We start from the raw sequence: 144,179 nt of genomic DNA on the forward strand, positions 1-144,179 counted from the left end.
GCTTCCAGTTGTAGGGATTTCTGTTCTGACAGCCTTGCATTCGATCTCAACCCCAACTACATCTGTTTCCCTGTTGGATATTAAAGATAATTGCTGCTTTAGTTTAATAAAATGGCAATTTGCATCTCCTCTGGGCTAGACTGCTTGACAGCATTTCCCTTAAAATCTCCTACATGCTTTTATTTTAAAAAATAATTTTCATTGAAAAGGTGATAATGATTTTTGGAAATGACACCTAACTAAAATCTCAAATATCATATAATGTAAGCAGTCCATATTTTCAATATAATTCCTCACCAACTGTAGAAAATTTGATTTCTGAAAATCTCCAAGGTAGAAGAATTTATATTTGAGAAATGAAAGATCATGCAGAAAGAAAGAAAAGAAGAAAAAAAAAAGAGAAAACAGGACTGTAGAGCTAGGATTCACTGTAAACCTTAAAAGTTTCTTACAAATAACCTTTCTATCAATTTCAATGAAGCAATTGCAGTAGCACGCTCTGTAAAGACAATCAATGAGATGATGTTTTCACCATTTGAAGTTTGTGATGGTGTGTAGAGTACTTGTTTTGCCTCTCTCTCCAAAAAAGATACGGCAGGTAGGGACAAAAGTTCTCCTGGGCTGGAGGAGGGTGAGCATTTGCCATAGACTTGGCTGTGGGAGGTGGGGATGGGATGGAAGGCAGGCTGATTGCCTTTTACTTCCTGCCAGTCTACATGAGAGCAGAGAGCAAATATAAAAATGATGCCCTGAAGCACTAAAGGGGAACCAGGGGAGTATGTCAAGGGAATATGGGGTGAGGTACAGGGCAAATTACCAAAGTTGAGACTTAGAGTCCACCAGATTGCTGAGGAAGGAGATAAAGAAGTAAAAATAGCAACAGCTCAGAGCAGAGAAGTCAGAGACAAGGAATATTATTATATTATATTAACTCCAAAAAAAAAAAGCATCTTTTCCTGTAATGAGCCCTGTAAGTAGCATTACAACAAACATACACATCCTTGCTGTGGATTCCAAGTTCTCTTTTGCTGTGAGTCTGAAGAGCTGGGTAGCGATTCTTTTTCCCAGTGGAGTGAGGCATGGTGGCAAGTGTGTAACCAAAGGACCTGGATTCTCCCACGTATAAGGTGTGATTAGGGGCAAGTCAATTTATTTCTTTATCTATTAAAGAAAAAAGATAATTCTTCTTGTCTACTTCACAGAATCTTTACAGATAAATACTCGTGAAATCTCTTTGTAAAGTATAAACTGCTATGCAAATGTTATTTTATTATTGTTATCCTTTTGCACATCTGGTCACCCCACTGTAAGGTGCTAATTATATTTTAGTTTATTAGTTTGTTCATTTCAGATACACTATTGTGTAGACAAGCCAGTTCCATCTAAAAAAAACAAGAAAGAATAAGGAGTAATGCATTATTATTATCCCAATTATTCCCAGTAAGCAGAACTCACAATTTAGCTATACAAGAAATACAATTTTTCCAGTTACCAAAAAATACATGGAAATTTTGCATAAGAACTTGGGATCAGGAATAATTACTATAATAGTTTCAAAAGATCTGTTTTCATAGATTGAATTTCCTTCATGCTTCATTTCAGATGTCCTCTAATCTGGTAAAAAGCAAAATGGTTCAAAGGATCCATTATTTCAAAGAAACTGAAATTTAGACTTGGTTTTTAAACCTGCCATAAGGCTGTTCTGCATCTGAAGAAAAAGCTATTTTCACCAGCTTTTGTGATTTTAATTTCAATCATTATATGAATGATCAAAATTCCTTCTGATCCAAATATCACTATTTGAAGAGCCTCAACTTCTGTGTTGTACTTCTACCTGCCTTTGATCAGAATCCCATGAGATATAGAACCATATTCTTGAGTTGCCCAATTTCTCTAACCATTTACACGATCTGCCTTTGTAGTATTAGACAAAGGTGTCTAACACTATCAAGTATGTTAATTTCCTACGGTTGCTGTAACAAATCACCACCATTATAATGGCTTAAAACAACTTTATTATCTTACAGTTCTGAGGATCAGAAGTCTAATATACATCTGGTTGTGGTTTAGTCACCAAGTCATGTCTGACTCTTGCGACCCCATGGACTGCAGCCCACCATGTTCCTCTGTCCATGGCATTTTCTAGTCAAGAATACTGGAGTGGGTTGCCATTTCCTTCTCCAGGGTATATTCCTGACCCAGAGACAAAATCTGGGTGTCAGATTCTTTATGTACTGAGCTACCAGGGAATTTCCGAAATGAATATGGTGGTGGTGGTTTAGTCGCTAAGTCGTGTCCGACTCTTGCAACCCCATGGACTGTAGCCTACCAGGCTCCTCTGTCCATGGGATTATCCAGACAAGAATACTTAAGTGATTTGCCATTTCCATCTCCATGGGATCTTCCTGACCCAGGGATTGAACCCAGGTCTCCTGCATTGCAGGGACATTCTTTACCAACTGAGCTATGAGAGAGGCCCAGTGTAAGTCTAACTGGACTAAAATAAAAATGTCCATGGGGTTGTTTTTTTTCCTAGAAGCTCTAGAGGTAAATCTGTTTCCCTGCTTTTTCCAGTTTTTATAGGTCACCTGCATTCCTTGGCTCATGGCCACTCTCCACCTTCAAAGCCAGTGATGGCAGGTCAAATCCTCACTCCCTCACTAGCATCACTCTAAAACTAACTCTTCGCCTTCATCTTTCACATTTAAAAATCCCTGTAATTATGTGGGTCCATCTAGATAAGCCAGGATAATCTCCCTATTTTGAGGTCAGCTGATGAGCAACTTTAACTCCATCTGCAACCTTGATTCCCCTTTACCATGTAAAATAACATATTCACAGGCTCCAGGAATTAGGATGTAAACATCTTTGGGGAGGGAGCATTATTCTGCCTTCTATGTGAGCAGAGAGTCACTAGGATCTTGTTCCAGGTGCATAATCTAATAAAGTCATCCACAGAGATTGTGTATTGGGGTAGTTCTAAGAATTTTACTAATAGAGGAAACAAAAAAATTCTTTTTCATATTATTATAATTATGTTGAATATGAAGAGAAACCAGAATTGGTTAAAATGGTAAAAGAAAAAAAAATGGGGTCATTATTACATTGTTCACATGTTAGAATGATACCTATGGAGCCCTTTGACCTCCTGCAAAGGTATGAAACCAGCTGCAAAAGATGTAGGACTTAGACTTTCCTGTGTTCGGAGCCAAAGGAGCTTAGGTCCTAGGAGGGCGTGACTCTTAAGGATGGAGGGACACCCTACACGGTGTTTCTGATAGTGGGTCAAACGTCCCTCCGATGATCTATGTCTCTTTGTGCATCCTTGAATCAGCTGCTGCTCTATAGATAACATCAGGTCTTTCGGGTGTTCTGCATTTTCAACCATCTTATGAACAAAACTAACACTTCATGCTGCTCACTTATTATATGGGTTGGCCCAAAAGTTCGTTCAGTTTTTCTACACTACCTTATGGAGAAACCTGGATGAACTTTTGGGCCAACTCAATAACTCCTTTACAGAAATATCTTTCCATTCTCACTCTCCTGCTGTTATAATCATACAGCATTTCTTTAATGAACAGCCTAACGTCTCAGCAGGTTGTGATGCAGCTATGTTCATATCTGTCACTTGATAAAACCAAACTTCCTGCTAGTCCTCATCTGTTCTAATCTCTGCTTACTCCTAAAGTTTATTTCACTGTGTTTACTAGCAGTATATTTAGTTTCAGTTCAGTTCAGTTGCTCAGTCATGTCCGACTCTTTGCGACCCCATGAATCGCAGCACACCAGGCCTCTCTGCCCATCACCAACTCCCGGAGTTCATTCAGACTCATGTCCATCGAGTCAGTGATGCCATCCAGCCATCTCATCCTCTGTCATCCCCTTCTCCTCCTGCCCCCAATACCTCCCAGCATCAGAGTCTTTTCCAATGAGTCAACTCTTCACATGAGGTGGCCAAAGTAATGGAGTTTCAGCTTTAGCATCATTCCTTCCAAAGAAATCCCAGGGATGATCTCCTTCAGAATGGACTGGTTGGATCTCCTTGCACTCCAAGGGACTCTCAAGAGTCTTCTCCAACATCACAGTTCAAAAGCATCAATTCTTCGGCACTCAGCCCTCTTCACAGTCCAACTCTCACATCCATACATGACCACTGGAAAAACCATAGCCTTGACTAGACGGATCTTTGTTGGCAAAGTAATGTCTCTGCTTTTGAATATGCTATTTGGTTGGTCATAACTTTCCTTCCAAGGAGTAAGCGTCTTTTAATTTCATGGCTGCAGTCACCATCTGCAGTGATTTCGGAGCCCCCAAAATATAAAGTCTGACACTGTTTCCCCATCTATTTCCCATGAAGTGATGGGACCGGATGCCATGATCTTCGTTTTCTGAATGTTGAGCTTTAAGCCAACTTTTTCACTCTCCACTTGCACTTTCATCAAGAGGCTTTTGAGTTCCTCTTCACTTTCTGCCATAAGGATGGTGTCATCTGCATATCTGAGGTGACTGATATTTCTCCCGGCAACCTTGATTCCAGCTTGTGTTTCTTCCAGTCCAGCATTTCTCATGATGTATTCTGCACATAAGTTAAATAAGCAGGGTGACAACATACAGCCTTGACGTACTCCTTTTCCTATTTGGAACCAGTCTGTTGTTCCATGTCCAGTTCTAACTGTTGCTTCCTGACCTGCATACATATTTCTCAAGAAGCAGATCAGGTGGTCTGGTATTTCCATCTCTTTCGGAATTGTCCACAGTTTATTGTGATCCACACAATCAAAAGCTTTGACATAGTCAATAAAACAGAAATAGATGTTTTTCTGGAACTCTCTTGCTTTTTCCATGATCCAGCGGATGTTGGCAATTTGATCTCTGGTTCCTCTGCCTTTTCTAAAACCAGCTTGACCATCTGGAAGTTCATGGTTCACGTATTGCTGAAGCCTGGCTTGGAGAATTTTCAGCATTACTTTACTGGCATGTGAGATGAGTGCAATTGTGCAGTAGTTTGAGCATTCTTTGGCATTGCCTTTCTTTGGGATTGGAATGAAAACTGACTTTTCCAGTCCTGTGGCCACTGCTGAGTTTTCCAAATTTGCTGGCATATTGAGTGCAGCACTTTCACAGCATCATCTTTCAGGATTTGAAAGAACTCAACTGGAATTCCATCACCTCCACTAGCTTTGTTCATAGCGATGCTTTCTAAGGCCCACTTGACTTCACATTCCAGGATGTCTGGCTCTAGGTCAATGATCACACCATTGTGATTATCTGGGTCATGAAGATCTTTTTTATACAGTTCTTCTGTGTATTCTTGCCACCTCTTCTTAATATCTTCTGCTTCTGTTAGGTCCATACCATTTCTCTCCTGTATTGTGCCCATCTTTGCATGAAATGTTCCCTTGGTATCTCTAATTTTCTTGAAAAGATCTCTAGTCTTTCCCATTCTGTTGTTTTCCTCTATTTCTTTGCATTGATCACTGAGGAAGGCTTTCTTATCTCTTTTTGCTATTCTTTGGAACTCTGCATTCAGATACTTATATCTTTCCTTTTCTCCTTTGCTTTTCACTTCTCTTCTTTTCACAGCTATTTGTAAGGCCTCCCCAGATAGCCATTTTGCTTTTTTGCATTTCTTTTCCATGGGGATGGTCTTGATCCCTGTCTCCTGTACAGTGTCACAAACCTCATTCCATAGTTCATCAGACACTCTATCAGATCTAGGCCCTTAAATCTATTTCTCACTTCTACTGTATAATCATAAGAGATTTGATTTAGGTCATACCTGAATGGTCTAGCGGTTTTCCCTACTTTCTTCAATTTAAGTCTGAATTTGGTAATAAGGAGTTCATGATCTGAGCCACAGTCAGCTCCTGGTCTTGTTTTTGTTGACTGTATAGAGTTTCTCCATCTTTGGCTGCAAAGAATATAATCAATCTGATTTCAGTGTTGACCATCTGGTGACGTCCATGTGTAGAGTTTTCTCTTGTGTTGTTGTAAGAGGGTGTTTGCTATGACCAGTGCATTTTCTTGGCAAAACTCTAATAGTCTTTGCCCTGCTTCATTCCGTATTACAAGGCCAAATTTGCCTGTTACTCCAGGTGCTTCTTGACTTCCTACTTTTGTGTTCCAGTCCCCTATAATGAAAAGGACATCTATTTTGGGTGTTAGTTCTAGAAGGTCTTGTAGGTCTTCACAGAACCATTCAGCTTCTTCAGCGTTACTGGTTGGGGCATAGACTTGGATTACAGTGATATTGAATGGTTTGCCTTGGAAATGAACAGAGATCATTCTGTCGTTTTTGAGATTGCATTCAAGTACTGCATTTCAGACTCTTTTGTTGGCCACGATGGCCACTCCATTTCTTCTGAGGGATTCCTGCCCGCAGTAGTAGATATAATGGTCATCTGAGTTAAATTCACCCATTCCAGTCCATTTGAGTTCGCTGATTCCTAGAATGTCAACATTCACTCTTGCCATCTCTTGTTTGACCACTTCCAATTTGCCTTGATTCGTGGACCTGACATTCCAGGTTCCTATGCAATATTGCTCTTTACAGCATCGGACCTCGCTTCTATCACCAGTCACATCCACAGCTGGGTACTGCTTTCGCTTTGGCTCCATCCCTTCATTCTTTCTGGAGTTATTTCTCCACTGATATTCAGTAGCATATTGGGCACCTACTGACCTGGGGAGTTCCTCTTTCAGTATCTTATCATTTTGCCTTTTCATACTGTTCACGGGGTTCTCAAGGCAAGAATACTGAAGTGGTTTGCCATTCCCTTCTCCAGTGGACCACATTCTGTCAGATCTCTCCACCATGACCCGCCCGTCTTGGGTTGCCCCACGGGCATGGCTTAGTTTCATTGAGTTAGACAAGGCTGTGGTCCTAGTGTGATTAGATTGACTAGTTTTCTGTGAGTATGGTATATTTAGTTTACTTTATTAACAAATTTGAAGCTGGAGAAATCAGTTGTCAAAGAAAATTCTTGAACTTATCAAAACAGCTCCCTGACAATTCAGAATAAAGGAGTTTCTTAATGGAGTGCCTCTAGATTTCTGCTACCAAAGTTTTTGATATTTCAGATGAAGCTTCAGTGAGCAAAATGTCCAGTTTTAGAGTATGCCTCCCTCAGGCAGAGCTAGACTCCGCCTGTATTAGTCATCTCAAGTTGCCATAACAAAATGCCATGGTCTGTGTGGCTTAAATGACAGACACTGATTTTCTCTCGGTTATAGAGACTGGAAATCCAAGATCTAGATGCAGCATGGTCAGTTTCTGTGAAAGCTTTCTTCCTGATCTGTGAATGGCTGTGTTCTCCCACGGCAGAGTAAGAGTGCAAGAGCAAGAGAGAAAGAGAAAGTGCAAGTTTCCTGGTGTATCTTCATTTACGAGTGCTAATGCCGACTCTGGGCTTTCCTGGTGGCTCAGAGGTAAAGAATCTGCCTGCAGTGCAGGAGATCCCTGGGTTCGCTCCCTGGGTGGGGAAGATCACCTGCAGAAGGAAATTGCGACCCACTCCAGTACTCTTGCCTGGGTAATCCCATGGACAGAGGAGCCTGGCAAGCTACAGTCCATGAGGTCGCAAAGAGTCGGACACAACAGAGCGACTAAGCATACACACACACCATCCCCTCCTAAGGGCCTCACCCTCATGACCTCAGCTAAACCTGATTGTCTTTGAAAAGCCCAGTTTCCAAATACCATCACACTGGAGCTGAGGACTTCAACATAAATGAATTTTGGGAGGACACAATTCAGTCTGTGTCATTATCTGAAGAGCAGATTGGGTAAATTCTAATGATTACAACAGAGCTTCCTATAGGCTTTCTATATCAAACCAAGAACAGTATGTGGCAAACAGTAGTTGTTAAATAAACACTTGTTTAATAAATTGAAAAATAAAAATGACTACCTTTACCACTAGATCTGTCCTTCCAATGCCGTAATGTCACTTAGGAATCAGTATGTTTTTATTAGGCAAACAAATAAATTAATGAGTTAATACTTGTGTGTGTGTGTTAGTTGCTCAGTTGTGTCTGACTGTTTGCAACTCCATGGACTGTAGCCCGCCAGGCTCCTCTGTCCATGAAATTCTCCAGGCAAGAGTACTAGAGTGCATTGCCATTTCCTGCTCCAGAATTAATACTTAGTACCCACATAATCTAACATTGGAGATAGCTGGATGTATCTCAGTCCTTGCTGCCAAAATGTCTTCTTGCTTAATGTCTGTTAACTGGGTTCCTATTTCCTCTGTGGAATCTTCAGTGGTTACCTGCCCTTGCAAGAAAAGATGAGTGGGATGAGGTTTGAATGAGCTGTGCTCTTATCCCAAAGCAGGCATTTCATGTTTGGATGAGACTGGGAGAATGACTGGATCACTTTGATAAACTTAATCTCTCTAGGGATACAAATATCTTCCAAGGAAATCAGTGAGGAGTTAATGATTTAAACAAAATTCTATTTCACCAGCTTGGAATAGTTTTCCAATAAATATCTACTTTCTTCTGATAGTGGACAATTTTCATTTTCTACAAATTCTGTTTCATTTTGGAAATTTTTGGTCTAAAAACACTATGTTCAGCCTTGTTGCCAAAGATAATCCAGATGTTCTGCCCTCTTGAAAGGTTCCTGAAATTTGTTCTGCCTGATCCTTCTTCTCGCTGCCTCAGTACATTCAAGGGGCAGGCATGTGTCCTAAGCTTAGCCAATCAGGTTTGCTTTTAAGACTTTCCTGAACAGACCAATGTGAAGACAAAAGAAACTGCTACCAGTTCATTAGTCCAAGGTGTTAAGGTGTTTCCTTAATGATCTGGGAATTTTTATCCTGGTTCCTGTCTTATTTCTCAGCCTGATTCTCTGGCCTTCCTTTTGACTATGTGAACTCTCCACTGCCTTTCTAATACATGATTAAGTTGGCCAGAGTTGTAGTCTCTGGCATGCAATCACAAAACGCTAACTAAAACTTATTTTTTTAAAAAACTTTAAAATATGACTAAAGGGCATGCTGCTGCTGCTGCTGCTAAGTCGCTTCACTCACATCTGACTCTGTGCGACCCCAGAGACGGCAGCCCACCAGGCTCCCCCATCCCTGGGATTCTCCAGGCAAGAACACTGGAGTGGGCTGCCATTTCCTTCTCCAATGCATGAAAGTGAAAAGTGAAAGTGAAGTTGCTCAGTCATGTCCAACTCTTCGCAACCCCATGGACTGCAGCCCACCAGGCTCCTCCGCCCATGGGATTCTCCAGGCAAGAGTACTGGAGTGGGGTGCCATTGCCCTCTCCGGACTAAAGGGCATAAAAGTAACCAAATAAAAAGAAGTAGATATCTTATTCATAGGCAGAGAGATTTTGATATTATCAATATAATGATTTTTTTTAAATAAAAATAACACAATAGTGATTAAACCATCAAAAAGCTTATTCCCAACTGGAATTTAAAGGATGAAAGGAGACTAATTCTACTAAAGAGTCAAAATGTACTATTATGCTCCAAATTATCAACACTGCAGTACTGAATTATTTAATTAAGGATACATTGATAGCTCTTTTGAAAAAAAGTAACTTCATGCATCAAGATAAATCTAGACATTTAAATACAGAAAATAATCATAAAAACTTTATAGGAAAATAATATATTAATGTCCCTATGATCTTGGAGTGAGGAAAGTATTTCCAAGAGTGCTGCAAAAACTAAAATCATAAGCAGAAAATCAATTAATTTGACATGATATGTCTCAAAATTCTCTGTAGAGGAAAAATATCAAACATGATCACTCAACTGAACTGATCTTCAGTTTTCTCCTAGCCTCGTAAAATCACTTTTAATCTACCATTTAATCACTTTAACTGTTTCTTTTGAAATCATAGTAAAGACTCTATTTTAGCAGCTAGTTATGCAATATGGATCCATATTGAGGAATCTGGTGACAGTCACCTTGAACTGAAATGTGCACTATTGAAATATGCTTAAAATAACAAAGATAGTGTTTTAAAACATATATTTCAAGGTAAGAAATAGAGGAAAACAACAGAATGGGAAAGACTATAGATCTCTTCAAGAAAATTAGAGATACCAAGGGAACATTTCATGCAAAGATGGGCACAATACAGGAGAGAAATGGTATGGACCTAACAGAAGCAGAAGATATTAAGAAGAGGTGGCAAGAATACACAGAAGAACTGTACAAAAAAGATCTTCATGACCCAGATAATCACAATGGTGTGATCACTGGCCTAGAGCCAGACATCCTGGAATGTGAAGTCAAGTGGGCCTTAGAAAGCATCACTATGAACAAAGCTAGTGGAGGTGATGGAATTCCAGTTGAGCTCTTTCAAATCCTGAAAGATGATGCTGTGAAAGTGCTGCACTCAATATGCCAGCACATTTGGAAAACTCAGCAGTGGCCACAGGACTGGAAAAGTCAGTTTTCATTCCAATCCCAAAGAAAGGCAATGCCAAAGAATGCTCAAACTACCGCACAATTGCACTCATCTCACACGCTAGTAAAGTAATGCTGAAAAGTCTCCAAGCCAGGCTTCAGTAATACGTGCACCGTGAACTTCCAGATGGTCAAGCTGGTTTTAGAAAAGGCAGAGGAACCAGAGATCAAATTGCCAACATCCGCTGAATCATGGAAAAAGCAAGAGAGTTCCAGAAAAACATCTATTTCTGTTTTATTGACTATGCCAAAGCCTTTGATTGTGTGGATCACAATAAACTGGACAATTCTGAAAGAGATGGGAATACCAGACCACCTGACCTGCCTCTTGAGAAATCTGTATGCAGGTCAGGAAGCAACAGTTAGAACTGGACATAGAACAACAGGCTGGTTCCAAATAGGAAAAGGAGTACGTCAAGGCTGTATGTTGTCACCCTGCTTATTTAACTTATATGCAGAGTACATCATGAGAAACGCTGGACTGGAAGAAACACAAGCTGGAATCAAGATTGCCGGGAGAAATATCAATCACCTCAGATATGCAGATGACACCATCCTTATGGCAGAAAGTGAAGAGGAACTCAAAAGCCTCTTGATGAAAGTGAAAGTGGAGAGTGAAAAAGTTGGCTTAAAGCTCAGCATTCAGAAAACGAAGATCATGGCATCCGGTCCCATCCCTTCATGGGAAATAGATGGGGAAACAGTGGAAACAGTGTCAGACTTTATTTTTTTGGGCTCCAAAATCACTGCAGATGGTGACTGCAGCCATGAAATTAAAAGACGCTTACTCCTTGGAAGGAAAGTTATGGCCAACCTAGATTACATATTCAAAAGCAGAGACATTACTTTGCCAACAAAGGTCCGTCTAGTCAAGGCTGTGGTTTTTTCTGTGGTCATGTATCGAAGTGAGAGTTGGACTGTGAAGAGGGCTGAGCGCCGAAGAATTGATGCTTTTGAACTGTGGTGTTGGAGAAGACTCTTGAGAGTCCCTTGGACTGCAAGAAGATCCAACCAGTTCATTCTGAAGATCATCCCTGGGATTTCTTTGGAAGGAATGATGCTAAAGCTGAAACTCCATTACTTTGGCCACCTCATGTGAAGAGCTGATTCACTGGAAAAGACCCTGATGCTGGGAGGGATTGGGGGCAGGAGGAGAAGGGGACGACAGAGGATGAGATGGCTGGATGGCATCACTGACTCGATGGACGTGAGTCTGAGTGAACTCCGGGAGTTGGTGATAGACAGGGAGGCCTGGAGTGCTGCGATTCATGGGGTCGCAGAGTCAGACATGACTGTGTGACTGAACTGAACTGAACTGAACTGAACATTTAATTCTAACAAATCTGTAAAATAAGTGCTATTGCTATATCCACTTTATAGGTGAAAAAAACAAGAGTTGGAGAGATTAAGTCACGGGCATAGTTATTAAATGTCAAAGTGAAGACTTGAACTCAGGTCTGTTTATGGAATAAATATGTATTCCTAATGGCTTCTTTGCACTCTCATTAGTGAAATGGAGATACAAGGTATGTTTCAAAGGCTTAGTACGGAGAAGACAAGACAGCTCCTGTATTTTTCCCTTTCTCAATAAAAAGCCAGCTTCACTACACATTCAAACACATTTTGTTTCATTCAAAAACCTTTATTGAGAGTGTACTATGTGCCAAGCATAAGTTCTAGAAGTTAGTAATCCATCAGTGAATAAATCAAAGTGTCTTCCCTCAAGGAAGGAAACGGGTAGTATAGAACAAATAAATACATAATATGCCACATGGCAATAAATGCCATGAAAAAAAAAAAAGCAATAAGAAGGTCAGAGTGATAGCAAGAAGGAAGGGTGCCCTGTTACAATGGGTGGCCAGCAAAGGCTTCTCTGTTAAGAGGATATTTGATACTGGAGCAGATACTAGAGGCAAGTTAGGGAGCCAAGCACCTATTTAAGAAGAGAGTAATGAGGATGAGAATTTCAAATGCAAAAGTATGAGGCTGCTGGGCATGCTTGAGGAACACCCAGGAGAGCAGTGTGACTGGAGTGAGCATGGTGTCAGAGTGGTGGGTGGTGGGAAATGAGGTTAGGGTTATGGGAGGGGCCATCACACACCTACCACACTCACAGAAAGCACCTCAAGTGGCAGTGTCTACAGGATAGCTCTGGGCTGACTTCCAAGAAGAAGCCATTCTAGACTCTCGAGCTCTCAGTAGAGATCCACACACTCTGACTACAGACTCGAATCACCCAGCCCTGCTATTCTCAACCAGAAAGACATGTCAGGCCCTTGGAAATCGGGAAGCCAGAAGACATTTATGATTAACTTACACATCTGCTAGATAATCTCTTCCATTATTGTTTTTATCAAGCAGCATAGACTAAACAGTTGAAATGATCAACTTGCTTAATTGCAACTTGAAGCCATGTTCCCTACGGTGAAATGAATTATCTCTGTCCTGAGTTATGTGTTTGAGATTTACATGCGATACTGCTATCATGATTTTGGCTTAAAATTACTCTGATTCCCCTCTTTCTGGGTTCCTGTTAAAAGTTCAACTTGCTAGCACTCAGTAATCAGCACACACTGGGGAAAATAGCTTTGTGGATTCTGCAAATAAAATCTTTTCTTAATTCTATTCAACTATTGTCAGATGTCCTATGAAAGCTTGTGATGAGAACTCAAGTCTAGTCAAAATCAATATCATAATATGCTTTTTCCCCCCAAAGAGTAAGGGATTAGGAGGGGAACCTTTAAAAAGAGATTTTTGTTTTACCAGACTTAAGTTGTGTTTTACTAAGAAGCATTATGTCTAAGGAGCAGGGGTTGGCAAAATTTTTTCTTATACAGAACCACATAGGGAATATTTTCAGCTTTGTGGACCATCAAGTCTTTTTACAACTACTCAACTGAGTGTGAAAGTGTATGTAAATGGATAAACTTATCCAATGAAACTATTTACAAAAGCAGGTGGCAAGCCAGATTTGGCTCATAGGATGCAGCACGCAGACTCCTGCTGTAGAATCTCTGATTTTTATGCTTGCAAGTGTTTAGGGAAACAAATAGAGAGGTAGAATAGTACTGTTCTTTAATTCCCCTTCTCATTAATATCCTATTCAATGAAATTGTCAGAAAAATTAATGAAGCTAAAATAAATGTCAAATAGAAAAAATAAGTGGGGCTTGGGTTACAGATTACTTCTGAAGTCAAAGGGTGATGCAAAATATATTGATGCTTGATGATGGCAGAGACTAACCTACCTTTGCAATATGACATGGCAATTGTCTAATGAAGAGGAGTTTCTGGTCAGTCATAGTCTCCATCCCTCTTTCTTTGTTAAGTGTGAAATCTGACGAACATTCTTGGGGTCACTATGACACTTGCCTCAATATCCTATCATAGACTTTTCTATATGGGGCAGAAGAAGCTTCATAGCTCTTACTGGGCTCAACTTGGTTATCTTTCTGGTCCTGTCATGCTGGGACCTTCCACAAAGCATCTTCAGCATGTCACACGGAGTTCTACAGCTGAACACAGATCACCAGGAGTATGCTCTTTGAAAAAGAGGAGAGACAGAACTGCTTCGCATAGCTGCTCAACTCAACTTTAAACCCTCAGAAGGTCAAGGTCATATGGTGTATTCCCTCTGCTCTGTAAGGGGCTAACATGGGCCTGTCTACATAGAGGATGCTTGACTGTTCTGGTTGAAGGGAGATGCCCAAGACACCACTGCCATTTATCTATCCATCACTTGGGGACTTTTGAGTCTCAATACTCTACAGCTTCACTGACCTCCTCATGGACCACTGCACACCAGCTGAGAAATAAGTCTAAAGCTGAGATTATGTTGGAGAATCTCAGAATTTTGCCTCAATGGACCAGTCGTGTCAGACTTTTTGTGACCCCATGGACTGTAGCCCACCCTGTTCCTCTGTCCATGGAATTTTCCAGGCAAGAATACTGGAGTGGGTAGCCATTTCCTACTCCAAGGATCTTCCTGATCCACGTCTCTTGCGTTTTCTGCATTGGCAGGTAGATTCTATACCACTGTGCCACCTGGGAAGCCCAAGGACCATAAACAGTTAAATTTAATGATTCTGTTGCACTAAATCAGTTCCAATGGGTCCCCTTTAACTATCACAAATGGCAAAAACAAAACAAAAACAAAAACCAAAATAGAGAATGGTGGGACCTTCAAAACATACATGTTCCCTTTTCCTCTTCACCAGTGGAGTTGTTTTTCCTTTAAGGTTATAGTAACAAATTGTTCTCAGAAAAAGGCATTGTACCCCAAGTGCTGGAGGATTTGTTGTCTACTCAGCATTATTTTTTGACTGGGTTGCTTGTTTTTTTGTTGTTATTGCAATTCTTATCTTTTATTAACTGAAGACTCCACTGTGCCCATCAAAACCAGAGAGGCAGCTCTTTCCCACTGCAGAGCAGCAGGGACCTGTGAGCACGTACATGCTAGTAAATGTTCAACAACAGACTCTCCAGGAGGTAAACAAAGCCCTGATTCTTGGCATGTGCCCATTTCTGTAAAGTAAATACTTACCCTGGCTGATTTCAAACTACCAATGTGACAGGACTGAACGCAGAGCTGGGAAGGTAGGACAGCAATCAGCTCTCAGGGGCTGATACAAACGGACCCCAGGACACCACTGCCTGTGTGGACATTTCAGAAATGGAGAAGATGGACAGACAAGAACCGGTAGCTGGAGTACAGGAGTACAATGAACACTAGGTCAGAGGGGCCAACTTCTGCAGGTCCTGGAGAAGCTTTTTGTAAGAGGCCGCCATCTCCAGGCATCCTGAGAGGTCACCACCCCAGCTCCATGGGCGCTGGCTGGGACAGGATCTACAGTGAAGATCTGATAGAAATTTCAATGTGCTTTATCATAGATGCTTATTTAATTTTTTTTGGAAATGTGTTAGTCGCTCAGATGACTCTTTGTGATCCCATGGACTATAGCCTGCCAGGCTCCTCTGTCCGTGGAATTCTCCAGGCAAGAATACTGGAGAGGATTGCCAGTCCCTTCTCCAGGGGATCTTCCTGACCCAGGGACTGAACAGGGTTTCCTGCATTTACCATTTGAGCCACCACAGAATCCTGGAGATCTGACAAGGACTCAGATAGTCAATAAGGCTCAGCTGCACTTTGGGTAAAGTTCAAAGCTGAACCCTCCCCCCACCCCCCTGGCCCCACAACAACAGCCTGGAAAGGTGAGAAGCAGCCAGGCTCCTCTTGCTCTGGCAACAGAGCTATGCCCAGAAGCTGCACACACAGGGGACCCTCTTGAACACGAGCCAAAGGAATAAAGGCACTCTGCTGTGACTGGCAGGTGGCCAAGCCTTCACCAGGGGAAGAGAGGGAGAGGGGCTGGTGGTCGATCACAGTTCTAGTTATCTTAAATACTCAGAAGCATCCTGGAGCGAGGGGGGCATTTAGTGGATAAGGAGGGCACAAATGGGGTCATGAACAAAGGAAAGTTTAGACTTGTTACCAGGAATGGTTAAATCAACCAGGTCCTTGAATTTTGCCTCCTTTTCCTTACCAGCTGGGAGAAAATTGTGAGTGGGCACAGAGGTAGTAGGAGAAAAACAAAGAAATTCTTTTTATCATAAAACAAACAAAAGGCTGTGTTTAATATGTGTAAAACTGAAGCCCCTTCCCTTGACAGGCAAATATGGGGCCACCTTATCCCATCCAACCCCCTGCTGTTTATTCTGCCCTGGATGCGATCAGAGCATTAAGATAGGCTGTACACATGCCGAGAGATTCGTCTTCACAGAGACTGGTACACAGATGTTTATGGTAGATTTATTTAGATTAATAATAGCCAGAAGGTGGAAAAACCCAAATATCCATCAACTGATGAAAGAAAAACAAAATGGGGTATATCCAGACAATGGAATGTTATTTGGCTATAAACAGAAAAGAAGATCTGACATATGCCATAAGATGGATGAATCTTGAAGACATTATGCTAAAAGAAAGAAGCCAGTCACAAAGGACCATGTATGATCACATATGACTTCATTCTAATGAAATGCCATGTATGATCATATATGATTTTATTCATACAAAATGCCCAGAGCAGGGAAATCTATGAGACATAAATTAGGTCTCATGAGTGCCTACGAATGAGGGCAAGAGAAGGGGAGAATAGAGGAAGATTGCTAAAGGATTTTATGTTTCTTTTTGAGAAATGTTCTAAAATTGACTGTGTTGATGGTTGCACATATCTGTGAATATACTAAAATCACTGAATCATACACTTTAGATGGGTGCATTGTATGGTATGTAAATCATATCTTAATAAAGCTATTTTATATAAAGCTGAGGGGAGCTAATCAGAGTATTCAGATAGCCAGACGTGCTGTATGCTGGGTATAGGACCTCTTGGGATACAGAAGCAAAAGTCTTAGAACACACTTAAAGAAAGAGATCAAATGTAAACAGAGCTGTGCAGCCACTATCCCTCCAGCTACCCACTCACACACCCAGGAGTTATCCTGGACTCTCCCTTTCTCCCTGGTCCTCACCTAATCTGTGCACATGTGTGTGGGGGAGGGGGCAGTGTGTGTTAGTTGCTCGGTTGCTCTTTGTGACCCTATGGACTGTAGCCTACCTGTCCATGGGATTCTCCAGGCAAGAATACTGGAGTGGGTTGCCATTCCCTTCTCCAGGGGATCTTCCTGACTCAGGGATCAAACCCAGGTCTCCTACATTGTAGGCAGATTCTTTACCATCTGGGCCACCAGGGAAGCTCTCTCCACTTCTCTCCATCTCCACCGCAAACTCTGGGTCCAAGCTATCCTCTGAGAACCCCAGCAGCCTCCTAACCACCTCCCGGTGTTCAATCCTGCCCTCCTGCCTTACTCTTCCTCTTGCAGCCAGAATAAACTTTCTGAAACTCAGATGTGACCCATTCACAATCCCCAAGGACTTCCCATTGTTCTTAGGAAAAAGGACAACTCTTCAAGCTTGCCAGCAAAGTTCTGCATCATCTAGCCCCTGCCTCAGCCTGCCAGCCACAGCTTTCCAGAGGCCTTTGCTTTCACTGCTCCAGCCACAAAGGTTTCCCTCCGGAGAACAATGCTTCTCTATTCCACAGGGCCTTTGCATGTGCTGTTCCTTTGGGCAGAAAAGCCAGTCCTTAACACTTCATTGTCCAGTGGCTCAGTCATGTCCGACTCTTTGCGACCCCATGGAATGCAGCACTCTAGGCTTCCCTGTCCTTCACCATCTCCCAGAGTTTTCTCAAACTCATGTCCATTGAATCAGTGATGCCATCCAACCATCTCATCCTCTGTCATCCCCTCTCCTCCTTCCTTCAATCTTTACAGTATCAGGGTCTTTTCCAGTGAGTCAACTCTTCACATCAGGTGGCCAAAGTATTGGAGCTTTAGCTTCAGCATCAGTCCTTCCAGTGAATATTCAGGGTTGATTTCCTTTAGGACTGACTGGCTTGATCTCCTTGCTGTCCAAAGGACTCTCCAGCACTTCACCTGGATCCTTTACATCCTTCACTTAGCTCTAGTGTCACTCCCAGAGGTTTCCTGACCAGTTATCAGAAGTAGCTATGTCCCCTCCCCCATACTACTCTCTGTCACAGTAATGTTAATTCTCTTTCTAACATTATCACAATGTGTCATTGGTTAGATGATGGATAAAGTCTCTACAGAAATGCAATTCTCCTTGCCTTGTCCCAAACTACCTCGTTACTCCCACACAGCCACTGCCACACAGAATAAATTCTCACACTAAATTGAAGGAATGTGAAATTCATTTTTAGCCTCCACCCTCCTCTCCCCTGTGCTCTTTCGCCTCTGCAAGGCTATCTCTTTGCCATCCTGGGGCTTCAAGGCATATCCCTCTGCCAGCCCGACCTGTGCACAGTGACCTTCCTCCTGCCTTCTGCCCCTCGCTGATCCGTGTTGCCACTGACCTCAACTAAAATCTAAAGAAGAAATTCATATCTAACCTAATTTACTGACATAGAAGTGAGAGTGTGGCTAGCTCCTTGAACGATGCTTCCAGAAGAGTACCTATGGAATAACTGCTCAAGCAGAGTGGGCAGAGGCATGTGAGGGGCAGGCCCAAGAAACTATCTAGCCAGACTCTTCAAGGGAAACCATCCTTAACTACTCAGGCTTGTCACCATTTCTTTCCTTCCTTTACTCCTGAACTTTTACATTTCTCTCTCTGCAGTTTCCATGGCATCAGTGACTCCCAGATGGAAACAGAAGATGGGGCAGTGGCATCTTCATATGTTTGGGATCTTCTTTTCTTTTTTTTTTTTTTGTATTTGTGTTTGAGGATATTTTTAAGCCCAGGTTCTGTGATTTGAAGACCATCAGTATTGATTGATGTGATGATTTTTATGTAATTTCTCCTGAATTCCAGGCCCCAAACTTAACCAGATTAGTACATTGCTTCACATCAGACTTGTTACCCTAGAGCTGCCAAAAGAAACCACTGGGAAAAGATAGAAATGCACTATAAAATATGCAGGTACACAGTTGCAAAACTCCATAGCTAAACTAGTCTAAATCAAACCCTAACCCTAACCCTAACCCTAACTCAAGATTCCAGATCTTGAGTGTTTGCTGGCCTCAGTGTCAGGTCAAAGATTCAAGCGGGCTCCCCCAGGCGTGAGTCCTTCAGGGCAGAGCTTCCCGCAGTTTCCCCATCTAAGAACCATTTGGGATACTTAGTACAAATGCAGGCTTCCCCGGTGGTGCTGGCATTAAAGAACGGGCCTGCCAATGGAGCAGTTGCAGGAGATGCCAGTTTGATCCCTGAGTCGGGAGGATTCTCTGGAGGACAGCATGGCAACCCACTCCAGGACTCTTGCCTGGAGAATCCCATGGACAGAGGAACCTGGCAGGCTACAGTCTGTGGAGTCGCAAAGAGTCAGACATGATTGAAAAGACTTAGCACACAGGTACGCAGTACAAATGTATTTTCTCAAGTTGCTGACCTTCTGAATTAGAACCTTCATGGGAGCGATCACTGGGTTTAAATGTTTTACCAGGTGCCCCACTATTGAAGATTACAGAGTAATCTTCTCTGGGAAGGGGTGGTAACAAGTATCGTAGGGGTTTGTCCTTGATAGTTTCAGTTCTATAACCTTTATGGTGGGTCCCACTGCCAGAATTTTTGATTCAGTTGGATGGAGCCCAAGACTGTGAATTTTTAAGATCTCAGATGGTGCTAATACTGCTTGTCCAGATATCATACTTTGAGAATCGTTGCTTTAAAGCAAAAGTCCTTGAAAGAACTGTCTGTGTTGGCTGCCTCCGCTCCATTTCCATTCCCTCCAGAACCCAGTTCAGTTGGTTCTGGATTCCTTATCACTCTCCTGGAACTGCTACTGTCAAAATCATTGGCGACATTGCCAAGTCCTGTTCTCATCTTCACGGTCCACTTGACATGCCTGATTGCTCCCTCATCCATGCAATGGTTCTTCAGCAGATCTCCAAGCCAACCCTCCCACTTTCCTGATTTTCCTTCTACGCCCATACTTGGAGACAGTCTCCTCAGCTTGGGGACCTTTTTTCTTTATTCTCAGCACTCACTCCCTACATAATCTAGTGCCATAGCTTTTAAATTCCATGTATGTGTTAATGGTTCTCAAATATATACCTCAAGCCTGGTGATCTCTCCAGAATGATATATGAATTGTACATGTTTTCACATATCTGACTGCCTTCTCAACACTCCCACCTTTAGTTCTATTCAGTAGGCACCTCAGTCTTAACACTTAAAAATCTAACTCTCATGCTGCCTTGCCTCCACAATCCTGCTTCATTTCCCCATCTCACAGATTGGTAATCCCATCCTTTAGGCCCAAATTATTTAGTCATCCCTGACACCTCTCTTTTTACCATAACTCATATCAGATCTATGAACAATCCTGTTGGATTTAAAGTCTCACCATTGCTCACAACCTGCATCACCACCATCTAGGTCCAAACGACTTTGGTGTCTTTGCTGGGTTATTACAATCGCCTCCTTACTGATCTTGTGGCTGCTGTTGCCCTGCATTGATCTATCCTCCATGCAGCAGTCAGAGTGATCCTGCAATAAGAAGTCAGCTCACATTCTGCTAAAAACTCTCCAGTAGGTTCTCATGCTGTTAGGAATCAAAAGGAAGTCGGAGCAGTGACCTGCAGAGCCTGCAGGGTCAGCATGTCCTCCTTGGCCCCCACCATCATCCATCACACTCCCCTCACTCATGCTGGTGCAGCCAGGTGGGGCTGGCTTAGTGTGCAGGGCACCTCTGTGTCTTAGCACTGGCTGTTTCCGGCCTGGAATGCTGTCCCTCTACATGACTGCACAGCTCCCCCTCATCTCCTCCCGGTACTTGTTCAACTGTCAGCCTCTCAGGAAGCCTTCCCTGACCAGGTCTCTCAGACGGGAACACCCCTCCCTGTCTTATCTCAACGTTTCCATAGGACTCCTCCAAACACACCACTTAATCCTGGTATGTTATTTGTCTATCTACTTTCACTGGGATTGTAGGTCAATGAAGGCACAAATTTTGTAGATTAGTTTATAGCTGTATCTCTTAGGATAAAGTCACATAACTGGCTCTTGAAAAACAATTGCTGAATGAATGAATGAATGAGTTCTAATTATGATACTAGGTGCTGTACATATGTTATCTTGTGCATCTTCATCTCCTAGCTGAGGAAATGAATGCTAATGGTGATTAGGTAATTTGTCTAAGGTGAATACAACCTTTGGGACAAGCCCCTGTATGTCTATGGGCTAGAAGGGTGATTCCATAACCTTCTTATTTTTTTTTTTTTTTTACATAGGGATGATGGAATACAATCCCATCCTTTATTTTATTTTATTTACTTTTTGGCCAGGTTGACTGGCATATGGGATCTCAGTTCCCTGACCTGGGATTGAACTGCATTGGAAGCACGCAGTCTTAACCACTGGACCACTAGGGAACTCCCTGATTCCATAACCTTCTGGTTGATGTCTCCTAAAGTCTCATTAGACTTTGAAATTTGTCCCCAAGCGACAAATTATTCTGTTACGAGCACATCTGGACCTGAAACTAACACAACATTGTAAATCAGCTACACTTCATTTTAAAAATATATAAAATTTTAAAATTAAAAAACAAACACACACACAAAAAACAAGTACCCTCTGAGACCCAAATAGATCTATTTGGCTCCAAAGCTCCCTAATTTTTCCACAATGCTGGCAGTCCCTACAGTTTTCATCGTATGTCAGTCAATATGTTTAACTGAAAACATTCCCAATTTACTGCATACTAAGTAACAGTTTGGAGAAGGCAATGGCACCCCACTCCAGTACTCCTGTCTGGAAAATCCCATGGATGGTGGAGCCTGGTGGGCGGCAGTCCATGGGATCGCTAAGAGTCGGACACGACTGAGCGACTTCATTTTCACTTTTCACTTTCATGCATTGGAGAAGGAAATGGCAACCCACTCCAGTGTTCTTGCCTGGAGAATCCCAGGGACGGGGGAGCCAGGGGGCTGTGGTCTATGGGGTCGCACAGAGTTGGACACGACTGAAGTGACTTAGCAGCATCGGCAGCAAGTAACAGTTTTGGAGAAGGCAATGGCAACCCACTCCAGTACTCTTGCCTGGAGAATCCCAGGGATGGGGGAGCCTGGTGGGCTGCTGTCTATGGGGTCGCACAGAGTCAGACACGACTGAAGCGACTTAGCAGTAGCAGCAAGTAACAGTTTGCTCCATCCAGTTTTTTACCCCAACATCCAATGCTTTCTACGTTTCCTAACTCCTGGATCATTGATTCCCACTCAGAGGGCTTCTGAGCCACAGTCTATCTTTAGAGCCTCCATTGCATTGGGCTGGAGATGGGGTTCACTCTGTCAGTCAGCAGGGAAGTGGGTACATAAAAAGATGCCATCCTCAACATTCTTTTCTAATGTCTCCTGGTCTTGCTTTCACCCTGTTCTTTAGTATTTTTGCAATCACCATATCAACATTGGAACTTTCACAAAGCTAAAAGAAAGTCTTACTATATGGGAAAAATAAAACAAACAAAAGGTTCTCCAAAGAAGCTGGCCTTCTCACTGTTTGTCTCCAACTACCTTACTGCTCCCACTTCTGGGCTTTTTTTAGTCTCTGGAGAAATAGTTTTGTTCCACCATCAACAAATAAGCCTAAATTGTAATATATGGAATTTATTTCTTCTGTGATTCCTTTGCTTTTCCAAAACCACCATGCAAAATCTTTACTTCTCTGTCATCCCCTTTTCTTTCCTGTTTACAGGTCTTTTATCTCCTTTTAAGAAACTGTTCTTAACAAGAGTGCTTCAGATTTCATTAAAAGTCCATAAATTAAATCTCAAAAATGCCTAAAACTATAGAGAGCATTCAAGTTGTATTAGGAAATCTCTTGATGGAGGAGGTGTTGCGGTCCTTGTCACTGAGAATCACATAGATTTGAGTGACAAATTTCCTATATTGCCCAAGGGATGAATCAGAGGGTTTCAGTGACACACCCTTCAACAAAATCATAGACAAACAGGGACTGCTTCCCTGAGGAAGGGTGCAGCCAGGCAGGGTTTGGAGGGGAGACAGAAGTCATGATCCAGAAGATCCCCATGACCATGGTCAGCACTGCTGTCGTCCAGCCGCCTCCCCCAGGGATCAGAGATGTGGTTACTTAGAGCCATTCTAAAGTGACCCTGTCTACCCTAGGACTTCTGGGTCTGCAGAGTTCTGAATGAAAACAGGAAGAATAAATACAAAAGAGGAAGAAACTGCTCAGGAATCTGTCTGCCAACATGATCAAAATAACCACAGTACACAGGCACCAGGGAATAGCCAGTGGCCCAGGAGAAGGTACGGTTGCTGCTTAACTTGGTGGCCAAGGGCCCATCATGGAAGGAGAAGATGCAGGGACCAGTTAAGACCCATAGAAGCCCTCAGCATTGACAGGAATACAATGCAGTCTTCCACACAGAGTCAATGCTTAAATAAACAATGATAAGCCATAAAATAAGTATGAAAGCGTCCAAGAAGTTCTGTTTTTCCCCTAGGACATCAAGTAATTTGAAAATAAAAACTACAGTGCCTCCTAGTCACAGGTACCCTAAACATACATGTTTGGTCTTTCTTTGGGGTAACACAGCAGTTCACAGAGATATTTTCCTCATCCAGGAACTTGCCTGAAAGTAGAGGACATTTATTCAGATTCCTCTGTTCTTAATTGAGTGTCAGCTCTATGTCGATGCCATGCTCAGCAATTTTGCAAACCTCATTTTCCAACCCTAACAATGATACAATTTCATGGTGATTTAAGGACACATTCCCTCCATTCCATCCAAATAGGAGTAAAGCAAGGAGTTTGTTTTACAGACAAGAAAACCAAATGTGTTGTTTGGATCCACCAAGTAGCAGAATCCAAGACAGCTTAAACCTGCAAGTGATTTATTCAAGAAAAAAACAAGAGTAGGCAGGGAGAGCCTCAGACCCAATGCCAGTCTGACCCCCGTGAGAAAGAGGAGCAAGGAAGCAAACTTGAGTAGGAAGAGTCTAGGGCTGCAAGGCAGTTCCAAGAAAGGCTCGGCCAGGTTCAGCAAGGCTATCAAGCCAAAGTTGCCCTGGAGAAGTCTCAATGTGTCCAGAATGGATCTACCTTGATCTCCACTGTGCCTGTTGCTGGCTAGAAAGAGCCTGCAGGAAACTTGGCTGGGTTGAATCCGAAAGGGCAGCACATGGCAGGGGATGGAGGAAGGGGATGGGATGAAGGAGGGAAATGGGATGGAGCAGGGGGATGGAATGGAAGAGTGGGTGGAGGAGGGGTGTAGGGGAGAAGGATGGAGAGGGGATGAAAGAGGGGGATGAAGGAGAGAGAAAGTGGAGAGGGTGGAGGAAGGGGATGGGGTACCTGCAGCAGCAGATCTGAGTAGTGTGCTTTCTTTGCTGCCAAACCAAGGTATTAGAGAATTAAAACAAATTTCCCTATGCACTCAGCTTCTTTGTGGTGAAACTATGGTTCAAATCCAGGTTTTGAAGATCCATATTCCATATTTTTCTCCCTATGCCAAGTAGGTCCCTTATTTGGGATGATGTAGTACTGTGGAATTTTCAGTTCTTTGAATTTATCTAAGTTTTGATTCTTTTTTTTTTTAAAGTTCCCCTTTTATTGTGTTGCAGTCAGCTCACTTACAGGTTGGGGAGTGTTGCCAACTACCAGGCTGTCCAGTGTAGAATTTTATCCAGGTTTCTGGGTATAAGCTTGAGCCAAGAGAAAACATGACACCCCTGAAAAATACCCAGGCATCTTTCTAGCTCAGGCATCTCTGAGAGAGGACCTGCATTCTTACAGGAGACACAGCATCCTGCCCTATAGAGTGTCTCTCCACCGGCTGATGCCCTAAGACAATAAACAGAAACACCAGACTCTCACTGCGGCAAAGATATGCTTTTCGGCCCCACTCACCCTCTTCTTTCTCTCCTTGCTACAGAGAAGGTTTTAGCACAATAAGCCATTACAGTTATGTTGTCAGTAATAGCAAAAGAAAGGTCTGTTAAGTAGATGAAACCCTCTGAAGAAATTGTTCATTTCACCAATATTTATTGAGTACCTACCATGTGCCAGGAACTAGAAATGCAGTGTTGAAGAGGGGGACAGACGAGGCTCTGTCATCATGAAGTTTTCCCTCTAATGGGAGCAGAAAGACAATAAACCCCAAACAAATGATATTAAATGGAAATAGCTGTTGTGAACAATATAAAATATCACAAGGGGCTCAAGAGTAATGGGGAAAGATGATGGTGCTTAAATAACCTGGTCAGGGAAGGCTTCTAAGCCTGGAAATGTAAGAAGGGAGCCAGCCATGTGAGGATGCAGGGTAGGAGCATCCCAGGCAGAGGGAACCCGGGAGAGGAAAGACAGTGCCTGGAGGCAGGAACACACATCCTGCATTTGAAACACTGAAATGATAGTCTGTGTAGCTGAAGCCTGGAGAGTACACGTTCAGCTTACTCAGGACTTTGTAAATCAAGGCAAAGATGGGATTTTATTCTAAGTGCAACTAGAGCTTTTTTAAACATAATTTTATTTATTTATTTACTTGTTTATTTTATTGGCTGTGCTGGTCTTTGTTGCTTCGCAGGCTTTTCTCTAGTTGGGACAAGCGGGGGCTGCTCTCTACTTGCAGTGTGAGGACTTCTCACTGCGGTGGCTTTTCTTGCTTTGGAGCACGGGGTCTAGGCGCATGGGCTTCAGCAGTTGTGCTCCCAGAGCACAGGCTCAGTAGTTGTGACGTACAGTCTTAGTTCTTCCATGGTGTGTGGGGTTTTCCTGGATCAGGAATCGAACCCATATCTCCTATATTGGCAGACAGTTTCTTGACCACTGAACCACTAGGGAAGCCCACCACTGGAGAACTCTAAGCAGAGTAGTTCTAGGAGTCGATCTGCTGCTGTGGGGAGAATGCCTTGCAGGAGGCAGGGAGGTGAGAGGCTGGTTGGCAGGGATTGCAGCGTCCTAGAGGGAAGATGACGGTGGCCATGGAAAAGGTGGTGAGATATGATTACATTCCAAAAGTCCTTGGCCTGCTCCTACAGAAGCCTATTGCAAACCAACCTTGTCTACATGGGACTGAGGCTGTAATAATGGTCTTTTGGCTCTGACTGCCACTTGGGAAGGCAATGGGTCTTTTGGCCCTAACCACATGGAGTGCCACTTGGGAAGTCAGTGGGATACAGCTTACTGGACCTGGGGAGGGCCAGAAGAAAGCCAAAAGCATAACCCCAACTTGACTCTGCATGGCTGCAGGGAAATCGGATTCAAAGAGCAAAGCCCCATTTCTTGGATTTGGGGTGCAGATTGAGGATCCACCATTGTTAAGATTATGTCCTTTCTGGTAATGGACTGTGGCCACACATCCCTGGAGGCACCATGGGACACACTGGTGAGTTATGTAAAACCCATAGTAGCTAACAATTATGCAGGACTCACTCTGTACCAGATACTGAATCCCTTACCCCTATTATCTCATTTAAATCTCATAGCTGTATAGTATAAATTACTATCTCCACTTTGTATATGAGGAAACTGAGGCACAGAGAGGGTAAGTTACCAAACATGACTACTCTCGCTTCAAAGTCTCTCTTCTGCTAAATATGAGTAGGGCTCCAATGACTCCAAGGCTGTTGAGCCCTCACTCAGCAACCTATGGCTGTCCTGCATTTAAGGGCAGCTGGGCCAATCTGAGGGGATTCTCCTAAGATGTACAGCCAGCCATGTGGCTGATGTAGTCATTATGGAAGTGAACTTTCCCACTGTGGGCATTAACAATATGTCCTGGTTTTCAGAAAGACCCAACAGAAGACTAAAAGAGAGTGTCCAGCCCTCAACAATTTGACATCGCTGATCCACCAATGCCATGGCTCAGCTCTAACCAACATACTGCTTACCCTCATGGTGGAAACCCTTAGCAACAAATTCATTCATCAATTGTTTATTGTCTTACTAAGTGCCAGGTGCTAAACCAGCCGACTAAAGGTTTGCATGGAACAAAGCCACTCTCTGCCTTCCGATTCTCACAGGTTAGTGTGGCAGCCAACAGGTAGACTGGCTAAAGTTCACAAAATAAGAGAATTAACAACACAAAGTACTTTCGTAAATATTTAACCTGAAACTGCAGATCACAGAAGAGAAATGTGTTAGCTGAGTAGAAATTAGAATCTAGAATCCAGGTGGGTTGAGGCAGTCAGAGAGAGACAGATTTAAAAGAAGTAAGGGGGAAATTATTGAGGTTATTCTAGAGGAATTTGGAATATTTCTAAGGCTTCCAGACATTTCACTGTAAAAGGTAGCATCTGGCTGTAGTTCTGCCGGAGGCCACTGTCCTCTTTTGAGGCTGAAAGCACTTGCCATCTGCTTGATAAAGCTAATGTTGATACAGGAAGTTATTTTCTTTCTGACCTCTATTTTGCCCGGGAGAGATGGAAGCAAATCTAATAGCACACGGAATGGGGGAAATATGTTCTGGGGAAGCTTCCAGGCTAAAATCTGACTGCTCCTAAGAACTCTAGATTAGGCAGTGAGTGAGAGCTGCTTGGGAATCATTTATCAATAATTTGCGTATTGGGAAAAAAGACCAATCTTCTTTGGCAGGAGGAGAGCTGGGAATCTGAGAACTCCAGGGTCCTAAAAAGCCTCCCTCATCCACCTGACTTTCTCAGATATACAGAAGATCTTTGGGTCTTCAATGGAGAAAGAATCATTTGGATAGAAAGAAAAGAAAAACAGGGAAGATTTCTGGTAGATGTCCCACCCTTTCTTCTAGCATAAAATTCCTCATCTGGGTCATATTACAGAGAGGGGGACAATGTTTCCAGAAGGTTGCATGAAAACATTTTCTGGGAAAGAGAATTGGAGGCTCCTTGAGTCCCTTTCTTCAACTCCTTGGCTGGATTATTAATTCTTCGACACTTTGGAAAGATCGATGACTTTGGGGTGACAGGGAAAGGGTGGGGAGAGCCCCAGATGTTTAGAACAACCAACCAGAGCACACTGCTTTATCTTTCTGATGAATAAGATTCTTCTATTCACAATATTGACTCTTTGCTATTTAAACTGCAAATACTTTAATCCTATTTGTTGTTACCTTTCAGTTCTGTTAATGTTCTTTTTTCCTTACTGAAGGATTTTATTTTCATTTGGTCAGCTTTACCTTGGCTTTTATAATTTTCACCTTGGGTTTTATACATAAAGAAGCCTTCAACAGCCACTACTATAAATTATTGATATTATTACCATAATCTAGTCCCTTTCTATAGTACACCTCCTGCAGGAGGATAAACTGTCCTGTTGAACTTAGATGGGGCCATATAACTTGTTGGTCAATGAAATGCAAGCAGGAATGACAGATATCACATATGAACAGGAGCTTCAAGAGTGCCTCCCATGCTTCAGCACCCTCTGTAAGAGTATTATTAATGTTTCTAGAGAGATACCACTCCGTCAACTAGGGCCCCAGGATGAAAGCCACACAGAAGACAGTTCAGCTGACCCATGATGGTACATAGCTCAAGCAAAAACAAGAACTTTAATGTAGTTACTCCTGTGATTTGAGAGGCGGTGTTATGACAGCACAACCCAGTCAGTCTATCCTGAATAAGGTGTGTTTCTAGCCTTTCTCTTATGCCTACTGCTGTATTAGAAACAGAGTCTTAATTAGTAATTACCTAGATCATCCAACTAAGACTAAAAATAAGTATAACCTCTCATCTGAAAATCCTAAGAAACAAACAAACAGCGTCAGAAATATACACAAACCACCTCCTCAAAGGTTTTAACATGTTTGCTATTTTCTTTGTAAATTTGGCATTCCAGAATGCAGAGTAGCAAATGGTGAGAATTGAAAAGGAAGAAAAGCAGAGAGTTGCCTTAAAACCACCTTGGAAACATTTGGCTTCAGGGTTTCAGTGTTGCTTTTCGTCCAGTCACACAAGGGCTCTGGAGCAGAGTGAGTTCTCCTGGGGGGAGTCTGCATCACCATTTCACCTATGACCGCCTCCCTCCATCAATTCCTCCATCTGCGTCTGACTCAAAGCTCTGTATCCAGTGGTGATACTGGATTGCCTGAAGAGGTGTGGAAAAGTGAAGGATGGAATTTTCCTGGGGGAATGCTGAAAGGTAGTGGAGTGCGAAGCCAGGAAACATTTGCCAAAATCCTATTTCTCCCAGCCTATGGATGCTGTTTATTCCTCATGAATGCAAGCGTGTCTGGAGAGGCTGCTGTGTCTCAGTCACCCTGGAAGGTTCTGTGCTTTCTCCAAGGTGGCACTGTGACCTGAACACCCCTGGATTTGTAACAATCAGATGCAAAGGCCAGGAAGGATTGGGAAGGGTGTTTTTAAACACTTTGGTTCAAACCCAAAGGGGCTGAGGAACTCTAGGAGACGGCACGGAGATCCTAGAAAATGTTCAGAACTGCACCTTCCCAACTTTGAAAGCATCTTCATAGCCTCTGACTTCACCTGGTGGCTCAGATGGTAAAGCATCTGCCAGCAATGCGGGAGACCTGGGTTCGATCCCTGGGTTGGGAAGATCTCCTGGAGAAGGAAACAGCAACCCACTTCAGTACTCTTGCCTGGAGAATCCCACGGACGGAGGAGCCTGGTAGGCTACAGTCCATGGGGTCCCAAAGAGTCGGACATGACTGAGCGACTTCACTTTCACTTTCATAGCCTCCGAGTTAGCCAGTAATGAGAATTGATGGATTCTAGTCAGAATCACATTTCTATATAATTAAGACCTAATTCTGCTCTTCTGCCCAAATTTTTGGTGTTGAATGGCAGCCAAAATTTGACTCTTTTTTGAGCTTGAAGTCAGGGCAAATGGTACTGCTTCAACGCCCTCCACAACCACCTCCGCGATTCAGCAGAGATTCACAGATATATAAATCAGTATTGGCTCCATTTAGAGGAGGATGGGGAGCTGGACAGCTCCCAGAGAATCATACCCAGAACAATTAGTTACCAGCAAAACACATTCCAAACAGCATATCACAGAAACTGGAACCTCCCATATTTGAAGAACAGAAGCAGCTGGAAAAACAGGAAAAAAAAATTGGTAAAAATCCTAACACAAGGCTATACTTTTGCTTGAGAGTGAATATATGTGTCCTCTCCAAATTAATGTGCTGAAACCTAATCCCTAAAATGATGGTACTTGGAGGGTAGGGCCCCTGCTTAGGTCTTGGGACTCTGCCCTTGTGAATGGAAATCATGTCCTTAGGAAAGGGATCCCAGAGGCCCCATGCCTCTTCCCTTATGTGAAGATGCAAAGAAAAAACAGCTAAGAACCAGGAATCTGGCATTTACCAGACACTAAGCTCCAGAACCTCCTCCAGAAGGATGAGAAATAAATATTGCTTATAAACCACTCAGTCTGTGGAATTTTTGTTACAGTACCCCAAATGGACTGAGACAACTTCAAACAATGAGATTAAGAAACAGAGAAGTTGCTGAAGCTGTTACTGGAAGTCCTAACCTGGTGGGTCATTGGTGAAGAACCCACCTGCCAATGCAGGAGACACAGGTTCGATCCCTGGGTTGGGAAGATCCCCTAGAGAAGGAAACGGCAACCCACTGAAGTAGTCTTACCTGGGAAATCCCATGGACAGAGGAGCTTGGACAGTCCACGGGGTTGTAAAAGAGTCGGACACAACTTAGCAACTAAACAACAATCATGAGAAAAGGACATTCCAAAATGGCACTGGAAGAATGCATCAGTGAATTAGATGATGGAGAGCAGGAAAGGATATCAACTGGACCAAATCAAAGGTAGTCTCATCACTTCCTTCATGGGAAGGAATCCAAAGGAACATATTGATACCATGTAGTAAAATTCAATATGATTCTTACTCCATAGCTTATGTGCAATCATTTTGAATTTATATAGATATTTAAACTCCAAAGGTAAAGAATCCTTTCAGGCTTTTTCTATTAACAGATAGGTACCTGACAGGTCTAGACAGATAGACCCCTCTGCCAAGGAAAGTCAGGACTCTAGTGCCCAGACTGGAGAGCTCAGATAACCTGCACTCCTTACATAACTGCACCAAGACAAGTCTTAGTCCCACCTGGGTGTGCTCCAAGGTACACTTCACATCTGCCACCTCCTTTCATCCTCACAATGCCTTTGTAAGGCACATAGGGTAGATATTTAACAGATAAGGAACCTGAGGCCCAAGAAAGTGAAGGTCACAAAGTTGGCAAATGGCAGTGCTTTATCATTAAACCTGACCTTCAGGTTCTTCCCTCCAGCCCCTGCTACCTATTTGCCAAACCCTTCCAGAAAGATGCTGTGAACACAGTGCTCAAGCCAACAAGGAAATACATGTCTTAGATACTTCTGAGTATGGCTTGCCAGCTTTTTTGAGATTTACCCTGAGCCCAGAGGTGGATCCTTGACAGACGAGTCTAAAACATTAGATCTTGCTGCATCCTGGCCTTGGCTGATGGGTCCAAGTGGATGCCTGTTCCATTCAGAACACACACACACACACACACACACACACACTCACACACTCCAGAGAGAGTCATTGGAGCTAAATTTTGTTATGGGAGACTTTCTGAAGCTGTTCTTCTCAGATGCTGGTGAGATACTTCAGTATCCATTCTATTTTTAATAGAATTTTTTAAAAACTTTTGTCTAGCTAATCACTTTATGCTACTTGCAATCAAAGATTCATAACTAGCAACACAATTTCTGAAGTCTCTCTCTTTCTGAGCCTTAAACTTGTGTTTTCACATAATATTTCTTGCTTTTACCCAAATGCAATTCTCTTTTCATTGATTATCTTTCATCCACTTATCTAACAATGACAAAGTCGGGGTACGTTCCATTTTGGCGGCATTTTCCTTGGACTCACCAAGTATTGACCTTCTCAGATGACCAAGGAAACAAATCAGAGGTTGGAGAGCAAAACCACACTTAGGCACTTAGGAGGGATGAATGGACTGGGAGAAAGCCAATGGGATTGTGAAATTCCTTCTAAATTAATAAACTCTCTGTCAAATGGCCTCAATTCCTCTGAACATTAAAAAGGTACGAAAAGTCTGTCTCAGGCCCACAAAACCAACTGATTGATTCGATTGCAGGCTGGGTCAGTTCAGTATCCTTAAATCACCTTTTTTTTTGAGCAGAGTTTGCATTTCACAAAATACCAGAGCAGCAGTCTGGTAGGTAAAATGACACTCAGAAGAAGAGTATTATGAGCTCTAAGCTTGGGAGTGGAGTTATACACATGTAAAAAAATCATTTAAACCGTAATTCCTGCCTTTGCTTGAAACGAGGGAGGCAAGGATGGACTTTCAGTGGCTCTTCCATTTGATAAGGCTGAGCATAGTTCAGTTCAGGGCAGTGTAGTCACTCAGTCATGTCCTACTCTTTGCAACTTCGTGAACTGCAGCATGCCAGGCTTCCCTGCCCATCACCAACTCCTGGACTTTGCTCAAACTCATATCCATCAAATCAGTGATGCCATCCACCCATCTCATCCTCTGTCATCCCCTTCTTCTCCTGCCTTCAATCTTTCCAGCATCAGGGTCTTTTCCAATGAGTCAGTTCAATGAGTCTTCACATCAGATGGCCAAAGTATTAGAGCTTCAGCTTCAGCACCTGTCCTTCCAAAAAATGTTTAGGGTTGATGTCCTTTAGGATTGACTGGTTTGATCTGCTTGCAGTCCAAGGAACTCTCAAGAGTCTTCTCCAACACCACAGTTCAAAAGCATCAATTCTTCAGTGCTCAGCTTTCTTTACAGTCCAACTCTCACATCCATACATGACCACTGGAAAAACCATAGCTTTGACTAGATGGACCTTTGTCAGCAAAGTGATGTCTCTGCTTTTTACTATGCTGTCTAGGTTTGTCATAACTTTTCTTCCAAGAAGCAAGCATCTTTTAATTTCTTGCCTGCAGTCACCATCTGCAGTGATTTTGGAGCCCCCAAAAATAAAGTCTGTCACTGTTTCCATTGTTTTCCCATCTATTTGCCACGATGTGATGGGACTGGATGCCATGATCTTCATTGTTTGAATGCTGAGTTTTAAGCCACGTTTTTCATTCTCCTCTTTCAGTTTCATCAAGAGGCTCTTTAGTTCCTCTTTGCTTTCTGCCATAAGGGTGGTGTCATCTGCACATCTGAGGTTATTGATATTTCTCCCAGCAATCTTGATTCCAGCTTGTGCTTCATCCAGCCTGGCATTTGGCATGATGTGGAGAAGGCAATGGCACCCCACTCCAGTACTCCTGCCTGGAAAATCCCGTGGATGGAGGAGCCTGGTAGGCTGTAATCCATGGGGTTGCTGAGGGTCAGACACGACTGTGTGACTTCACTTTCACTTTTCACTTTCATGCATTGGAGAAGGAAATGGCAACCCACTCCAGTGTTCTTGCCTGGAGAATCCCAGGGATGGGGGAGCCTGGTGGGCTGCCGTCTATGGGGTCACACAGAGTCGGACACGACTGAAGTGACTTAGCAGCAGCAGCAACTCTGCATATAAGTTAAATAAGCAGGGTGACAATATACAGCCTTGACGTACTCCTTTCCCAAAGGCTGAGCACAAGTCGCTGTGAATTAGAAAACAACAAATGGAGCTGTGAGGCAGCATGGCTGTGCCTTGAAGCCTTCCCGGGGCTTTCTAGGCTGCTCTGCAGGGTTATGGGGAAAGCAGATCTGGCCTGCACACCAGAGAACGGGCATGATTTGCACAAGTAGCTAAAGAACTGCACACAGAGCCCTTCTCATCTCTAGGTAGCATCAAGCATGGGTAACCAACAGGGTATTTTATGAGCCTCCAGAGTCTACTTCAGTGTGGCTAAAGGTACTTTTAATTGGTTTTCTATTCAGAGGCATTAAATTAACTTTACCTAAAAATATTGCTTACTTAGGTCAATGAAGGAAAATTGGATTTAGATTTAGAGTCTCTGCACAGCTGCAAAATAAGCTCTAAAACCTTTGCATTTGTACCACAGCATATGGGCAAAGTGAAGAGCAAATGATTTTGCAATTCCTGATTTGAGTGTAAGGACTATTATGTCTGACACCAACTACTTTTCCACTCTTTCCATTTGATATAGGGGGAAGATAAAAAGGTTAAAGAAACAGAGTCAGATTTGGATTCTTCTAAGCTGTTCATCACCACTGATAGCTACACCACCTCACTGAGGTGGAGTCAGTATCAGAGACAGGCAGTCAGGCCTTGCTCTGTTAGTCAGAAATATTTAGACACAGAGAAACAGCACTGAGGAGTGAGTTCTGAGACTCAGGTCTGAAGCCCAACTTAGATATGCAGTTTCTCCTGAGTGAGCCTGGAAAATAAAAAATCTCAAGATTCAATCATCTCTAAACTCCTTCCCGGTTGGAAGCATGCTTATAAATCGGCATTTTCTTTATTATTTTTATTATCCTAAAATTTGGGTAAATTTAAACTCCAAAAGTTTCATGCAAAATCTGAACATTAAAAGCTCTTTTTATTTTATTGAAGTACAGTTGATTTAATGTTTTGTTAATTTCTGCTATACAGCAAAGTGATTCAGTTATATAAATGTGTGTGTGTGTGTATATATATATATTTTTTCCTTTTTCATATCCATTTCCACTATGGTTTACCCAGGCTATTGAATATAGTTCCCAGTGGTATATGATAGGACCTCATTGTTGTTTATCCTTCCTATGTATATTAGTTTACATCTTCTAATCTGAAATGCCCAATCCATCCCTCCCCCACCTCCTCTTCCTTGGCAAACAAAAATATGTTCTCTATATCTGAATCTGTTTCTTTTTCATAGATATGAACATAAACTCTTATTTATCTAAAGGTGAAACACCTCAAAGTTCAAATAATCAGAATGATCTTTGTGAAAACATGTAATGTTCATATTAATGGTTACAACTTTGTGCAATATCCTAAATGAGCTTCAAAATCATAAACAAAAGATAAATTTCTGTTCACTTCAGCTTTAAAAAGTATATTTCAATTCTCTTCCTGGGAAATTCTCAGGAGGTTAGAGACAAATCAGCAAAGTTCAAAAAAGATGAAGCCTCTGCTATTACTCCACCAGATTGTTTAAATCTCAATAGTGAGGCTGTGGTTTGCATTGATATTTCCCCCCTTGTAAGTAAATCTCTTTTCACTTGAACTTGTCTCATTTCCATCAGTTATTCTTGGCATCCAGAAAAGACATGATGGTTTTCAGGGTTTTGTTTGTTTGTTTGACTAAAATCAGAAAGCTGCTAGGCCAGCAACAAGAAGAGTCACAGATGGCTTCATTTCTTTGGATCTTGAAATGACTGACCCCACCTGGAAGAAAAGTTTCTCTAAATTCAAAATTATGTAAGAGGAAGTTTCTTTCGTTTTATAGTAGAGAGCTAAGTGCAACCATTTAAGATGTCTATCTTTTCCCAGAGAGAGCACAGTTGTTCAGTCAAGATGCTCAGAATAGCACAGGCTAGGCACTCACCAGGCACTGAACACCTGCTGATGGCTGAGATGCTGTCCCCTCCTCAAGACCAGACCAGCTTTCTGGGTGACAGAGTCCACCGTGGCAAGTCCCTACCTTGGGAAAGCATAACATGCCATGGGACGCAGAAAGGATGGGAAGAGAATTCCCTCTGAGCACTATTTGCATTAGGGAAAAGCTTCAGAGAGGGTTGACTTTACCCTTTCTTTACAGTTTTTTTTTTTTAAAAGGCATTGCATAATAGTGATCAAGACCAGCAGACTGCAGAGCAAGACAGATGGGGTTCAAATCCCAGTTGAGCCACTTACTAGCTGAGTGACCCTAGGTAAGTGACTGAACCTCTCTATGGGTCACATTTCCCACTGTCAAAGGAGATAAGGACCGTGCCTGCTTCCTAGGGTAGCTGTGAAGATTTAAAGCCCTCAGACTCAGGCCTGGTACGAGCCACTTTCAAGTCCTTATTTTCCTTCAGTGTTTTAGGTTCTAATGTCTCACCCATTTATCCTCAATCTAACACCTTCAAGGTTCTCACATATAGCAGTTGTTGTTTAGTTGTGAAGTTGTGTCCTACTCTTTGTGACCCTATGGACTGTAGCTCACCAAGCTTCTCTGCCCATGGGATTTCCCAGGCAAGAATACTAGAATGGGTTGCCATTCCTTCTCCATGGATCTTCCCAACCCAGGGATTGAACCCATGTCTTCTGCTTGGCAGGTGGATTCTTTACCACCGAGCCACCCGGATTGTAAATTCCTTAAAGGCAAGGCTAAATCTTCCTCATGAGTCATGAGCACAATGACTTTCACATAGTTGGTCCTGAATTTATTTCATACATAACTGTAAGAAGTAAAAACAAATAAACAAAATCCATAAAAACATAGAGAAGTAGAGGGTGGCTTCTGGAGACATACAGACTTCAGTTCTGGCTCTGTTAATACTGTCTGTGGAATCTTGAACATTAATTCTATCTGTCCCTAATCTACTCATTAGTAAGAAGGGAAAAATCACAGGACCTCCTTTGTAGGGCTGTTGGAGGCTTATATGAGACAATGTATATAAAGGACCTAGAAGGCACCTAGCATTTAGTAAAAGTTCAGTAACAGTTAGCCATAGTTGCAATTGTCTTGTTCCCTCCATCTTTATTATAGTTGCTGCTTGCTAAGTTGCTTCAGTCATGTCCAACCCTTTGCGAAGGTATGAACTATAGCTTGCCAGGCTCCTCTGTCCATGGAATTCTCCAGGCAAGAATACTGGAGTGGTTATTATGCCCTTCCCTAGCTGATCTTCCCAACCCAGAGATCGAACCCATTTCTCTTCCATCTCCTACATTTGCAGGTAGGTTCTTTACCACCAGCACCACCATTAATTTGGGCAATTTTGTTTGTGGGGAAACATACCTCCACTTACCGATGACCTCTAAGGAGAAAAATGTATCCTAATGCAATATGACCATTAAGGATAATGATTATGAACCTGAGCTAATTTAAAAAAATTCTAAATATGCTAAGCATACCTGCTTAAGAATTCCAGGAAGTAAGTTTAGTATTTTAGGAACCTGTCCCAAACATTTGCAAATGTCAGCGCTTCAGAAGAGTCCCCGGGAGAAGGCACTGGTGACCCACTCCAGTACTCTTGCCTGGAAAATCCCATGGACAGAGGAGCGTGGTAGGCTGCGGTCCATGGGGTCGCTACGAGTTGGACATGACTGAGCGACTTCACTTTCACTTTTCACTTTCACGCACTGGAGAAGGAAATGGCAACGTACTCCAGTGTTCTTGCCTGGAGAATCCCAGGGACCGGGGAGCCTGGTGGGCTACCGTCTATGGGGTCGCACAGAGTCAGACATGACTGAAGCGACTTAGCAGCAGCAGCAGCAGCAGCAGCAGAGTCCCCATCTCTCATTTGTCTATAGCCATATGACAGTATGATCTATAGTTCACCTGTGTAAAGGCATTGTAAAGGTCACTAGGTGGAAGGCCCCATTTTTCCTTAGTACAGCTAGGCGGAAATGAGGCACAGAGAAACATCTGGCTCCAAGATAATAGAATCAGTGGCAAAACTTATCCAAAAAAATCCATTCATTCTCAAGGCCTCATCCAAATACCAGATGCAAAAGCAAATCTCCCCGAATTGTTAAGTATAACTTCTAGTATATAGTATACACTTCTAGTATAACTTAAGTATATGCTTCTAAAAGAGCATATCATTAAACTGAACCATCAAAAATCCAAATCTTCAGGGGAGATGATGTGATTCAAATATACAGCATTCTGGTGGGCCTTGCTTGTTGAAAAGAAGAACTTCAAGTATGGCATCAATTGCGATCCAGTCAGGAGATAGAAATGATGCCAGTTACTTTAACAGAGAGAAGACAATATAAAAAGTTAACCTGGTACTGAAACACTCACTGAAAAGGAAGAGAGAATGCTATCATGGAGGCAGCAGCAGCAGGAAGCAGCTACCAATCCTAGACCTGGAGGAGCAAAGGAAAGATGTTGGAACTATTAAAACCTACATTTGGAGGTGGGGTGCCATGGGGCTGAGACTCAAATGCCTTAGAAAGGGCATTAGACTAATTATCTTGTAATAACAGAGAATATAACTGCCAAGACACTGACTCACTATGCAGTACACCTGAAATGAACACAGTATTATAAGTCTACTATACTACAATACGGGAAAAAAAGGGGCAGCTGTTTGGCTGGTGCTGGTTTCCCTCAGGTTGGAGGGTGGGCTCTATGGACCTGGGACCCAGACCTGTAAAGAAAGGGCTTCACCCATCAGCTGCTGACTTCTCAGAGGGATGTGAGGAGGCTGATTCTAAGTGTTAAGAAAACTGTCTCCTGGATCCAACTGCTTCTCCGGGAATGAAATGTGACTGAGGAGGTGAAGCTTTGCTCGGGTGATTGAAGGACAGGCGCCAAATGGAAAGAAGGAAGTCCCGTTACTAAACCCTCCTCCTGTCTTCTTGTTTTTAGCACATGCAGTCCACTGAGCTGAACCTGAAAGCAGCTGGTGAAGCAAAAACATGCTTTGCAGAGTCAAGCCTGGTTGACATCACAAAGGAGTAGGGGGGAAAAAGGCCAGTTAGCATGTGTGCCTTTTAAAATATTTTGTTTCACTTTATCATAATTTATACCCAATCTAGTGATCTGCCTCCTATACTTGGCTTGGCTCCTGTTTGCAAACTTCCTATCATAACTAAGGTAAGGGACTTCCCTGGTGGTCCACTGGTTAAAAATCCACCTTATGATGCAGGGGACATGGGTTTGATCTCTGATTGTGGAACTAAGATCCCACCTGCCTTGGAGCAACTGAGCCCACATGCCACAGCCAGAGAGTTCCTGCACTGAAATGAAAGATCCTGTATGACACAGTTAAGACCTGATGCAGCCAAATTAAAAAAAAAACAATAATAACTAAGGTAAGAAAATTGTCTTACCAATCCAAATATGTTGTCTTTTTTAGACTTGCAGTCCATGGGGTCGTGAAGAGTCAGACACAACTGAGCGACTTCCCTTTCCCCCTTCAGTTTCATGGATTGGAGAAGGAAATGGCAACCCACTCCAGTGTTCTTGCCTGGAGAATCCCAGGGATGGGGGAGCCTGGTGGGCTGCCGTCTATGGGGTTGCACAGAGTCAGACATGACTGATGCGACTTTGCAGCAGCAGCAGTAGCAGATTAAAATTAGAGATTAAAAAAATAATAATAACAGCAGATATTTTTCTACCCTGAAGCCCTACAAAATTATGATGTATCCACCATACTTATTTTCATAAATGCTATTTATTATCAGGAAAATGATACATATGAATCTGCAATTTGTAAAAGACCATTGAAACATAATACAGAAAACCTAATGGACTCTATAATGTTTCAGTAAATAATTATAAAGAATAACTTCAGAAATGGTATTGCTAATGGAATCCACATATCACTGGAAAATGCTGAGTGCTTTTGTTGTTATTGGCTTTGTTTGAATTATTGCAAAGAATGAATTGTCCAAGACACATAATCCCTAACCCAACCTGTTAAAACTTGATTTTGTTTTGCTCAGAAGTAACTAAGGAGTTGCATTCAGATTCAGTGGAGACCAACTCAAAGATATTTACCCAAAGAATATACTCCTATTCATTTAGGAGTGCTGTCAATTCAAGAAGTATTCTTAGGATGGCTTTAACAATGCATAAACATAACTTTGTAGATTAAGTTTAAAACAAGGTCTGTAATTCAAGCAACCAATAGCGCCTTTGAAAAGATACTCCTAACACATTGACAAGGGTCTGAATCTGAGATAGGGAGATGATTGCCTCTTAGCAGTAGGGTGTCTGGAAGCTCAGCTAAGCACATTTCCCATCCTCCCTTGCAGTAACCTGTAGTGACGAATTTCTCCATGACGGTTGGGATGCTTGGGTCACGTAATATCTCACACTTGCCCTTCCATGTTTCTCCCCTTGCCTTGGGGTACAATGACAAAGACAGTGACTAGAATGACATTGAAGCCCGTGTACTGAGGACAGCAGAGTGACATCACCTTGAGTTCCTCAATGACTGGACAGGGAGGAGATGATTCCCTGCCACCTCCCCTCATCCACAGCCTGGAACTTCTCCCCTGGAATATAATAGGAGAAATAAACCTCTACCACAGGGGCTTCCCTGGTGGTCCAGTGTTAAGACTTCCACTGCAGGGGGCACAGCTTCCATCCTTGGTCAGGATCTAGGGTCCTGCATGCTGTGCAAGGTGGCCAAAAAATAAAAATAAATAAATAAGTAAAAAAGAAACCTCTACTACATTTAAGCTAATAATATACTTTGGGCCTATTGGTCATAAGAATTTAGTCCAATCTAATCGATATATTGCCTGGAGAATCCCAGGGACAGAGGAGCCTGGTGGGCTGACGTCTATGGGGTCGCACAGAGTCAGACACGACTGAAGCGACTTAGCAGCAGCAGCAGCAGTCGATATATAAGACCAATACATCGTCTAGAGGGCTTCCCGGGTGGTGCTAGTGGTAAAGAACCCACCTGCCAATGCAGGAGACATAAGAGACATGGGTTCAATCCCTGGGTTGGGAAGATCAGCCTGGAGGAGGGCCTGGCAACCCACTCCAGTGTTCTTGCCTGGAGCATCCCATGGACAGAGGAGCCTGGTGAGCTATAGACCACAGGGTCACAAAGAGTTGAACAGGACTGAAGTGACTTAGCGTACATGCATGCACACTGTCTAGAAGGATTTGAAGTAGTCTGGATAGAGTTCCTAGAAGAAATAAAACCAAATCTAGGCTTTCACTAACAGCCACGACTAATTTAGAATCTTTTTATGCCAGGGACTAGGTCAAGAACTAATATTTTCTAGTTGTATTTTAGAGGTGAGGAGGTGGACCTCAATGAGGGGAAGGTATGGACAGTGTTTCCAATGCTGCCTTTGACCTGACACGTTTCAAGTGTCAGAACTGGTCTTTTTGTTCTTAATGGAGAACATTGATAAGTCATTTATATTGTAGCTAGTTCAGTGGCTCAGATTGACAGGCAAAAGTTAAATAGAGCCTTCTGCTCTAAGACACCTCTATGCTCTATCCTCTTAAAGCCCTTCCTGGAATCCTGCAGCTTGCCTTAACTCATGGTAACAGTCAGAGACCAAAAAGGTTAAGGCCACTCAGACTGAGTGCACCAAACTCTTTCACTATAGAAGTGTATCAATAGAGTCTGTGAATGTCCTAAGTGTTGTCTGCCCAAAATCCCTGCCCTCTGCCTTCTGGACATGTGATACAGCATGTCATGTCCTGGTCTCTAGGTGGTCAAGCGTGGCCGTGTGACTAATTCAGGCCTATGAGTTAGAAGCAGAATAGACAGTACCACTTCCGGCCTGGAGCATTTCATTGTTGGTGCAAGACCCTCCAGAATTATCTTTCTTTCTGCCACAGTAACTGGCAGCATTTGAGATGATGGCTCCTCCATGAGGCACTTGTAGCCTAAGCACGAAATAAATCTTTGCTATTAGAAGACACTGGGATTTTGCAGTTATTTGTTAAGCTAACCTTGCCAATCCTGATAATAATAATTAACAATCACTGAGTGTTCTATGAGCTTCCCTGGTGACTCAGGTGGTAAAGAATCTCCCTGCAATGCAGAAGACCTGAATTTGATCTCTGGGTTGAGAAGATTCATTGGAGAAGGGAATGGCAACCCACTCTAGTACTCTCGCCTGGAGAGTCCCCATGGACAGAGGAGCCTGGCAGGCTACAGTCCATGGGGGTCACAATTCTTACCACTTTATATATCTGCATTTAATTCTCATAACACACCTTCAAGATGGCTAGTGTTGTATCCTTGTGGCACAGATAAAGAGACAGAGGTACAGAGAAGTTATGCAAATTGTGTAACTAATGCAGAATGTAGAACTAGATTCAGGAACAGGAAGTCTGTCTCCAGGGCCTGAGATCTAACCACTGAGCTAGGGCACCTCTCGACCATACATTTAAAAATGATCGATGTAACAAGCTTTAATCAAATTGCTCATCCTTAAAAATATACATATTGAAAACTGAAGTAAAAACATACTGTTGTATCGAAGTCACCATATGCTACCCTCAAGTTTAACTCTTGTTTGCAGTTAATTGCAATTATTTTATAAGGTGAAAAAAATTGGCATTTAAAATAATTGCACCCCAGATGTCACTACTTGAGTCGCCAAGTTGCATGACAATTTAAAAAAAGTAATAGCACACCCATGAAATAAATAACATTTAACCATGAAGGCTGCACTTTCTGCATGCTCTGGGTCTACACTCTTGAACCTGGTCTCCCTGAGTTAGAGAGATACTTTAAAAAAAACAGGAACTGGAAACATTATCTATTTAGCGTGTTTCATTTTAGATTAAATAGATTTTACTCCCTGTTCCCTGGTAATTATATATAATTAAAAAGCACCAAGGAATGTGCATAAAAGCACAATGAAGTAATAATCATGTGGATGGTGGCTTATTTTAACTCACCACTGAGGGGAAGTTGCTTTTATTCAGATTAATTTGTGGAAGAACTGATGCAGACATGACAATGAGATAGAAGGGAACATGTTCTTCAAATTGCTTAGCTCAGAAAACACGATTAATGAAGCATATCTAATTGCATCAGAGTTTCAGAAGGCATGATTACAGAGTACATGTTAAAGGTCACCCTCCTTTGGAACAGCTTTCTCTTTGGGGCAACCCTTCCTATTTTTCAGAACCTTTACTGAAGTCAGGCTGATTCAGATCACTGCTAAAGCAAGACTTTAGCTGAGTAGCTACAACAGTCGGGGGTTGTGTTCAAGCATCATCTTGGTGTCATGCTACCTATCCCTCACCCATATTCTCCAGAACAAAGTCAAGTATGGAAATGCTGACCAACAACTCAAGTCTTTCACTTGTTTAAAAGCAATGTATTGCCATACATTAACCATTACAACATTGTAAAGTAATTAGCCTCCAATTAAAATAAATAAATTTATATTAAAAATATAATAAATAAAAGCAATGTATTGAGCATTACTGCATGAAGACACTGAGCTGAAATTATTAGAGAAATAATCAAAATTACAGTGAGGTACCACCTCACATCGGTTAGAACGGCATCATGACAAAGTCTACAGATAGCAAATGCTAGAGAGAATGTAGAGAAAAGGGAACCCTCCTACACTGTTGGTGGGAATGTTCATTGGACAGCCACTATGGAGAACAGCCTGGATATTCCTCAGAAAACTGAAAATAGGATTACCATATGATGGAGCAATCACATTCCTGGGAATATACCCAGACAAAACTATAATTCAAAATGGTACATGAGCTGCTATGTTCATAGCAGAACTGTTCACAACAGCCAAGACATGGAAACAACCTAAATGTCCATCAGCAGATGAGTGGATAAAGAAGAAATGGTATATACATACAACAGAATACTACTCAGCCATAGAAAGGAACAAAATAACGCCACCTGCAGCATCATGATGTAACTAGAGATTATCATACCAAGTGAAATAAGTCAGAATAAAGAGAAATATCATACGATATAACTGATGTGTTTAATCTAACATATGAATCTAACAAATGAACCTGTCTACAAAACAGAAAGAGACTCACAGACATACAGAACAGATCTTTGCTTGCCAAGAGGATGGGGAAGGGATGGATTGGGAGTTTCGGATTAGCAGATGCAAACGACTATATACAGGATAGATAAACAAAAAGGTCCTACTGTACAGCACAGGGAACTATATTCAACATCCAGAGATAAAGCATAATGGAAAAGAATATATATGTATAGTGAATCTCTTGCTGTACAGCAGAAATTAACACAGCATTGTAAATCAACTATACTTTAAAAAAAAACTCACTGAGCTGAGTACTATGGTGTGCAAAATATAAGGATGTGAACACATGCCAGGAGCTCCCTCTGTGTCAAACACCACCTTGTTTAATCCTCACAACAACTTGATAACATCATGACCATTATGATCTCTGTGTTTACATCAGGTAGGAAATAAGGCTTATGATAACACCTGTAGAATGCTACGTAGTGATCTAGGTGTTAAGAAGAAGCATGGAAGGAGGGGTGGGGAGGGCCAGGGTTACCCAGCAATTTTAGGTTAGGGAGTGTCATAAAAGTAACATTTGAATAAAGACCTAAAGGAAGCGAGGGGAAAATCACAGAAATCTGCGGGAGTGAGGGAAGGCAGTCTAGGCAGAGAGGAGAGCAAGTACAAAGGACCTGAAGTGGGGAATGTTGAAGAGGTGGCAAGGGGGAGTGGGTGGGAAGTAGTCGGGGATTCATCAGAGGGAAGGGAACCAGAGCATGACGGTGGTGGAAGTGACTGAGGGGCATGGGCTTTAAGTGACAGGGGACGTCCTTGGAGCATTGGGGGTGCAGAAGGGTCAGAATCTGACAACAGAATCACTCTGGCCACCATGCTGAGAAGAGAATAAAGGGCAGCAAAGAAGAAACAGGAGGCCCGCTAAGACGTTGTTGTAGCTAAGCAGGCAAAAGCGGACAGTGGTCTGGCCCAGGGTGGCAACTGCAGAATGTCAAAAAAAGAAAAAAAAGGCCAGATCTTGGACACACTATATTTGTAAAGTAGAAACAGAATTTATGACAGATCAGATGGGGAGTGTCAGAGCTAGTGGGTCAGGGATGGCCCCAGGTCTTTGGCCTAGCAACTAGCAACATGGAGCGGTCTTTTGCTGAGATGTGGAAGGCTGAAAGGAACAACTTTGGAAGCCCCAGTCTGGGGAGCTTAAGTTTGAAATACCCATGAGACAACCAAATGGAGGTGTCAAATAGGCTAACAGAGATGTCAAAGAGACAGAACAGAGCTGGAAATAGGCATTTGAACATCATCAGCATGAACATGGAACTTAAAGTCAAGGGAACAAATGAGGCCACCAGGGAGACCAGTATAGAGGAAAACAGATGCCCAGAGGCTGAGTCCTAGGTCATGCCAACATTTCATGGTTGGAAGATGAAGAGGAGAGCGGCCACAGAAGCAGGAAGAAAACACAGCCTCCAGAAGAGTGACCTGTGAGTCAACCACACTGGAGGAAATAACTTATTCTGCCTCCTTTGGTGGGCTTTTGACATAAAATGGTTTTTCCAGTGGTCATGTACGGATGTGAGAGTTGGACTGTGAAGAAAGCTAAGCACCGAAGAATTGATGCTTTTGAACTGTGGTGTTGGAGAAGACTCTTGAGAGTCCCTTGGACTGCAAGGAGATCCAACCAGTCCATTCTGAAGGAGATCAGCCCTGGGATTCCTTTGGAAGGAATGATGCTAAAACTGAAACTCCAGTACTTTGGCCACCTCATGCGAAAAGTTGACCATTGGAAAAGACTCTGATGCTGGGAGGGATTGGGGGCAGGAGGAGAAGGGGACGACAGAGGATGAGATGGCTGGATGGCATCACTGACTCAATGGACGTGAGTCTGAGTGAACTCCGGGAGTTGGTGATGGACAGGGAGGCCTGGCGTGCTGCGATTCATGGGGTCACAAAGAGTCAGACATGACTGAGCGACTGAACTGAACTGAACTGAAGAGGATAAATGGGAAATCCTTTTAAAAATTTGTAAAGCCTTCTGTGTTTCCAAGATTTCTAAGAACTTTACAAGTGTGCATGCAAACCAAGTATATTGATTTTAAAAACTAAGTACATACACATTTATTATATTGATTTAAAATATATCAATTTAAACAAATCAGTCAACCAAAATATATGAGATAAAGCTCCTGGAATAATACTACATTTCAAAATACTCAAATTATAAAACCCATCAAGATTCTTTTTTTTTTTTACTGTTTATTTTGTATCAGGGTATAGCCAATTAACAAACAATGTTGTGATAGTTTCAGGTGAACAACAAAGGGATTCAGTCATACATATACATGTATTCATTCTTCCCCCAGTTCCCCTCCAATCCAGGCTGCCACATAACATTGAGCAGAGATTCTTAAACAGTGGTGTCTCCCTGCAACCTCCAGCCACTTGATCAATCCTTCGGTGGCTATGGCAAAGTGAAAGTGTTAGTTGCTCAGTTGTGTCCGACTCTTTGCAACCCTATGGTCTATAGCCCGCCAAGACTCCTCTGTCCATGGGATTCTCCAGGCAAGAATACTGGAGTGGGCTGCCATTCCCTTCTCCCAGGGATCTTTCTGACCCACGGATCAAACTCCAGTCTCCTGCATTGCAGGCAAATTCTTTACTGTCTGAGCCACCAGGGAAGCTATGGCAGCTAAAAGAGAAAAAATATTTGCTTCTTATGGTATCAGTGTCATTCCAGAATGTAACCTCTTGCTTCTCTGCCAGAGGCTACAGGGTTATCCCCAGAGAGTCAAGAACTAACAATAAGGCTGTGTTTTCATTCCTTTCACTCACCCATCATCCCCAACGACAGTGATGTCCTAAACCTAGTGACTCTGAACCTTGTAAGCTACCTGTCATACATTTAAAACCTATTTTAGGATCCTATTGTTAGGATCATGACATTTGTTTATTGGACTTAGAGCTTATAATGAACCTAGGAATCTTTCAATATTATAATGACAGATGGCCATTCACTTCTACAGTGAAAATGTTAGAGAGGAAGTAGATTTTTAGAGCACGTGCTTTGGAGTCAGACTGCCCAAGTTCAAATCCTACAATACTTACAATCTCCCTCGTAGGCTTGTTGTGAGGATTCAATGAGTTTAATATTTATAAAGCTTTCAGGATGGTGTCTGACACAGGGTCAGTGCTTCATGAGGGCTCATTTTGTAACTGGAAGTATCTCACCCATCCCTCGTAGGCTTGTTGTAAGGATTCAATGAGTTTAATATTTATAAAGCTTTCAGGATGGTGTCTGACACAGGGTCAGTGCTTCATGAGGGCTCATTCTGAAACTGGAAGTATCTCACCCATGCTGGCTGTGTGCTTGATATTGTCGTAAGCACTGGGGATATGATGAAAAACAGGACAAGATCTATCCATGGGTGGTGGGGAGAAACAAACAAGGAAACAGATGAATGGGATAATTATAGAGTGTGTGAAGTATTAAACAAAGACATGTGACAGTGGCTAGGAGTGGCGGGAGTTGAGGAAAGGCCTCCTGGAGAAGGGAAAATTGGAACCAAGTTCTAAGCAACTAAAAAGGCCCCAGGCATGTGAGGAGCCAGAGTTAGAGGATTCCCAGCAGAGAAAACCACAACAGCAAAGAAATACAGCCACGAAGACAAAACAGCCAACTCGATCTCAGAAAATAAACCATCTAATTTAATGTGGGGAAGGCATGTGAGTCAACATGTAGGCCCAAATTAAGCCACTCAGGAATCAGGCAGGGAACATATCCATAGGGGAATCCTTCACACCCATGGGCAAATGTCTCAGAATGTATCGATGAAGTATTAATCAAGCTTGATGCTGCAAGGGAAGGATACATTTGAGTTCTACTCTGATTGACCTGCAGATTTTTATTGCAGGTTTAGGAGTATCCTTCGTGGTAAAGAATCTGCCTGCAATGCAGGAGGCCCTGATTCAATTCTTGGGTCGGAAAGATCCATTGGAGAAGGGATAGGCTACCCACTCCAATATTCTTGGGCTTTCCTTGTGGATCAGTTGGTAAAGAATCTACCTGTAATGCAGGAGACCTGGGTTTGATCCCTGGGTTGGGAAGATCCCCTGGAGAAGGAAAAGGCTACCCACTCCAGTATTCTGGCCTGGAGAATTCCATGGACTGAATAGTCAGTCCATGGGGTTGTGAAGAGTCAGACACAACTGAGTGACTTTCACTTCTTCCTTTCACTCACCCATGATCCTCTCATTAAAATATTAATATAATTCTTTTTTTTTTTAGCCCATGGTGGCTCTAGTGGTAACGAACCTTCTGGCCAATGCAGGAGACATAAGAGACACAGCTTCCATCCTTGGATTGGGAAGATCCCCTAGAGAAGGACATGACAACCTACTCCGGTATTCTTGCCTGGAAAATCTCATGGACAGAGGAGTCTGGCGGGCTACAGTCTACAGAGTCTCAAAGAATCAGACACAACAGAAGCAATTTGGCACTCATGATCATTTTTAAAAGTACTTTGAACCAAGGCAAAACAAGGGACCTAGGATCAAGCAGCTAAGGAAGGCTTTCCGTCTTCTGCTTCCCCAGCCTGATGGATGAGCTTTTGCCTTTCTGCCATCCCTGGTCCTTTACTTTGTTTTGCTTTTGACAGCTATGGACCTCGGGAGAAGCCAAACAGGTTTAGAAACCAGTTTGGTCCCAGCAGACCTGCCCAGTGGGAACTCACCTGTATACACACAAATCTGGGGCAGTGCCTGCCTGGGCACTAGGAAGTCAGCCCAGGTTCCCAGGGAGCCCTGAGACATCCAGTCTAAACAGATACATCAATCTGCTCACTGAGAAGAGAAAGCTGGCTCTCCCAATATAATAACAGGCTGGCTGATTTATTATTCTGAACTTTGGTTCATGGCAGGGGTAGTGTTATTTGTGCCAGTTTATGGTTTGGGGCCAAAAGATGAAATACCAAGCTCGTCTGATTGGTTTCAAGAATCCATTTGCACCAACAGAGCTTCTGCATGTGCCAATGTGTGTTCGGGGATTATGACACGTGGCTTAGTCTCTTTGGCAAAGCCCTTCCGAGAAGGAAATTACAAGTCTTCATATATTCAGAACCATTTAATAGCTGGCAAGCTACTGCCAACCACCTATGCTATTGCCAAATTTCCTGAAATATCTTCAAGGGTTCATCCTTGTCAGGTTAGTTTTAGAGCTAAATAAACACACCACAGACAACACATGCTACATTCTCTCCAAAAGAAAAAATGATTATTTATCTCTAGCCTTGGTCCTTGGCAGTATAAACCCCAGATGGGAAAAGAACACTCTATATAAAACATTGTGGACATCCATGTGTAATCATGGTCTGGGGAACAGTCCGGGAAATGACAGAGACCAAGGTTAGAAGTATAACTCCACCGTATGACAGCTTCACGTCCTTCAGAAAGTTTCATAACCCTGGCAAACCTCAATGACTTCATCTGTGGAACGGGAGTTAAATGTTGTTAGAGCGAGTGGTTCTAGATAAGTCACCTCACACAAGTGAGGGAGGCACTCAGGAAACACCTACTTCTCAAAATGGCAGGGTCTGATGAGGAGGCCTCTTGATGTAGAATTCGCTATGAAACATTTTTACATTTGTGTTTACCTTTCAATCATAACTTGAAACTAATACAGCCATGTTCTAGGTTAGCTGAAAGACCCATCTGGATTCGATTGTAGGCCTCAACTTGGAATCTGCATTTATAGATATCCATACATTGGCAACAAGTGGTATTACTTGAATTGCCATGAGCTAGGGAGGAGAGATGGAAATTAGGATCGATACAAGGAAACATCCATGCCAAATAAAGGCCCATGGTGCCTGTGGGTTGTGTGCATGAAGGTCCTGAGTTCAGAACAGAGGAAAGTGGAGGACAAACCGAGGAACCCCCAGCTCTAAGTCCTGTAGGTGCCCAGAGGGCATGGTGCTTGTATCCTAGCATTGAACAACAGTCAGGCTCACGCAACAATGTCTGTCATGTTTAATTAATATTTTGTTAATTTATTGGTTTTGTAGTTTTGCTTCTAAAATATAAAATTGCTTTGATTTCATGAGTATTGTGCAAGTAGTAAAGAAGTTTATCACCGGTTTTAGGCTTCATATATTTAAATAAGTAAAAATAAAAACAATTCTTAGCAACAGTAGATGTTCAGGCAAATTTTTGCTCCAGAGAATGATTGCATAGATTATTCAATTTCAGAAACCCAGTAATAACTGACCACTGTTAGTATAGTTATTATGAAGGAATTAAAGGGGTTGATTCAAAGAATAAACAGCCTTATGTTAAGTGAAAAAGCAGACTGTCATATTGCATAGACATAGTGATTAACATTGTGTTGAAAAAATTATGTCCAGGGAAAACAGCATAAAGGAATATTCTAAATAATAATTGTTACATCTAGGTGATAAAATTGTGAGTGATTTTTTTCTATTTTAAGACATTTTAATTTGTCCTTAAGGGACGTGAATTTCATCATTTTAAAATACATATTTCAAAGGAAAGCAATCCCTACAGGTACAAGAAGACATAACTTGCAATGAATTCAGGCTGACTCCAGACCAGTCACTGAAGGGCGGGGGACTCCCTCCCTTTCCAGCACTCACATCCCAAGCCCTCAGTCTCTGGTTTCAGTAGATTTCTGCAATTTGCACTTCAGATTTCTAAATATCCCCCTGGTAGCTCCACAGATGTGATTTACAGGGCAAGTCTCTCTCTTAAAACACCTTTCCGGGAACTAATTCTCCATCGTACTGGTGAGTTCCAGGAACCATCTGTGCTGCAGTGAAGGTGCCCAGCCCCTCCTCATTTTCTCCCTTGGCGCGTCTCCAGGGCCCACCCCTGGCAAATGGGGATATAGGCCCCTGATGGCTTTCTTGTCTCCCTAGTACTCCTTTTGGCCACCTCTGCCTTCTTGCTGGCATTCTTCCTTGGCCTTAGTCATTGTGCCACACCTGTGCCAGGCCTTCGTTGGCTGGGCTTCCAGCACTGCCTGCCCATTCCTCCTTCATACTGACTTCAGATTACGTGGTGGGAATTCCTGTCTATGCCAGCTTCACTCTTTAGTGCCCAGGGCTAATCAGATTACAACACAGATGCACAAATACACACATACATATGTATGTTAAACACACTACACACACACACACACACACACACACACACACACACATGCCTGTGTGCTCCATCACTTCAGTCGTGTCCAACTGTTTGCAACCCCATGGACTGTAGCCCACCAGGCTCCCCTGTCCATGGGATTCTCCGGGCAAGAATACTGTAATGGGTTACCATGCCCTCCTCCAGGGGATCTTCCCAAGCTAGGGATCCAAACTGCATCTCCAGCATCTCCTTCATTGGCAGATGGGTTCTTTACCACTAGCACCACCTGGGAAGCCCCCTGACACACACACACACACACACACACACACACACACACATATATATATATAAAACCCAGGCTATCCCAAAGCACATAAATTAGTATCTTTGGAGGTGGGTCCTGCCATTGGAAGTTCTAATATCCAGCTAAGTTTGAGAACTATCGGATCAACAGTCCAAAGCTGAGGCAATATCTCGAAGGTCTGGGAACACAGACTCTGAAACCAACTGCCTAAAACTGAATTGTGGCTCCATCACAAACCTGCTAGCTCTATAGCCTTAAACAATTTAATGTATCCCTGTCTCCCCTCATTTCCTTATTTGTAAAGTGGAGAGGACACTGTTAAAAGATTTCTGCCTCATAGAGTGGAGGCAAGGATTAAATCCCATAACACCTATGAAGCACTTACGGCAGTCTGGCATAGAAGGGCCTCACTCAGGCTGCTTCATATTGATAATTATCATTACTCACCCTTCCCTAGTCACCTGGCTCAGGGGTGTTCAGTGTGGCAGCTTCAGGAATAAAAGACCAGAAGCTTTTCTTCCTGGCAGAGTTGGATCTGCGCAGCAGGCTGGAGAGAGGGTTTGTGAATTCCTCCTTTACATCTGAAGGAGAGCTCCTTTCAGCTCATTTGCCGGTCCCCAGTTCCCATCAGGGGCTGCAGCCAAGGATGCCAGTGGGTCATGTATATCAGTCACCTTTGTTTGGACCCCTCCCTTAGGCCCCACGAAGTTCTAAGAAGTGCCTGATGGGTGTTTTTCATATAATTAGGAAACTCAGATCTTTCTTCTTTTTTTTAATTGAAGTATAGTTGATTTACAATGACGTGTCAGTTTCTGATGCACAGCAGAGTGATTCAATTCTCTGTATAGACACATACTCTTTTTTACATTCTTTTCCATTATGGCTTATCACAGGATAGTGGATGTAGTCCCCTGTGCTCCAGAGTAGGACCATGTTGTTTATCCAATCCCAAACTCCTAATTTATCCCTCCCCTCGCCACCAACTTTTCCCTTTGGTAACCATGTTTGTTTTCCAAGTCTATGAGTCTGTTTCTGTTTCGTAAGTTTATTTGTATCATATTTTAGATTCCACATACAAGGGACCTGATTTTCAAAGGGGCAACTGGAGTCCTCAGAAGCCGTCGGCAACCCTCCCAGCACCCCAGGCTTGGGAGATCCTTTGGGATGTTGCCCATGTCCATTTGCGGTCTATTCCCCACCTTCACCAAACCCAGCTCACCATCCTTGGTGTTAGAATAAACACCCTCCCGCGCTCCATGTGCTGCACACCTGTGAGTGTTTGTTTTTAGCTGACTGTGTTGATTTAGCATTAGGCTCAGCAGGGGATGTGGTTACAGGGCTATGATAAGGCTCCGAGCCACTCTGCTCGCAGGAGGAAAATGCCAAGTTGGGTAATGAGCACTGAACCACTCCAGTGCTCTGGCTTAAAATATCTTTACCAAAATTATGAAAGCACCACAGAAACAAAACACAGCACCAACTGGCCTCTTTCTCAGGGTAATTTTCCCTCCCACCCTCTCTCCACCCCAGAAAGCAGCAAGGGTGTGGGAATTAGCACTTAACTCAGAAGGGAGTCCTGGGTTCTAATAATTCACTCCTCACCTGCCTCTGTGAGCGGATTGCACTTGTCTACGCCTCAGTCTCCCCGGCAGTGAAGAGGAGGGTTTGAGTGCTCTGATCTCTACCATCCTTTCCAGTGCTTTAGCTATCATGTTGGTGAATCCACACGGGTGAATGATGCATTAAATTACTGAGCACAAATATGCATCAGGCAGCGTGGGAAAGAGGAGAGGAGAGAGACCAGAGCACCCTGGGAGCAAATGTGTAAACAAATAGGCACGACCAGGGGATTTGTAAGCACATGCTGGTGATGACATATGTTCAGGGAAAAACTGATTTTTGCAAACCAGGATCAGAAAATGATTTATTTTTTTAATTTTATTTTTAAACTTTACAATATTGTATTAGTTTTGCCAAATATCGAAATGAATCCGCCACAGGTATACCTTTGTTCCCCATCCTGAACCCTCCTCCCTCCTCCCTCCCCATACTCTCCCTCTGGGTCGTCCCAGTGCACCAGCCCCAAGCATCCAGTATCGTGCATTGAACCTGGACTGGGGACTCATTTCATACATGATATTATACATGTTTCAATGCCATTCTCCCAAATCTCCCCACCCTCTCCCTCTCCCACAGAGTCCATAAGACTGTTCTATACATCAGTGTCTCTTTTGCTGTCTTGTACACAGGGTTATTGTTACCATCTTTCTAAATTCCATATGTATGCGTTAGTATACTGTATTGGTGTTTTTCTTTCTGGCTTACTTCACTCTGTATAATAGGTTCCAGTTTCATCCATCTCATTAGAACTGATTCAAATGTATTCTTTTTAATGGCTGAGTAATACTCCATTGTGTATATGTACCACAGCTTTCTTATCCATTCATCTGCTGATGGGCATCTAGGTTGCTTCCATGTCCTGGCTATTATAAACAGTGCTGCGATGAAAATTGGGGTACACGTGTCTCTTTCCCTTCTGGCTTCCTCAGTGTGTATGCCCAGAAGTGGGATTGCTGGATCATAAGGCAGTTCTATTTCCAGTTTTTTAAGGAATCTCCACACTGTTCTCCATAGTGGCTGTACTAGTTTGCATTCCCACCAACAGTGTAAGAGAGTTTAAATTGAGGGCTGAGTGATGGTTAGTTGTTCGCCAGAGTGGGACGAGTTGGAAGGGCCCTGTCACAAGTAAATCTTCAATCAAGGCTTAACTGCTACAAAGCCTGGTGTCCTGGGGAATTGTAAGCCTCTCCGAGAGTCAGAAACCTAGATTGTGAGAGGGTATATGTGTGTGTGTGTGTGGGGGGGGTGTCTGTGTGTCTGTGTGTACGTGAGGGGGGATGAGATGGAGATATCAGCATAGATGAATGCTGTTGGATATCAGAAGAGAGGAAAAGTGAGTAGGGGCCACATCAAAGATGTATGGTACAAAGTTTAGAGTTTAGCCTACAAACACAAAGGAACTGATCATAACCAGTGGTAAGCCAAACCCAGGTAAATTCAAGCCAATGAAAACTTCATGCAAAATAGTTATATATCCAAATGCTTAAGAGATTAGAATAGGTGCTTCGTTTCACTGGCCACATTTTTTTTTTACAGTTAGATAACAAATGTGCAAGCAGTGGTCTAATCCTGTTTCCTTGCATGCTTCTTAAATGACACGACTTGAGGCTTCAGGATGTAAGTTTCCAATGTGTCAGCTTTAACTTGCAGCCTTCTCTTAATGGCCCTTCCATTTACACAATGCAGATTGAGAAACTATCACTTCCTAAAAGCTTTTGAGAATAATTCCACCGGGCTCTTTCCACTCCCTGACTGCCCTTTCTTTATCATGCATTTTTCTTCTTTTTAGTGTGTACCTTGATTATCATCTGGGCAAAAGGAGATTATATCATGAACATTTTATAAGCGCATAGTGCCAGTGCAGAAGAGACTGTTAACAGCTGAATGACTTGAAAGAATATTCCCTTACGCCTAGCACATGCCTGGCACAGAGCGGGGGCCTAATTAGAAGAAAGCACACAGGCTATGGGCGTCAGAGAGAGCAGGTGTTGGCCTTGACTAGGTCACTTGATGATTAGTGGTCCTGAGCAACTCATTTCACTCTGAGGCCCAATTTCTTCATCTGTACAATGGAGTTCATTACATTGTTAAAGGATCTTTTAAAAAAAAATGAAATTATGACTCTCATACAGATATAAAAGGAACATGCTAAAGACTGTCTTTAACAGATAAATGTTAAATTATTTCAAAGGAGAAATAAAAGAAGCACGAATTTATATGATGTAAAAGAATGCTGAAATAGGTTTGCAAACAGAAACTGGCTGTTTCTAATGGGGGGAAAGATGAATAGGTGGAGAAGCCAATTTAATTATATCGAACCAGTATATATTTGTATCCTATAGACGAGAATCATTTGTATTGCTGTCTGTTATCGATAGGGCTTCCCTGGTGGCTCAGTGGTAAAGAATCTACCTGCCAATACAGGAGACGTGGGTTTGATCCCTGAGTTGGGAAGATCCCCTGGAGATGGAAATGACAACCCACACCAGTGTTCTTGCCTGGGAAATCCCATGGACAGAGGAGCCTGGCCGGCTACATTTCATGGGGTCACAAAGAGCCAGACACAACTTAGCAACTAAACAACAACTGTTTTCTATAACCTACGGAGTAGCAGAATGGCTGAAAGGCAATGAAAGCTCCCCTCTAAGAATCAGAATGGGATAACCTGGAAGAGTGTACACTAAACAGTGCACCGCTTTCCACCGAGGCAGCAAATTTTCTCTAGAACACCTAGCTGGCATCCTCTTGTTGCCAGGAGGATTCTGTTTCACGAATGTCGAGCACCTTGTATAGTTTTGAGAATATACCAGTTGCCCAGCAAGTGATCACTGGCTTCATTAGTATTAATGTAGGTTATAAAGAAAATTGCTTCTTGGGTAAGTTGTTGCTCATCCAACCAGAATCTATACTCTTCCATCTCTTTTATCTAATGGCATCCAGTGGAGTGCTGGGCACTGGCTGGGTGCTCAGTAAATTTTTTAATAAGAAATTTATATTAAGGATAACACTCTGATGAGCTGTGAAATAGATTTTTTAAACAATTGAAGATTAACCTTCTGAGTTAGAAGAGACGGCAAGGGAATCTAAATGACTGCTGGCATCATGCTCTCTTTCTGAAAGTCACTGGCCTTTGGTCCTTATTCATGTAAAATGATGGTGGTTGAACACTACTCTGCCCTGAACTCTTCCCACTGGAGACCAGTGTAAGTTGTGTTGAAAATGAGCTTTCTCCTGGTTCTAAGTCCTTGTCCAAACACAGCTCTCACTGTGCCGGCTCTGACATCCAGTTGTATTTTCTTCGGGGAAGCAAAACCAAATTATGACGGCACCATTGTCACTGGCAATTGAATTCTTGTGGGAAGCAGACAAGACAAACACACTCTGCTTCCTGAACTCACTCCCATTTTAAATGATATGGAAGCAAAGACAGAAGGGGAGCTTGGTAAAAGAGCATATATGTGTGTGTGCACACATGTGTGTGATTAAATCGTAATAACTAAATCAGTCATCCCAAATGTGATATGTTGTTCTTGGCATAAAGCTGAAAGAATTTTTTGGTGGTAAAGAGGGACATAGGGTTGGGAGGGGGATAACAGTTGGGTGTGTCTTGGAACTGTCTCTGGTTTTTGTGGTTTGGACCCAAAAGTGGTTTCATTTGCCTGTTTCTTCTCCTCCTTTTGAAGGTCTCTCATTTTAGAATGGTAACAAGGAACCATTCAGTTTGCACTTAGCAGTGAACTTGACTTTTCAAGAGCTAGAGATTAACAAAAAAGAATACCCTTGTTTTTCATAAGCTGGACAGTCTCTGGTTCCTCAGCCCAGCTTGCACCCCTTCAGGCATCCTGCTTGAAATGTGGAGGAATACTGGCCTAGAGACCAAACTTAACTTAATCCTCCTGTAGCTACGAATCACTCCTCCATGCATAGAAAGAGATCTTTTAACTAGACAAAAAACTCATGTGAGGAGAGGAATGGGCCAGGGTGGCGGGAAAGGAATGAAGCCTTTAACTGGAAAGCAAAACTCACTTTAGGAAAAGACAGGGCTAGTCTTTTTTTATCAATAATGTATAGTCTTTTTTATAGATTAGATAACTTTTTAATTTATTTTTCTTGCCACATCACATCACATGTGGGATTTTAGTTCCCCTATCAGGGAAGGAACCTGCACCCTCTGCATTGGAAGATCAGAGTCTTAAACACTGGACTGTAGAGGAAGTTCCAGGGGTAATCTTTTAATTGAGGGGCTAACTAAATTATTTCATGAGTTTCTAGTTAAAGGCCCATTCTGCCCCCCCCCAAAAAAAATCATGCTTTGCAAGAGAATGTCAGAAAGTCCACAATTTTGAGCTTCAGTTCTGTGACTCAAGCATTTGTTAAGTTGCAAAGATGGATGTATCCAATTCTCTCTTGAAATCTCAAGGAAAGACATGATCATCTAACTGAAAGATTTTTAACCTTATATGGATTATGGATGCTTTTGAGAACCTGAAGAATCCCACACCTTAGAAGGAGTCTCCCATGCACATTGTGAGTTGCACTTTTTGCCCGTTGCAAAGTACAGAAGCTGACTACTCTGGCTAATTTAAGCACCACAGGGATCTGGTGGAAGGAAATGGAGTGGGAGAGGAAATAGAGCTGTTTTGGGATCCAGGCAGCAGGAACTTCTAGTGGGCATGATTTCTTGTGTATTGCCAGTGGAATGAAGCAGATCAAGTCATTTCCCCCTTGCTGTAAGCATAGTTCCTGGAGAGGAATTCTGTTTGACCTAGATTAGACTCCGGGTCCCTCCATGGCTAAAGGATGTAAAGCTTATTGACCAACAGCACCATCAAGATCGAAATCTATTTGGAGTGAATCAAGGTACTAAAGAAAAATCAAGTTCCTGATGTTACCAAGAGAGAAGAATGGGCAAGCTAAAACCACAAATGTCTGCTAAACACATCTACTCAGAGCGGTCTGCATGTCATAGGAATAGGGGAGCTATGAACCTTTGTCATGGACCCCAGCTCTAAAACCTGGGATCTAAAAATCCCTGACTAGGCTACACCTACAACCTTTAGCTGCATGGTCAACACACCGTATTTCCTGAGTGCATGTGTATTGTTGGAGAACCTAAAAGGCAAGAAAACTGAGGGGACCTGATAGAAATAACCAGAATGAATAACAAGAAACAAAAAGCTGAAAACAGTAAAACCAAGTTTTTCTCAGACCAGATCCTAGATTAAGTCATTTCCATGTAAAGATGTAGCTCTTATATCAGTCACAGGCTCTTAACCAGATATCTGGTGTACATGCACAGATCCCAGTGCCATCACAGCGACTAAAGTCCCAGGGACGATGACCAAGAGAGACCTTCTATGAAGAGTGATACCCTGGAGGGAGTGGTGCTACAGAATCAGGCCTTTGGGCTTGACTTCTGATTTCCATGGAGTGAGTACAGCACCAGAGAAAGTTTCTCCCCATCTTAGCAGGGGATGTGGCATGACCTGGATCTGAGGTGGCCTGGGACACAGACCTGAGGACCAGCGAACACACAGAGCATCTCTAACACAGCTTATACATGGCTCTGGACTATGAGGAGAAATGAGCTTCTCTTGGATGACTTCACTATTTAAGAGCTTCGTAACACAGTTCCTAAACAGCTGCGGCAGAAACGCTGTGAGGTCCACTGTGATTTTTGTCCCTTCCCACTTCTCTAGGTGCATCCCAAACTCCTCTCACCCTCATATACTAACCTTCTACATCCACAGGAGGTCACACTGGCCTCCTTTCCAACTCCTCATCCTCCCTAAGACCTCAAGGCTTCATCACATTGTACCCCTGCCAAATATGTTCTCTCACAGTTCTGGCTAACTCCAAATTATTCTTCAGCCTAAGCTTCAAGTTTATTCCTCACAGAAATCTTCACTGATGCAGATTAGATCAGGCCCCCACCCATCAACCTGTACATGGCACTTCACATACTGGTAATTTACTTTGTGCTATTCTGTTATATTCCTGTCTTCCTAACCTGGTAAACTCTGAAAGGACATGGGCCATAATTGCCTTATTCACTTTTATAACCCCAGTGGCAGGAACATGATAGGTGACCATTAATATATGTTGAGTAAACTGTGCAAAATTATACTGAAGAAGAGGATCTATCAAGGACAAATAGTAAAAGGAAATTAGCGAATTTAGAGAATGATATAATACCTGCTAATGAATGTAAAGGAGCAAGCAGATATAAAACATAAGACACAGACAGAACTGTAGCATATCTTCCATTATTTCAACCTCACAAAAGAAGGGAATCAAGGAAGCATATGGAATGTAGCCGAAGAGAGTTAAGGTTTTAGTTAAAGCTAAAAGCTCATGTATGCCATTTGGTTGCCCTGGCAACAGAACCACCGATACCATCTTATGATAATATTATAATATGAAAAAGCAAATATAAATAAATTAAGAACTTATCAGAAATGGAGCAACAGATGGTTCAGTTAGATTCACCTTTGGTGATGATCTAAGGTGAAATCTTGGAAAAGACTCTGTGTTGCAAAGGATGCCATCCTAGAACTTGAGTTATATGTTAAAGGGTTAAACCAGGTCACAGAATTTGATAAATCAGTTTTAAACTCTATATGGGGAAGCACATAAGGCTGTGATCAACTAAGATGGTTTTAAATAACAGACTTGATGCACATGTCAGTTATCTTTTAGCACAATTAAGGTGCAGAACCCACAATGACAAAACCTCAGTGGCAGAACACAATAAGCATTTATTTTGGCTTATAAATTTACAGGTTGGCTGTAGAGTTCTGGTGATTTAAGCCAAGTGTGGCTATTTTGGCTAAGCTCTTTTGTAAGGGCAGCCGGTTTGCTGGCTGGGCACTGGCTGGTCTAGGATGGTCTCCACTTGGGTTGACTTTATCCTGTATCGTGTGCTCTCTTATCTGTCAGCACACTATGTGAGTTTATTCTCACAGTGAGGGCAGAATTCCAAAAGAGGCAGTAGAAGCATACAGGGTCTCTTGAGGTCTAAGTTTAGAACTGGCATACTGTCGCTTACAACGCACTTGATTAGTCAAAGCAAGTAGTAAGACCAGTCCTGATTCAAAGGGTTGGGAACCAGGCTCAACTTCTTGATGCAATGAGCTGCAAAGTTAGATGCTAAGGGCATGGGTGTGCTGTGTGTGTCCTGTACTTAGTTGCTCTGCTGCTACTGCTGCTAAGTTGCTTCAGTCATGTCTGACTCTGTGTGACCCCAGAGACGGCAACCCACCAGGCTCCTCTGTCCATGGGATTTCCCAGGCAAGAGTACTGGAGTGGGGTGCCATTGCCTTCTCCATTAGTCGCTCAGTCGTGTCCAACTCTTTGCAATCCCAGGAACTGCAATTTGCCAGCCTCCTCTGTCCATGGGGATTCTCCAGGTAAGAATACTGGTGTGGGTTACCATGCTCTCCTCCAGGGGATCTTCCCAACCCAGGGATCAAATCCATGTCTCCTGTATTGCAGGTGGATCTTTACCAACTGAGCCAACAGGGACAACCGCTCAATTCAATTAACCTACCATATCAGAAATCAACTTATTATGAAGCTGTAGTAACTAATTCAATATGATATTGGTATAGAAATAAACAGAATAATTATATGATATTATGATCCAAAATAGATGCCTATGCAAATAAAATATCATGAGAGGAAACACTGAAGATTCTCTATGAGGAAAATTATAGACAATTAAATAAAAGTGCTATGATAATAGATTACCCAATGGGGAGAAATGAATCCTTACTTCATATAAAACACAAAAATCAATTCCAAGTTTATTAAAGAGCTAAATGTAAAAAGTGAAACTTTAAAAATTTTAGAAGAAAATAAAGAGAATATATCTACTTCTTGAATTTTGGGAAAGATTTCTTAAACAAGACACAAAATGTACAAATAATAATGAATATGTAGATAAATTTAATTATTTTATAACTTATATCCAAAGAAAACCGCCAAATATTGAAAAGTCCCAAGTCTTCAGGAAAATATTTGTAAAGAAAAGATTACTACTGTGGCATGGAGAACTAATTAAAAATCTTTCCAAAATCAATGAGGGAAAAATGTCAATAGAAAAAAAATGAATGAAAACTAATATGCAAAGAAGGCAATTCACAGAAGAAGAAACCTGAATGACCAATAAATATATAATGAAACTATTGATCTCCTTAGATTAGCAAATGGACAAATGCAAATAAATTAAAACCATAATGAAATATCATTTCATAACCATTAGCTTGATGAAGATGATGTAAGGTAACAATAAAAAGAGTTCATGAGGAGCCACTGGAACTCTCATACAAATTGAACTCAGAATAACTACATTGAAGAGTAATTTGGCAATAACTAGTAAAATTGGATGTGTACATACCCTATAACCCAACGATTACATATATATATATATATATATATATCTCCTATGGGGTTTCCTGGAGAAGGCAATGGCACCCCACTCTGCTACTCTTGCCTGGAAAATCCCATGGACAGAGGAGCCTGGTAGGCTGTAGTCCATGGGGTCGCTAGGAGTCGGACATGACTGAGCGACTTCACTTTCACTTTTCACTTTCACACATTGGAGAAGGAAATGGCAACCCACTCCAGTGTTCTTGCCTGGAGAATCCCAGGGATGGGGGAGCCTGGTTGGCTGCTGTCTCTGGGGTCACACAGAGTCGGACATGACTGAAGTGACTTAGCAGCAGCATGGGCTTTCCCAGGTGGCTCAGTGGTAAAGAATCTGCCTAAGTGGAGGAGATGTGAGTTCAGTCCCTGGGTTGGAAAATCCCGTGGAGAAGGAGATGGCCACCCACTCTAGCATTCTTGCCATGAAAATTCTATGGACAGAGGAGCCTGGCAGGCTACAGTCCATGGAGTCACAAATAGTCATACATGACTTAGTGACTAAATAACAACAATTTATATATATCCTAGAGAAAAGTTCTCTTATTTTTCTCAACTTATGAATGAGAATATTCATTGCAGGATGATTCACAACAGCAATGTCTAATCCTAAATGTCTATAAATGAAAGTATGCTTACCTACATATTGGTATATTTATACAATGGAATACTATACTACAGTAAAAATAAATGAACTAGAGGTAATATATCAACATGGAAAACTCTCACATAGATTATATTGAACAAAACAAGCAAGTTTCAGAAAAATGTATACACTAGAATAGCAGTTACATAAAGTTTGCTGTTGTTTAGTTGCTAAGAACTAGTAATTATATCTAGGGTGCAAGTGAGGTTATAAACAAGAGAGTATCTTTGGAAAAGAAACACAAGCTTCAACTAAACCCACAATGTTTTATTTCTAAAATTTGAGTGATGTCACCATGAGTATCTTTTATGTTACTCTCCATATGCTCTTTGTATGTCTGACGTTTAATTGAAAAAGTGAACAGATATATAAGAGTCTTTCTGTGAAAGAGAAAAAGAGGTGACAAACTAGAAAAAGAGCTTAACTAATGTTAGGACGTTACCGCCTAGGTATCTTCTTGAGAAACCTGTATGCAGGCCAGGAAGCAACAGCTAGAACTGGACATGGAACAACAGACTGGTTCCAAATAGGAAAAGGAGTATGTCAAGGCTGTATATTATCACCCTGCTTATTTAACTTCTATGCAGAGTACATCATGAGAAACGCTGGACTGGAAGAAGCACAAGCTGGAATCAAGATTGCCAGGAGAAATACCAATAACCGCAGATATGCAGATGACACCACCCTTATGGCAGAAAGTGAAGAGGAACTCAAAAGCCTCTTGATGAAAGTGAAAGAGGAGAGTGAAAAAGTTGGCCAAAGCGCAACATTCAGAAAACGAAGATCATGGCATCCGGTCCCATCACTTCATGGGAAATAGATGGGGAAACAGTGGAAACAGTGTCAGACTTTGTTTTTTACGGGCTCCAAAATCACTGCAGATGGTGATTACAGCCATGAAATTAAAAGATGCTTACTCCTTGGAAGGAAAGTTATGACCAACCTAGACAGTGTATTAAAAAAGCAGAGACATTACTTTGCCAACAAAGGTCCGTCTAGTCAAGGCTATGGTTTTTCCAGTGGTCATGTATGGATGTGAGAGTTGGACTGTGAAGAAAGCTAAGCACCAAAGAATTGATGCTTTTGAACTGTGGTGTTGGAGAAGATTCTTGAGAGTCCCTTGGACTGCAAGGAGATCCAACCAGTCCATCCTAAAGGAGATCAGTCCAGGGTGTTCACTGGAAGGACTGATGCTGAAGCTGAAACTCCAGTACTTTGGCCACCTCTTGCAAAGAGTTGACTCACTGGAAAAGACCCTGATGCTGGGAGGGATTGGGGGCAGGAGGAGAAGAGGACGACAGAGGATGAGATGGCTGGATGGCATTACCAACTCGATGGACCTGAGTTTGAGTGAACTCCGGGAGTTGGTGATGGACAGGGAGGCCTGGCGTGCTGAGATTCATGGGGTCACAAAGAGTCGGACACGACTGAGCGACTGAACTGAACTGAACTGATCCTCATCCGTGGGTCTCCTTGCTCTAGTTTCTGTCTCTAGCCCAGAGCATTTGTCCTGCAACATTATAGATCAACAGTAGCAAAAAGATTCCATACTTGAGTAAGTTTGAAAAGTGCTGGGTTAAACAAAGTTCAGTAGAGTTCTTTTCTGCAAAACTTGGAGTATTTGAACTGTTTATGCGTGCCTTGAATCTCTGAGCAGGAGATAGAGTAAGCAACCTTTCTCCCCCTTAAATACACTGGGACCATTTCTTCATATGGTGTTGACATGCCAAGAGTTTCCATGCAATGCATTTTGGGATATACACCCCCAAATTTGCATCTTCCTGTTGTTGCCTCTATCCCTAGGTCTCAGTATGCTCACAAATTCCACTTCTTTTTCAATGTCCATGTCTTTGTCATTTCATTTTCACTGCTCCACATAGCTCTCCATGCTTTTGTCCTTTGGTGGAGGCAACATGGCATCATAAAAGGAATATTCAGTTTGAAATCCTGGTCCCAGTACTTTTTAATGGGGAACTCTGTCTGGTTTCTGTGCCTTGGGTTTTACCTCCAAAATGCAGAGGATATCAAATCCTTTACTTCACAGGAGAGTTGTGCGTATTCATACATGTAAATGAATGAATTTACTAAATTCACTGAATTTAGTAAAATTCTCTTGAATTTACTAAACATTGACTATGATGTATATGAAGAAGGAAAATAATAGTTTATCTATCTCAGAGACTAATTTTGGAGACCATATTAGTTTGCTAGGGTTGCCATAACAGAGACTTAAGGGGCTGAAACAACAGAAACTTATTGTCTCAGTTCTGGAGGGAAGCAGTCTGAGATCAAACTGTCAGCGGGTTGGTTCTCTCTGAAGACTGTGAAGGAGAAATCTGTTCCAAGCCTCCCTCCAAGCTGCTGGTGGTGTGCTAGCAGTCTTTGGCACTCCTTGATTTCTGCAGCATCTCCCTGATCTCTTCTTTCACCTTCACCTGGCTTCTCCCTGTGCAAATGCCCCCAAATTTCTCCTTTTTATAAGGACAGCAGTCCTATTGGATTAGGGACCCACTCTTAACTCAGTATGACTTCATCTTAGTTAATTTTATCAGCAACGACCCTTTTCCCAAATGTGATCACATTCTGAAATATTGGGGGCTAGGAATTCAACATATGAATTTTCAGGAGACACAATTCAACTCCTAACAGAGACTGATAAACATAACACCTATGAAAGTGTTATCTTCTCATAAGGAGTTATAAAATTTAAGAGTCTCTGCTTGTCACAAGTTACCACATTTTAAAGCACCTAGTAACCTACTTCATTGCAGCACACAGCCAGAACTTGACTTGGCACAACCTGGATCCTTTGGGGAATGATGTTAACAGAGCTTGCTCAGGGACTCTTTAAAGTGAAGGTTCTGTTTGGTTCTAAATCCATCCCCAGCTAACAGAGAAAAATCCATTCTGTTAAGAGTTACTAGATACTTGGGGTTTGTGTATAAAAGGAGATCCAGCAGTATGCAGAGAGATTAAATAATTGCTTGGAGGCAGGGACTTGATGAAATTTGGCTAAATTAGTTGGGCTGTTCCATGGTTAAACTGAATAGAAGATCCAGCCTTTCTTATGTGCCAGCTTGTGCTATGCTGGCTCACCCCAAAGACATGTGCTTTCTTAACAGACTACTTTTACAACATCATTTGCTCTAGAGACAGATTCAGAATGACATGAAGCCACCTCGAACCTAGCAAAGCTGTCATGCCAAAATGACCTTGCCATTAAGGGGAAGCAGCCTCACGTGGTGCTAAAACAGCATGAATTCTGAAGCTCAACTGCCTGGGTTTATGTCCTGGGTCTAACTGTGAGATTTGGGGCAAGAAACTTCAGCGACTTTCACCAAATAACAATACTCACCCGAGAGGGTGGCTCTGAGGATTAAAAGCGCAAATCCATGAAACAGGACAGTGTCTGGAACGTACATAGACTGCATTCAACAGATGTGTGTTGCTGTTACTCTCGGTGTAATGGAAGAACCTCAAGAAATCACTTTGAGATCATTTTTCCTTTTTAAATTGTTAAAAGGGAAAATAATAATGTCAACCAACAGGGCCACCTTCATTTTTTTGTGTATTAACTTCTTGTTCCTAGGACACTTAGAATGTGAATATAATTTTGTATGGTGCTCTTTTTAATGTAAGCTGTGTCTGTGTTCCTACCCAGTTGTTCTAATTGGCTATATAAGATTCTGTTGAATGAATGCACCAAATTTTACCTAACAGTTCTCTTATGGTTAAATATCTGAAATTTGTGTTTTTGTTACATCAGGTAATGTATGTAACTAATACTACTTTGTACAAACCTGTGAATTTTTTCTCATTAGGGCAAATTAGCCAGGGCAATCTCCCTTCAACCTCTACCTCAGGCTCTTTGCTTCATTTGAACCCTCCTCCATATTGCTCTGAGCTAAATTACCTCCCTCATAATCTCCTCCACCCCCACCTCTCTGTTTCCCAAGCTCTAGTTACAAAAGCCAAATCTCCATCACTATTTCACTATTTCTTATTTTCGCTCTGCAGATCCCCACACTCCCCATTCTGTTCCTTGCTGGGTCATATCACCCTGGATCCACTCATCCCTCCCACCCCTCATCAATCTATTGAGCTCACAATCCTCTTCCAGGGACATTAAATAGGGGGACCCCAAGGTGAGGGCCATTTGTCATATCCTGTTTTTCCCTTCTTATACTGTGAGCATTCTCAGAGTCTAAAAGGGAAACAGTATGATTTTTTCCTAAAGCATCCCTCCTCTTATTCTGTTCCTGTCAAACTTCTGTTTACCCTTCAAGGCTCAATTCAATGCACTAATCCCCAGGCATAGCTCACTGATCCACCCTTACTGTTTCCAGGGCACTTGCTACATATCTCCATATTCTCAACAACCAACAGTGATTGCCTACGGTAGATAAATAAGCCAGTTAGTGGGCAGATCTGTGTACGAGAACTTAGAAACTGCTTAAGTTGCCTGTTTTGACGTGGCTGGATAGGAGTATGATAGTTAGCAGCAGGAACTTTAGAATCAGGTAGACTTCGATTTGAATATTAAGTTTACAACCTCTTTGTAAAATCACTCATCTCTTTACTGATCCCAGCTGCAAAATGAGACTGTTTCTGTCACCAGCTTTCCTGGATTAAATGAGTTAATGGCTGCAAAGCACATAACAGGCACATGGTTTAAATGGCAGCTGGTAAGACTACCCCCACTCCACTGGCCAAAAAGTCAAAATCAAACAGGCCCAAAATACTGCCCCTCCCCCCACCACTGGATTTTGTCAATGGACCCCAGGCTCTCACCTCAAGTTATAAATGGGAGCAGTATCATTAGGGGGACTGAAGAACCCATGCTTTCAGTGAGTTTCCGGTAGTGATGTTGATGAGTGTATTCTGCTCTGGTCTCTCCCTCTTTCTTGCTCACTCTTGTCAGGAATATTCATTTAACATTAAGGACTGCTAATGGCACACTGGACTCTATTCTGATCCAACTCTAGCCCATGTCCAGGTCTTTCCCACAACTGCTGTGTTGCTCAAGATCCATCTCATTTTTGTCTTTGAGTAGAGGGTTGTCTCTAGCCAGTCCCACCAGACACAAGAATTCAATATGTAATTTGGAAGGACTGAACACAGCTGCCAATGCAGGAGATCTAAGAGATTCAGGTTCGATCCCTGGGTTGGGAAAATCCCCTGGAGGAGGGCATGGCAACCCACTCAAGCATTCTTGCCTAGAGAATCCCATGGCCAGAGGAGCCTGGTAGGCTACAGTCCATAGGGTCACAAAGAGTCAAACACGACTGAAGCAACTTGGCATGTGTGCTCACACGATGTATCAAGTTATAAACAGCCATAACTCACTAGTTATGACCAATAACTATAACTAATATAAGATTGGGCTTCCCAGGTGGTGCTAGTGGTAAGGAACCAGCCTGCCAATGCAGGAGATGTAAGAGACACAGGTTCGATCCCTGGGTTGGGAAGATGCCCTGGAGGAGGGCATAGCAACCCACTCCAGTATTCCTGCCTGGAGAATCCCATGGACAGAGTCTAGTGGGCTCCATAGGGTTGCAAAGAGTCGGACATGACTGAAGCAACTTAGCACAGCACAGTACAAGATTATTGATTCCTAAGAAAGGATTGCCAGGTGGAATTTTTATGCACAGAGGAGACTGAAAAACATAGGAGAAAATGGAGACCTACTGATAGATGGCATTTCCAACACATGCCCCTGAGCAGCAAGAGGGAAGTAGACTGTGGGTGTCTCTTAGGAAAGGAAGGGAGTGTACAGAATGGGTGAAAGGCTCACCGAGCAGGACTGGTAGCCTACTTCAGGTTTCACCTCGGGTCAGCCTTTCTGTACCCAGTAATATTCAACATTCATTTGTGAGGTTGGCGAATGGGCTACAGGCCTTGAGGGAAGCTGGAGCCTCTGGGGTTGGATCAGCTTGCAGGCCTGAATAGTACTGTCAGTGCCTGCTAGTGCCAGGCGTACTTACCACAGGCTTCTAGGCCTTCCAGGAGCAAGTAAAGATGAGCTCTCTGGCCATAGGCAGGCTCCAAAAACTCTAAGTTTTGCATTTGATTAAGGTTCATAAGATACAAGATAGAGTATTAAAATGTAAAAGGCTGCTAAGAGATAAAACCAAAGCAATGCCAAAGAATTTAATCTAAATGCAGACACAAAATAAAATCCTTGCTCTGTTTACTTGGCCCAGATGCCTGAAGCATTTTGAAAGAAGGCACATTTCTGCACCTGAAAAATGTTAATCTTGGATTTAGAAAAAGAGTGAGTATAGAGAATTTGGAGATTGCTGAGAATCACTTCTGATTACAATTAGATAGTCTAGAAAACCAACCAAATATTTATGAGAAAATGGCAATGTAGAAAATAATGATGATAACCTTTATTATGGTACTTTACAGTTGACACAAAGCTTTTTACATAGTGGAGGATGCTCCTGGATTTCCAAATAGCATGCATGTGTGCAATGTGTTATGAGGTGTCATTTTCTCCCCTAAGGAGCTTACAATCCAATAACAAAAGAAAGACATGTACACAATGTAATATAATACAAAGTAGATGATGAGCCCTTTACAGGGCTCTATAAAGGTAATAAATTTTGATTATTAAGGAGTAGGCTACATAAAGGAAGCACAATTTTAAATGTACTTTGAACTTTTGATAGGTGGAGGTGTGAGACAGGCACTTTAGCAAAGAAAACATCACGTACTAGGGCAGGAAATGGAAAATTGCAGCATGTGTTCAGAAAATGATAGGAAATGCAGGAAGCTTAGACTGTAGTCGACATCTGTTACATTTGCCTATTCATTATCCATTCTCTATTCTCTTCATGGTGGTAACTCTATTTCCTTTGGGGAAACCTATTTATTTTCAGTATCTACCAAGAAAGTTGACCCTCCTCCTGGATTCAGGGCAGTCAGGGCCTGTGATCATCATTCGACCAATCACTACCTCCCATCTCCCTGTATCGAGTTAATACTTCAGAGTTGGGTACATGACTCAAGTTATCCAATGTCCCAAACTACATCCCAGGAATTTTATTCTCCTTCCACGAGGTCTGTAGCTGTAAGATTGATGAAACCCTGGCATTTCGAAGGGTCTCGCTGGACAGAGTGCCTACCATAGAGAAAGGCCAACACGTTTATGCACGTTGGATCTTTTTGTGCCTAAAACAATCTGCCCTTCCCCTTTTCAGATACAGGAGACAACCCATTCCCCATTTGTTCAGCCAGTTTCTTTGCTTCCTATTGCTTGTATCCACAAGAATCATACTGCATGGCTGAGGACTGACTGTAGAGATCCATGCCATGTCATGGGACTTCATTCTCTAGCCAACAAAAGTCACCAGATGTTTTGGGAAAGAGATGGATTTTGCAATCCCATATCCAAACCAGTTTGAAGGTGATTTTATAGACAGGGAAACCAGGTAAGTGACTTTCACAAAGCCAAAGCCAGTTGGAAGCATCGCTAGCTGTATGTGAATTCCCCTTGTGAATTGCATGGAAGGCTCATTGTCATCACTTCTGAAGCTTAATGTGCACTAACACTTTTCTAACCACATGCACACACATTAACTCACTTGACACTCACATCAGCCCTATAAGAAATGCCACTTATTAACACTCATACCAATTTTATGAGGAGGGTCCAGCTATCATATGCCCCATTTTGCAGAATTGAGGCATATGGAAATTATGCCTCAATTTGCAAATTGAGAAAAGAGGAAATTAACAAATCCCCAATGTCCCACAACTAACTAAATGGTAAAACTAAGATCTGGATGTTGGGAGTCAGGTCCCAGAGACTGTCCTCAAAGAGGACAACTGTCTTATAAACATCAAATTCCCTTCCAGTGGCCCATCTTTTCCTCCCATTAGCCTGGATGTCTATACTTAGAATCACTTCTTCGACCTAGAAAAGGAAGTTGGAAGTGTTATTTATAGAATGCCCATTACATTGTTTCTCAAGTGGGAGATTAGGATGTTAGCCTTTTCCCATTAAAATGTTTACAGAGATTTAAAGGGGATAGGTAAGTTTCAAAGAGAAAAATGTGGAGAAATCAGGATGTCTTGGCACTACTCCAGGAAGTGGAAAGTTTCCCTGATATTGACAGAATGGCATCAAGTGTATGGGTAAGGAAAGAAGGGGCACAGAGAGAGACTTTGACTTCTGACAAAACTCCCATAAATCCTTGAAAATGCAGACTGCTGTCAAAATTCCCAAATGCACATTCTTGCAACAGTATGCTTACTTCCATAAATGGCCCTTGTCTGTGTTGCTTCAGTCAGTCCTTGGATACAGCGAGATGAAGTCTGGCCTTCCAAGTACTGCCACTGTCGAGTACCTTCTCTCTGCCAGACCTTCCCACAGCCCCAGATGGTCTAACTTCTCCTTCCTTGTCATTTCCTGAGCGGGTGGGAGAGAGGAAAGAGAAAAGAGACAAGCAGTATAGAATTTGTCAGTACCAGCCCAGATCACACAACCCACCCAGCAGGGCTGGTCCAAAGCAAACCATGCATGGACTGGTAAGTGGTTGCAGCTTGGCTCCATGCCCACACCTCCCTGCCTGCCCACCTGCCTCTGCAGGAAGTTCAACCCACTTCCTCCCCACCTCAGGCTGCCAGTTTCAATAGGGGTTCTTACTGCATCCTCATTGCATTGATATACATGATTAATTATACACTGAAGTAATGCCCTCCTGTGTCACGGGGATGATCATATTAATGGAAGCATTTTAGGGGAGAATTCAAAAGAAACAGCATCATGATTCTGGAGTCATTTATTTATTCATTCATTTAACAAATATTTATTGAGAGCCTAGAAAATCTCAGGGACTATTCTTGATACTGGAGATAGCTGATTCCCTTTGCTATACAGTAGAAACTAGCATAACACAGTGAAGCAACTATACTCTTCCAATAAAAATCTATATAAAAAAAAAGACATTCTAGATCATCAATAAAAGCAATCTAATGAATGTGTAGATAATTTTAGTCACAATAGAAGTCAACATTATAATGTACTTAGATATAAAAATAAAATAAAATAATTTATAAACAAAAAATATATAATATATATTTTGAACTTAACCATTTCTCTGCACCTTCAGCACCATCACTCTGGTGTTGGTTACCTTCATCTCTCACCTGGAACTCTATAAAACCTCCTACTTGGCCTTCCTGCTTCCATGCTTGTCTTCTTACATTTTGTATTTTTTCTTCAAGCACCCCTTAAAGGATATCATATTACACTTCTGTCCAAATCCTCAAAGGCTTCCTATCACCCTAAAATATAATACAAAACTCTCATCCAGCTCACGGTTCCTTTTCCAACTGCATTCCCAATGACTCTTCTGCTTAGTCGCTGTGCTCCTGCCACATGGGTCTTCCGACCCTCAACAATGATTCTGCCTTCTCCTTTTTCTTCTGCCTAATATGCTCTTCAAGATATACTTTGAAATTAGAACCTTAATCTTATTGTTGCTGTGTAGTGGGAGGCTTGCCTGTGGCCCCCCTCTGATTTCAGCCACGGCTGTGACAGACAGTTCCCAGGAGCCCACCCTTGCCTTGTGCTGTGTCTCCAGCACCAGAGGAGCCCTGTTGGCCTGTGGGCAGGCACATGGGGAATATAGGCTGAGGGCATCGTTATCCCTGGGTAATCCTCAACTAGCCATATAAACTAGCCATATAAATAATCCAGCCTCCTGTCTTTCAGGAGGAAAATTCTAGAAGACATTCCATATACTTCTCAGGGGTCCAGCCTACATCAGTAACCTTGAACATCACCCCCCCAATATGAATTTCTCCTCTTCCCATCAGCCTCGGCTCTCCTAATTCTGCCTCCTAGGATTACCTCCCAAATAAACTACCTTCACTCAGCCTCTTGTTTCAGTTTCTGCTTTGGAGGAATTCAAACTAAGATCGAAGAGTTACCCACTCTACCTATTCCTCACTTGCACCAAGCTCCACTCCTCAGCAGCCACAGAGAAAAAAAAAACAAAAAACAAAAAACCCTCACCTCATTTGCTGGTTTCTAATTTTCTTCCAACGATCTATGATCTTTACAACCAGAAAAAGAGATTTTCCTCAACTCCTTCAAAACATCATCCATCCCCACTTCAAAGGTTAATATCTACGGCCTCACTTGAAGAATTCAACTGAAAACCATTGCAAAAATAATAACAACAATCAGGGACTGCTTCCAGTTAAGAGGGTAAGGGATACTATAAAGAAGACATAGTCTCAAAATACATAAGTGACTTCATAAAGGACTTGAATGAACAAAAGTACCAAGTTTATAAATGGTAAAAGGACAGGCATATAGTTGACTGATAATTCGGCCAAGAGATAATATGCTTAAATGAGTCTTGGCAAGAATCACTTAAAGTGCTTTGGCTGGTAGGTACTGAGTGTTCTTTATTAGAAATGACTATAGATTAAAGAGATATGAGACAAGTGAGTAATACAAAGCAGAAGAAATCCTTAAATCAAAATTGACATTTTAATAACTATGCTTTAAGTAAATCTCCCCTCTGAAGTCTTCTAATGTTTAACAGCTGCAAGTAAATATGACACCAGGTGAAGCTAATCAAAAAGTTTAATAACGCAGGAAACAAAAGAGCAGAAAGGAAACTGAAACAACCCATTTTCAGTACCTCTAGGATTTCAACTTCTCTCCCTCTTCTGTCCTCTCACCCACCCAGCAGCCTCCTCGCCAAGAATTACTGAGCAAGCCAGAGTGCATTCAAACCTTAGCTCTGTCATATTGCATCTCTCTGTGCTTGGTGAGTAATTTAACCTTCTAAGCCTCAGTGTTCATGTCTGTAAAATGGGATTAAATCACCTGATAGGGTTGTTCCAAGAATTAATTGAGTAAATATATCTAAAGGCAGAGTAAACACTTAATAAAATTTCAGTTATTGCTATTATTACTATTTTGCTAAAGAAGAAGAAGAAACTAGAGGAAAGGCAATAGAGAAGAAAATGCAGGTGGACAGAGAAAAGAATAGAAAGGAAGGGTGCCTGGAGGCAACTCAATTTGCCATCCAAATAGGACCAATATTCAGGCAGTGTGCTCAGGCAGGTTGACTAACTGGCCTTGGGTTTAGATCAATCAGTACCAATGCCCCAACTAGTCTAAAAATTTTGAATACCATCCCTGCCTTGGCTTGTGCATTATTCAACCACAAAGAATCTTTAAAATGGCAAATCTTTAAAATTCTTTAAGAAATCAATACTGCAACACATATTATAGACTGGGAAATTGTTAATACTTTATCCCACTCCTGGGAATTTATTCAAATACAAAAGAATAAGCTTTAGACCCACTGATATTTATGGAGTTTTTATTAATGAAGACAAAACATCACAAGCAATGTCAAAATCCATCAATGAATAAATACATTGTCATTCTTTATTTCAATGGAAATTATGCACTATTAAAATTATAATTATGAATAACAGAAGCCCATAGAAATGTGAAGTGCTTATGGTATAAAATGCAGCCAAAAAAGGTAGCATAGAAAACTGTGAATACATTCTGATATAATCTGCAAATTATATAAGGATAGAAACAACAGAATATGCAAGGATAACTGTGGAATGACTAATTTTCTTTCTTTTTGCAAAAGTGTTTAGTACATTTGTTATAATATTTTAGCAATTAAAAGGAACTGGGGTGGAAAGAGAAGTGGTTTTCCCTTCCCCAAACCCTACATTCAGAGGTGAGGAATAACATATGTAATGTACAAGCTGGCATTCTCTTTCTCTCAGAAACACCATTAGCCCCTCTGAGGGCTTTTGGGCAGATTAGGGAAGCAGGGACTTCCCTGGTGGTCCAGTGGTTTAAATTACCTGCTGACAATGAAGGGGATGCAGGTTTGACTCCTGGTTGGGAAACTAAGATCCCAATGCCTTGCAGCAGAAAGATTAAAAAAAAAAATTTTTTTTTAATTAGGAAAAGCTGCCCCTGTGGAAGAATATCCTCCTTAGAGTGCAGACATTTCTTTTGTATCAAGCTCTGTTCAGAGCCTTACCATCCTCTAATGGAGGGTGGTGAAATGAGATTCTTCCAGAAATATGTTGGCTGGATTGCCAAAGGGGAAACTTCTGTAGACCCAAAGATTAATTCTTTTAGGAGGTATGCAGATGAGAATTAGAAAAACAGCAGCTGAATAAACAAATATGTGTGGTATAAAACCTGAATTATATGGTCTACTAAAAATGAGATCTCTTTCCCCTCTAAACCTCAGCAAGTGCTATACTATCTAAGCATTCACTGCTTCCTACTAAAGGTTATATTTAGACTGAACCAAGAAAGATATTGCACCCAAGATCCAAGAAAAAACCTTGAGATGTGAGTCCCAGATGTAGAAGAAAGTATATTTGCCAAACATGCGGTCTGCACCTTTTCCAGAGGCAGGACCGTTCCAGGCCTCAGATGACCAGGGAAGACAAGTTTCTATGGTGCTTGACAGGCACCAGAATCCCAAACCCTGGGTCCATCACAGTTCAAGTTCTCATTAGCACCCTTCATTGCCCCTGGCATCAATGGGGCATAATATGGACCACAGGGCTCTTCACAAAATAGGTTGGGTCTTCCCAAGAATACTGCAAATGTATAAAAATGTTCAGGAGCACATAAAATGTTTTCTATTAAAGAGAGTTTTTATATTCCACTCCCAGGGATCAATGACTGGGTTTTTGGAACTGTCCTCCAAAAATATTTGAACAGTATGACACTGCAGTGTACTGAAGAGAAACAAGCATGGGTTCTTGATCCTCTGGGCGAAGAATAAGTTGAGAAAGCTCTTCCTCCCTATGTTGGTTTCTATACACCTCAGCAGACTTCTCTAGAGAGTTTGCCTTGACACGTGAGGGGAACCACTTTCACCAAAGGTTTGAATGAACTTGGTTTGGGGCTGAGGCAAAGAGCTATGTGATGTCCCTGGGCTTAGCACAGGTGCCTGCATCTCAAATATTCTTTTTACAGCCTCCTGCTCAGGTGTACTGGAGAAGGCAATGGCACCCCACTGCGGTACTCTTGCCTGGAAAATCCCATGGACGGAGGAGCCTGGTAGGCTGCAGTCCATGGGGTCGCTAAGAGTCGGACATGACTGAGCAACTTCACTTTCATTTTTCACTTTCATGCATTGGAGAAGGAAATGGCGACCCACACCAGTGTTCTTGCCTGGAGAATCCCAGGGACGGAGGAGCCTGGTGGGCTGCCGTCTATGTGGTCACACAGAGTCAGACATGACTGAAGTGACTTAGCAGCAGCAGCAGCTCAGGTGTACAAAGGCAATGACCTCTGCTGAAACTGAAGGTGTGATTTCTCTTAGGTGACTGGAGTTCAAGCCTGACAAAGCGCCATGAGCCCCAGGGCAAGGTGGTACGGCCCTGGGGAGTGGCTGCCTTCACCACGGAGCAGGATACTGAAATTTAGCAATTCAAGATCCTGCGGACTTCCCTTTGTAGTTCCTGCTGGTGCTGAACTCACAAACAGAGAGAGCCTTCTTGCCTGGGCGGTCCAGCCAAACCTGCCCACTGCCCCAACCACTGGACAAAGGTGATGACGCCCCAGAACCAGATGATGGGCTGCTCTGCAGCAGCCATAGGATGCAACTCCCATTCCTGGTTAATTCTTTGTCCTTGGCACACAGATATTTTAAATTTCCTGGAATAATGCCACCTTCATGTTACGCTTTGGTAAACAGAAGGCAGTCGTCAGGAAGGCATTAATACAAATGTCACTGTGCACGTCACCCTCCCCCAAAGCAACAGCAACCTGTTCAATGCCAAAGAATATGGAGAAACTGGTGAGGGGACACTGGAGACAGAGGCCTAGCTTTTCAGTTTCCTGGTTTCCTGGTCGTGCTGCAGCTCTGATACTTTTTCTGAAAGCTCTAGGGACCTACAATCTGAGCTGTGCTGTCTTTCATTCAGAGCATGATCACACTCTGCTTTGAAGGAAACAGCCATTAAAAAAAAAAGCCCTGCTGGGGAGTCCCAGGCAGACTTCAGCACAGTCACGGTCACGGCTCTTTCTTTGAAAGAGATGGGCTTGTGTCTGGCAGTTGAACTTTAAATCTGTCACAGCTGACTGCCCAAAGGTTTTACTCTCCACAACCTCAACTATGGTTGTTGTTCAGTTGCTCAGTCGTGTCCTACTCTTTGTGACAGTATGAACTGCAGCACGTCAGGCTTCCCTGTCCTTCACCATCTCCCAGAGTTTGTTCAAACTCATGTCCCTTGAGTTGATGATGCCATCCAACCATCTCATCCTCTGCCACCCCTGCTTCTCTTCCTGCCCTCAATCTTTCCCACCATCAGGGTCTTTTCCGATGAGTCAGCTCTATACATCAGGTGGCCAAAGTATTGGAGGTTCTGTGTCAGCATCAGTCCTTCCAATGAATATTAGGATTGATTTCCTTTGGAATGACTGGTTTGATCTCCTTGCAGTCCAAGGGACTCTCCAGAGTCTTCTCCAGCACCACAGTTCAAAAGCATCAATTCTTTGGCACTCAGCCTTGTTTATAGTCCAACTCTCACATCCATACATGACTATTGGAAAAACCATTGCTTTAACTATATGGACCTTTGTCAGCAAAGTGATATATCTGCTTTTTAATATGCTGCCTAGGTTTGTCATAGCTTTCCTTCCAAGGCTGCAGTCATCATCTGCAATGATTTTGGCACCCAAGAAAATAAAATCTGTTATTGTTTCCATTTTTTCCCCATATTTGACATGAAGTGATGGGACTGGATTCCATGGTAGATCAGTCTAGAAAAGTCTGTTTCAAAATGGAAATGTCTCCCTGATCCGCTGATGGCCGCTGGGAGAAGGTGTATCAGCAATAATTATACACACTGTATTGTTCTGTTCTTCTTGCATTCTAGTTCCTGTGACCTGGAGAACCTCCAGTCACCCTCACCACCAAGTCCAACTTTCCCTCCAAGATTCAGATTATATCCCTTCATTTGACAAATATGGCTTAAGCACCTACTTTATGCCATTATTAGATTATCAGTCTACTGGGGAAGATGACATTGAAAGAGTAATGTGGGCACAGCTGAGGAATGTATCTACTTTGAAAGTAACTTCATTTGGGTGGGGTTTGGGGTCATAGAAAGATATCACCTCCTTTCCAAATTCTTCTGGCTTTCCCTAAGCATTATTATCACTCCATCAGTGAATACCAGGCACCTCTTCCATCAGCTCACTGCCTGGTATTTCTACAGAATGCCTCCCCCACCCCTGCCATCCCTGCCATTTCATTAAGAATGTCTTCAAGGTCATTGGGCTGTCCTATTAATCAAGTACCTGGTAAATGTTCAACGATTTGAATAAATAAATCCCTACGAAAGGAACTATTGTCTACCCAAACCCAAGTGTGATCAATAAGCTTTTTAAAATCCAGGTTTGGTCAGTCTCCCAAGTGACAGCATATGGTACTATTTGGAACAGGAACGTGCAGATGAGTGTGACTGAGCAGGTGAGCAAATGCTGAATCAGGTAGTTACTGCAGGGGTGAGGAAATGGAGGCACTGAGGTGAGTGAAAGAAGCCAGGGTGTGTTGGAAGCAGCTGCTGAATCAGAGAGTAAACCAGTTGTCAGCAAAGGTTAGGACAAGGGCCCATTTAAAGGCAAATTTCACTCCGGTGTTTCTGAATCATTGACATCAAAACACACTAAAAACATGTGGGAGTCACTTCAATGCTAGAAAAATATTTGAAATCTTATTAACCTTTTTGTACAGAATGCCAAATACTGCGTCATGATAGTAATCAGCTATTCCAATGCAGTAATGAAATGATCGGTTGAGAATGTCCTAAAACGGTGCTTCTCAGACGTTAATATGTATACCAATTACCTGAGTATCTTGATAAAATTCAGAGTCTTGCAGTGGTGGGGTGAGGCAGAGATTCTGTATTTCAGGTAGGTTCCCAGGTTCTATCAGTTCACTTTGAGGAGCCAGTTCAAAAAGACCAGGGAGAAAAAGTTATGATTTTGACAAAACACACTTTTACTCTTTTTTAGATTTTTACTCTTTATTGAAATTTTTCTAATACATGGTCACTATGATGAGTTTGGAAATTGTAAAATATACGAAAAAGTCTCATCATCCAGTGATAATCTATATGGATATTTTGATGTGTTTCCTCCTAATCTTTTGTTTGTTTTTACATAATACTCTCTATAAATTTTTTCTTATTTTTTAAAAATTGTTTCTCACATGCTGTTATATTTGAATTGATCAACAAACATTTAAAAGAGTGCCATGAACTCTTTCAATAGTATAGCAGTTAAGAGTCTTTGTCTTTGCTTTTTGGTGAGGAAAAACAATCTGATATACAATCTGATAATAAATAAGATTGAACAGATAAAATTCTCATTTTAACTAATGGCATTATATTCCATTTTATAGCTAGTCATAATATAGTTAACCAGTATAGTTAACCAATCATAATATAGTTAACCAGTATTCAGGTAATCTCCTTTTATTTGCTTATCTATCTATCTATAATATATACATATATAAATATATATGTAAATATGTATTATATATATGTATGTAAAATATATATATGTAAAATATGTACACTATGTGGAAAATTTTTGCAGATCAATTTTTACATGTATTCCTAATTTCCTTCAGATAAATTTCTTTAGCAGAATTTCTGGGTCATTGAGTGTGTACAGTTTTTGAGTTTTTGATACATATTGCCAAATAGAACTCAAGCAGTGTTGTATCATACATACTTCTACTTGTACTAGTACAATGTGATAAAGGCATCCAAAAAGCCTTTATCACATTTTTTCCAGCATTAATTGTTATTTAATTTTATACTTATCCAGATATTTTAAATTCCCTTTATATTTAGGGGGTTGTGCATTTTCACAGGTGTATGAGCCATTGGTTATCTTCTCTTGCAAAGTGTCTATTTCTTTGCCCATTTTGCGTTTGGAGGTTTTCTTTTTTCCCTTGTTAATTTGTAACTGCTTTTTATATATTAAATATATTAACCCTTTGCTATAGATTTTGTAAATGTTTTTCTAGTTTATTTTTTGTCTTTTAATTGTGTTTCTGCTTTTTAATCCATGTGTTATTTAGAAGTAAGATGTTTAATCTTCAAATATTTTTGGAATTTTTCAGTTATCTGTCTGTTATGTATTTCAAGTTTAATTCTACTGTCATCTGAGAGCAGGCATTGCATGATTTATATTCTTTTAAATTTGTTAAGATGTGTTTTATGGCCCAGAATGTCATCTCTCTTGGTGAATGTTGAGAAGAATGCCTAGCGTGCTGTTCTTGGATGAAGTAGTCTATAGATGTCCACTGTATCCAGATGATTGATGGTACTGTTGAGCTCCACTATGTCCTTACTGATTTTCTTTCTGCTGGGTCTGTCCATTTATGATAGAGGGGTGCTGAAGTCTTCAATTATGATAGCAGATTCCTCTCTCTCTCCTCGAAGGTCTATCAGGTTTTGCCTCACGTAGTTTGACACCCTTTTGTTAAGCACTTACATATTAAGGACTATTGTCTTCTTGGAGAACTGACCCCTTTATCATTAGGTAGTGCTCTTCTTTATCCCTGATAACTTTCCTGCTTTGATATCTGCTCTCTGAAATTAATATAACTACTCTTGCTTTCTTTTGATTAGTGTTAGCATAGTATATTTTTCTCCATCCAGGTATTTCTAATATACATGTTTTTATGTTTAAAGTGGGTTTCTTTTAGAAACATACAGTTGACCTATTTTTTGATCCACTCTGACAATTTCTGTCTTTGAATTGGTATGTTTAGACCATTGATATTTAAAGTGATTAATGATATAGCTTGATTAATATCTACCACATTTGTTACTATTTTCTACTTGTTCCCTTATTTCTTTATTATTTCTATCTTCCACTTTTTTTTGCAGTTTTAATGAAGCATTTTATATTGTTCTGTTTTTTCCCTTTGTTAGGATATCAGTTATGTTTTTTTTTTCCTTTTTTTTAGTGATTGCCTTAGAGTTTGCAATATACACTTACAATTAATCCAAGTCCACTCTCAAATAACACTATAGCACTTTACAAGTAGTATGAGTACTTATAATAACAAAAAATGCTGATTCCTCCCTCTGTTTCTTGCATTTTTGCTGTCTTTCATTTCTCTTGTACATAAGTGTGCATGAATATATATCATACTTATAAGCATGCTTATATATATATATATATACACATACATAATTAAATACACTTTTGCTATTATTATTTTGAACAAGCTTTTATATGTTAGATTAATTAATAAGAAAAACAAATATTTTATATTTTGCCTTCACTTATTCCTTCTTTGATGTTCTTTATGTAGATTTGACCTGTGTTATTTTCCTTCTCTCGAAGAAACTTCTTTTAACATTTATTGCTAAGCAGGGGTACTGGTAACAAATTCTCTCAAACTTGTTTATCTGAGAAAGTCATTATTTCCCCTTCACTTTTGAAGAGTAATTTCATAGGGTATGAATTTCTAGGTTAGTAGTTTTTTTCTCTAAATATTTCATTCCACTCTCCTCTGGCTTGCATGGCTTCTGAGGAGAAACTCTATGTAACTCTTGTCTTTGTTCCCTTCTATATGTTCTATGTGTTTTCCTCTGGCTTTTTAAAGACTATCTTTGATGTTTTTTGCAGTTTGAAAATGATACACCTAGGTATGGGGAATTTGGGGTTTTGTTTTTTGGCATTTATATTGGTTTAGTATTCTCTGAACTTCTTGATTCTGTCGTTTGGTGACTTAGATTAATTTGGAGGAAATTCTCAGTCATCGTTTCAGATATTTCTCCTGTTCCTTTCTCTCTTTCTTCTCCTTCTGGTGTTCCCATTATGCATACATTAAACCTTTCATAGTTGCTTCACAGTCCTAGAATATTCTGTTCTGGATTTTTTTTCAGTCTTTGTTCCATCTGCTTTTTAGTTTTGCAGGTTTCTACTGATATGTCCTCAGGTTCAGAGATTCGTTCCTCAGCTGTGTCCAGTCTACTAATAAACCTATCAAAGGTATTCTTCATTTATGTGACAATATTTTTCATCTCTAGCATTTCTATCTGGTTCTTTCTTAAGACTTTCATCTTTCTGCTTCCACTACCTGTGCATTCTTGGGTGCTCTCTATCCATTAGAGCCTTTAACATAATTAACCATAGCTGTTTTAAATTCCTTGTTTGATAATTCCAACATCCGTGCCACATCTTGTTCTGATGCTTTCCTTGTCTCTTCAAATTGTGTTGATTGTCTTTTGGTATGTTTTTTCTTTTTCTTTTTGATAACTGCATATGATGGATCAGGTGAATTGAAGTGCTATGAATAAGTCTTTAGTAATGTGACTGAGAAGCTGCGGGTTGCAGGGGGGAAGCATTCTATAGTAAAGCATTCTATAGTAAAGTAGAACAATGTGCTGGAGAAGGGAATGGCACCCTACTCCAGTACTCCTGCCTGGGAAATCCCATGGACGGAGGAGCCTGGAAGGCTGCAGTCCATGGGGTCGCTGAGGGTCGGACACGACTGAGCGACTTCACTTTCACTTTTCACTTTCATGCATTGGAGAAGGAAATGGCAACCCACTCCAGTGTTCTTGCCTGTAGAGGCCCAGGGATGGGGGAGCCTGGTGGGCTGCCGTCTATGGGGTCGCACAGAGTCGGACACGACTGAAGCTACATAGCAGCAGCAACAGCAGCAGCCTCACAGTGAGTTTGGGAACACTGACTTACATTTCAGTAAGCCTATGATTAAGTCTCCGGAGAAGGCAATGGCACCCCACTCCAGTACTCTTGCCTGGAAACTCCCATGGACGGCGGAGCCTGGTAGGCTGCAGTCCATGGGGTTGCACAGAGTCGGACACGACTGAGCGACTTCACTTTCACTTTTCACTTTCATGCATTGGAGAAGGAAATGGCAACCCACTCCAGTGTTCTTGCCTGGAGAATCCCAGGGACGGGGGAGCCTGGTGGGCTGCCGTCTATGGGGTCACAGAGTCGGACACGACTGAAGTGACTTAGCAGCAGCAGCAGCAGCAGCAGCAGCAGAGCAATGTGCTGGGCGCCATTACCGCCCAACCCATTACCAGGCAATGGTCCCCAGGTAACCACTAACGCCTGACAAGGTTAGAGGTACTGCTCAGCCATTGGTCAGCACTGCAGCAGGCCCCACCCCCAAGCAACCAACAGTCAAGGAGCGACTATTAGTGCTCCTGCTTAGCCATTGGTTGGAGCCAGGCCCCGCCCCCAAGCAACCAGCTGTGAGCAAGGGTTAGTGAGGCAGCTCAATCAACAGTCAGGGAGTGGTGGTTGTCAGCCAGAGAGTGAGGTAACAAGTGGATCCTAGCCTTCTCCCCAGGGCCCTACAGCTCACCTGGCCTCACGTTAGTAGGTGAAGGCTGCAGTGAACCTCTCCCGTATCCCCGCCTCTGTGATCTAATGGCAGCAGCGGTCTGCATAGGATGCAGTCAGCGGGACGTTGTCCCTGCCATATGGGAGACCTGAGGACCAGTTAGTTGGGTTGGGCACCAAGCTCCCTTAGCGATGATGGCTGGGCAGGGTCTAAGGACCTGGCCATGAGGGAACTGCTAGCTGAGATCTCCCTCCTCTTAGCCAGGACCTGGACCTCGGAGGGGGAAAGCTGTGCCTGGGGACCTTGCGCTTTCCTGTCAGAACAGAGAGTAATTCAGGTTTGGTGGAGAGTCACAGGAACATTGTTTACATGACCATGACGTGACTCCAGAATAAAGGATCTGACAGCAAGAAGTTTGCAACAATTAACCACACCCCTCCCTTACTTTTCCTAGAAAAGGGCTTTGCTGAAGGCTTTGGGAGAGTTTGGGGTTTTTTAAGGTATGAGCCACTCATCTCTTCACATGGCCCTACAACAAACCTTTTTCTGTTCCAAACTCTGACGTTTTGATATTGTTTAGCCTCACTCCAATACTCTTGCCTGGAAAATTCCATGGACAGAGGAGCCTGGTAGGCTGCAGTCCACGGGGTCGCAAAGACTCCAACACGACTGAGCGACTTCACTTTCACTTTTATGCATTGGAGAAGGAAATGGCAACCCACTCCAGTGTTCTTGCCTGTAGAGTCCCAGGGATGGGGGAGCCTGGTGGGCTGCCGTCTATGGGGTCGCACAGAGTCGGACACGACTGAAGCTACATAGCAGCAGCAACAGCAGCAGCCTCACAGTGAGTTTGGGAACACTGACTTACATTTCAGTAAGCCTATGATTAAGTCTCCGGAGAAGGCAATGGCACCCCACTCCAGTACTCTTGCCTGGAAACTCCCATGGACAGCGGAGCCTGGTAGGCTGCAGTCCATGGGGTTGCACAGAGTCGGACACGACTGAGCGACTTCACTTTCACTTTTCACTTTCATGCATTGGAGAAGGAAATGGCAACCCACTCCAGTGTTCTTGCCTGGAGAATCCCAGGGACGGGGGAGCCTGGTGGGCTGCTGTCTATGGGGTCCCACAGAGTCGGACACGACTGAAGCAACTTAGCAACAGCAGCAGCATGATTAAGTCTCAGCTTTTTCGTGAGCCTGGGCCTCTAAACTGTGAACCTCACACGTGTTTCTCAGTTTTTTCTCCCCTCAGGTGGGACAGGATGGATAGATTGGGCTGAAGTTGGATATTTCCCTTCTCCCTGTGGAAGGCTAGAGCCATCAGGAGATGGATATATCCCTTCCTTCAGGACAGTTAGGCTCTGATAAGAATACCCCAGCAGATTAGGCTCTGGTTAGCTGCTGCTACTGCTAAGTCGCTTCAGTCGTGTCTGACTCTGTGCGACCCCATAGACAGCAGCCCACAAGGCTCCTCCGTCCCTGGGATTCTCCAGGCAAGAACACTCGAGTGGGTTGCCATGTCCTTCTCCAATGCATGAAAGTGAAGAGTGAAAATGAAGTTGCTCAGTCGTCTGACTCTTAGCGACTCCGTGGACTAGCTAGTTTCCTCTTACTAAGAAGCACTGAGTGCTCTGGTGTATTTCAAAACAGCTACTTTTCTCCTCACCTTGCAGGAAGCATCTACTCTGAGAACCTGGTCAAACTCCACAAAAGTGGGAACCACTTCTATACCTGGGTTCTCCTGGAGTTTTAATTGTCAGTCTTGTCCACACTGAGTCTCTAGCAATTTGTCAATTACAGTTTAGGTGTTCCCGGCACAGCACTGGTTTCCATGGCGTTTTCACTCCTGGGCCTCTGTTCAGGTAAGCCACAGCTCTGTATTATCAGCCCATCTGTTTCTCCAGTTTTGTGGGTACCGGTTTGCCCCGTGTCCTCCCCTGTGTTATGGATCCAAAAAGAGTGGTTTGTTTTTCAGTTTGTTCAGGTTTTTACTTGTTTGCACAGAGTGGTCAACGACCAAGCTCTTTACATGTAGGATCAGAAACTGGAAGTCTGTTTTTTTAAAAACCTCTATGTTTTGAATTTTTAAGTAAGTCATAGCTATTAATCTTGTCACTGTAAATTTGGTCTTTGTTTTTATGTTTAGGATAGGCTTGTCCTTAAGATGAGAAAAAATTGGATCCATGTTTCTTTCTAGTTTTGTAAAAGCATCTTACATTATGTGTATACAGAAATGCTAGAAAGCACTGTTGCAAGGATAGTCCATTTTCCTATGGTACAGTTTTGCTAAAACTAGGGTGTACAACAGTCTTCTCAAGAGATCCAGGAATGGGGGAACACTGAGGGATGACATCTTTGGGGATTGTAATATAAGTTACGAAGCCAGCTTTTATTGTTCCATTAGCAGGCATGCTTCTTTACAGGAAGGATTTGATGGTATCTTTCACCTATTGTTGGTATGTATGGTATACAGGATAATACTCTCCCCTAAAATATTCACATTCTAATCCTTGAAATTTGTGGGTTCATTACCTTCCATGGCAAAAGAAACTTTGTAGTTGTGATTAATTTAAAGATCTTGAGATGGGGGAGATTATCCCAGTGGGCTCAAAGCAACTGAAAAGGTCCTTATTAAGAGGGAAGTAGGAAGGTCAGAAACAAGAAAGGAGGCAATTGACAATGTAAACAGAGGTCAGAGAGAAATTTGAAAATACTATGCTACCAACTTTCAAGATGAAGGAAAGGGACATCAACCAAGGAAAGTAGGAGGCCTCTAGGAGACGAAAAGCCAAGGAAATAGGCTCTCCCCTGCAGTTTTCAAAAGCTAACACCCTAATTTAGGACTCCTGAGCTCCATAACAGTAAGGTAATAAACCTGTGTTGGTTAAGCCACTGTGTTAGTGGTAATGTGTTACAGTAGCCATAGGAAACTAATAAGGGATTGTCAGAGTACAAGGCAGATCCCTGCACTGGTTCCCAAATGCTGCTCCTTCCAAGCTACATCCAGTGCGCTTGGCTACCAAGAGTGTTGTCATGTCTGACTCTTGCAACCCAATGGACCATAACCCTCCAGGCTCACGTCTGTGGGATTCCCCGGCAACAATAGTGGAGTGGGTTCCCATTTTCTTCTTCAGGGGATCTTCCCAACCCAGGGATTGAACCCACATTGCAGGCAGATTCTTTACCACTGAGTCACCTGGGAAGCACTGCTAAGATAGTAGGGTTAACTTCACCATCAGTGGATGGTCTCAGAGCACTGATAGCTTACCTAGAAAAAGCCAGCTGAGTCACTTGCCTAAAAGAAAAAGGGCAGGAACTTGAGGCATTTCGATCTTCTCCCTTAATTAACCCAGAATATTCAATGAGCCCTCAGAGAATTTCATTCTGATTAGTTTCTAATAGGGACAAAAATCACCCTATCTTTTAGGGTAATTGTGAGGATTAAATGACTTAATACATACACGTGTAGTCCTTAAAACATTGTCTGGTACATAGAGAGCCTTCATTAGGTGTTAGCTGTTGTTATTTGTTTTAGCTAAAGTTCTCCAGAGAAACAGACCAATAGGATGTGTGTGTGAGGGTATTATATAGAGAGAGTTACTTTAAGGAGGTGGCTGATACAGTTGTGGGGTCTGGCAAATCTGAAATCCACATGGCAGACCAATAGGCCAGAGACCCAGGAAAGATCTGATGTAGTCTTGAGTTCAGAAGTAGTCTGGAGATTGCAGAATGCCCTTTCCCTTGAGGACTTCTGACTTGTTCTTTTAGCTTTCCACTGATTGGATGGGGCCCATCCACATTATGAGGGTAATCTGCTTGACTCAAAGTTTACTGCTTTAAATGTTAACTGTTATCTAAAAAATATCTTCACAACTACATCTAAACTGGTGTTTGACCAAACATCTCAGCACCACAGGCAAGCTAAGTGGACATGAAACTAACTGTCACACTGGTATTTGTTTCCTATCTTATTTCAGTGGCTAAAACCCCCAGGAAAATATAAAATAGTAAAAATATGGAATATCTTTATCCTGTTTCCAGTTTTAATGGAAATACTCTGCTGTGTCTTCATCTCTATTAAGTACTACTAAGGAACTATTCTCTATTCCCAATTTAGTATATTTTTAATCATAAATGGGTACCATCTGCTAAGATGATTATGTAGTTTTTCTCTTTTGATTTATTGCAATGATATATTTTATTTATAGACTTCCTATTAATAAACAACTTCTTGCATTCCTATGGTAAAACTTACTTGGTCAGACTGTAAGCTTCCTTTCAGATGCTGCTGGATTTAATTTCTTAATATTTCAGTTCATTGTTTATAGTTTATTTTTGAAGCATTCAGTTCCAACTCCCCATGTTTAACATAAAGTATATAATAAACAGATGTGCTTTTTAATTAAAGTATAGTTAATTTATAATATTGTGTTAGTTTCTGGTGTACAGCAAAGTGATTCAGTTATTTATATATATATACATATATACATACATCTATATATATATATGTATGTATGTATGTATCCTTTGTCAGATTTTTTCCATGATAATTTATTATGGGATATTGAATATACTTCCCCATGTTATACAGTAGGACCTTGGTATTTATTTGTATCTGCTAATCCCAAACTCCTAATTTATCCCTCCCCCTACCCCCTTACCCCTTAGGTAGCAATAAGTTGGTTTTCTATATCTGTTAATCTATTTCTATGTTGTAAATAAGTTCATTTGTATAATTTTTTAGATTTTTTAGATTCCACATACAAATTCCACATACAAATGACATAATTTGATATTTGTCTTCCTCTGTTTGACTTACTTTACTTAGTATGATAATCTCTAGGGTCATCATCCATGTTGCTGCAGATGGCATTATTACATTCTTTTTATGGGTGAATCAGTTCAGTTCAGTAACTCAGTCATGTCCAACTCTTTGCGACCCCATGAATCACAGCACACCAGGCCTCCCTGTCCATCACCAACTCCCAGAGTCCACTCAAATCCACGTCCATCGAGTCGGTGATGCCATCCAACCATCTCGTCCTCTGTCGTCCCCTTCTCCTCCTGTCCTCAATCTTTCCCAGCATCAGGGTCTTTTCAAATGAGTCTGCGCTTCATATCAGATGGCCAAAGTATTGGAGTTTCAGCTTCAGTATCAGTCCTTCCAATGAACACCCAGGACTGATCTCCTTTAGGATGGACTGGTTGGATCTCCTTGCAGTCCAAGGGACTCTCAAGAGTCTTCTCCAACACTACAGTTCAAAAGCATCAATTCTTCAGTGCTCAGCTTTCTTTATAGTCCAACTCTATTCATTATATATACCACCTCTTTATCCATTCATCTGTCAATAAGCATTTAGATTGCTTTCATGTTTTGGCTATTGTAAATAGTGCATGAGGCTAAACATGTTTTTAGTGGCAAGATGTTCAGACTATCTCATCACTAAAGTCATTTGGTGTCTTCTTCCCTTGCAAATTCCCTTCCATTGACTCAATATTAACATTATATCAGTTTAATATTCTAAACATCCTTAATCATGTTAAAAATATCTGTATTCCCCTTACAAAACATGACATTACTTTTTCACTCTTTCAAATCTACTACCTACTATATGTAACTCTGTAAACTTTCCTTTAAAATTAACAGTCAGCTGTTGTTCAAGAGGGTTGGCCATCCAAACTCAAGTCTCTTTGAGCCATTCTGATTTAGGAATCCATCCTATATTCTTTGAGTTGTTAACTTTGCTTTTCAAAAGCATCACTGTGTGTAGCTTTTCCTACACTGAGACCAGCATAGACCAACTTGTCTTATGCTTCATGCAGTTTCCTACAAAACAAACTCAAACCAACAAAAGCATAAAGTATGTGGCCACTCTAATTGGAAAAAAAGAGTCAGGATTTAGCCTGAGAACAGTGAGGAGCTCAGGGCTCTTTTTTAGGGCACTGAGCTGCCACTTAGAGTTCTGAGTGCCTTCTGTTTAAAAGTAAGGCTGGCAGTTGGAACAGTAAATTTGAGTCAAACTTTAAAAGCACGCCCTACCACACCACATGCTGCCCCTTCACAGCAGATGGCCTGGACAACATTCTCTACTCCTGGACTCCAGAGAGGCCAAGAACGAACTGCTCCATCAGTCCAATATTCACTGAGGCTAGGTTTAACACCTAAGCTTCTTTATATCTAACTCCCATTTTGCTTTCTGGTAATATATTTTTAACTAGTCACATAACTGAAAATTATTTTCATAAACCAACAAGGTCCAAACAGTGTTCTGGGGAACACTAGTTGTCAGTAAGCGTTCCAAAAGAAGGGAAAAAAAGATTCTTCAAATTTGGAACAAGCTGGGTTAAACAAAACTGATTTCTTTACTGCAGAACCACACAGAGCCTTTAGTATATTGATGTTCTTTGGGACCTCTGAAACTTTTTTTTCACAGTACACCTTTTAACATTTCCAAGTATTAATATATTATTGTTGGGTATACTTTAGGGAAACAGCATATTAAGCAGTTATTATTATCAACACCTACACTTAATGCTTACTAGGACTTGAGTATTACATTACATATCCCCAACTATATATGGGATATTATTAAACTACATCTCACTTGAGCCTTGCAACATGTCTAAGAGTGGGAGTTATTATCTTCCTTGCATAGCAGTATAGAGAAGTTAAGTAATTAGCCCACAATGACAGCACTAGTGAATCACAAACCCGAATCTGCATCCAGACCTGATTTCAAAATCTATGTGCTTAACCAGTTAAGCTACATTTGCAGTAGCCCTACTACACTTTGCAACGGTTGCTTCATAGAATAATACTTTATATTATATTGTAAAAACCAACTTTACTCATGCTCTGAGAACCAGCATATCCTCTCCTGCCCTGCGAGCCTGCCCAACAGCTCCTTTTGTCAGTGAGCACCTTCACACCATCCTGCAGCCACTCTCGACCAATGAGAGCTGAATCAAGTGTAATGCATGCTGTTTTCTTCCTTGGGGCTTTTCTGTCTGACATCTATGTATGTCAAGAGATGTCTAAGTGATAACCAGACTTTCTGCAAAGAAACAAAAAAGGACACCGAGCTGGGTGTTCAAATGCAAGTTTGACAACATCTTCAAGGACCCAGTGGAGGAAACAGAGGGTAAAGATTAGTGGGCAATTAGGTGTCCGTGAGAATTCCTTGGCAAATGAAGGATACCACTGAGGCCTAGGAGGAGTGACCAGCCATTGTGTGAAATTCTGGAGGTTTGCCATGACCTCAGAAGATTTGTAAAGAAGGAAATAACTAATTCCAAAGAACTTGCTAGAAACTCATCTACTCAGCTGCACCATTCCTTGCACTACTGTGATCACCTGCATTTAAGGATCCCTTCTTCTGTGCTAACCTGACAGACTTGTGCTGCCACTTTGATTAGCATCCACATTTCTCAGTCCAGTAGCCAGCCTTCTTCCAGCAGTGTTCTACACAGCCTTTCATACAAAGAGATGGAAAGTTTACAATTATATGATTTTGCATATCAAAGGATGATCTATTAGCAGAACTAACCTAGAGTGGCCATCTTATTCAGCAAGGGCCATCAAAGCATGTTTTACAGAAAGAATGTCCAATTTAGAAATTTCTTATCTCAATAAATCTAGGAATTTAAATTGCCAGACTCAGGCGGTATAGCTTTGGGGAACCCTTGCTGCTGCTGCTGCTGCTAAGTTGCTTCAGTTGTGTCTGACTCTGCGACCCTATAGATGGCAGCCCACCAGGCTCCCCCGTCCCTGGGATTCTCCAGGCAAGAACACTGGAGTGGGTTGCCATTTCCTTCTCCAATGCATGAAAGTGAAAAGTGAAAGTGAAGTCATTCAGTCGTATCCGACCCTCAGCAACCCCATGGACTGCAGCCTTCCAGGCTCCTCCATCCATGGGATATTCCAGGCAAGAGTACTGGAGTGGGTTGCCATTGCCCTCGCCTTGGGGAACCCTTATTCCTCCTCTTTTAAGATGTCTCCTCATCCTCCGCATTCAAAAGGGTTAGGACTTTCCCACATGTATAAGTTACCTATTATATAATGAACCAACCCTAATACCAGTGATTTAACGTATTTAACATTTGTTATTAATTACAAGTCTACAAATTGGCTGAGCACTCCTGCTGATTTGGGCTTGACTTAACAGGTTTAAATGGGTGTGTTCATGCATGCTTGGTTACCTGGCCAGTCATCAGGAGGCTGGCTGGTCAAGGGTGGCTTGAGCTGGTATGACTCACCTCCATTCCACATGATCCCTCATCCTCTGTGTTCATTCTCATGGCAACTGCAGGGGTTGAAGGGAAGAAAGAAAACTCCAGTGTACAAGAACATTTGAAGACTCTGGTTGTGGTGAATTTCCTAATATTTCATTGCCCAAAGCAAGTCTCATAGTGAATTTGAATTCAGAATAGGAGGGAACGAGAAATGTACAGGGGAAAAGCCATGGTTAGTACTCTCATGAGTTACAAATATCTCTTGGCTTCAATTTGAATCATGGTGAATAGAATTATAAAAGCGGCTATGTTAGAGCTAAGAAGAACCACTTACCTAGGCTCTTTGATGACTCATAATTCCAGAATTAGCCTAAGACTCAATTCAGAATATTGGAAGCCCCTTCTACATTCGATTCAACTGAAAGAATGTAGTACTGAAAGATATCAGGATATGCCACCCCAAAATTTGCCACTTCAGCATAAGAATTATTTTAAGATGAAGATATCTGAAACTCAACAGATGCAGAAAGAAGGCTTCCTGGAGCTTCCCTTATCTGAATAAAAGCAGAAATTTCTAGGAAATCAGGTTACCACAAATCCCCCCTTCAAGAAAGTCTGTTCCCAGGAAAAAGACCAAGAATAAACCCACCATAATCCCCTCTCCCAGGGAGTTTATGACAGAAAGATCACCAATACCGACATAGGCAAATATTGCAAATTTTTAAAACTCTCATTTCTCTCATTTGTCTTTCCTAAAAAGAAAAAACAAAAACAAAACAAAAAAAAAAACTCATTTGTTTTTCCAAAAAACAAACAAAAAAAAAGCTTATTTGTCCTTCCCATAGAAGCCCTTTCTCCCCTCTCTCTTTCCCCTGCTAAGTATATAGGTCACATCATTTTAAGTTACTAATGACTGAGTATTCCTGCATGTAACTGCACTGCATGTATAAATTTCTTCTCCTCTTAATCTGTCTTTTGTCAATTTAATTTACAAGACTTGGTCAACCAGCATATAAGTTTAGAGGAAGTTTTTCCTCTCATACAATACCATCTTTCTGAACTACCCAGGTCACAAAGCACCCTAAGAATGTCCTGTTTAAGCTGTTAGAGTTGGAGTCATCTGTTGCTTATAGCCAATAGCATCCTACCTAATTGAGTATTAGGTTTGAGTTGCCTATTAAACAACTAAAGAGAGAGATCAAGGAAACAAATGCACATGAGTCTACATGTGTGGGAAGAAGTCAGGGCAGAAGATAGAGATTTGAAGTCCTAGGCACATAGATTCTATTTAAAGCCACATGACTGGATAACATCACGCTGGAAGGCATGTGAAAAGAACAGAGATGTGGGTCCAGGACTGAATCTTAGGGAATGCTAATAGTTGTAGTTGGACAGGGGAAAAGGACATACCAAAAGAGACTCAGAATGATGATGAAAGTAGGAGGGAAACCAAGAGAACGTGATGTTATGGAAGGCCAAAGGGGAAGAAGGAATTTTAGAAGGGAAGAGGAGCTGTATTATGTTGAATACTTGGAGAACTCATTGGATTTTGGATTTAAGAGCTTCCTCTGTTTTAGAACCAGCACCCTTGTCCTCTAGGCTCTAAGTTACTGAACTTTATTTTCCTCTTTCACATCTCCAGACCATGCTGTCCTTGCCTCCAAGGCTTCACTTGAATTGCAGCCTCCACTGAAAACATGCCTCCTTCTATCTGCCCTCTCTAACTCCTGCTGTTCCAGCAGGCCTCAGCCTAGACTCTTGCTTCACCAGAACTGGCTGAGGGGCCCCTTCCATATGCCTCCAAAGAACACTGAACTTCCCCTGTCCTAGTCACCTTGGGCTGCCGTAACAGATACTCCAGACTGGGGTGGCTTAAACAACAAAAGTTTCTTTTCTCACAGTTTTGGAGGCTGTAAGTCTAACATCAAGGTGCCGTCACCATTGGTTTCTGATGAGGCCTCTCTCCTTGGCTTACAGACAGCTGCCTTCTTGCTGTCCTCACATGGCCCACACACAGACAGAATGCTCTTGTGTTTCTTCTTCTTATAAAAACCACAGTCCTAGTGGGTCAGGGCCTAACCTTATCATCTCTTTTAACTTTAATTACCTCCCTAAAGGCCTTATCTCAAGTACAGTCACATTGAGGGTAGGCCTTCAACATACAAAATTTGCTGGAAACACAGTTCAGTCTGGAATGCCCATCAAAGAACTTATTGAGTGATAATTTCTTTATTCCCTATTTGACTGAAATTCTGTGAGGCCAAGTCCAGGCAATGCATGTATTTTATTTCCTATTATCTTCAGCATGTAACATAGTGCTTAGAGGTGCTAAAAAATTTTATGGACTAAATGAATGTGAGCATGATCGCAGCATTGGCCCCTGCTCTGCCATCTGGCTAACCCACATAGTTAGCCAAGACTGCACTCTAATTGGGAATTCGCCTCCCAGGAGTGTCCCATTTTCAACGGTCAGTAAAATCTAGCCCAGTTGAAATAAATGGAAGGAAGCCCAGTGTGAATCGGTGAGAAAGTATAGAATTTTAAAAGTTTTGGTACTTTCACGGAAGTCCTAAAAAATAATCCGTCATGTCTGTTGCAATCATCCTGAAAATGAGTTTATACTCTCTCTCCCTATGTTAGCAAATTCTCCTTGCTACATACAGACAGGGCAAAGGTAAACTTTAATCCAGCTTCCGGGGGCGGGGGGGAAATGTTGGATTGTGTAAGTCTTTGTTCAGGGTTCCAAAGGTGCCCACGCTTTAGAAAAGATGAAAATGGATGAGAAGAGGGGGCCACAGAGGAGCTCGGAATTATATCATTTCAAAACTCTGTCTTTTGTTGCATAATAATAGCAAAGTAGTGAGTTTGATTTACAGATGTTAGAATATCATCTTTAGAAATAGGAAGTCAGCAATGGCATATATATTCTCCTTCCTTCCCTGAAGATTACCCACACAGCTTTTTAAAGATATGAAAATGATTTAGAAATATGGAGAGAAACTGGCTTTTTTTAGGAATTGCATTTCTAGGTTTTCCTAAACTCTCAAGAGTGTTAAGGGAAAAAAATCTTTTAACAAGTTTCCAAATGTTCACTGCTGTTGTTAACCCTTCAAGTATGCCTTTCTTCTTCTTTTGTAAAATCGAGTGTATTAGGTAAAGGCCGACTTGGGGTGTAAATGCCTAGTTCCAGTTAGAGCAACATGAGAAAGTAGAGGCATGCAGCTCCCTGAAGGTTCCAGCTTCCTCTGTGTCGCTGGATGAGGGCTATTATCCCAGCAGTGGCCCCATGAGGCTCAGTGACATGTGACCAACATGCTGACTTGCAGCCTGTGCTGACACAGACTGTACTAACAATAACACGCAGACACACCCCAGCCCGTTCCTCCTTCTAACCCCAGGTGCTGTCAAGTGGAAAACTGAGGCGGCACAGACAATGCCTCTGGCTCTCAGAATCCTTGCAAGGAGCCGATTTCTTAACTAAATAGTGTAACAGGGAAGGGACAGATACTGGGAAAGAAATACTAAACTTACATAATTACCTCATTTTAGCACAGCTCCAAAGCAGTGTTACTTTTGTCCCATTTTGGTACTTGACATACACGCAGATTTGTGGAAATTTTCTGTTATGTCAGTGAATTTTTAATTGGAATATAATTGCTTTACAATGTGGTGTTAGTTTCTGTCATACAATGAAGTGAATCAGCCATATGTGTACATATATCCCCTCCCTCTGGGAACTTCCTCCCACCCGCTCCATCCTACCCTTCTAGATCATCGCGGAGCACCGAGCTGAGCTCCCTGTGTTATATAGCAGCTTCCCACTAACTATCTACTTTACACACAGTAGTGTATATATCCTAATCTCCCAATTTGTCCCATCCTCCCCTTCTCCTGCTGTGTCCACATGTTCATTCTCTGCGTCAGCATCTCTATTCCTGCCTTGGAAAGAAGTGAGTTATTGTGATACTATGGAGAGAAACAAACACAGCCCAGAGATTTGAAAGGATTGCCTAGAATCAGCAGTTCCCAAAAGGAAAGGGTCCAGTGGTCCCTGTGGCCTCTTCTTTCAATTTATTGATAATGGTCCTCAAGGGGAACCTCACTGGCAAAGCCACTTTATAACAAATATTTCTTGCTTTGGCCACAAATATTTCTTGCTTTAGACAGTTCTCCAAAGTATCTGTAGCCTGCAGGTCCTGAAATGGGGCTTCAATTTTAATGCAATGCAGAGTTTGCTGGTTGGCACAGCACCATGTTTGAATGGAACAAGTGTAAAGGCTTTGGGGGATATGAGTGGAAGGGTTCAGTAGGTAATGTGTGTTAGTTAGTAAGAGCTGTATCTTAAATGCCTGGCAGTTCTTGGCAAAGTCCAAGCTGGCCCTGTAAAAGGATTTGGGGCCTTTCTCCAGCACAGAGTCAGAGACAGCAAAATGCACCCTCTGGTCCTGGCTATAACCCATGGGTAGAATTGCCTTTCCTGCCCTAATGGGATAAGGGAGACCTCAGCCCTCCTCAGGCACCCATGGGCTGCCTGGATAACCTCTACATATGTGTACACACACACACACACACACACACACACACCATTTGGTAAATACAATAATTCTGGCTTGCCTCTGGCCTGAGACCCTCTCCTTCCTTTTCACTAGTCGAAGGAAGGGCCCACAGGTTGAAAGGATTATGAAGCTTAATTTTATTTTGTGCATACCTGATAAGTAAGAATTCTCTGGAAAGAAGCCTGCTCAGTTAGCTGTCCCTTCTGAAAAATAGAAAATTGATCTTTAGCTAGATTGCATTTGCAATGTCCCTGGGATTACCTTGTTTTCATATTTTCACTCATTTGGGCCTCAGTTTCTTCATTATGGATTGGGACTACAGTGACTGACTCACGGGCTTGTTGAGAAGTGATTATGTGATAGTGCTTTGTAAACTGGAAGAAAAGTAAACATTAATCAGATTCATAGATAAACACTTAAATTTGCATAAATATAAGAAAGGGATTCTGGGAACATTCTTCTTAGCCATTTGCTAGCTGTCTGAACTTTAGCAAGTTAATGAACTTCTCAGAGTCTTAATTTTTGCACCTATAAAATTGGGGAAACAATATCTATTCTTAGGAAGCTGTTACAAGAATTAAAAACACACCCTCCTTTCACTGAGTGTGATGTCTGACACAGAGTGGATGCTTTTTAAATGGTAGTTAACCCAGAAGACATCTGTATAGATGGAATAGCCCTCCCTTGTCTAACTTGCTGAAGTACTCTTTCTTGCTCAGGAATTGAATCCCTACCTCAATTACTGTCTTGAGTGTGAAGGGATATGGCTAATGAGAATGAAGTCTGGGGCATGAAAATAAATAATTCATGGACTGCACTTTGAACACTTGCTTGAATTTCTGTGAGAGTTAGTATTTCAATTTCCTAGACTGAAAAGGTGAAGGCACTAAGAAACTGAAAACAAAACAAACCAAATCAACTAATCAGCCTTCCTAGTACACAGTTTGGAAAATTTTCTATCAAGTTAGCCAGAGGTTGTGGTCTTTATTGACTCATAGGAGAAGGGGGAAATGCATATATATTAAGGCCTACTAAATAATAAGCCATGACTTTCAAACTTTTAAATTTAATAAAGAAAAAAATACCCTAAAGCCTTCCAAGAAATAAGATAGCTTTCAGAGCCATATTGAGGTCTGTTAAGAGAAAAAAGAGAGAGAAACATCGGAGCAAACTGGGCAAGAAAGAGGTGAAGAATCTTCCATTAGGTTAAAAAAAATCCCATTTTAAGACCTTGTAGAATACAGCCATTGGTGCACATTTGCAAACACAAGCTTCTGTGAGTGTATCTGCTCTTGTCACTCTTGTCACTGCAATAACTTGAGACAGAAGTTTCCCCGGCTCCCCAAATTCTTAGCTGCAAGGACTCATGCACACATCTACTACCACTGAGGATCCAGATGAAGCTCATGGGTCCTGGAACCAGAGTCAGCCATGGCTGGGCTGGCGCTGGATTCAATTCTATCCTCCAAAGCAAAGAGGAGCCAGTTTTAAGGAGAAATGGTATAAACCAAAGAGAGTAGGAATTAGGGTTGCAATGAACTGGAAAAAAAATCTCTCTATCTCCTACAGTCAGAGTTGCACTCTCATACACACACACACACACACACACACACACACACACACACACACTACAAGGTGATGTCTACTCACTCTTGCCAGGGTAGTCTCTATCTAGCTACCATTTTTGTAATCCTGGGTAACATGGCTGCAGGAACCGAATTTTCATTGGTTAATTGGTTATCAGCTATAACTTTATCTAGTGGTGGGGTGCTGCCAAACTTTGTTCAGGAACCCAGTGACCTGACACACAATTCAGGAGTTTCTATTTTGACAACCCTGAACAGAGCTTTCTTATTTGTCACTCTGCAAACAATACATTGAGACCAAAAACACTGCAGAGACTGCAAAGGGATCCCCCCCTCCCACACCACCCTGACCACTCTGAATCCTGTGGGGAGAATGGCTCTGAAACCATTCCCTGCTTGGAAGTAACGCTGCTCTCCAAGGGCTGCTCACAGAGGGCTCTGCAACAGGAAGAAGTGAGACAATATATTTGGCACAGTTGTAAAAGACAAAACAATCACACGTGTAGAACACTGGAGTTACTGTCACCTAAGGACTGACACCACCTGCAGCATGGTTGGTCTTTTGGTTTCAGCTGCTCCTTGGGACACACACACCCACCCTGCCCCCAGAAAAATAGTGCCGATTGGATTTTCTCACGTTAACCCTGCATTACTTTGAGTAATTTGAGTCTTTCCTGGTTTGGGCACTACTGGTGTTGCTGCTGTAATTTCCTGTCTCTCAGTTTTTGTACTTGCATAATCCTTACTGAATTATATGGCTAGGGTGGAGAAATATCTCTGGTTAGTTAGGAAAATCAATAACTTTCTTTGTTCTAATTTTATATATTTGGGGCTTGGTATCTTTCATTTAGATTCACTTGGCTCAATTTATCCTGTGCAGACCTAACCCAATAAGGGGCTATATCCCTAAGTGTGCTCATCTGTGTTCCTCACTGTGATCCTCTTTGTAGCCACTTCTCAAGGTAGCAGTTTTCTTTGGCATCTGCCCCGTAAGGTCTTCTGGTCCTAGTAAGATCTCGAACTCGCCTCGACAACTGCCGAGTAGATGCCCTCAGTGATTATGAAGCCTCGACCCCAGGCTCCAACCACCACAACAGCCGTGTTGATCATCAGTATCTCTCTGTGTCCCATTGTTCCATTTCTACTTCCCAGGAGGAACTACCGCAGGATGTGGGGCAGGAAACACTAGTTTCTAGGCAAACTGCCAAGAGAAGTCCTTAAGGAACTGACCCGTTTCAAAAACTTCCTTCTTTCTAATTACTGCTACCTCTGCAGAAAAATTCCCTTTGAGCCTTCAGGTCCTTTTTGTGGCTCTTGCCTCCCTTTGGACAGATAACAGATAGCAGCTTCGGTCTCATTTAGGGCACCCACAAGTGCAAAGAGACAGAGAGGAGACAGAAGAGGGACGTGACAGGCGATGAAAACACCTCCCTTTCTGCCAACACGGGGCTTTCTTTCCACTGTGTCTCTGTTCGGTCTCAGGTGCCAACCCCACATGGCCCCTGTACACGGCAGGCCCAGAGGGGCCAGAACCCTTCCAAACAGCACGAATAAAGCAGACAGAGCTTGTTACTTTGAGGAGCAAAAAGTGAAAATGAAAGTTTTGTGGCATTTACCTGTCCCTCTGCAGAGGTCTGGCTAATTGTATACATACTCTCCTGCAGACTCTTGCTGGATGTCCCATTATAAAAAATGGCAGCAACCATCAGATGGTCCCATCACTGTCACCAGGAAAATAAAACCATGGAGATTCATGGACACAAAATTGATTATCAAGTAAAAATCAAGAGTACAACTAATATTCTTCTAGTCACTTAGCAGATATCAGAGAGAGTATCTCTTGGGCTCTCGCCTGAAATTTAGATTAATAAACCTAACTGTCAAGAAAGAAGAGATGGATGGGTGACTAACTTGATTCAGGGGAAAAAGAAGGTATGTTTCTTGCATTAAATAGATTTACCTTCCAGTCTTCCATGTGGGAAGAATAATATTTGCTTTTCTTTCATTTTTCAGTCACTTGTGACAAGTACACAGTCTCAAATTCCCATGATTGGATTAAATCACTATAAATAGACCTTGGAAAATTCACTCTGACTTTTAGACCCTGGCACTTGGAGGCAAGAATTTCCCCTCTCCATCCTGATATTTTTTTAAAAAAACCCTTGCTATGCTTTTTTGTTCTGTAGTTAGTTTCTTTTTTACATGATTTCCATACCAAGTGATAAAAAGTCTGCAGGAGAAGGAAGATTGCAGAATTGTGTACGATTTGTCAAGGTGAACAGAAGCCCTGGGATGAATGCTTATGTGTGATCCTCAGACCTAAGCAGCAATTCCAGACACCCAGTGAGCAGCAAACATAAATTTGATCTGAGAAAATCCTATTCTAACAATTGATCTATTTAAATTCATGTCCAGTGTGCTTAGTTGTGCTTAAATCATATACCTTATTCAAGTCATAAATAAATAAATACGTAATACTCAGCAGATAAGCCAAGACTTCGGCTTCTATAGCCCTTCCCCTCTCAAAGAAGATTGCTGTGGGCTTGTTGGAAGGATGACTTGCCTTCAGTTATTCAGATTGTTACTTGGATGCATGGTTCCTATGTGAAAGAATAAAATAAAAGTACCAGTTCATTGTCACCTAGTTTTAATGAGCCTCAATCTAAATTTAAGGGAAGAATGGGATTCACAAGAGACACAATTATTAGTCCAGAATCCATATGCTGAAACTTGAATTTTAATTAAAGAAGACTATGCCATTTCACTAAATTGGTAATAAGTATTTTTTTTTTTTAAAGAACTAAATGTTCACTGCTTCCATTTAGTAATCTTAGTTTAGGAAACTCTACAGTTGATATTCATATATATGGACCATGTGTAGAGACAGAGTTCCATTCCGTTCTTCCCCAAGGCCTCAGTGTGAGCGTTTATTCTTTCTTATTGTTTGGAATTAAGTTCTCAATAGTTATATGCTGGATTATGAACTCCCTGTGAGCAAAATACAATCCACATTATATAATCTAGAGGTGTCTGTTGTTTATGAAGATGATTGGAATGTCTTCAGTATCCTACCAGTTATGAAGAGCTGTAAAAGACCTGCCATGATATGGTGTTAAATTTCTAGAAGACTTTCTTTTAATTTCAGCAAATATTAATAGAACAATCATCAAAGACATGGAGTGGGACAAACCTTGGATTCAGCAATAAAAATAGGAAAGTATTTCATGGGGATGATAGGAAGTGAGTCCTACAGGCTGTTTAGAGCAAAAGGCCAAAGGCTAGTTCCAAGAAAATGTGAGTGGAATTTCACAATGAAACTAACTTACAAGGTAAACTCCAGGATGGAATATATAAATTATTTTTTTGTGTCTGAAATGAAGGTGAGCAGAAGGTGAGAGTGGACATCAGTTACTATTCTTCTGTAGGGAAGCCTGGGATGAGGAAAGAAGTGTTTATATGCAAAGATGGAAGAAAACCCACTGCAGACTCTCTGGCACCCAAAAGCCTCAGAGATGGTAATTGGAACAATTGGGCCACTTCAACACCACCAGACCTATGAGCAGAGATGTCTGCCTCCAGGGTCCACTGATGTTACAGCTTGCAATGCCTGTGACTCTAAATACAGACTGCCATCTGACTGATACGTTCAGATAGGGCCCACCCAAGACTCACCAGTGTGCAGCAGATGGAGGGGCCAATAAACCTCCATGAACTGAATTCTCTAATCTGTTCTTTGACTCCGAGTGACTGGAAGAAACTGGGCAGTAGATTCTCTTGGTAATTTGGCTGAAAAAGAACAAGCTAAGCAAAATAAATAATGACCTCCCTTTCAGAAACTTTTAAAGTATTCACTTCAAAGACACCAAAGTATCCGTTCCCCACTCCCTCTCATTCCTACTCCAACCACAGGGATTGCCTGTCTTCAGAAATAACCCTAAAGGAGTGGCTGGGAAATGAACAGGAGGCTGCCATTGCAGGGCAGGGCTCTCGTACTCCCCAGGGTTTGGAAAGTCTTAGTTACTCAAAGGTTTTCATAAATCTTGCATGTCTTATTCCTGCCCCAGTGTTCCCTCTCGAAGCCTCCTAGTGTCCCTAAGTAATGAAGAGTCTTTATCCCACATTCACACCTGTCATCCTTACTAGGTTCCAACATTCAAGTCTCACTTAGTATTTCATCCCAATGATAGCTTCTTAGGAATTGAACTTTCTCAAATTTACTTGTATAGAAATATCAACATTGCCAGACATTTAAAAAGATGTTCAAATAGGTCTAATCTTTAATAAAATACACTCACCTTTACCTGGAAAACAAGAAATAAATACTTTTAGCTGAAACTTTGTCAGCTGGAGCTTCTTAAATTTTTTAATGGAAAAATTTTATCTGTAAACCCAATATAAGGGTTTTAAACTAATTCTGAGTATTTCTTTTTTAAATTTTATTATTGGAGCATTATTGCTTTACAATATTGGAGTATAATTGCTTTACAATATTGGAGTATAATTGCTTTACAATAGTGTATTAGTTTCTTCTGTACAGCAAAGTGAATTAGCCATATGAATACATATATCTCCTCCCTTTTGAGCCTCTCTCCCACCCACATCCCACCCCTCTAGGTCATCACAGAGTACAGACCTACGCTATCTATTTTACACATGGTAGTGTGTATATTTCTAAAAAGAATTAGTGTTAATGTTAGAATAGGTATTAAAAAATTAAATAATTCTGTCATTTCTTAGGTGAGTAAACTGAGGCATAAAGAGGTTAAGGGAACTGCTTAGAGAAATTATGTTCCCAAATTCCTTTTGTAGTAATATTATTTAATAAAAATAGAAATAATATTATTTAATAAAAATAGAAAACCCCAATCCCTACATATACTCTATCAATAAGCCTGTGACTCTTGTGTGAGTCTCGTCACAGTGTGAAAACCACACCATAAGCAGGGATCTTTTTCACTGAAGAGGCTTATTCCTCTCCCTAATTTAGATCTGACAGTTGGTGGAGTGGGCAGAGGCTGCCCACAAATGGTCACCAGGTGGGATTTCCTGCTGCATAAAGAGAACTTGTTGACCTAAGAGAAGTATTCATATTAGATCAAACCTTCCTGGAAAATTCCACGTTAGTATATGACTCAGAGAGAGAAACTAGGGGCAGGCCCATCTTTAAGTTGAGCAGGTCTTAACCATGGCTCAGTGTGCTCACTCTGCTTCTAGAAGGAGATGACTGTGGAGTTATCTAACAACTTGTTCTTTCTTACAACAGCTCCTGTCTCAGCCATTGGGATTTTCTAATTCTTCCAGAATTGATGTTGGAGGGGTGGAGGGGCGGGACAGGCTTCAGGGAGGAGACAGGAGGTAAAAGTGTTGAGCATGAAATTTTTCTGGGAACACTGAACGCATGGGGAAAGCAAGGGTGCTCTAGTGGCCACCCCTCCCCAACTGCCCCAACTGTCAGTGCCTGGCAGGAGCTCTGGGCTTCCTAAGTTAATACCCTCCATCCAGAGAAATTCCCCGGGAGGCACCCCACCCCCAATTACCTCCATTTTCCTTTCATTTCCAACAATTCCACAACAGTTAAGAGATGGCTTTCATTGCAAAGGTGGAAGATAAGATCTTGAAATATGAATCATTGTGTTTTTCTTTCTGTTCAGCCTTTCCTGACCCTTTCCTCTAGTAGGCAGAACCATCTACTTTGCCTGCAGAAGAATTAAGAGTTGTTATGACTGGAAATCTGAGAGTCAGGAAAGGTTATTTTTCAGAATGTTTCTTTCCACTCAAGGCATATCAGAGAGTTAATGCTAAAATGAAGACGCGCAGCACCAGGAGGCCTGGGGGCCTGACCAGCTCCTGTCAACAGCACTCATCCCTGTTCCTCCACAGCTGGACAGGAGCCTCCCATGTCATGTGCCCCTACATCACCCCAGATGACCCTCTGGTGACCTAAGAAATTGCCGAGCCCATTGACCTGCCCTTCGTCAATGGTCCAACACTAAGAAAAGTGGAGACCTTGACGCTTGAGCGCGGCGATAGTGAGGGGAAAGACTCAGCAGTAGTGTGTGGGTGGGGCTGAGGCTGGGGGAAGAGGAATTTACCAGTAACACAGTAAACAGTGGTGTTTCTGGAAGGACAGTGTGTTTTTAATTGAAGTGTAGTTGATTTATAATAGTGTATCAGTTTCAGGAGTACAGTTTAGGGATTCAGTATTTTTACAGATTATATTCCATTAAAAGTTATTACGAAGTAATGGCAATAATTCCCTGCACTGTACAATATATCTGTGTTGCTTCTCTGTTTCATACACAGTAGTTTGTAGCGCTTAATCCTGTATCCCTAACCTGCCCCTCCCCACCCCTCCCCGCTTCGGTAACCACTAGTTTGTTTTCTGTTTCTGTCAGTCTGTTTCTGCTTTGCATATACACTCATTACTATTATTTTTTAGACTCTGTATTTAAGTGATATCATACAGTATTTGTCTTTGACTTATTTCACTATTTGTTGCTGCAAGTAGCAGAATTTCATTTTTTTTGGAGGAGTAACATTTCACTACATATATGTACCATATCTTCTTTATCCATTCACCTGTTGATGAACACTGAAGTTGTTTCCATGTCTTGGCTATTGTAAATACTGCTCTTATGAACGCTGGGCTGCATGTATACTTTTTTGGTGTTTTTGCTTTTTGGGGGACATATACCCAGGAGTGGAAATGCTGGGTCATAGGGTAGTTCTACTTTCAGTTTTTTGAGGAATCTCCATCGTGTTTCCACAGTGGCTGCAGCAGTTTACATTTCCACCAACAGAGTGCAAGGATTTTTTGAAGTGATTTTTTAAATTTCTGATGCCAGCCTTTCTAAATACCTGAGGATCCTGTGGGATGCTTGCTTAGTGGACTGTGACCCAGGGGTGCTGGTGGTATTTATGGCTGGTTTCTTTTAATTAGTCTGTGCCCGGCCAGTGCTGCATACTTTCAAAAGATTATTTTGTTCCATCTTTACAACAAGCCAATAGAGAAGGTGTTATATTATGAATGAAGAAACAGACTTTAGTGCTTCTGACCTTAAACACTGGACCACACCACCTTTAATAGGAAATTAGAGATGACAGACAGTAAGGATAATACACTTCCTCAAATCTTCTACTTCCTAAAATATATCTAGCTTTTATGATAGATTCTATTTTAGATAAACCTAGGAAACAATACTTTTAATTGGAACTTGAAAGGTTTCCTGCTAAGCAAAATAAAATTTGACTTACCTGGATATATTAAGACCCAGGTCCTAAGTTGCTATTATGATAACTTATCTAAATTTGTACAAGGAAGGGTCTCCCTTGGTCACGCAAATGAAAGAACAAGAATCAAAAATGATTTTAAAGGAACCAGTCAAAGACCTTAGGTCTTAGGCTCCCTTTTGGGCCATAGAGGTCCAGTGACCTCTCCCCAGGCACCCCATTCAGGAACCCCAAAGGGCAGTAAGCTTTTGGAGAGCTTTGTCAATGGGAAGAGAGTAGCAAAAGAGACGGTTCCTTTATTAATATTCAAGTCCTATCCTTTCTAGGAGAATTTGCTGGAGAATCCCCTTTACAGATCAGAAATAAAAAGGGCCATTCTCCTTGCGACCCCTCCACATCTCCACAGTTTAGTGCCACAGAAGGAAAGGTAAATAGACTGGCTGGGTCTCAAGGCTAATTTTAGGAGGATTAGAGTATTTGCAAATTAGGTCCCTCAATCCATTTTTTCTCTGTATATGTAAAGCAACATATTTCTGCACTATTCAAGAGAAAAGAAAATTAGTGCGAGCTGCCAACAGCTGTCTGACAACCTTGAGCACTGGGTATGTTGGCACTGGTCCAGATTTCACATACGGAGTTCATTTTGGGTTAGTCAGAAAAGGGAATGAGTTGGCCCAGATCCTGTCCCACAAATTCAAGAACAAGGAGCTGAGATTCCCTTCAGAAATTGCTGGAGGGTGGCTCTGCTGGCCCATTTGCCAAGCCTATTTGACATCCACTTGCTTCTCTACCTGATACAAGAACAACTGTTAGCTGTCTGGGTTCTCTTCTGACAAGCCAGTGATTCAGTGTAGCAATTAAACCAAATGAAGATTAATTTTCTTTTCTCTATATCCCTTTTATAAAGATGTATTATTTCCACAGGCTTCAGATTTTTTAAGCTCCTTTTTCTTCTTCTTCATGAATTCTCCTCACCCTCACTTTGACTTTAGCTTATTAGACTGAGGCTGAATTCGCTAGCATAATAAAGAACTTAATATTTGTTGAAGAATGAAATCCTCTTGTTTTTCTAATCTGTGACTCACTATTTCAGGGTAATAAACATTTAATATTTCAAAATGGTAATAGTCATTTTTATGTTCAAAGTAACAAGCAATCAATGTAAGAAAAAAATTAGACAATGCAGAAAGGGATTAAAAAAAAGAAAGTTAAAAAAAAAAAAAAATCAGTCTCACCACTAGAGAAAACTAACCTCCATTAAAACTGTGAAATCTATGACTTTAGTCTTTTTTATTTTCTTTTTTTTTTATAAACAGTATATGATTTCTTTTCTTCATTTATTATGGGCATTGTTATTTGGGAATAACAGAGATCAATGTCACTGTTTTTAAGAGGTGCATAGTACTACAATGTATAAATGTGCTTTAACATATATTAATAGACATTTTTGCCAATATAAAAAGTGTTGCAATGAACTCCCTGTACATATGTCCTTTCCCACTTGTCTAGTTATTTCTTTATGATAAATTCCTATATACATTTTTTCAATGCCTTTGATACATATTGTCAAATTCCCCCTTCCCCCAGAAAACTTGTACTAATTTACTATCTCAGTAAGGTCATAAGAGTGCATTTTTTTCCTCATGCTCTCACAAACACTTTTTAAAAATTTTGCCCATTTGAGAGACAAAAATCTGTGCCTTTATATTGTTTCATTTTCCTCTGACTATTAACCAGGCTGAATATGTTCTCATATGCCAATAATTACATATTTTTAATTATTCTCTTGTGCCCATGCTCCTATTGGGATATTTATATTTTCCTTCCAGTCTTGTAGAAACTCATTACATACAAAGATAACATTTTCTAGACTGTATTTCAGAGAATTTTATTGCCCTTTGAGATATTAATAGGTGTACTGATGGGAGGAAAAAGACTTCCCATGGTCAGATTTAACACATCATTTCTTAAACTTAATTGACCATCAAAAATTTTTTTTTACAGAACCCCCATTAGCATCGTTCAGGACACTGGTGGTCTGGGCAAGAACATTTGAGAAATTGCTCTGCAAAGGATAGTAAAGCTTTATCTGTTACATATGTAGTATGGTTTTCCCCATTGTCTTTTCTCCTTTGTCTTTTACACTGTGATTGTTTTCTACACCACTTTTAAATCATGTGTTCAGTTCTCTCAGTATTTTCCTCTAAATTTAGTAATTTAGAAGCAGTGACCCTGAAATCATACTTATTTGGTTTGAATTCTGGCACCATCATTTGTTTGACCTTGGGAAAACTACTTAAACCTGTCTGCATCTCAATTTTATCATCTAGAAAATGGTAAGAATAAATGGTAAAAAAAAAAATATACATAGTTGTTATGAGGATTCAATTACTTAACATAGATAAAGTACTAGAATTGTGTTTGTCACAGAGTCTCAGATGATGATAATAATGATGATGATAATGGGTTCCTTTTCGCATGATAAAGTCTTTCTTCATATCTAGTTGTAAAAAAAAAAAGTTACTCATATTTCCTTCTGTGTTTTATGGAGATTAATTTTGGTATTATCTATAAAGCAAAGTCTTCTTCTCCCCTATGGTTAGCTAGGCTTTTTCAACACCATTTATTGATTGATGCTCCCTCTATTATATACTATTACTTTTTTTTCTGGACTTTTCTGCTCAGTCTATTTTAACACCAATGCTTCTTTCCTATTGTTTTCCAGAAAAGTCACAGCTCTGTTTGCCTGAATAAAAAGCACATGTTGGATTCCCTCTTAAAGGGGCCCCAGGAGACGCTTGGTTGAGATGAGGGACTTTGAAAGTGGGATCTGGTTAGCTATGATGCAGACAGGAAATATAGATATCACAGACTTTCCATTTTAACCGTTATTGTGCCTGTTGGTTCCCACACCCCGCTGAGGGCCAGCTGTGGCTATAGCCTGCAGAGTTCCTCAGGAATATTTGTTCACTCTATCTCAGAAAAATTAATATCCCCAAACTCCATCTGGTTGCTATCTTTTCTGATGCATCCACCAAACAACTTCCATAGGAAGCTGTGAGGGGAAGGGATACTAACTTGGCCCATTCCAGACTGTGGGAGGAGAGACAGGCGGTTGGAGCTCAGAGGATGTGGCACTGAGAGGCTTCATAGAGGTGGGACCAGAGCAGCTTTGAGGACATTTCATTCAGAGCTGAGGGAAGCTGGAGTGCCCACAACCCTCTCCTCTCTCCACCCCATTACCTCCTGTTCCCAACAGCCTCTTTGCTGTTCCTCAAACATGGTTCCCCCATGGGCCATTTGTACATGCTGATCCTCTGGATTGTTCTTCCCCCAGCGCCCACATGGCTTGTTCCCAGGTCAGTTTAAGGCCTTGGCTCAAATGTCAACTTGTTGGTGAGACCATCCCTGACTGTTCTACTTGAGGTTGTGCTAGCCCTCCCTACCCCATCTCTGCTTTATTCTTCTGCATAGTACCAACTGTTGTCTGACAAGCTGTTCTACTTTTTATTTATTGTCTGTCTCCCCGCCTTAGACAGTGAATTTCCTAAGAGTCTCTATTGTTTGGTCCCAACACCTAGAACAGTGCCCAGTATGTACCTAAGGACTCTGCAGTTGTCTGCAAATGAAGGAACAAGTGAGTGGCCCAGCCAGACAGCATCACTTGCCTGAGACTTTGGGATGTGTCTAGACCTGTTAACAACAGCAGATTCCTCACAAAGCAATTGCCTGAGGGACTCTGGATTTTCAAACTAGTCTCTGCAAACAAGTCATTTCTAAAGTGAGGAGAAAAGGCTGCATCTCTTGAAAGAGCCAGTGAGATTTTGTCTGCAGTGATTTCTTTCATTCAATGCCCTGACTGCATGCATGAGGCTGCCACAGAACCAGGCAGAAGGAAATGCAGGTTAAAAGCACAGGGAGACGCCAGCACACATCCAGCAGGATGGTTAAAATGGAAATACAGAACACGCTGAGTGGAGCCGGGATGGGGAGGAAGAAACTCTCATATACTTTGAAAAACTATTGGGCAGCTCGTAGCAAATGCAGACCATGTGATTCAGCATTTCCACACCTATGTAGACCCAACAGAAATGACTATACGTGGCCAACAAAAAATCAGGTAACACAACAACAACAGCAGTGCTTTTGGGCCAAACCCTGGAACAAAAAAAAATGAAGCAAAATAGTAAAGTGGAGTTTTAAAAATATGGTATATTTATGGCTGAGTCCCTTTAATGTTCACCTGAAACTATTACCACATTGTTAATCAGTTATACTCCAATATAAAGCAAAAAGTTTTAAAAAAAAAAAAAAAAAAGGAAAAATGGTATTTTCACGTGGTGGGATATTACACAGCACAGGAAATGCAAAATCTCCAAGCCTGTACAATGATAGGGATGAATTACACAAACATAATGCTGAGCTAAATTCAGGTACAAAGGAGTACTGTGTGTCTGCTTTCATCTGTATGAGATTATAAACAGGTAAAGCTAATCCATGCTGCTGGAAGTCTACCATGATTAGAAAGGAACGTAAGCTATGCTTTGGGCTTCTGATAATATCTTTTTCATCTGGGTGCTGGTTACATAGGAATAGTCATCAAACTATAGCTATACATGTATACATTGACTTCTGGATGTAATATTTGTTGAAAACTAGGTTCATACATTAGAACCACCAACTGGAGAAGCAGGCTGTTCATTTGCTAAAGCTATTTGTAACTGCAAGCTGAAACTATTCCAGGAAGCAACCACTGGGGCAGGAGATGGAGGCCTGGGAAAGAGGGGAGGGCTTGATCAGGGCTGGAATATACCTCTGAGATACTGCAAAAAGGGAAAAAGCCAGAGGCCAGATATGGAGAGGAGAAGCTGGTAGAAAGCCTCCAGCACCTGGTATTTGAGGTTACTGAGGGCCTGTTGGGGCAGAACGGTAAAGACTCTGTAGCCTGTCTTGGGGAGCACCAGTGGCCACAAGACTGTGCAGGTCAAACTTCTAACCAGATACGGAGGGAAGGGGCTCTCTTGCTTATAAACGGAAACTGGGAACTTTTTTTTTTTTAATCTGATAACTTGTGTTATAGAAAGCAATAGAAAAAAAGGTAACAGAGAGAGAGAAAAAAATGTATATATATATATATATATATATATATATATTTATATAGAAAGAGGCCCTTAATTTCTAAGGTATCAGCCATGGCAGGAGTTCTGCCTGACATGCCTGAGACAGCCTCCTTATTTCTTTCAATTCGTGTAACCAAACATGAAAAGGAGGATGAGAGCGTACGGGAACTACAAGGCCCCACTAGGGTGTGACGCCAGGTAGAAGAGGATTCACCCCACACCTGACCTATATGCTTTGGAGCACACAGTGCTGATGGCACCGGCAAAGGGTTGAGAAACTCACTGCTAACACTGGGGTGGTGGTGTTTAGCCACTAAGTTGTACCTCCTTTGTGACCCCATGGACTATAGCCCACCAGGCTTCTGTCTCTACGGGATTCCCCAGGCAAGAATACTGGAGTGGGTTACCATTTCCTTCTTCAGGGCATTTTCCCAACCCAGGGATTGAACCCGCATCTCCTGCGTTGCAGGGAGATTCTTTACCACTGAGCCACCAGGAAAGCCCCAGTGTTGGGGTGTATAAAGAAAGAAAAAGAAGACCACCCCATTATGGCCTATTGCTATGGAGAGAAAGGGAACACCCACTCTTCAGTACTGCAGGAGTAGAGGCCACTTGGAAAAAGTTGGGAAGCAATGAATTAGTAAAGGATTTTCATGGTTTCCAGCCTTTCAGGAGCAGGCTCTTGCCAGAGCAAACTTCTAGCCCTCATCCCTAGGATCTGGAAAGATCCAGCTGGAGAAGCTGCCAGGAAAGAAGAAACTTGGAGCCTGGTGATGCTAGTCAGGGAGTCTTTAATGCCACTTGAGAACCAGCATCTGTGCCATCATCCTGGTTTTGGATTCCACAGCTCCAGTGGAGTCTCCAAGGCATTCCCACATGTAAGAGTCAGGGAAGGAGTTGGAGTGGGCAGGGGAGTTGGAGAAGAGATGGTTGCATAGGGCCAGCTCTGGCACGCCTACCCTACATGTCCAGATGTGCAGGCAGCATATTTGTGCAGTTCGTATGGCTATTGTTCTCATGCATACACTACGTGCAGAAAGCTACACAGAGAGAAAGAGAAAATATTCAAGCACTGGCTCATCCCATTTCTTCTCTTCAGAGTATCTCAAACAGGCCTCTCAGAGGATGGAAAGTTTCAGTTTTATATCTTAGGAGATACAGGTGAGTCTAAGAAGGACATTAGTAGCTAGAAGCCTAGTGTGTGCCCTTCATGAGCATAATGTCCATTGTTTATGGGCCCAGAGCCATCTTGAATAGAGAAACAAAACCCCCGACCACATAGGGAAAGTCTACATGTATCACACTTTCTAAGAATAACAATTTAAGAGACGGTAGTGACTATCTCTGAGGCTCATAGCAAGTGCATTGTGAAGCATAAACATCCAGATAAAAATTTAGATTTGGATGGGCTATTGCTTTCTAAATAAACACCAAAGGAAACCTGAACCCAAAACTCAGGTTCAGAATGTCTAACACTGCTGACTAGAGACGGTAGTTTTCAGGGCTGATTTTCAGGAGCCAATGGTATCAGATGCAAAGACAAGGAGAAGATAATTTCACTGTGGTTTTGATAGTGTTCACAAGGGATCTTGGAGGCTCCTAACACTACCTGGTAGTTGATGGGAAAGACGGTGGCTGATACGAAATATCTGGAGGTACTAATTGCTTTTGATAATAAAATTGTACTTTAGAAGACCTCAGAGGCACATGAATTCTGATCCTCAAAGTTCAAAGCTGCCTGGGAGAATCAGGATTGACCTTGTTCATTTTCAAATACAGATTCCACTCAATGTTTAGCATTGTAACAAGGTATGGACAGATCCTGAATAGATCTTTCCTGGCATTTGTTGGCCATTTCCCACAAATCTTAGAGAATCCGTCTCTAAGTATCCATGTGTTAGTGGCTCAGTCGTATCTGACTCTTTGCAACCCCGTGGACTGTAGCACACCAGGCTACTCCTTCCTTGGGATTTTTCAGACAAGAATACTGGACTGGGTTGCCATTTCCTTCTCCAGAGGATCTTCCTGACCCGAGGGTTGAAGCCAGGTCTCCTGCATTGCAGGCAAACTCTTTACCTTCTGAGCTACCAGGGAAGCCTGTATCCTTAGTGGATAATTATAGGTGATTTCAGGATAACCATGGCATTAAGGCCAATCCCTTCTCTAACCAGACCCAGGGATATCAGGCCAGAACTAAAAAGAAGAGAAGCCAAAAGAAGCATTCCCTGTACAAAAGCATCCAGGGCTCTCCCTTTGAAAACTGGTAAGGGAAGACCTGAAGCAGATGGTCAAGGCCTTAGTCACCTGTTTCAGCCAGGTTCTTATGCTGGCATCAGCTGATTTCATCTGGTTTAAATCCTTTAGTGTAAACACATTTCTAAACGGAGGGCCTCAGAGCTGTGCGACATCAGGAAAGTGCCACGTACATAGTTAAATTCTGCAGGCAGAAGTTCAAACTCATGAGATCCAACATCTTGTGTGCAAGTCAGAACTTTTGGCTCTAAGTTAGTCAGTGAGATACAAGTTCTAGGAGGTGCAGCCATGAGTTTCAGGGGTGAATGGAAAAAATTTCTCATGTCTGAGCCCACTAATGCCAAGCAAGATATGACAGCAGTGGCAGGTGGTCAATTTGGCTGACTCTATTTTCAGGACAGATGTCCCCTCTTGCAGCTTCACCGATAGGAGCCACTTCTCTTGAAGGACTCAGAGTCATATGAAACTCCCAGGGTCCGGAGAGATACAATATCCATCATGCCAGACAGCTTGGGACTTTCCAAGATGGCACCACTGGTGGTTCTCACCTCTGAAGCATCTGGTAGATGTTACTGCTCCAGCCAGAGAAAATGAAGAGAAGCTCAAAATAGGTGACAGCAAGGAAAGAAACCCAGGACCTCCTATTGGACTAGACAAGAACTTTCTCTAGGTGATTTTGAATCTAACACTGAGGTTGGTACAAATTTTAATAATACACCACGACTACTTGATGGTGTATTATTATTGAGTTGGCCAAAAAGTTCATCCAGGTTTTTTGTGACATCTTGTGAAAAAACTCAAACTTTAGGCTGGATGGCATCACTGACTCGATGGACGTGAGTCTCAGTGAACTCCGGGAGTTGGTGATGGACAGGGAGGCCTGGCGTGCTGCGATTCATGGGGTCGCAAAGAGTTGGACACGACTGAGCAACTGATCTGATCTGATCTGATAAAACAGGTACTGGAATGTTCTCTACAAAGACGCTTTTCCTTGGGAGTATTTTCATCCAGTTCTGAGAGCCTTATAAAGCTTTGAATGGAATATATGAATAGTGGAAAGCTTTACACCTTCTGGAAATCTGTCCCCAGAGGGCAGAACTTTGGTGGAGTGTTCTACTTACGAGTCTCATGTAAAAAGTTTGGGTGATACTTAAAATAATATATTTTAAAGTTACGTTCAGTTCTTTGAACTAAAATCTTAAAATTTATGTTAACATCTCTACCTATGAGCATTATATCCAGAACTCTTGTTTTCTCCTGAGAGTCACTGAGAGGTCTCTGTGTTTTTTTCAAATAAATGTTACAGTCATTTATTCTTTAATATATAGCTGTACTCCCTACTCCCCGCCACTGCAATACTTATCTCCCATATCCATCGAATTTCACTTTATAGGTCCCTTCATCTGATCAGTGGGTTTCTCATTGTCTAACGAAGAGATATGGAAATCACTCAGGTGGGGCAGTCCTGAGGCCACTGTTGACCTGCCTCTCCAAATGTGATCACCTGCAAACTGCTTAGAAATGCACAGTCTTGGGCCCCTCTTCCTGATCGACTGAATCAAAACTCAGGAGGTGGAGTCAGCAATCTGGGACCTGTTAGGTCCTCTGGTCAGAGCTCTACACTGAATCACACCGAGCAATTCCTAGCCTTCTTCTCCACAACTCGCCTGCTCTTCTCAAGCAACTACTGAGAGTAACAGGAAACACCAATATGGCATGACACCAACCAAAGTGAAGTAAAATACTATTTTATTATGTAATGGCAATACCACGTAGGGGGACGTTTCTCCCTAAAATCACAGTGTGGCATGGACTAGACTGGCCAGAATCATTTCAGCACCATCATATAAGGAATCAGAGAGGAAAACATCATCCTTGTCTCCACTCTGCTCTCTACTACTTGAGGGCGGGTGATGGAGGGGGAATCGGATCAGCTTGGCTGTTCATAAAAGAAGCAGGAGGCCCAGAGTTATTTCAGTGCGTGGGAATGGACATGGGATAAACTGAAACAATAAACAACTTGAAAGCTTAAGAAAATAAAGGCAAGGGAGAGAGAGAGCACCATCCGAGCTTGAGTTCTGCAGCCCTGTTGTAGTTCTAAACAAATTCAAGCAGATTGCTTGCTTGCTGGAGTTCTAGTAAAATGGATCTTGCCACTGGCAGCCAGTTCAGAGCGCCTGGCTGCATTTTTGTTTTTTTCTTGTTTTTTGGCTTATCGCCATGTGTCATTAGTGACCTATTTTCACTGCAGTGAGATCAGCCATGTCTGCAGGCCCCTGAATCAGCAGTTTCTCCTCTGTTCACTAACTCCAGGCTGGCAAAGCTGATACCAGTGTAACAGAAAGTGCCACTCCTGCACTCTGCTGAGAGTTGGGGAGGGCACCATTTTGTTACAATGTCGGCTTTGACCCGAGGATGCCCTGAGAGCCCAGCTGTCATGTCTCCTCAACATAAGCAGCTGAACTTGGAATTATCTTGGCCTAGTCATTAATCAGGACTGAAAATAGCCCCAATAGGTCTGCGCTTTGCTTAATTCCTACCCAGGTGGGAAAGGTAGCTTTTAAAAAATAATCTAATTGCAAGATCATATTTTTTTTAAGGCTTTGCACCAAAATATAAAAATAATTAACCAACACCCCCGTTTGGGAGACAATTCACGGTTAATCTGGCTCTCTAAACAAAACAAAACAAAACAGTGTAGTCTTTTGAACTGCACATTGATTTGAAATGATCCATTTTTGGTGGCTATTAAAAGGAGCCAGAAATTGTGCTCAGAATCTTCCAAAAATACCCTCCAACACAAATTAACTGAAAGAAAATAGCCATTGGTTTAAAGCTCTGCAAGAGAGCCTGTTGCCAGGCAGATTAGACACTGAGCGGTCTTCAAGTCCTTCAAGTCCTTCAAGCCAAGGGCTCTGCGTTTCTCAGCCCCTAGGCTGCTGTTGGCTTTGCCCTCGAAAATCGTGCTCCTCCTAAGAGCAAACGTTCAGTGCCCTAAAGAATGCTGCTTCTGTGATCGCTTTCTGCCTGAGATCATCAGGCAAATCTCTCTGTGGTATCAGAGAAGCAATTTCAAATGAAGGGAAGTCAAGCAAAACATTAAAAATAAAAGGAAAAATATAAATACATCTAGATTGATTTCTCTCCATAGTGATCTATCTCTGTGTGCTCATTTTCTTGATCCTCTAATGATAAGAATATGATAGGGTGAAATTAAAGTAAGTACACTTATCACAGTGATCCATGGCTGGCCCAGAGTCAGAAACAGCTGTGGCTCCAATCCAACAGGAACAATTGCAGGACCAAGTGTACTTTAGGAGACACTTCACTATCATTTCTCTCCTCCTGCTGCCTAAAACTTCACCTCACACCCAAACAGCCCCACGAGGCTATTTCTTCCTGCTCTGGACCCCTTGGCCTCCATTCATATCTCCTTTCCCCCAGTTCAAAACTTACCTTACCTCCTCAGAGACCTTCAGGAAGGACTAGCTGGTGAACCAAAGATTCACTCTATCTAGACACAAGTGAAGAATCAGAGCAAGAGAGGTGGAGCTGATGCAAGAATGGCTTGGATTCAGCAAAAAAACACTGAACAGACGACTGGGCCTTGAGGGAAAAAACCTCTACCCCTCACCCCCTTACACCAGCACCACCACCCCACCCTGCCCACACACCTGTTTGAATTCAGAGACCAAGACTCCACTAGGTACCAGCAGCATAAATCAGAGTCACTTATCACCTCTGAGCTCAGCCATAGCATCTGAAAAAATAAATAATAAAAATATCAGTTCTATTCCACAAGTTATTCTGGGGTTAAAGTAAAATAATGTATGTGAAACACTTTGTGGGTTATAAGAAACTATATACACATCGTGACTACCCATCTCCAGAGCTGTTCAATCATTAACAGATTGATGGGCATAGAAAAGAGAAGGAAAACTGAATTAGGTTTTATTATTATTACAGCAAACAGAGGATGACTAAGTTTCCTCTTGAAGAGAATCTATGATTCTATGAATCTGTCTCTAGTCATCGATTATCCAAAGTTATAAGCTGAATGTATCCCCCCCCAAAATTCATATGGTGAAACTCTACCCTGCAATATGATATTAGGAGGTGGAGCCTTGGGGAAATAATGAGGATTAGATGAGGTCATGAGGGCAGAGCACTCATGAATGGGATTAGTGTTCTTGTAAGAGTCTCAAGAGAGCTTACCGCCCTCTCTTCTCTGTCATGTGAGAATACAAGAAGTTGGCATTCTGCAACCTGGAAATGGGCCTGCACAAGAACCACCATGCTGCCACCTGATCTGGGCTTTCTGGCCTCTGGAACTGTGAGAAATACATTTCTGTTGTTTACAAGCCACCAAGACTGTAATGCTTGTTACAGCAGCCCGAATGGATTAAGACATCCAAGGTGGCCCGGACCCAGAGGGATGTTTCAAAAGATAAACACCTAGATAAACACAGATAAATCTCTGTGCAAAGATTTCACTTGAGAAATGTTTATGAAAGACTTGGAAAAAAATTAGAAACTCTAAATATCCCACATAGAGAGGTTTAATTGAACCTCTCTATATAAATTCTCTATATAATGAATTACTATGCATCCATTACAATGACATAGAAGAACATGTAAAATAAAAAAGAGTCTATAATAAGGAATTAGCAGAAAAAAATAACTTATTATACAACACGTGTTACAGACTGACATTAAAAAATGTCCACACACAGGGAACTACATTCAGTATCCTGTGATAAACCATCATGGAAAAAAATATGAAAAATAACGTATTATATGTCTATGCATATGCATATTATATGTATATATATAACTGAATCACTTTGCTGTACAGCAGAAATTAACACAACATTGTAAATCAACTATAATAAAATAAATTTTTTAAAAAACACCAGAAAAAAGTGTGTACATACGTACATGCTCTCACGTACAGTGCATGTGGCATGCATGCTGAAGAGGCCAGAAGAATACATATCAACAGGAATGTTTACAGTCAAAGGTTAGAATTATGGGTTACTTGAATTTTACATTTTGGCTTTTATTTATTTTCTACTGTTCTACAAGGAATGTATATTATTTGAATAACACACACAAAAGCAGTAATAGTTTTATATATATATATATATATATATATATATATATAAGATTCTGAGCTCTACCAGTGGGAGAACTTTGAGGCCAGGGATCTTTCGGGACACCCTCAGCACTGCTCTAGAAGAGGCACCTGGCCCCAGAACTCTGCCCTGCCAGGGCCCTTATCTAAGATCACTCAGGCCCTTGTCTGCAATTTCTGCTCAGGCAGCTCTATTGTGCCTGCTTATCAGATGAGGCCTGAGTCAGAGATGGAGAGAGAGTTGGCCTCTGGAGTCTGTGTGGAGAAAAAAATCACATGAAAACCTAATACATTTTCAGTCTCATGCCAATGGGTGACTTAGCAACACAATGATTCTGTGAAAGGAAAAGGGTCCCCAGAAAACAAGAAGTGTGTGACCTCTTGTTTCATTGCCTTTAACCCAGGCTGGGTAAGAATTGCTAAGAATAAGAGAGCTATGGAAGTTGTCAGAGAAATCTATGATATTCTTCTGGAAAAATCTTACCCTTCCATGAAATATCTAATAGATTTTATTAATGCCTTTTTCCTACTCAGTGTAGTCAATGTGTGATAACAGTGTGGATGGTCACAGCTTATATTATTAAAGTTCTAGCTAGTTCACCAGTCCTGGGCTTGGACATACATGCAAATCTCCTCATTTGAATAGTTGATTTCACATTGTCAGTTATATCCTGTGTCATCAGGGACGATCCCAGGCCTAATGAAGTCTCAGGAGCGTTTTAATCCCATACAGGCTGGTTAGCTTCAGAGAGAGAATTTTCCCCACAAAACTCTTCACCTCAGCTCTTAACCTGGATATCTCACAATTTCCTGGAAAACAACCCTAAATCCTCATCCTCCTGAGACATTAGCCCTCTGTTCCTAGAAACAGGAAACCATTAGCCATTTATTGTGAGTGTGGCCAGAGTGGGCTGGGAGTTAAGCTTGAGTCGGCCAAAATGATGCAGTGGGGGACTTGTCAGACAGGAAAAACGACAGAATGATGTTCTAACTGGCGATGTGACCAAGGGTCCACCAGATGGGTAGTGATAACCAGTGAGCTATGGCTCTCCAGAGGCAGGAAAAAGATGAAAAGGCACCCCATCCGCTTTATCCATTGCTCTGTTGATGGACATTTAGGTTGCTTCCATGTTCTGCTATTGGAAAGGGGTGGGGGGGGGGTGTGATGAATGGAGAGACTGCAATTGACATACATACACTACTGGTACTATGTATAAAATAGATAACTAATGAGAACCTACTGTATAGCTCAGGGAAACCTACTCAGTGCTCAGTGGTGACCTAAATGGAAAGGAAATCCAAAAAACTGGGGATATATGTATATGTATAGCTGATTCACTTCATTGTACAGTAAAAACTAACACAACATTGAAAAACAACTATACTCAAAAAAAAAAAAAAAAAAAACAGACAAAAAGGCAATCAGATCAGATCAGATCAGTTGCTCAGTCGTGTCCAACTCTTTGCGACCCCATGAATAGCAGCACGCCAGGCCTCCCTGTCCATCACCAACTCCCGGAGTTCACTCAGACTCACATCCATCGAATCAGTGATGCCATCCAGCCATCTCATCCTCTGTCGTCCCCTTCTCCTCCTGCCCCCAATCCCTCCCACCATCAGGGTCTTTTCCAATGAATCAACTCTTCGCATGAGGTGGCCAAAGTACTGGAGTTTCAGCTTTAGCATCATTCCTTCCAAAGAAATCCCAGGGCTGATCTCCTTCAGAATGGACTGGTAGAAGCACCTAAAGGATGAGACCAACAGAAGCAGATAAATTTTTCTGTCCTTCTTCAAAATAGCAGCATTCCTCTTGTCTTTCTGTTTCTACTTTTCAGTGAGACCAGTGAGCCTCTGGAGTTGTCAGCCTAGAAATCTAGTGTATTTGTAGCACCCATTTTGTTTGCTATGAATTGCAGTTTCTTATACCCTTTAATTTTGTGGGGAAAGTGATTGTCATATACTTCAAATACTCCCAGGGCTAAATGGGTGTGTAAACAGGAAAAGGATGGAGAGGGGCTGAATGGTCAGGACACCAAAGACGGCTATTTTTTGCTCTCTGTTCCTCCTCTGCTCAGTCAGCCACCTTACATTCTGTCAGGTGTAAGGTGTTTCACTTACACCTACTCATAGCAGTGTGCTTGCCCCTGCCCTGACTAGTGATTGTTCTAATCCCTAGGCTTGAATGGTTCCACCTGCTTGCTTAATAAAGGGAAACATCTGCCCTAGCGATGGTCATTAACCTGTGAGGCTATGCATTGCTGGTTTCTCTGGTAACTGATGAGCCATCCAGACATCAATTCCCCCTCTAAATGGTAGCATCCCTCTCCCCAGAGTACCCAAGATGACTGCCTTTTCCTGCTTGTCCTACCTGGCAGGGTGTCATTCGAGGACCCTTTTGCTTCAGATGCATAAGATATCCCCGTCCAATGAACCACTGGTGTCTTAGTCGCTATCTCCAGAGTCTTTCTTTGGTCTGGCAACTGCAAGTCTTTCAGGCCCGTGGGGTGCAGCCCAACAGGAACCATGACACCAAAAATTTCCTTTAGGAGGAGCTCTTCTAAAAGTGCACTGATGAGGTGTGACATTGAGTGTGACACCTCTTAACATCTGGTAGATAATTTTTCTATCTGAAATCTGCTTCTCTCTCTCCTGATTATTGATTTGTAAAGGGAGTTTTCCCATTCCATGTTCTTCTTGATTAACACCATCAGTCCAAACCAGGAACCTGCTCTATTCATAAATTCACAACTGTCCTTTCCTTCATTCTTTCTTTCCCCTTTTTGAAATTGAAGCAAAGTTGATTTACAATGTTGTGTTAATTTGGGGTGTATGGAAAAATGATTCATGTATATACACACACACATATATATTCTTTCAGATTCTCTTCCATTATGGGAAATATAAAATATTGAATATAGTTCCCTGTGCTATACAGTAGATCCTTGTTGTTTATCTATTTTATATATAGTAAGTGTATATCTATTAATCCCAAGCTCCTAATTTATCCCTCCCCCCTTCTGCTTTGGTAGCCGTAAGTTTATTTTCTATGTCTGTGAGCCTATTTCTGTTTTGTAAATAGCTTCATTTGTATCATTTTTAAAATTCCACATGTAAGTGATATCACATGGTATTTGTCTCTCTCTGACTTCATTTAGTATGATAATCTCTAGATTGACCCTTATTGCTGCAAATGGCATTATTTTATTCCTTTCTAAGGTTGAGTAATATTACACTGTATATATGTACCACATCTTCTTTACCCATTCCTCTATAAATGGATATTTAGGTTGCTTCCATGTCTTGGCTATTGAAAAGAGTGCTTCTATGAACTTTGGGGTGCATGCATCTTTTTGAATTGTGGTTTTCTCTGGATATATGCCCAGGAGTGGGATTGGGGGATCATATGGCAACTCTATTTTTAGTTTTTTAAGGAAACTCCATACTGTTTTCTCTAGTGACTGTACCAATTTATATTCCCACCAACAGTGTAGGAGGGTTCCCTTTTCTCTACATCTTCTCCAGTATTTATTATTTGTAGAATTTTTTATGATATGGCCATTTTGACCAGTGTGAGGTGATACTTCATTGTAGTTTTGATTTGCATTTCTCTGGTTAATGATGTTTACCATCTTTTCATGTGCCTATTGACCATCTGTATGTCTCTTTTGGAGAAATGTCTATTTAGATCTTCTGCCCATTTTTCATTGTGCTGCTTGTTTGTTTGTTTGTTTTTTAATTGAACTATTTGTATACATTGGAAATTAAGCCAGTTATTGAAGAGACTGTCTTTTCTCCAATGTGTATTCCTAACTCCTTTGTTGTAGATTAATCAACCATAACTGCATGTGTTTATTTCTGTGCTTCCTGTCCTGGTCCATTGGTCTATGTGTCCGTTTTTGTGACAGTACTATGCTGTTTTTATGACTGTAGCTTTGTAGCATAGTCTGAAGCCAGAGAGCATGATTCCTCCAGCTCTGTTCTTCTTTCTCCAGATTGTTTTGGCTACTTGAGGTCTTCTGTGCATCCATACAAATTTTAAATGTTTTGTCCTAGTTCTGTGAAAAATGCCTTTGGTAATCTGATAGAGATTGCATTGGATCTGTAGGTTGCCTTGGGTAGTATGGTCATTTTAACAATATTGATTCTTCCAATCCAAAACACAGGTTTCCATTCTTAAATGCTTATTACATCAGTCCTATTATAAATTCCCAGAGTGAGGTCTGTGTCTGACAATTAAAGGTCACAATGTCTATTATTAGTAATTAACAGGGATGATTGTGTCCTAATTTTGGCTTCAGTAAACATTGCAGATCCAGATCACAACACAGGTTTTAGAGGCTTAGCTTAAAACAGGGGTGACTGAGGAAAGGCAGTGACTTGAAACCAGCTACACAGTCTGTGTTATTCTCTTTGCCGGAGAAAGCCCTACAAAGTGAGGGAATCAGCAGAGAAAAAAATAGCCCACATTCTTATACCTGTGAGCACCCACTAGTAACATGGTTTAGAGAACAGAAAACTGGCCTGGGAATCTGGACACCCAGCTGCTCTCAATAACAGCCAAGCAAACATGGGCTTCTCAGCAAGTGAGATGGGCCTTGATGTTCCCTTAATATTGGAACACTCTGTGCAAGATCCACCCACAGCAGATCCTCATTCTTGGGTCTCAGCTCAAACACCCTTCCTCAGAGAGGCTTCCCCAGATACACCCTCTCCCTTTTTGTTTTCTATCAGTCTTTCTATTTCATTCACCATCTGAAGCTCTCTTGTCTTTTCTTATTGACTATGTCCTCTCACTCTATATATAAGTTCCACAAAGACAGGGACCCCCACGTCTTTTGCTCACTGCTTTACTATAAGCACTTAGAACAGTGCCTGTCACATAGTAGGCCTTCAATCACTATGTGATGAATTTATGCATGAATGAATGAGTATGAGGTTCCAGAAGGCAGTGAGAAAAGTTCTTCCTGTTACTAATAGGGCCAGTCGCTTCTTTTGAAGAGGAACTGTACATTTTCTAAAGGTAAGGAAGCAGGGAACAAAGTGGATATTTATATCAGAGGAAAAGCCCTTTATTCCCACACTGAAGTGCTAACATTTCCTCCCCACTCTGCATGTCTGCTTGTGGGTGGACACAGCAGAAGACAGCTGGGAAGCTGAAGAGAGAAGGGGGTTGGGTAGGCAGTAAGAATTAATAAACGAACCAAGTTATCACTGTGATTTAAGGCAGGATGTTTACATACCACTCCCAGAGCAGAGGATGGCTTTGTCTTACCATTTGGATGCAGTGAGAAGATTTAATTAAACTAACTGAAAATTTCTAAGAACTTGTTTGAGTCTTTTGAACAACTGCTGTCCATGAGAAGGTGCTAAGGAAGGGGACAGTGGCAACCTCAGATAGCTAGTATTTGGTTGTTTTCTGTGTATCTGTGCAGATCAGGATACCAAACAAAAATGACTGGCCCTTCCATGTGGTGGCCCTCCACTTATAGTGCACACCCTTCACACCTGTTCTACCTGTGACTGTGGTCACCAGCCTCTGTCTCCAAGCATCCAGGCCTGGTGCTCTCTAAGCACCTGTCTGGTGGAAAGATTGAGGGTGTCTACCATATTGGGGCTTCCCAGGTGGCTCAGTGGTACAGAATTCACCTGCCAATGCAGGAGACACAGAAGATGTGGGTTCAATCCCTGGGTCAGGAAGATCTCCTGGAGGAGGAAATGGTAACCCACTCCAGTATTCCTGCCTGGGAAATCCCATGGACAGAGGAGCCTTGTTGGCTACAGTCCATAGTGTTGCAAAGAGTCAGACATGATTAAACAACTGAACAAACACACCATACTGTTGAGCAGTAGGAAGCCGGTGCCTTATCTGTATAATCACTTTGATTTATATAGTATGCCATGCTCTTATGGGAAGGGTTGGGGGAGGCTAGCTAAGAACAATAACCCTCCCATACATTTGTTTAGTACTTTACACTACTGACAAAGCTCTTTCACCTAGAATATCTTGTTTTAGTTTTAATCCTCATCACTGCACTTCCTATTTACAAAAAAGAGCAGGTATTTTTTCCATCATCATAAAATAAAACAGATTATAAGGTCAAAACAAGTGAATAATTCACCTCATGTTACAAAACTAGAAGGACCTATGTCTTCACATCTCCAAATATTTCTTTAATGAAAAATATTATGAAAATATATAGATTTGTAGGTCAATTTATACTTTACAAATCCATATGTTTGTCACATTTATTTTTTAAAAACTTCCAGTTATCTATATGACTAAATGATATTTAAAATGAAACTTCAAATTTTCTTGGTAGCTTTGTCTAGTTTTATCTGTTGGAAGATGTCAGTCATTCATGATAAGATTTTCATAAAATAGTTGCTAATTGTATACATATTACTATGGTGTCTGTGCACACCATTTTTTCTAAATATTCACTATTTGGTTGATATTTTTTAAAACTTTTTTAAAAGGCAGCATTAAAAGACAAGTTTCTAGCAAGAGAACCAAGGTTGACACTTTCTTACATCACAACCCAATTGTCTCTCTGTAAAGATTTTTGCACATACAGGAAGAATCTATTTGATAATTTCATTGTATCTGATCAGGATCAAAAGTTGGCAGGGTTTGCATGGTGCCTGGCACATGAGGCAATTATTTTGAATGGTGGGAAGAAAGAGAGAAAGAAGGATAAAAGAAAGAAAGTTCTTCTCTTTGAGGAGATGAGGTGGGCTGCAGTTCAGTTCAGTTGCTCAGTCATGTCCAACTCTTTGCGACCCCATTGACTGCAGCACACCAGACTTCCGTGCATTTCACCATCTCCCGGAGCTTGTTCAAACTCATGTCCATCGAGTCGGTGATGCCACCCAATCATCTCATCCTCTGTTGTCCCCTTCTCCTCCTGTTCTTTCCGAGCATCAGGGTATTTTCCAATGAGTCAGCTCTTTGCATCAGGTGGCCAAAGTATTGGAGCTTCAGCTTCAGCATCAGTCCTTCCAATGAATATTAGGATTGATTTCCTTTAGGATTGACTCCTTTGATCTCCTTGAAGTCCAAGTCTCCAAGGGACCCTTAGAGTCTTCTTTAACACCAGAGTTTGAAAGCATCAAATCTTTGGCACTCAGCCTTCCTTATGGTCCAACTCTCACATCCATACATGACTGTTGGAAAAACCATAGCTTTGAATAGACAGACCTTTGTCAGCAAAGTAATGTCTCTGCTTTTTTTTTATTTTGCAAAGCAAGATTTTATTTTATTTTTTTAATTTTATTTTATTTTTAAACTTTACAATATTGTATTGGTTTTGCCAAATATTGAAATGAATCTGCCACAGGTATACATGTGTTCCCCATCCTGAACCCTCCTCCCTCCCCGTACCATCCCTCTGGGTCGTCCCAGTGCACCAGCCCCAAGCATCCAGTACCGTGCATCGAACCTGGACTGGCGACTCGTTTCATACATGATATTATACATGTTTCAATGTCCTTCTCCCAGATCTTCCCACCCTCTCCCTCTCCCACAGAGTCCAAAAGACTGTTCTATACATCAGTGTCTCTTTTGCTGTCTCGTATACAGGGTTATTGTTACCATCTTTCTAAATTCCATATGTATGCGTTAGTATACTGTATTGGTGTTTTTCTTTCTGGCTTACTTCACTCTGTATAATAGGCTCCAGTTTCATCCACCTCATTAGAACTGATTTAAATGTATTCTTTTTTAATGGCTGAGTAATACTCCATTGTGTATATGTACCACAGCTTTATCCATTCATCTGTTGATGGACATCTAGGTTGCTTCCATGTCCTGGCTATTATAAACAGTGCTGCGATGAACATTGGGGTACATGTGTCTCTTTCCCTTCTGGCTTCCTCAGTGTGTATGCCCAGCAGTGGGGTTGCTGGATCATAAGGCAGTTCTATTTCCAGTTTTTTAAGGAATCTCCACACTGTTCTCCATAGTGGCTGTACTAGTTTGCATTCCCACCAACAGTGTAAGAGGGTTCCCTTTTCTCCACACCCTCTCCAGCATTTATTGCTTGTAGACTTTTGGATCACAGCCATTCTGACTGGTGTGAAATGGTACCTCATAGTGGTTTTGATTTGCATTTCTCTGATAATGAGTGATGTTGAGCATCTTTTCATGTGTTTGTTAGCCATCTGTATGTCTTCTTTGGAGAAATGTCTATTTAGTTCTTTGGCCCATTTTTTGATTGGGTCATTTATTTTTCTGGAGTTGAGCTGTAGGAGTTGCTTGTATATTTTTGAGATTAGTTGTTTGTCAGTTGCTTCATTTGCTATTATTTTCTCCCATTCTGAAGGCTGTCTTTTCACCTTGCTAATAGTTTCCTTTGATGTGCAGAAGCTTTTAAGTTTAATTAGGTCCCATTTGTTTATTTTTGCTTTTATTTCCAATATTCTGGGAGGTGGGTCATAGAGGATCCTGCTGTGATGTATGTCGGAGAGTGTTTTGCCTATGTTCTCCTCTAGGAGTTTTATAGTTTCTGGTCTTACATTGAGATCTTTAATCCATTTTGAGTTTATTTTTGTGTATGGTGTTAGAAAGTGTTCTAGTTTCATTCTTTCACAAGTGGTTGACCAGATTTCCCAGCACCACTTGTTAAAGAGATTGTCTTTAATCCATTGTATATTCTTGCCTCCTTTGTCAAAGATAAGGTGTCCATATGTGCGTGGGTTTATCTCTGGGCTTTCTATTTTGTTCCATTGATCTATATTTCTGTCTTTGTGCCAGTACCATACTGTCTTCATGACTGTAGCTTTGTAGTAGAGCCTGAAGTCAGGCAGGTTGATTCCTCCAGTTCCATTCTTCTTTCTCAAGATAGCTTTGGCTATTCGAGGTTTTTTGTATTTCCATACAAATTGTGAAATTATTTGTTCTAGCTCTGTGAAGAATACCATTGGTAGCTTGATAGGGATTGCATTGAATCTATAAATTGCTTTGGGTAGTATACTCATTTTCACTATATTGATTCTTCCAATCCATGAACATGGTATATTTCTCCATCTATTAGTGTCCTCTTTGATTTCTTTCACCAGTGTTTTATAGTTTTATAGTTACTAAAGACCTATGTATAGGTCTTTAGTTTCTCTAGGTAGATATATTCCTAAGTATTTTATTCTTTCCATTGCAGTGTTGAATGGAATTGTTTCCTTAATTTCTCTTTCTGTTTTCTCATTATTAGTGTATAGGAATGCAAGGGATTTCTGTGTGTTGATTTTATATCCTGCAACTTTACTATAATCATTGATTATTTCTAGTAATTTTCTGGTGGAGTCTTTAGGGTTTTCTATGTAGAGGATCATATCATCTGCAAATAGTGAGAGTTTTACTTCTTCTTTTCCAATTTGGATTCCTTTTATTTCTTTTTCTGCTCTGATTGCTGTGGCCAAAACTTCAATACTATGTTGAATAATAATGGTGAAAGTGGGCACCCTTGTCTTGTTCCTGACTTTAGAGGGAATGCTTTCAATTTTTCACCATTGAGGATAATGTTTGCTGTGGGTTTGTCATATATAGCTTTTATTATGTTGAGGTATATTCCTTCTATTCCTGCTTTCTGGAGAGTTTATCATAAATGGATGTTGAATTTTGTCAAAGGCTTTCTCTGCATCTATTGAGATAATCATATGGTTTTTATTTTCCAGTTTGTTAACGTGGTGTATTACATTGATTGATTTGCAGATACTGAAGAATCCTTGCATCCCTGGGATAAAGCCCACTTGGTCATGGTGTATGATCGTTTTAATGTGTTGTTGGATTCTGATTGCTAGAATTTTGTTAAGGATTTTTGCATCTATGTTCATCAGTGATATTGGCTGTAGTTTTCTTTTTTTGTGGAATCTTTGTCAGGTTTTGGTATTAGGGTGATGGTGGCCTCATAGAATGAGTTTGGAAGTTTACCTTCCTCTGCAATTTTCTGGAAGAGTTTGAGTAGGATAGGTGTTAGTTCTTCTCTAAATTTTTGGTAGAATTCAGCTGTGAAGCCATCTGGACCTGGGCTTTTGTTTGCTGGAAGATTTTTGATTGCAGTTTCAATTTCCATGCTTGTGATGGGTCTGTTAAGATTTTCTATTTCTTCTTGGTCCAGTTTTGGAAAGTTGTACTTTTCTAAGAATTTGTCCATTTCTTCCACGTTGTCCATTTTATTGGCATATGATTGTTGATAGCAGGCTCTTATGATCCTTTGTATTTCTGTGTTGTCTGTTGTGATCTCTCCATTTTCATTTCTAATTTTATTGATTTGATTTTTCTCCCTTTGTTTCTTGATGAGTCTGGCTAATGGTTTGTCAATTTTATTTATCCTTTCAAAGAACCAGCCTTTGGCTTTGTTGATTTTTGCTATGGTCTCTTTTGTTTCTTTTGCATTTATTTCTGCCCTAATTTTTAAGATTTCTTTCCTTCTACTAACCCTGGGGTTCTTCATTTCTTCATTTTCTCGTTGCTTTAGGTGTAGAGTTAGGTTATTTATTTGACTTTTTTCTTGTTTCTTGAGGTATGCCTGTATTGCTATGAACTTTCCCCTTAGGACTGCTTTTACAGTGTCCCACAGGTTTTGGGTTGTTGTGTTTTCATTTTCATTCATTTCTATACAAATTTTGATTTCTTTTTTGATTTCTTCTGTGATTTGTTGGTTATTCAGCAGCATGTTGTTCAGGCTCCATATGTTGGAATTTTTAATAGTTTTTCTCCTGTAATTGAGATCTAATCTTACTGCATTGTAGTCAGAAAATATGCTTGGAATGATTTCTATTTTTTTGAATTTACCAAGGCTAGATTTATGGCCCAGGATGTGATCTATCCTGGAGAAGGTTCCATGTGCGCTTGAGAAAAAGGTGAAATTCATTGTTTTGGGATGAAATGTCCTATAGATATCAATTAGGTCTAACTGGTGTATTGTATTGTTTAAAGTTTGTGTTTCCTTGTTAGTTTTCTGTTTAGTTGATCTATCCATAGGTGTGAGTGGGGTATTAAAGTCTCCCACTATTATTGTGTTATTGTTAATTTCTCCTTTCATACTTGTTAGCATTTGTCTAACATATTGCGGTGCTCCCATGTTGGGTACATATATATTTATAATTATTATATCTTCTTCTTGGATTGATCCTTTGATCATTATGTAGTGACCATCTCTGTCTCTTTTCACAGCCTTTGTTTTAAAGTCTATTTTATCTGATATGAATATTGCTACTCCTGCTTTCTTTTGGTCCCTATTTGCATGGAAAATCTTTTTCCAGCCTTTCACTTTCAGTCTGTATGTGTCCCCTGTTTTGAGGTGGGTCTCTTGTAGACAGCATATGTAGGGGTCTTGTTTTTGTATCCATTCAGCCAGTCTTTGTCTTTTGGTTGGGGCATTCAACCCATTTACATTTAAGGTAATTACTGATAAGTATGATCCCGTTGCCATTTACTTTATTGTTTGGGGTTCGAATTTATACACCGTTTTTGTGTTTCCTGTCTAGAGAATATCCTTTAGTATTTGTTGGAGAGCTGGTTTGGTGGTGCTGAATTCTCTCAGCTTTTGCTTGTCTGAGAAGCTTTTGATTTCTCCTTCATATTTGAATGAGATCCTTGCTGGGTACAATAATCTGGGCTGTAGGTTATTTTCTTTCATCACTTTAAGTATGTCTTGCCATTCCCTCCTGGCTTGAAGAGTTTCTATTGAAAGATCAGCTGTTATCCTTATGGGAATTCCCTTGTGTGTTATTTGTTTTTTTTCCCTTGCTGCTTTTAATATTTGTTTTTTGTGTTTGATCTTTGTTAATTTGATTAATATGTGTCTTGGGGTGTTTCTCCTTGGGTTTATCCTGTTTGGAACTCTCTGGGTTTCTTGGACTTGGGTGATTATTTCCTTCCCCATTTTAGGGAAGTTTTCAACTATTATCTCCTCAAGTATTTTCTCATGGTCTTTCTTTTTGTCTTCTTCTTCTGGGACCCCTATGATTCGAATGTTGTAGCGTTTAATATTGTCCTGGAGGTCTCTGAGATTGTCCTCATTTCTTTTAATTCGTTTTTCTTTTATCCTCTCTGATTCATTTATTTCTACCATTCTATCTTCTAATTCACTAATCCTATCTTCTGCCTCTGTTATTCTACTATTTGTTGCCTCCAGAGTGTTTTTGATTTCATTTATTGCATTATTCATTATATATTGACTCTTTTGTATTTCTTCTAGGTCCTTGTTAAACCTTTCTTGCATCTTCTCAATCCTTGTCTCCAGGCTATTTATCTGTGATTCCATTTTGATTTCAAGATTTTGGATCAATTTCACTATGATTATTTGGAATTCTTTATCAGGTAGATTCCCTATCTCTTCCTCTTTTGTTTGGTTTGGTGGGCATTTATCCTGTTCCTTTATCTGCTGGGTATTCCTCTGTCTCTTCATCTTGTTTAAATTGCTGAGTTTGAGGTGTCCTCTCTGTATTCTGGCAGTTTGTGGAGTTCTCTTTATTGTGGCGTTTCCTCACTGTGTGTGGGTTTGTACAGGTGGCTTGTCAAGGTTTCTTGGTTAGGGAAGCTTGTGTCGGTGTTCTGGTGAGTGGAGCTGTATTTTCTCTAGAGTGCAATGAAGTGTCCAGTAATGAGTTATGAGATATCTATGGTTTTGGGGTGACTTTGGGTAGCCTGTGTCTTGGAGCTCAGGGCTGTGTTCCTGTGTTGCTGGAGAATTTGCTTGGTATGTCTTGCCCTGGAACTTGTTGGCCCTTGTGTGGTGCTTGGTTTCAGTGTAGGTATGGAGGTGTTTGATGAGCTCCTGTCAATTAATGTTCCTTGGAGTCAGGAGTTCCCTGTAGTCAGGGTTTGGACTTAAGCCTCCTGCTTCCAGTTATTGGTCTTATTTTTACAGTAGTTTCGAAACTTCTCCTTCTATACAGCACCATTGTTAAAACATCTACATTAAAGATGAAAAGTTTCTCTACCGTGAGGGTCACCCAGAGAGGTTCACAGCGTTACATGAAGAAGGGAAGAGGGAGGAGGGAGTTAGAGGCGACCTGAATGAGATGAGGTGGAATCAATAGAGGAGAGAGTGGGCTAGCCAGTAATCACTTCCTTATGTGCACTCCACAACTGGCCGCTCAGAGATGTTCACGGAGTTATACAGAGAAGAGAAGGAGGAGGAAGGAGACAGAGGTGGCCAGGAGGATAAAAGGGGGAAATGAAAAGGAAGGAGACAGATCCAGCAAGTAATCAGTTCCCTAAGTGTTCTCTACAGTCTGGAACACACAGAAATTCACAGAGTTGGGTAGAGTACAGAGGGGTTAGGGAGGAGACACAGGCGACCTGGTGGAGAAAAAGGAGAGTTCAAAGGGAGAGAGAGCAGTCAAGCCAGTAATCTCGCTCCCTAGTGAAAAATGGGTCCTGAAGATTGGGTTCTTAAAGGTACAAAATTGGTAACAAATACATAAAAGCAAAAATTAAAAATCTAGAGTAGAGTTTGGAATTTCAAAAATAAGATGTCAAAGAAAAGAAGAAATGAAAGAAAGAGAGAAAAAACGAACAAACAAAAACAAAGTTGTGAAAGTTATAAAGAAAATATACGTACAAAATTGATAACTAATACCAAAAAGCAAAAGTTAAAAATCTAGAGTAGAGTTTGGAATTTCAAAAATACAATGTTAAAAAAAAGAAGAAAAAGAAAAAGAGGAAAAAAAAAAAAAACCAAAGTCGCAAAAATTATAAAGAAAATACAGGTACAAAATTGATAACAAATACCAAAAAGCATAAATTAAAAATCTAGAGTAGAGTTTGGAATTTCAGATATGCAATGTTATATAAAAGAAGAAGAGAAAGAAACAGAGAGAAAAAAAAGTCACAGAAATATAAAAAAAACTATAGGTACAAAATTGATAACAAATAACAAAAAGCTAAAATTAAAAATCTAGAATAGAGTTTGGAATTTCAAAAATACAATGTTACAGAAAAGAAAAAAAAAAAAAACAAGGTCAAAAAAATTATAAAAAATATATATATGAGGTTTGCTTTTTTAGAAAATGGTCTTTGCAAAGTAATAGGTTATGAAAGTCAAAATTAAAGGAATAATAGAGGACTTAAAATTTTTTAAAAAAATTTTTAAAAAAAAAGAAAGAAAGAAAGAATGATCGTAAAAATAGTAAAAATGTATCTAGGACTTTCTCTGATTTTGTTGTGAGTATCGTGGGTTCAGTTCATTTTCGGCTAGTTCCTCGGTCTGACTTAATTTCTCGAGATCTATAGGCCCCTTCCTATGTAGTTGGTACTAACCACAGGGTTTTAATCTATTGCCTGTAGCTTCCAAGGCAGTTCCCTCTGTTATAGCTTCTTCTGTTTGCTGGTCTCTTCAGTGTCTGGTTTCCCCCCTGACACAAAGGGGACGGTGGAGGACACTTTTTTTTTTTTTTTTTTTAGGCTCACTTGTTCAGTCACGCTGTGGGGAGGGAGGGAGGGATGCAAACAAATAATACTGGCGTGTGCTTGCAGTGCCTCAGCCACACTGGGTCTGCCCCCGCTCAAGGCGCATGTAGCCTCCCTGCCCACACTGCTCAGGTTCTAGGTTGCTCTGCCGGGAACCATCCGTGGCCAGCCCTGGGCTGCCTGCACCTCCCAGGTCCAAGCCGCTCAGGTTCAGGCACTTGGGTAGTCCTCAGAGGCCCAGACTCGGTTGGGCCTGCGTTTTGTGCCCTTCCCAGGTCCGAGCAGCTCAGGTGATGAGGTGTTTGGCGAGCGCGATTGCTGAGACTTATCGCCTCCCCGTCGATCGGTTATCTAGGTGTACAACTGTCACACCTTCTCAGGCAGATGTTGACCGTCCAGACCCCCAAAAAGTTTTAGTTAGCAAAGAAGCCTGCTTGCAGTTTTAGATAATGTCTCTCTGGGGCTGCGATTGCCCCCTTCCGGCTCTGGCTGCCTGTCACCGGAGGGGGATGGTCTGCAGCTGGCTATCTCTGTTCAGTCCTTTGTTCCGTGAGCGGGCCTGGCAGTGTCTTAGGTTAGGGCTGGCTTTTGGCGTGGTAGATATCCCACAGTCTGGTTTGCTAGCCCAAATTATTTCGCTCAGATAGCACTCAGGGTATTCAGGCCAGATCTTTACTCTAAGCGATGCAGCCTGCGCCGCGCCTCCCTGCCCAACCCCTGCTTGCTAGTGGCCTGTGCAGGCCTCTGCGCTGCTTCTCCACTGGGGGAGTTACTGTAGGGCTCACAATCTGTGGGTTTTAATTGTTTGTTTATTTTTCCTCCCTGTTATGTTGCCCTCTGCGCTTCCAAGGCTCGGCACAGATTCGGCAGTGAGAAGGTTTCCTGGTGTTTGGAAATGTCTCTCTTTTTAAGACTCCCTTCCCAGGACGGAATTCCGTCCCTCCCTCTTTTGTCTCTTTTTTTGTCTTTTATATTTTTTCCTACCTCCTTTCGAAGACTTGGGTTGCTTTTCTGGGTGCCTGATGTCCTCTGCCGGCATTCAGAAGTTGTTTTGTGGAATTTACTCGGCGTTTAAATATTCTTTTGATGAATTTGTGGGGGAGAAAGTGTTCTCCCCGTCCTACTCCTCCACCATCTTAGCTCCTCCCCTCTGTCTCTGCTTTTTAATATGCTGTCTAGGTTGTCATAGCTTTTCTTCCAAGTAGCAAGTGTCTCTTAATTTCATGGCTGCAGTCACCATTTACAGTGATTTTGGAGTCCAAGAAATTAAAGTCTCTCACTGTTTCCATTGTTTCCCCATCTATTTGCTATGAAGTGATGGGACCGAATGCCATGACCTTAGTTTTTAGAATGTTGACTTTTAAGCCCGCTTTTTCACTCTCCTTTTTCACTTTCATCAAGAGGCTCTTCAGTTCCTCTTCACTTTCTGCCATAAGGGTACTGTCATCTCCTTATGTGAGGTTATTGATATTTCTCCCAGTAATCTTGATTCCAACTTTTGCTTCATCCAGCCCAACATTTCACATGATGTACTCTGCATATAAGTTAAATAAGCAGGATGACAATATACAGCCTTGACGAACTCCTTTCCCAATTTGGAACTAGTCTGTTCCATGTTCAATTCTGTTGCTTCTTGACCTGCATACAGATTTCTCAGAAGGCAGGTAACATGGTTTGGTATTTCCATTTCTTCAAGAATTTCCCACAGTTTTGTAATCCACAGAGTCAAAGGATTTAGTGTAGTCAATGAAGCAGAAGTAAATATTTTTCTGGAATTCTCTCACTTTTTCTATGATCCAACTGATGTTGGAAATTTGATCTCTGGTTCTTCTGCCTTTTCTAAATCCAGCTTGAACATCTGGAAGTTCCCGGTTCACGTACTGTTGAAGCCTGACTTGGAGAATTTTGAGCATTACTTTGCTAGCATGTGAGATGAGTGCCATTGTGCAGTAGTTTGAACATTCTTTGGCATTGCCCTTCTTGGGGTTGAAGTGAAAACTGACTTTCTCCAGTCCTGTGGCCACTGCTGAGTTTTCCAAATTTGCTGATATATTGAGTGCGGCACTTTAACAGCATTATCTTTTAGGATTTGAAGTATTTCAGCTGGAATTCCATAACTTCCACTATCTCTGTTCAGAGTGGTGCTCCCACGTGACTTCGAACTCCAGGATGTCTGGCTCTAGGTGAGTGATCACACCATCATGGTTATCCAGGTCATATACCCAAATCCTCCTTATGAGATTGATGTGTCCACAAAACCCATTAGAGTTGATTGCCACTCAAAATAAGATTTTGGAACTGATAGGAGCTCATCATCGTCTGTCCAGCTCTGTTGGCTGGTTACTATGCCCCAGTGCAGCTGCAGGCATGTTCGGGTGTCTAGCCTGATCATCAGCTGACCTGAATTCACATTCCCATACATAAACACTAAAAGCAAATGCTTTCTGGACTAAAAATAAAGTAGACATAAAAGTCTGTTTAAAGGAATCATCCCTTTTTTAGGAGCTAAGAAAAGGTGGGAGGGGAGCAGCTGACATACTGTGAGACAAGGAGCAAAGCGGACGTCTCTCTTTGATCCTCTGGGAATTTCCAAGTTGAAAACACTGTGGGGAGATGACTCCTTCCCTCAGGATACAGGCTGCATCTGACCTTCCCCTATGGGTGTAAGTTTTGAACCTTTTCTTCCTCTGTAAATGACTTAGTCATTCAACACATAAAATAAAAGTGTGGCTGAACCAATAAGAGAGATAGCATGGTGTCCCAGCCTGAAGTCAAGCAAGGAATGTTACTATTTAAAGTAATGTTAGGAGTTGGCCACTAGGTCTGTGCTTCTATCACATGTTCATTGCTTCCTTCCTTCACTCACAGTCAGACATGTAGGTACAAATAGGAATAAGAAATTGTTCCTACTGTCAGGGAGCTCTAGTCAAGTGAGGAGAAGGCATGTGGGGAGATGCAGGAAGGAGGCTGGAAGGGGACAGAGACAAGACTCATACAGCCCTAAGGAGTTTGCACTTGACCCCACAGGTCAGTGTTTTTGAACTTAGGTATGCAAAACTGTATGGACTGACATTAAAGGAAAGAATGATTAAATATTATTAGTATTGCCAACTCATTTTTTTATATTTATTTATTTGATTATGTCAGACCTTAGTTGCATGCAAGTTCTTAGTTGCAGCGCATGGGATCCAGTTCCCCAACCAGAGATCATGACCCCCACACAGGGAGCACGGAATCCTAGCCACTGGACCATCAGGAAAGTCCTGACAACTTATTTTAATTACAACATTATTTAAATCTATAAATCTATAGATATATCTTTAACTCTATAAACTAGCTATAACTTCTCAGTGTCTATAACCTTTATGCAATAATAAAACAAAAACAAATTTACAAAGGGAAAGCCAATACAAGGCCTATTAACAAAATATGTTACTAATCTTCCCAGTCATGTCCCTTAAAGCGCAATTAAGTATTTTTCCTTCTGGTGGCACTATTAACCAAATGACCCAAGGTCACATTGTCAATATTGGGATAAAACCATTTTAAGAATTTTCATCACAAGGAGAATTCTTTGTTTTTTTAAATAAAGGATTATTTTTAAATGTCCGAGAAACCCCATTAGCTCCAAGAGTGCATTACTGAAGAACGTAGTCTGAAGTTTGAGGAAACACTACGTAAGTGTTTGGGGCCCATCGCTGACAGATTTTGAGCAGGAAGTGACATGATCAGTTTCCATGTGAGAGCAATTACTCCGGGAAGCAGTAACGGATGACTGTTGAAGAGAGACACCAGGAGTGAGGGGGAAACTCACTCCTATGATCATTTAGGTGAGGATGATGAACAAAGACAGGACGAGTGAGGAGGTATAAGAGAATAGACCAGAAATGTCTGTAAAAGGCAGGGTCTGTGGAACGCAGGGGCTGATTAAATGTAGGAGGTGAATGAGAAAGGGCATTCCCATTTAGGTGATGCTGTTAAACCCATTGGAAAATAAAAAAGGGGAGTTTAGTTTCAGTCATAGCCACTTTGGGGAGGCTGTGCACTGTTGGGGTGCAGACAGTCAAATACAGTGAGTTAGAACTGAAGAGAAAAAGCTTCTGAATGAGGCCAGCATGCTAGGATGGCCAAATGGTCACCAGCCTACAAACTGTAACTTTGACATCCAGGAAAGTCTCAGCGCCCACTTTCCCCACTCCCAGATAAAATGTTTCTCCTGTCTCCTTTTTACCTATTGTCTCAACTACAAGGATAGCTACAATAATCTATCTTAATATTCTGATACTATTTAAAGCACAAAATCTGCAGAGCCTGACAATCCATGATTGAGGACGTGAATTCAGGAATGCTATGGTAGATAGTCGAAGAAGGCAGTGGCACCCCACTCAGACCATGGCTCCACATTCTTCTCCACCACTTACTAGTTACGAAATCTCAGCAATTCCTCTTTCATTTTTCTGTTTGTAAAACAGAGTTATAAAACCATATATCAAAACTATGTAGGAACATTAAATGAAGTAATGCACGTCCCCATCAGTGAATTGTTATTGTTCTCCTAATGAATTGCCTGAGCCCATGGACAAAGTCAGACCTCCTGGGTTCAAATATCTCTACCAAGTTCTAACACTATGACCTTGGGTCAGTAAACTAACTGCTCTGTGACTGAGAGAGCTAATGACTTTCTCTAGTGCACAGAATTATTTTGAGCCAATGTACAAAATTATTGGGATAACTCATTGAGTCAATGTACACAAAACGTTGAGAACAAGCTGTTTGCAGAGTGTGCCCCACCTATGTGTAAGCTGTTATCATTGAAGTTAGTCTCTTCCAACAATTACATTTGAGATGACTTTCTTGGTTATCATCCTGATGGAAGAGGAGAGATAAATGATGTAATACTGGGCACCTGAACCACTGAGCATGAATCCCATAGGAAGAAGAAGAAAAAGAAGGTTCAGAGCCCAAAAGGCATTCTTTGCCTATTTCTCAACTTTGTCCAAGACAAGCCAGGATCAGCAGAGTCCTGGGGAGGAAGACATAAAAGGGACTGAAGCCGAAAGCCATGTAACAACATGGAAAGACTGTCATCAGACATTTGGCCAAGGAGGCAGCCACCCAGGTGAAGTACTATGAGTTCTTAGGAGTTAGGCCAACACTCACTGTTTGCAATGATGTTGATTTTTCACTTATCAGTGGGTAAATACCACAATTATGCTGGATTTTCCCCAAACTGGAAAGGGAAAGAGAAAAAAACAAACAAAAAAACCCTCAGACCAACTTGCATTTCCTGAGAGCTATGCAGGAAGTTAAAGCTAGAAGTTAGAAGCCTGTTCGGAGCAGGGGCAGTGAGCAAACACAGATTTTTCTGATACATTCAGCATTAGGATGTCAAGTTCCTGACCCTAATCAACCAAGGTCATGAACAAACTAGTCCTTTAAACATTTTATGAAAGAAACTACTGTGCATTTTCCTCCCTGGACTCTCTCCCTTGGAATACAAATGAAGCCTGGCCCTCCCAAGCTAATGCTCCAGGCCAGTTTACACAGAGCTGACTTCTTGGTGATCTGCTGCCTCCATCAGGATCAGGGTAGAATCTGTTTTAATACAGTTTGTTCAGTCCTGAGAGGATGCAATGACTTCCGGGCTAACGTCGAGCAGAGCGGTCTATTGGAGATAAGCGTGTTATTTGGGTACAAATTTTAATAACTTAAACTTTTATCAAAATAAAGATGCAAAGGAAAAATAGGAAAAGAGCTCCCCATTTGGGGTGAGGTAGCTATTAGATCCACTACCAGGTCTGCCACATTCTCTGTGTGATCTGGGGAAAGTCTCTGAAGCCCTGAGCTCACTGGTCTCCTCTGTAAAGTGCTGACAGCACCATCTACCCCATAGGCTGGTTATAACCCCATCATGATCTGTTCCCGACTCCTGCGTCAGTTCTAGCCACTTCCTGCTGCCACAGTCCTCTCTAGTCATACTGGTCCCCTCAGGGCTCCTCCTTCCTCTGGCTCTTACTCAAATTGAGTAAGAACCTAAAACAATCTGCCTTAAAAAATCCCCCATCCCCTCCCCGTTTTCCAGGCTGACAGCAATTCATCCCATACATACGTGCTGAATGCTTCCCTATCAATAGGGCATCCCCATCAATGTCATTCCTCCAGGAAGTCTTCTTTGTCACCATCTCCCCCAGTTAACGTCTAGATTCTCTGTCCTCCTGTGAGCCCAAAGGGCTTGTGCGTATCCCATCAGAGAACTTACAACAAGCCATCATATTTATTTGCCAGATTATCCCCCTGGACTGTGAGCTCTTTGTAAGCAGAGATCAGGTCTTTCTAAAGTCTTGGCATCTCCAGGGCTTAGTGCAAGGCCAGACACATGAGGTATCCAGTGTCTGTTTGCAAAGTGAACCCTAACCCTAACTGGTAAATGTTGTTCTTTTGCCATTTTTCTCGTCCTCCAATGACACTTACTGCAGAAGAAGTCGGCAGTATTGGTACCTGCTCCAGAATATTTCTCTAAGTTGCTGTGCCTAACACATGCTCTTATCTTCGTGGCCAGATCACCCCACTTTAGCCTAGACTCCACCTTTCCCTTGAGGTGGATACTGCTGACTTTCATGTTAAACACCATCTGCTCCACACCTAGACACTTCAGCCAGGATCCCAAACAGGCTGTTGTCTGGCTTCCTCCTGCACTGGTCATCCAGCAGCCTCTCAGTCCTCTTTCTGCCGAATCCCATTTGATGGGCTACACAAGATTCACTCTGACTTACTATCTTTTTGAAATCATGCAACCTTTATCTTTAGTAAAGAAAGATCTAACCCAAGCATCCTCCTTCCTTCCCTTCCCTCTCACACAGGTCAGATTCCCTAAGAAAATATTAGAAGGAGAGATTGATTTTACATCCTTTCTTCTCCTAGAACTTGCTGAGCATCATGTTTTCCTTCCTACTCTGCCATTGCCCTGGCCCCTCCCCTACTGATCACCATCAGGAACTCCTAGGCAACCCCTTCAGTGGGTACCTCTCCCTTCTGGTGAGCTCAGAAAAGAGGTTGATGGGCTGAGCACACTTTAATCAAGTGCCTGAAACATTCATTGTGTCACCACAGAGGAGTAGAGGGGTACTGGTATTATTTGAACAACTGGAGTAATTTAAGAAACCAACAACACATTCTGCTTTACAAAACGTAAATCCTTATACTGTTTATGAGTTTTCCTGTGGCATAAGGGAGAAATATCCAAAATGACAGACTCTTCTCATGGGGTTTCCATCATGGAAACAAGCCTATTCCCAAAGAAACTGTCATGTCTCCAAATGCCTTATTCTCCCTACGCCACACAGCAGTGACATCTAGCTTTAAATCTAGTTTATTATGCAAAAGATCTGGTCTTGACCCAGAAGTCATCACCTTTTCCATGGTTCCTTTCCCTAAGTCTGAGTCATTCCACCTAAGGAAACTCAGTGGAGCTTTATCTAGAAACTAGCAATAGGGAACCCCTGATTCCTCAGGGAACTCTGGCCCTGGAATAGAAGAGTGATTACAAGCTCTGGAGCCGGGTGACTCGAGCTTGCACATGGCTCCAGTTTTCTCACTTATGTGATCCTCATTACATATCTTACACTATCTGGACCTCAGACCTCCTTATCTGTGTTACGGTGATAATAATAATGAGCCTTTCCAGGGATTTTGAAGAGTTAAACACACACAGAAAAAGCTTAGCAAAGAAGAAGTGCTCAGTAAATTTTAGTTATAGCTCTATATGGTTTCCCACCAGACTCGACAAGTCTGTTACTTTTTCTGTTTATCTAGCAAGTAATTCAGAGAAGGCAATGGCACCCCACTCCAGTACTCTTGCCTGGAAAATCCCATGGACGGAGGAGCCTGGTAGGCTGCAGTCCATGAGGTCGCTAGGAGTCGGACACGACTGAGTGACTTCACTTTCACTTTTCACTTTCATGCATTGGAGAAGGCAATGGCAACCCACTCCAGTGTTCTTGCCTGGAGAATCCCAGGGCTGGGGGATCCTGGTGGGCTGCCATCTCTGGGGTCGCACAGAGTCGACACAACTGAAGCGACTTAGCAGCAGTAGCAGCAGCAGCAAGTAATTGTTTATGAAGACATGTACACGTTTGCAGACAGTTTCTGAGAGCAAAGACAAATTTCCAGAGGTCATACAATCTGGGAATATTTCTGAATGACTCATGAGGAAGTGGAGTCTGCACAGAAAGCTAACTCCTTATGAACTTCCAATTTACAGATTTCCATTAGTTACAAATGGAACTTTTCCTACTGTCTGCATTTTGGCTGAAGCCCCTAAGGTGAAAACAATAAGTAATAAGCATTGCCCTCCTCAATCCTCCAGAGACCTACTTGATAACAAAACTCACTACAAGGTAGCCAAACCTATCTTTTACCTCCAGACTATGGAAAAATAGACTAATCCATGCTGCTAGAAGTCTAGGGTGACTAGAAAGGAAGATGAGGTGTGCTTTGGGGTTCTGATAACAGCCTACTTCTTGATCTGGGACTTGAGACTTGGAATTCCCTAATAGAGTTTGTGCAAGGGAATTCCTAAGAATAGAGGTCACTTGGCTCTTCTCCTTTCACTTTGGGAGAGCCTTACATGGGTCCATGAAGGCTTGAGGACATAGCTAACAGAGACCACAGCCTGCCACATGCACAGATCATTTCTGAAGGCAGGAGCCTGCCAGAAGCTGCCCCAGAAGGCAGGCAAAGACAGAGGTAGCAGAGGGGGCGACCTGCCTGTTCTCAGGATGGTGAACCATGAATGGATAAGTCCTCATGGGTCTAGTGGACACTATGGAATGTATACTAAAATATCTTAAAAGGCTCCACTCCATCTCTAGGGTGGCCTGCCAGAGCAAGAGGACTCTAGCAGTACCAGGGTGGAGATGCAACCGCTGTGACAGGATTTGGGGTGGAAAGAGGAAAGTGCGTCACAAGAGATCAGTTGGAGAATGTATATCACCCATACGGGAACCAGTCCAGCACAAAAGTCCCAGAGTGGATGACCCACAAGTGCCCCTGATAAAACAAAGTAATGAAGTGCCCAACACCTTGGCAATGCCAGGCAAGGGAGAATCACAGAGGTCAAAGTACATGAGAAGACTCTTTGCCCTCTTGCTCCTTTACTCCTACTCCCCAGCCCTGGAGAAACCAAGAGTAGTAATGCAAATGGAGAAGGGGGAGTGAGTCAGAAGGAATAATGAGCAAACAGACCCTAAGATCAGACTCTCCTTCCCCAACTTTGGGACCCCTGACCAAGGGTCAGGCTTAGGCTTTGAGAAACAGGAGAAATTTTGAATTGGATCTGAGATCAAAATTTTGAGTTAGAGTCTATTGGCTCTTTTAACACTTGAAGTAATACTTGTCAAAAGAAGACTTATTTTGTCTTCTTGACTAAACTACAGAAGGGGACAGGGAAAGGAGATTGAGCAGTGTATGTTTTCAAGGTGGTCACAGTGGGGAAAGTTCAGCAGTTTCCTGTGTATAACTATTGAGTTCAATATAACCCCAACACATGGAATAAAAAAAAAAAATACATACGCCAAAGCAAAATCTCATCAGCCTTGCCCTCTACCAACAGAAGGTTCTGAGCTGTTGCTTGTGTGAAAGTCCCTCATCGTGTCCAACTCTTTGCAATCCCATAGACTATACAGCTGGAATACAGAAGTGGGTATCCTTTCCCTTCTCCAGGGGATCTTCCCAACCCAGGGATCAAACCCAGGCCTCCCACATCGCAGGTGGATTCTTTACCAGCTGAGCCACTAGGGAAGCCCGTTGCTTGTGTGGGCTTGACATAAACTGGTCCTCAGCAAAGATAATCATAAGGGACACTGCCCATTCTTTTCTCTTACTCCTTTTGCCCCCAGCCTGCTGGGCAGAGGAGAGCATACCCATCAATCACCCCTTGGGTCCACAAAGACCTATCCTAAGGATGGAGGTCACTGCTTTTGATGACATTTCTCTCAATTTCTCTCCAGGGAGAGACAAGGGGCATTTTTACTCTTCTAGTCATAGAGACAGTGAATATTTCATATTGGTGGAGAAGGAAACATATGATTTGTTCCAGAAGTAAAGGAATTTAAGGACTTTTCCCAAGAAATAAAAAATTTTCTCTGAAAGAAGCAAATTTAGAGATTCGGATGACTCCAAAGGGGTCTCAATAATGGAGTGGAATGATCCTACCTTTCTCAAAATGATACAAATGAAACAAAACAAATAACAACAACAAAAAAACCATACCATGCCAGTAATTTCAAGAAGTCTTTAATGGTAGTTAGACAACTCCTTCTTCCCTCTTTCCTCTTTTTTTCCTCTCTCCTCTCTTGATTCCAGGACAAACACAAGTCTTTCTTAATCATTGCTTCCACCTTGTTACTCAGTACACTATTCTCTCTCTATTTTCAAATATTTATTGACTTATTTATTTATTTGACTAAGCCAGGTCTTAGCTACAGCGTGTGGAATCTTCAGTCTTCACTGTGGCATGCCAGATCTTTAGCTGTGGCACATGAGCTCCACAATTGAGATTTAGTTCCCTGACCAGGAATCAAACCTGGACCCCCTGCACGGGGAATGTGGAGTCTTAACCACTGGACCACCAGGGTACTTCCTCCACCATTCTCTGAAAGCAAGCCCCTGGGCCAGCCTCTCCTTTCCCAAAGATTCAGGGAAGCACATGTAACTCCCACGTGGAAACCAGAAGAGTCAAGGGGAAAGTGCTGGTTGTTTTCTTTCCATTTTCCACTCTCCTGAAGGCTTACATTCGGTAGACATTCTGATTTTCTTGAAGTAATAAGAGGAAGCCCAGCTGGAATAGCAATATCTAAATAAAAATGCTACTGATCTGCTAATATTAACTAGTCTAAAAATACCATGGGGCATGTGGTTTTCATTACAGCGACAAAGCAACTATAGTATGACAAGCAGCCTGCCTTCCAAGCCTACCCTCATTTACATGATCTTATGTTACTCATGGAGCTGGACTCGGGCTTAAAGAAAAACAAGAGTTCCCCAGTAAAAGGAGAAATTTAGGCACTCAGCCAAAAAGTTCAAGTCACCCATAAATGACTAGAGTTTATGGTCACGTGGCCATTCTCTGGTCAGCACTCTCATCACACGTCATTTATTCCATTCATTGGAACTTCTCACATGTGGCTCTTATCACAAGTAATCGTGTACAAGATCAGGGCAGAGCCTGTTTGTTGAGCAAAACCACCTCCCACGCAGCCTCTGTCAGGTGGTCTTCAGCATGGATAGAGCTCATGAAAGTATTACTAGGTAGGTATGCTTGGAAGAACAGAGACTCTGGAGTCCCAGAGCTGAGTTTCAAGCCTAGACAGCCACTTTCAAGCTGTTTACCCTAGGGAAAGTCTTTCACTTCTCCAAGTCTCAGTTTGCTAATCTATAGAAAGGGTATTCAGTTCAATTCAGTTCAGTCACTCAGTTGCGTCCAACTCTTTGCAACCCCATGCAGCACACCAGGCCTCCCTGTCCATCACCAACTCCCACAGTTTACTCATACTCATGTAAATTGAATCGGTGATGCCATCCAACTATCTCATCCTCTATTGTCCCCTTCTCCTCCCGCCTTCAATCTTTCCCAGCATCAGGGTCTTTTCAAATGAGTCAGTTTTTCCCATCAGGTGGCCAAAGTATTGGAGTTTCAGCTTCAGCATCAGTCCTTCCAATGAATATTCAGGACTGATTTCCTTTAGGATGGACTGGTATGATCTCCTTGCAGTCCAAGGGACTCTCAAGGGTCTTCTCCAACACCACAGTTCAAAAGCATCGATTCTTCAGTGCTCAGCTTTCTTTATGGTCCAACTCTCACATCCATACATGACTATTGAAAAACCATAGCCTTGACTAGACGGACCTTTGTTGGCAAAGTCATGTTTCTGTTTTTTAATAAGCTGTCTAGGTTGGTCATAACTTTTCTTCCAAGGAGTAAGCGTCTTTTAAGTTCATGACTGCAATCACCATCTGCAGTGATTTTGGAGCCCCCAAAAATAAAGTCTGACACTTTTCCCACTGTTTCCCCATCTATTTGCCATGAAGTGATGGGACCAGATGCCATGATCTTTGTTTTCTGAATGTTGAGTTTTAAGCCAACTTTTCCACTCTCCTCTTTCACTTTCATCAAGAGGCTGTTTAGCTCTTCTTCGCTTTCTGCCATAAGGGTGATGTCATCTGCATATCTGAGGTTATTGATATTTCTCCCGGAAATCTTGATTCAAACTTGTGCTTCATCTAGCCCAGCGTTTCTCATGATGTACTCTGCATATAAGTTAAATAAGCAAGGTGACAATATACAGCCTTGACGTACTCCTTTCCCAATTTGGAACCAGTTTGTCGTTCCATACCAGTTCTAACTGTCACTTCTTGACCTGTGTACAGATTTCTCAGGAGGCAGGTAAGGTGGTCTGGTATTCCCATCTCTTTCAGAATTTTCCACGGTTTGTGGTGATCCACACAGTCAAAGGCTTTGGCATAGTCAACAAAGCAGAAATAGGTGTTTTCCTGCAACTCTCTTGCTTTGTTGATGATCCAACAGATGTTGGAAATTTGATCTCTGGTTCCTCTGCCTTTTCTAAAACCAGCTTGAACATCTGGAAGTTCACAGTTCACATATTGCTGAAGCCTGACTTCGAGAATTTTGAGCATTACTTTACTAGCGTGTGAGATGAGTACAATTGTGTGGTAGTTTGAGCATTCTTTGGCATTTCCTTTCTTTGGAATTGGAATGAAAACTGACCTTTTCCAGTCCTGTGGCCACTGCTGAGTTTTCCAAATTTGCTGGCATATTGAGTGCAGCACTTTCACAGCATCATCTTTCAGGATTTGAAATAGCTCAACTGGAATTCCATCACCTCCACTAGCTTTGTTTGTAGTGATACTTCCTAAGGCCCACTTGACTTCACATTCCAGGATGTCTGGCTCTAGGTGAGTGATCACACCATCGTGATTATCTGGGTCGTGAAGATCTTTTTTGTACAGTTCTTCTGTGTATTCTTGCCACCTCTTCTTAATATCTTCTGCTTCTGTTAGGTCCCTACCATTTCTGTCCTTTATCAAGCCCATCATTTCATGAAATGTTCCCTTGGTATCTTTAATTTTCTTGAAGAGATCTCTAGTCTTCTACATTCTACTGTTTTCCTCTATTTCTTTGCACTGATCACTGAGGAAAGCTTTCTTATCTCTCCTTGCTATTCTTTGGAACTCTGCATTCAGATGGGTATATCTTTTCTTTTCTCCTTTGCTTTTCACTTCTCTTTTTTTCACAGCTATTTGTAAGGCCTCCTCAGACAGCAATTTTGCTTTTTTGCATTTCTTTTTCTTAGGGATGGTCTTGCTCCCTGTCTCCTGTACAATGTTATGAACCTCCATCCATTGTTCATCAGGCACTCTGTCTATCAGATCTAGTTCCTTAAATCTATTTCTCACTTCCACTGTATAACTGTAAGAGATTTGATTTAGATCATACCTGATTGGTCTAGTGGTTTTCCCTACTTTCTTCAATGTAAGTCTGAATTTGGCAATAAGGAGTTCATGATCTGAGTTCCTGATCAAAGATGACTGCTATAATATTCAGCACTAACATTCACTG

Source organism: Bos taurus, chromosome 5, assembly GCF_002263795.3.
Source record: "Bos taurus isolate L1 Dominette 01449 registration number 42190680 breed Hereford chromosome 5, ARS-UCD2.0, whole genome shotgun sequence".
Lineage (NCBI taxonomy): Eukaryota > Metazoa > Chordata > Mammalia > Artiodactyla > Bovidae > Bos > Bos taurus.